Source organism: Pristiophorus japonicus, chromosome 20 (genome assembly GCF_044704955.1).
Source record: "Pristiophorus japonicus isolate sPriJap1 chromosome 20, sPriJap1.hap1, whole genome shotgun sequence".
NCBI classification, from domain to species: Eukaryota; Metazoa; Chordata; class Chondrichthyes; family Pristiophoridae; genus Pristiophorus; species Pristiophorus japonicus.
The window spans coordinates 6,718,708-6,862,886 of NC_091996.1; the positions used below are offsets into that span (position 1 = coordinate 6,718,708).

The following is a 144,179-nucleotide window of genomic DNA, read 5'->3' on the forward strand; positions in this document are numbered from 1 at the left end:
CTGACCTACATTGGTTCCCGGCTAAGCAACGCCTCGATTTCAAAATTCTCATCCCTTTTTTTTACTAATCCCTCCATGGCCACGCTCTTCCCTAGCTCTGTAATCTCCTCCAGCCCATTCCCCCTCTCCCCTCTTTCCCCCCCCCCCCCCCCCCCCCCCGAGATGTCTGCGCTCCTCTAATTCTGCCCTCTTGAGCATCCCTGATTATAATCACTCAACCATCGGTGGCCGTGCCTTCTGTTGCCTAGGCCCCAAGCTCTGGAACTCCCTCCCTAAACCTCTTCACCTCTCTTTCCTCCTTCAAGACGCTCCTTAAAACCTACCTCTTTGACCAAGCTTTTGGTCACCTGCCGTAATTTCTTATGTGGCTCGGCGGCCAATGTTTTATTTGACTTATAACACCCCTGTGAAGCACCTTGGGAAGTTTTACTACATTAAAGGTGCTATATAAATGCAAGTTGTTATTTTACCACTATTCTGGTCAGTGTTCAGTTGGACTTGCTCTCATTGTTTCTTCTAAGCTTGGGCTTTGTACACTCGATCTTGGGCCACCGGATCATTGCTTTGTGATTTACTTCATCTTCTAGTGTGCTCTTTTCACCTGTGATGTTGTCCTTCATCTTTGTTTCTCAATGGTGAACCAAAACCGAATTTTATACCGGGCAGTTGGGTCTGGAAACAGGCCCTAAGTCTACATGCTGGTGATATATAGGAGTGCCCGTTTATCCTCCCCGCCCCTCTGCCCACCGCCCCTTCTGCCTCCCAGCACCCTCTGCCTCCCCACCCCATCACCATAATCCTCTTCCTCGTGTTTATCCAGCTTCCCCCTTAAATGCATCTGTACTATTCGCCTCAACCACTCCCTGTGGTGTAGCAAGTTCCACATTATCACCACTCTCTGGGTAAAGAAGTTTCTCCTGAATTCCTCCGCCCCCCCACCCCCACCCCCCCCCGTGCTCGCTGACCGACGTTGCCCTCCGGCCCGGCAACACCTCGATTTCAAAATTCTCATCCTTGTCTTCAAATCCCTCCATGGTCTCGCCCCTCCCTATCTCTGTAACTTCCTACACCCCCCCCCCGAGATCTCTGCGCTCCTCCAATTCTGGTCTCGATCATCCCCCGGTTTTAATCGCTCCATCATTGGTGGCCGTGCCCTCTGCTGCCAGGGCTCTAACCTATGGAATTCTGTCTCTGAACCTCTCCCTCCTACTTTTTAAATCCTTAAGATCTATCTCTTTGACCAAACGTTTGGTCCTTATGTGGCTCCTTATTTTGGTGATAATGCTCCTGTGAAGCGTCTTGTGACATTTTACTATGTTAACGACACTGTATAAATACAATTGTAGTTTAGTTGTAGCAGTGAATTCCCTATTGGATTTATTAGTGACTGTCTTGTATTTGTGGCTTGTACTTGTGGTCTCCCTTGCAAGTGGAAACATCTTTTCTACGTCTGCCTGATCATAATCCTAGCCCTTTATCAGCTCGTCCCTCAGCCTTCTGTCTAGAGAAAAGAGCCGCAGCCGGTTCAGTCTTTCCTGATCGTTATAACCTCTCAGTTCAGGTATCATCCCAGTCAGTCTGTTTTTGCCCCTTCTCCCAGTGCCTCTATATGCATTTTTTTAATAATATGGAGACCAGAACTGAGCACAACACTCCGTGTGTCAGGCATTCAAAACCCACAATTCAAGAGTTAGTGGTAAAATTGGCAATTTGATTGGGCTTGGCCCAGAAGGGAATGACGGCTTTGTAGAAAAAAAGTTACTTGCCCATGAAAGTTGGTGGAAAATCAGAGATACGATTCAGCAAATGAGCCTAGGCTCCTTTATTACAAATATTCACTGCTTATGTAATACAGAATACGCCATTCAAAACTGCTCAACTCAAATAATCCAATGCAGTTTTTTTTAGGCACTAAATTTCTGCCATGCTGTACTATGGTTAGATTCAAATTCATGGAATCAATAATAATTTTTTTTTTAAGTGCGGAAACTACTTTGTTACCGTGAATGGGCTGCAGTCCTAATTCAGCACTGACTGAATGGTGAAATCACGTCATCGAGGTTTACAGCACAGAAGGAGGCCATTCGGCCCATCGTGTCCGTGCCACACGACAAAGAGCTACCCAGCCTAATCCCACTTTCCAGCTCTTGGTCCGTAGCCCTGTAGGTTACGGCACTTCAGGTGCACATCCAAGTGCTTTTTAAATGAGGTGAGCGTTTCTGCCTCTGCCACCCTTTCAGGCAGTGAGTTCCAGACCCCCACCACCCTCTGGGTGAAAAAAGCTCCCCTCTAAACCTCCTGCCAAATACTTTAAATCTATGCCCCCTGGTTATTGACCCCTCTGCTGAGGGAAACAGGTCCTTTCTAACCACTCTACCTAGGCCCCTCATAATTTTATACACCTCAATAAGGTCTCCTCTCGGCCTTCTCTGTTCCAAAGAAAACAAGCCCAGCCTATCCAATATTTCGTCATAGCTAAAATTCTCCAGTTCAGGCAACATCCTTGTAAAGCTCCTCTGTACCCTCTCTAATGCAATCACATCTTTCCTGCATTGTAGTGACCAGAACTGCACGCAGTATTCTAGCTGTGGCCTAACTAGTGTTTTATACAGTTCAAGCATAACCTCCCTGATCTTGTATTCTATGCCTCGGCTAATAAAGGAAAGCTTGGTGTAGATGTTTCCAGTGACAGATCAGGGCAGATAACCAGGAGAGCTGCTTAAAATACCATCAACCACCCCCCCCCCCTGCCCCCAGCCCTCCACATCCTCCAGCAGGTATTTCCTGGAAGGGGAGTGCCAGCAGATGTGGAGCCTTTTCTCTCGATGCTACCTCACTGCTGCAAGATGTAGCCAGCTGATCACGTTCTATTGTGCTGCCCAGATTGTGCGGAGTTACAATTAGCCAGGATATGGCAGAGCATTGGCCTTTAAACAGCCTTGTACATAAGATTGATTGAACCGTGACTGTCCTATTAAATTGTGGGACCATGTGGTGATGTGAAATGGGTTTGGCTTTCCATGCCCTCTTAACAGTTTAACGTGACCCTTGAAAACTTGGACAAACCTTGTGCTCTCAAAATACCCGATAAGGTAAAGCGAGTTTCTGATTGACTGGATTTTGTTGAGCGCAACACGCTGCATCCAACTATCCGATTATTACTTAAGAATTAGGAGCAGGAGTCGGCCAGTCGGCCCCTCGAGCCATTCAGTAAGATCATGGCTGATCTCCCTCAACTCCACTTTCCTGCACTATCCCCATATCCCTCGATTCCCTTAATATCCAAAAATCTATTGATCTCTGTCTTGAACATACTCAACAACTGAGCCTCCACAGCCCTCTGGGGTAGAGAATTCCAAAGATTCACCACCCTCTGAGTGAAGAAGTTTCTCCTCATCTCAGTCCTAAATGGCCGACCCCTTATTCTGAGAATGGTCCGAGACTTCCTAGCCAGAGGAAACATCCTCCCGAGTAAAACATGGTTCTTTTTTTTTACAGGGAGAGAATATTAAAATTCGAATGTTCGTGTCTCCAACAGCAAAATCTTATTGCAATGAGTAGGTAAATGGAATGGAATTTTGATGGGGGTTAATTATAATCGCATGTAACGTTTTTAGAAGTCAGCGATTTCCCCCCCTGGATGTGATCAGAAATGTTTTCGTGCTCCCCTAAAGGTGCAGAATCTAAAGAGCGATACAGACCCCGATCGCTGGGCTTTGCCGAGTTAGCTAACCTCAGTACTAGGGGCGCTGACTTGCCCAGGGAATCTCCCCAAATCAGGCAAAGGAACATCAACAGTCACATCATGAGTGAGGAACCATCCATATTTTGCACCTAGTGAGTAAGGGATCATCTACTTTTACTGCCCGTGGCTAAGGGACTGTCCTGATGGTCATCCAGCGAGCTCCCTGCTGGGACTGGGGGAGATGGGGTGGGGGGGGCGGGAGGACGCATTTATATAGCGCCTTTCACGACTCTGGGTGTCTCCAAGCGCTTTACAGCCAATGAAGTACTTTTTGGAGTGTAGCCACTGTTGTAATGTGGGAAACGCGGCAGCCAATTTGCGCTCAGCAAGCTTCCACAAACAGCAATGTGATAATGACCAGATAATCTGTTTGTGTTATGTTGATTGAGGGATAAATATTGGCCCAGGACACCGGGGATAACTCCCCTGCTCTTCTTCGAAATAGTGGGATCTGTTAGGTCCATCTGAGAGAGCAGACGGGGCCTTGGTTTAACGGCATCTCCGACAGTGCGGCGCTCCCTCAGTACTGTCCCTCCGACAGTGCGGCGCTTCCTCAGTACTGCCCCTCCGACAGTGCGGGGCTCCCTCAGTACTGCCCCTCCGACAGTGCGGGGCTCCCTCAGTACTGCCCCTCCGACAGTGCGGCGCTCCCTCAGTACTGCCCCTCCGACAGTGCGGGGCTCCCTCAGTACTGCCCCTCCGACAGTGCGGCGCTCCCTCAGTACTGTCAGCCTGGATTTTGTGCTCAAGTCTCTGGAGTGGGACTTGACCCCACAACCTTTGACGCCCACTGAGGCATGGCCAACACCATACAGAAGGTAGTTGGGTATTGGGGGATGTGCCTTGCATTGTTTGCCTGACTGGTGGGCAGACGTGGTGATCCTGTGCTTCACCGTGACTGTATTGGACAGGCCCGAGGGACCAGCTCGTCTCTTCCTCTCTTTCATTTGCATATGGCTTCAAGGGGACATCGACAGGCTAAGTGGAAGGGCAAGAACATGGCAAATGAACTATAATGGGGAGAAATGTGAAGTTATCCACTTTAAAGCAGAGTATTTTTTAAACAGCGAGAGATTGGGACATGTTGGTGTTCAGAGGGACCTGGGTGTCCTTGTACACCAATTGCTGAAAGTTAACCTGCAGGTACAGCAAGCGATTAAGAAAGCAAATAGTATGATGGCTTTTATTACAAGAGGATTTGAGTATAAGAGTAAAGATATCTTACTGCAATTATATAGGGCCCTGGTGAGACCACACCTGGAGTTTTGTGTACAGTTTTGGTCTCCTTACCTAAGGAAGGATATACTTGCCATGGAGGGAGTGCAACAAAGGTTCACCAGACTGATTCCTGGGATTGAGGGGGGATTGTCCTATGAGGAGAGATTGAGTAGACTAGGCCTATATTCTCTCGAGTTTAGAAGAATGAGAGGTGATCTCATTGAAACATACAAAATTCTTACAGGGCTTGACAGGGTAGATGCAGGGAGGATGTTTCCCCTGGCTGGGGAGTCTAGAACCAGAGGTCACAGTCTCAGAATAAGGGGTCGGCCATTTAGGACGGAGATGAGGAGAAATTTCTTCACTCAGATGGTGGGGAATCTCTGGAATTCTCTACCCCAGAGGGCTGTGGAGGCTCAGTCTTTGAGTATATTCAAGACAGAGATCGATAGATTTTTGGACATTAAGGGAATCAAGGGATATGGGGATTGGCGGGAAAGTGGAGTTGAGGTAGAAGATCAGCCGTGATCTCATTGAATGGCGGAGCAGGCTTGAGGGGCCGAATGGCTGACTCCTGCTCCTAATTCTTATGTTCGTATGTTCTTATATGTTCGTATTATAATAGGCGATTTGTGAAAAGTAACAGGAGAAAGAGAGAAAGAAAAGAGCAGAAAGTGTACTTGCCCCATTACCATTCCCTTTTGCCTTGCACCATTAGAAGGAGAACATCTCGGAACCAAAAATAGAATAATGAATAGTCAGCATGGATTTCAAAAGGGAAAGTCTGGCTTGACTAACCTCTTTGAATGATTTGAAGAGGTAACAGAGAGAGTAGACAAGGGAAATGCAATAGATGTAATTTATCTAGATTTTCAAAAGGCCTTCGATAAGGTAGCCCATAATAGACTGATGAACAAGGTCAGAGAATGCGGAGTCAGGGGTCAAGTAGCAGAATGGATAGCTAGCTGGCTTCAAGACAGATAGAAGAGAGTAGGGGTAAAGGGTAGCTATTCACAGTGGCAGAAGGTGGGTAATGGTGTTCCACAAGGATACGTGCTGGGACCACTGTTCACAATATTTATATTAACGATTTAGATTTTGGAATTAAAAATACAATTTCTAAATTTGCAGATGACACCAAATTATACTGAGGGGAACTGCAACAAATGACAGCAGGACATTAATAAACTTGCAGAATGGACATATAATTGGCAAATGAAGTTCAACACAGATAAATGTGAGGTATTACATATTGTTAGGAAGAATAGGGAGGTCAGTTATTACTTGCAGGGTGAGAGTCCAAGTGGGGCAGAGGAACAAAGGGATCCCGGAGTACAAATACACACATCACTAAAGGTTGAGACACAGGTTAGCAAGGCCATAAAAAAGCAAACCAAGCACTCGGGTTTATTTCTAGAGGAATAGAATTGAAAAGTGGGGAAGTTATGCTAAACCTGTATCAAACCTTGGTTAGACCATACTAGAATACAGTTCTGGTCGTCATATTAGAAAGAGAATGTAGAGGCACTGGAGAGGGTGCAGAGAAGACTTACAAGGATGATACCAGAAATGCGAGGGTACACCTATCAGGAAAGGATTAACAGGCTGGGTCTCTTTTCTCTGCAAGAAAGAAGGCTGAGGGGTGACCTAATAGAATTCTTTAAAATTATGAAAACATTTTGATAGAGTGGATACAGAGAATGTTTCCATTTGTGAGGAAGAGCATAACTAGAGGCCATTGATATAAGATAGTCACCAAGAAATCCAATAAGGAATTCAGAAGAAACTTCTTTACCCAGAGAGTGGTGAGAATGTGGAACTCACTGCCACAGGGAGTCTTTGAAGCGAATAGTATCGATGCATTTAAGGGGAGGCTAGACAAATATATGAGGGAGAAGGGAATAGAGGGTTATGCTGATAGATTTAGATGAGGAAAGACGGGAGGAGGCTCGAGTGGAGCATAAACGCCGGCATGGACCGGTTGGGCCGAATGGCCTGTTTCTGTGCCGTATACCCTGGGTAATCCGATGATATCCCTTTTGTTCTTCCCCCCCCCCCCCTCCCCCAACACTTTCTCTGCCTCTGCACTTACTCTAACCTTTTCCTATTCTGACGAAAGCTCATCAACCTTTTTTCCCTGCTGTGAATGAAACGTTTGCTCGTTTCCCAGAATCGTGCAGCACAGGGGTCTGTTTTGGGCACTTTCTATTTGATCTCCACTTAACCACCTCTCTTCCAAGGTGAACAACTCCAGCTTTTCCGCGTAACTGAAAACAATTTACTCCCAACGGTGGGGTGGGGGCGGGGGGGGCGTGTCTTGTCTCTGGGCACGGACACATTGTACATGATATAAACAGCAGCACGTGGTTGTGTTATGTCTTTCCATTAAGACAGTGACCTAACTGGGGGGGAGGAATAAAATCATTCCTGCTCATTGAAGTATCACCGTCACTTGAATGAATGAACAATGTGTTTCTGTCAGTTGTCGGCTTGCTCATTGGCAGCTGATGCAGTGAGCGTTGGTATTTAATTCTGCCTCAATGTTTTTTTTCTCCTTTCAGGTCCAGCCAGTCATTCGCCAGTGGATGGAGGGGCTGAATTCTGTGCAGCTTGATTGGATCTTTTTTTAACCTGTAAATACCTATCTATGAAAGTGACACATGGCAGCTCAAGAGGTGGTGTGATTTACAATGGATAATAATTGGAAAGCCATCCACGTCACTGGACGCTGTGCAGAGTGGGATGAAATCATGCTCGTTAACCTCGGGGAAATTGTGTGAGATGTCTTTTGTCACATGATGTCGTGTCGATGCCGTATTTTGTCAAATAAAATTCTATTTTAACTTTGGCCCACCTTCTCGCTTTTGTGACTGAGATCCCGGCGAAGGTTTAACCCTTTATCTGTTTCAGGCTCCCTCACTTGCCGCATAGCATCTTATTCTCGGGCCTCTGTGTTGCTGCATTACCATCGCCGAGTCCCCCACCATCAACACCCTGGGGGTCGCCATTGACCAGAAACTTAACTGGACCAGCCGCATAAATACCGCGGCAACAAGAGCAGGTCAGAGGCTGGGTATTCTGTGGTAAGTGTCTCACCTCTGACTCCCCAAAGCCTTTCCACTATCTACAAGGCACAAGTCAGGACTGTGATGGAACACCATCCAGGACAAAGCAGCCCGCTTGATTGGCCCCCCATCCACCACCTTCAACATTCACTCCCTCCACCACCGGCGCCCCCTGGCTGCAGTGTGTACCATCTACAAGATGCACTGCAGCAACTCGCCAAGGCTTCTTCGGCAGCACCTCCCAAACCCACGACCTCTACCACCTAGCAGGCGCATGGGAACACCATCACCTCCACGTTCCCCTCCGAGTCACACACCATCCCGACTTGGAAATATATCGGCCGTTCCTTTATCGTCACTGGGTCACAATCCTGGAACTCCCTCCCTAACAGCACTGTGGGAGCACCTTCACCACACGGACTGCAGCGGTTCAAGAAGGCGGCTCACCACCACCTTCTCAAGGGGCAATTAGGGATGGGCAATAAATGCCAGCCTTGCCAGCGATGCCCACATCCCAGGAACAAAATAATTTTTTTTTTTAAATCTATTTCCATGGTTGGTTATATCACCCCCACAAACCCCTTTCCTTTTCTGAACACCATTATGAAGATGTTGCGATGATCAGCCTCAGAAATGTAAGTATTTGCATCACTCGCCCACTAAAAGGAAGAACTTGCATTCATATGTATAGCGCGTCACGCATCCTCGGTATGTCCCAAAGCGCTTCGCAGCCAATTAGTTACTACGTAAACACTATAACAGAGACAGTTGCAGCAGCCATTTTGTGCTGGGCAAACAGCAGTGAGATGATGGATGGTCCGGACACCCGGGAGGAAGCTCCCGGATTTCCTCGCCTCCAGTCTGGGTCTGTTGTAGACCAATCGATATATCGTGTGACTACTAGGATAGCGAACCAGATAGGCCATGGTCTTATCTGGCATTTCCCATGTTCCGATATAACGCGATTTACTGAAAACTGTTGTATCTTTTCTTTCTTGATTGCCAGCAAGGAGGACAGACGGTCCCAGGAGATGCTGTGGAGCTAAGCAGCGCTGCTCCAGTGTGATTGGCCCATGCAATGCTGCCCCAGTGTGATTGACCCATGCAGCACTCGCTCAGTGTGAGTGGCGCCTCAGTGATTGGCCCATGCAGTGGTGCCCCAGGGTAATTGGCTCATGCAGCGCTGCTTCAGTGTGATTGGTCCATGCAGTGCTGCCTCATGCGATTGGCACATGCAGCGCTGCCCCAGCATGATGGAACCATGCAGTGCTGCCCCAGTGTGATTGGCCCATGCAGCATTGCCCCGGTGTGATGGAACCATGCAGTGCTGCACCAGTGTGATTGGCCCATGTGCTGCCCCAGTGTGATTGACCCATGCAGCGCACCCTCTGTGATTGGCCCATGCAGCGCTGCCACAGTGTGATTGGCGCATGCAGTGGTGCCCCAGTGTGGTGGAACCATGCAACGCCGCCCCAGTGTGGTGGAACCATGCAACGCCGCCCCAGTGTGATTGGCCCATGCAGCATTCCCTCAGTGTGATTGGCCCATGCAGCACTGTCCCAATGTGATTGGCCCATGCACGCTACCCCAGTGTGATGGACCCATGCAGCGCTGCCCCAGTGTGATTGGCCCATGTAGCGCTGCCCCAATGTGATAGAACCATGCAGCGCTGCCTCACGGAGCTGGGCTGCAGGCCAGTTCCTACATTTCTCAAACACCGTATTATCTGTTGTCAGGAAAATCACCCGAGCAACAATGAGGACAAGCCTACAGGAAAAGAACGATCGTAAAATCAACAGAGCTGAAAGGTGAGGACCATTTTGAAATCTGTATTTGGGGGGGATTGGAGTCTGCTGACTATTACTGACCTCATCGGAGTCTGGTGCTGCATTCGACCTCGGGCAGGAGTCTCCAGCTCCAGCCCCGCCGGACGGTGTCTGCACAGGATCAAGCTCAGCCACGATGCTTTCCCTGGTTGAATAGCCTGCCAATGCCCACTGTGCAGATTCACGCGTGGGCTTGGGGGCTGACGGTTCTGGAATCGCGAACGTGTACAGCGGAGGCTGTTCGGCCCCACCGTGTGTGTGTGTGTGTGTGCCTGAAGGAAAATCCAGCACCGATCCCACTGCCTCGCTGTTTCCCCAGCGCCCGCCACCTTCCATCCACTGTCCAAAGACACAGTGCTCTCTGCCACAGCCAGAATGGCACCAGGGACGAGGGGCTTCGGTGACGTGGAGAGACTGGAGAAGCTGGGGTTGTTCTCCTTAGAGCAGAGAAGGTGAAGGGGAGATTTCATAGAGGCGTTCAAAATCATGATGAGTTTTAATAGACAGAGCAGTGTCGGTAACCAGAGGACACCGACACCAGAGGAAAGATGTGACGGCACTAGAGAGGGTACAGAGGAGATTTACGAGGATGTTGCCTGGACTGGAGAATTTTAGCTTTGAGGAAAGATTGGATGGATTTGTTTTCTTTGGAACAGAGGAGGCTGAGGGGAGGTGTATAAAATTACGAGGGGCCTAGATGTAGTGGATAGAAAGGACCTATTTCTCTTAGCAAAGGGGTCAACAACCAGGGGGCAATTGTTTGGAGGTTTAGAGGGGACTTGAGGGGAAATGTCTTCACCCAGAGGGTGGTGGGGGTCTGGAACTCGCTGCCTGAAAGGGCGGTAGAGGCAGAAACCCTCGCCACATTTAAGAAGTATTTGGATGTGCACCTGAAGTGCCGTAACCTACAGAGCTATGGAGCAAGAGTTGGGAAGTGAGATTAGGCTGGATAGCTCTGGGTCGGCCAGCGCGGACATGATGGGCCAAAAATGGCCTCCTTTCGTGCCGTAAATTTCTCCGATTCTATGACACAGATTTCAGGCAATTGCCAAAAAAAAGGCCAGGCGGGGAGATGAAAGTTTTTTTTTCCACAGCAAGACATTGTGATCTGTGACGCTGTGATCAGGAACGCGCTGCCTGAAAGGGTGGTGGAAACAGGTGCAGTCATAACTTTCAAAAGGGGAATTGGGTAAACACTTTCAAAAGGAAAAATTTGCCGGGCTGTGGGGAAAGAGCAGGGGGGTGGGGTGGTGGGACTAATTGGATCGCTCTGTCAAAGGGCCGGCACAGACCCGAGGGGCTGAATGGCCTTCTGTGCCGTGTGATTCTACCCTCTACCCGATGATACAACAGTCTATGCCACAACTGCTCGCTGCGGGCAATGCATTCCACAAGCCGACACCCCTCGGTACAAACCATTCCCCAAATAACTCGGCATCTTAAAGGAGGGCCAAGAGCTTTTTTTTAATACTGAAGTCATTCCAATCAATGGAAAACTGCCTTCAGACTTAAAACGGGCAAAACATTAAGCTGAGTCGGAGCGATCCACAGAATCTAAATCCAGAGACTTTTCCGTTGTGTATAATTTCAAATGGCAGATAATTACATATTTATCAGCCACAGGCGGCCACGGCAGAACTGTGAGGCGATTTCTCTTGCAGCACTGTGCTGTTGAGAATAGCGTTACTGAAACTGCACAGGGTTTAATTTACACACAGCACCACATCAGCATCTTGCATTTCCTGATCTGTATGAGTCACCGCCTGTCTGATTTATTACAGTTTGATTTCTGCAGCGAGCACAGGCTCTTGGGTGATTTGCAATTCTCTCTTTTTAAAAAAAAAAAAATATTTCCTTTTTGATCCTGTCCACCTTGCTGCAGATTGCTTGCAGTAGAATTGCTGTAACTGGTGGGGTGCCGCAGGGATCAGTGCTGGGGCTTCAGCTATTCACAAGCTATATTAGCGACCGAGATGAAGGGGACCGAGTGTAATGTATCCAAGTTTGCTGACGATACAAAGCTCGGTGTGACAGTAAGCTGCGAGGTGATAACAATGAGTCTGCAAAGGGATAGAGATAGACTGAGTGAGTGGGCAGTAGGGTGGCGGATGGAGTATAACGGGGGGGGGGGGGGGGGGAATATGAGGATATTCACTTTGGTAGGAAGAATAGAAAAACAGAATATTTTTTCAATGGTGAGTAACTTTTAAATGTTGAGATTTGGGTGTTATCGTGCAAGGAACACAGAAAGCTAGTATGCAGGAACAGCATGCAATAAGGAAGGTAAATGGCATGTTGTCCTGTATTGCACAGGGGATTGGAGTATAAGAGTAAAGAAGTCTTGCTACAATTGTACAGGGCCTTGGTGAGACCACACCTGGAGTACTGCGCACAGTTTTGGTCTCCTTATCTAAGGAAGGATATACTTGCCTTGGAGGCAGTACAACGGAGGTTCCTTAGATTGATTCCTGGGATGAGAGGGCTGTCTTACAATGAGAGATTGTGTAGAATGGGCCTATACTCTCTGGAGTTTAGAAGAATCAGGTGCTCTCATTGAAACATTTAAGATTCTGAGGGGGATTGCTCGGGTCGATGCTGAGAGGTTGTTCCCCCCCCGGGCTGGAGTGTCTAGAACTAGGGGGCACAGTCTTAGGAATAGGGGTCGGCCATTTAAGACAGAGATGAGGAGGAATTTCTTCACTCAGAGGGTTGTGAATCTTTGGAATTCTCTGCCCCAGAGGGCTTTGGATGCTGAGTCTCTGAATATATTCAAGGCTGTGATCGATAGTGTCATGTATGTAGACCATGTATACTAACTGTATAGTCACATAAAGTGTGCCACCAGAGGGCACTGCGGTGGGAGACCTAAGGGTCACCTGCATAGATGTGCAGGGCCCAGTGTAAAAGGCTGCCCACCATGCTTGTGCCTCACTCTGGAGTTACAATAAATGGAACTAATGTCACAACAGCTCAAGTACAATACTAGACCTCGTGGAGTCATTCATAAGAGTATTAAAGACATAACAACTGGCGACGAGATTACGAACTTTCACGCAAAAATGACTAACGTTGGTGCATTTGAAAAGTTCTCAGAGGGTGAAGATTGGGAAGCCTTTACGGAGCGGCTCGACCAATATTTCGCAGCAAACAACCTGGAAGGCGATGATCTGGCCACGCTGGCAGATAAGCGCAGAGTTATTTTGTTGACCAGTTGTGGGCCGCGGTCTACGGCCTCGTCAGGGACTTGCTTGCACCAGAGAAAACAACGACCAAGTCATACGAGGAGCTGAAAGTGCTAATTTGGGACCAATTCAAACCGAAGGAGAGCGTCCTCACGTCCAGGCATCGATTTTATACACACCGCCGCCCCAAGGGCCAAGAAATCGCAAAGTACGCTGCTGACCTCAGGAGGCTGGCAGGACCGTGTGAATTCGGCACATCCCTCGCCGATGGGTTGCGGGACGTCTTCGTAATTGGCATCGGTCGTGAGGCCCTTCTTCACAGGCTACTGCCTGCCGAAACCACCGTCACTCTGCAGAAGGCCTTCAGCATCAGCCAGGCGTTCCTGACCTCAAGCCGCAGTTCCAAGCAGATGATAACTCGCTCTCAGGACTCAAACCCGGCAAGTAATGTAAATAGAATGGCGCCTTTCACAGGCAGAACTGTTGAACGTGAATCTGCCCAGGGCAGAGCGTACAGGCCCCCCCCCCCCCGAGTCATTTAACTGTCCGGTGCAAACGTAAGTCGAGTGCTGGCGTTGCGGAGGGAATCGCAGGGCTCATCAGTGTCGGCTCAGAGACTATGTGTGCAAAGGCTGCAGCACAAAGGGCCACCTCCAGCGAATGTGCAAAAGAACAGATGGCTGTGAATCCAGTGCGGATAACAAGGAGATGGCTAGAGAGGCAGCTCAGTCCCAGGACGAAGTGTATGGAGTATATACCTGCACCACAGATTGTCCTCCTGTGATAATGGAAGTCGAGATAAATGGCGTTCCAGTCTTCATGGAAGTGGACACGGGGGCGAGTCAGTCAGTAATGAGCCAGAAAGCCTTTGAGAGGCTATGGACCGATCAAGCTGAACGACCCAAGCTGGTCCCGGTTCAGGCAAAGCTGCACACCTACACCAAGGAACTGATATCAGTTGTAGGTAGTGCGGATGTAAGTGCATCCCATGATGGCGCGGTGAAAAATTTACCGTTGTGGATTGTTTCAAGTGATGGACCAATGCTACTTGGAAGAAGGTGGATGGGGAAGATTCATTGGAACTGGGAAGACTTCATCCCTCCAGCGATCGACGTCCCCCGTGCTCAGAGGCAGAGCAAGCCCCCACCTTCGGTTGGAGCAGGCACCGGAGAGCAGATCCGCGCAGCCCCCGAGGCACAGAGCGCTCATCACAACTGTGTGGCGATGATCTGGCCAAGACGAACGCACCTTCCCAATTTCAGTGGCAGGACTCCTGGGGAGGAAGATTGGATCCGAGGGCGCCTTCCCAGCTTCAGTGGCAGAATCCCTGGGAAAGAAGATCGCGGCAGTCGACATCATGGACAGGGAAAAGATGGCGTCCAAACCACGAGGTGCAGCGCTAATGGAGCAACGACACGTGGTTCCACGCAAGGAAGACCATTGCGGTAAAAGTAGGAAGGCCATTTTAAAGGAGGCCAGCAATCCACCATTTTTGAATGAACTGCATGAAATTGGTAACCAATGTAAAAGTCCAGCTGGAATGAGCAAAATGTTGTTGAGCGATGTCGGGTGCAAATTGCAATCAGCCAATGTAGCGGGCGAACACCTAACGGTCGTATACAGGTCCAGCGGGCTACCCAGTGCTGTAGCCTGCATCCCCGAGACCAGAACGATGTATCATAAAGTGTCCCCACAGCTGACCGGAGTAGACAAGCCGCAGAGTAAACGATCCCCGGAGAGCAGAGGCACCGGTAGTGATACCCTGCCTCAGATCGGTTTAACATTGCAGGCACCCGATGGCATGAACCGCCACGGGCCAGAAACAGTAAACTGCACCTATCCCGCAGTCGGCTACCGTCGCCCACCACCCGGGTGGAAAAGGCGCAGCTCACAAACCCACTCGACACCACGGCAATGCCCAAGAGCGAAGGGTCACCCGCAACAGCTCCTCTGAACGTATGACCTGGACCAGCCAGGATCCCAAACTAGAGAGTGCTCACAACAGTGCCCTCAAGGAAAGCGAGTCAGCAGTCCTCTGCGAACTGCTAGTCAAGACGAGGCAGCCCCACCGTCGCTTAGACAAAACGCTCACTCGCTCAGACCACTTCCCAGGGAGCAGCAGCGACACTGTGCAAAGGAAAAGGACAGGGAGGTCACAGACACATCAGCTGTCTTTGGGCCTGCCCGACACTAGGAGTAACGGCAAGAGCCCTGAGCTCCGGCAACTCGAGCAAAATGAGCTCACCTTGCCCACAGACCCACTAGCATCCGGCCGTGCTGGAACTAGACTGTCCTTGTGTACCTGTACTGATATACCTGTACTGATCATGTAAATGTACCACACAAAAGGAAACGCAACTGTAATCCACCCAACAAATGTGCCAAGCTGTAAATGTAAAACCCATGTGATGAACTTGAATACAACTTGCATGTAACGGGCCATTAGCATGATCTCTGTGGGGTGGGGGGGAATGCAGTAGTCATGGACACTCAACCAGAAACCACGGGGACCTCCACTGGCAACAAATCTCACCACCAACCCACCCAAGCTGGAAGTGACCCTCCAATGGTCAACCAGGAAGAGCAAAGCCCAGGTCACTGTCAATGTACGAGTCAATTTGCATTAAAGACTTGGAGGGAAGTGATGTCATGTATGTAGACCATGTACACTAACTTTATAGTCACTTAAGGTGTGCCACCAGAGGGCACTGCGGTGGGAGACCTGAAGGTCACCTGCATAGGTGTGCAGGGCCCAGTATAAAAGGCTGCCCACCATACTTGTGCCTCACTCTGGAGTTACAATAAATGGGACTAAGGTCACAACAGCTCAAGTACAATACTAGATCTCGTGGAGTCATTCATAAGAGTATTAAAGTCATAACATATAGATTTTTGAAATCATGGGGAATCAAGGGATATGGGGATCGGGCGGGAAAGTGGAGTTGAGGTCGATGATCGGCCATGATCCTATTGAATGGTGGAGCAGGCTCGAGGGGCCGTATGGCCTACTCCCTGCTCCTAAAACTTATGTTCTTATAAAATTCACCAGAAACCACTCGAAACAAAATGGCGCTTGCGTCCAGTGCCTCTGTCAGCCCCCTGTGTAATTGTACAGGGGCAGCGTTCAAAGCTACGATAACTCTGAAAAGATGCCATCACCCTGACCGCTCTCCTGGCTTCCCTCCTCCCCTCCGTAAACTTCAAATCATCCAAAACTCGGCAGCCTAACTCGCACCGAGTTCCGCTCACCCATCACCCCTGTGCTCGCTAACCCAGATTGGCTGTGTTACGTATGCAACCCCAGGCAACCTGTATAATACCACCACCAGAGGGCTTACCTGTTGGAGTCCCAAGGGATCCCAGCATCCCTTGGGAGCACTGTATATAAGCAGGCCTCCCATGCTGTACCAGCTCTCTGGAGTTTGAATGAAGGAGCTACGGTCACACTTACTCATTGTCTACAGTACTCCGTTGCATCACTTTATTATGAGCATAACAGGCTGTTGCTCCGGCAAATCCCTCCGCGATCTTGCCCCTCCCTATCTCTGCAATTTGCTCCAGCCCCACAACTCCCCGAGATCTCCACGCACCTCCACTTCTGGCCTCTTGTGCGTCATTGATTTCCATAGCCCCACCATTGGCGGCCGTGCCTTCACTCGTCCAAGCTCTGGAATTCCCTCCCTAAACCTCTCCGCCTCTCTACCTCTTCTCCTTTAAGACGCTCCGTAAAACCTACCTGAGGTCGAGAAAGGTGCTGAATAAATGCAAAGTCTTTTACCTCTTTGACCAGGCTTTTGGTCACCTGTCCTAATATCTTTTCAGGGTCAGCCTTCACTCAGTGGCCAGCTATATAAATGCAAGACTGGAGAATTGTAGCTACGAGGAAAGATTGGACAGGTTGGACTTGTTTTTTTTGGAACAGAGGAGGCTGAGGGGAGATTTAATTGAGGTGTATAAAATTATGAGGGGCCTAGAGTGGATAGGAAGGACCTATTTCCTTTAGCAGAGGGGTCAACAACCGTGGGTATAGTAATTGATAGGATTAGAGGGGAGATGCGGAAAAATTTCTTCACCCAGAGGGTGGTGGGGGTCTGGAACTCACTGCCTGAAAGGGTGGTAGAGGCAGAAACCCTCATTGCATTTAAAAAGTACTTGGATGTGCACTTGAAGTGCCGTAACCTACAGGGCTACGGACCAAGAGCTGGAAAGTGGGATTAGGTTGGATAGCTCTGTTGGCCGGCGCGGACATGATGGGCTGAATGGCCTCCTTCTGTGCCATAACCTTAAGAACATAAGAAATAGGAGCAGGAGTAGGCCACCTGGCCCCTCGAGCCTGCTCCGTCATTCAGTAAGATCATGGCTGATCTGGTCTTGGCCTCAACTCCATTTCCCTGCCCACTCCCCATAACCCTTGACTCCCTTATCATTCAAAAATCTGTCTCTCTCCACCTTAAATATATTCAATGACCCAGCCTGCACAGCTCTCTGCGGCAGAGAATTCCGCAGATTCGCCACCGTCTGAGAGAAGAAATTCCTCCTCGTCTCTGTCTTAAATGGGCGACCCCTTATTTTGAAACTACGCCCCCTAGTTCTAGATTCCCCCACGAGGGGAAACATCCTCTCTGCATCCACCCTGTCAAGCCCCCTCAGAATCTTATACGTTCCAATATTCAATGGTTCTTTCATCTTACGTGACTCTGTGTCAAATTTTGTTTGGATGCTCGCTCCTGTGAGAGGTGCCTTGGGATGTTTTAGTACGTTGAAGGTGCTGTATAAGCTGTTGTTTGAGGGGGATGCAGACGGAGACAGTGAAGGAAAGCTCGCTGTTGCAAGAGCCCAGTTGTGTGGCTGGCCCGGGCTGCGATCCAGGCGGTTTAGTTGACGTGAAAAGAACTGACTCAGCCGGATCTTGTGGGTGCAGAATCAGGAAGTGCCACTGCTCCGAGTTAGGAGCTGTGGCGCAAGGGCTGCTCGATGTGGTCTCAAGCGGTTGAGAAAATAACTGCCTTGGCCCAGCTTGATGCTTGCACAAGCCGTGCCTCAGATACAGTGCGAGGACGTGTGACGTTGAGCGCCGAGCGCAGCCAGCGTCACGTGTGTCTGCCGCGTTCTCCCATAATGTGGCTGACTGCTTCGGGTTCGATAGAGATCCAACACCACCTCCAGTGGGCCAGCGCAGCCTTCGGCCCCCTGAGGAAAAGAGTGTTTGAAGATCAGTCCCTCCAAACTGCCACTATGCTCATGGTCGACAGGGCTGTAGTGATACCCGCCCTCCTGTATGGCTCAGAGACGTGGACCATGTACAGTAGACACCTCAAGTCCCTGGAGAAATACCACCAACGATGTCTCCGCAGGATCCTGCAAATCCCCTGGGAGGACAGACGGACCGACGTTAGCCGTCCTCGACCAGGCCAACATCCCCAGCATTGAAGCACTGACCGCACTTGATCAGCTCCACTGAGCAGGGCCACACTGTCCGCATGCCAGACTCGAGACTCCCAAACCAATCGCTCTACTCGGAACTCCTTCACAACAAACGAGCCAAAGGTGGGCAGAGGAAACGTTACAGGGACACCCTCAAAGCCTCCCTGAAAAAGTGCAACATCTCCACTGACACCTGGGAGTCCCTGGCCAAAGACTGCCCTAAGTGGAGGAAGTACATCTGGGAGGGCGCTGAGTACCTCGAGTCTCATCGCCAAGAGCATGCAGAAAGAGCATGCAGCAAACCAGTCCCACCCACCCTTTCCCTCAATGACTGTCTGTCCCACCTGCGACAGGGACTGTGGTTCTCGTATTGGACTGGTCAGCCACCTATGGACTCATTTTAAGAGTGGAAGCAAGTCTTCCTCGATTCCGAGGGACTGCCTATGATGATGATGAGATAGAATAGAACCATAGAAATTTACAGCACGAAAGGAGGCCATTTGCGGCCCATTGTATCTGAAACAGCTATCCAGCCTAATCCCACTTTACATCACTAGGTCTGTAGCCCTGTAGGTTACAGCACTTCAGGTGCACATCCAGGCACTTTTTAAATGTGGTGAGGGTTTCTGCATCTACCACCCTTTCAGGCAGTGAGTTCCAGACCCCCACCACCCTCTGGGTGAAGAAAGGTTCTCCTTAAATCCCCTCTAAACCTCCTACCAATTACTTTTAATCTGTGGCCCCTGGTTGTTGACCCCTCAAAGGGAAATAGGTCCATCCTATCCACTCTGTCTTGGCCTCTTGATAGAGTGGATAGGTGTAATTTATTGAGGTGTAATTTTATACACCTCGATAAACAGATGCCATTAAGGATTCCGTTACTCAGTTAAACCCTGGTCTAAGTAACTAGCGCTCACTTACCTGCTAAATATAAACCAATCTCCTGTAGCATTTCCTGTGTACAGAACGACTCCCGATTACGATACCAGATACTGAAGGTGAAAAAAACTCGGAAAGACTCACATTTGTACAGTGCCTTTCATAGCCGCAAAGTGCTTTGAGATAGTGTAGGAAACGCGGCAGCCAATTTGCACACCACAAGCTCCCACAAACAGCAATGTGATAATGACCAGATCACCGGTATTTTCGCTGTTGGACCGCTCTTCCTAAAAGCATGATGGACCGCATGCCGCCCTTTTTGCTCTATGATTCTACGATTCTATGATGTAGGTTGCGGGATAAGTATTAGCCAGAAGACCGAGGATAACTCCTCTGCTCTTCTTTGAAAGAGTGGCCATGGAAACTTTAATATCCACCTGAGAGAGCTGGGCAAAGCCTGTCGAAAAATAGCACTCGTCGGAATGTAGTATCAGTGAGTGAGCAACTTGCATTTATATCACACCTCTCGTGTAAAAATACAGCCCAACAGTACTCGAGAGGAGAGAAATGGAGCTAACAATGAGCCTTTCTGAGTTACAAGAGAAGACTTGGCCAGGGAGATCGGTTTTAGGATCATAGAATGAAGCAGTACAGGATCCATCGTGCCTGTGCCTGCTCTCTGAAAGAGCAATCCAATTAGTCCCACTTCCCCTGCTCTTTCCCCATGAGTGTCAGCAGTGGCTCAGTGGGTAGCACCCTCGCCTTTGAGTCAGAAGGTTGTGGGTTCAAGTCCCACTCCAGGGACTTGAGCACATAAATCTAGACTGATATTCCAGTGCTGAGGGAGCGCCGCACTGTCTGAGATGTTAAACCGAGGCCCTGTCTGCCCTCTCAGGTGGACATGAAAGATCCCAGGGCACTATTGCGGTAAAGAACAGGGGAGTTACCCCCGGTGTCCTGGGCCAATATTTCTCTCTCAAATCAACAGATTATCTGGTCATTATCACATTGCTGTTTGTGGGAGCTTGCTGTGCGCAATTTGGCTGCTGCGTTTCCCACATTACAACAGTGACTACACTCCAAAAGTACTTCATTGGCTGTAAAGCGCTTTGAGACGCTATATAAATGCAAGTCTTTCTTTTACATTTTTATTGTGTGTGCATGGCACCTTTAAACTCGCTGTCACCGATCAGAGAGTGTGCGATCTGCGCGCTTTTCCCCATCACTGCGTGGCCACGTGCATGCTTGCAGCTCTGAGGGAACATAGGTCAGCCTTCCCGGAATGTGTTCCTGCAGCTGCCCTTGTGACTTAGCACACAGCCTGACCTTCCCCCCACGACCCACCCCGACCCACACAGCCAGCCTTGGAAACAAGAAGTGTGTTCCAGCTGACGCAAGTGAGGATGTGGTCAAATGGGAGGCTCTTGGTTTCACTCCATTATCCAACGTTTTCTATTTTGGTCCACATTGAATCCAGGGCCTCTTCACAAGACAAAATTAAGCGAGCAAAGCGATATAACCGGCAAACGCACGCACTGCCGTGAAAACAGGGCAGTTGGTGTCTCAAAATCAATATAGGTGAGATAGGCCATCTTAGCTGACCTGTACAAATAGCCAGTTCCCTCCCAGTGCAGCCTCTGCTTCTGAAATGGTTCTAGGGTCACCATTGACCAGAAACTCAACTGAACCGGCCACCTTAATGCCGTGGCTACAAGAGCGGGTCAGAGGCTGGGTATTCTGTGGCGAGTGTCCCACCTCCTGACTCCCCAAAGCCTTTCCACCATCTACAAGGCACAAGTCAGGAATGTGATGGAATACTCTACACTTGCCTGGATGAGCGCAACTCCAACAACACAAAAAGCTCGACACCATCCAGGACAAAGCAGCCCGCTTATCGGCCCCCCATCCGCCACCTTCAACACTCACTCCCTCCACCACCGGCGCACCGTGGCTGCAGTGTGTACCATCTACAAGATGCACTGCAGCAACTCGCCAAGGCTTCTTCGGCAGCACCTCCCAAACCCGCGACCTCTACCACCTAGAAGGACAAGGGCAGCAGGCGCATGGGAACACCACCACCTCCATGTTCCCCTCCGAGTCACACACCATCCTGACTTGGAAATTTATCGCCGTTCCTCCATCGTCGCTGGGTCACAATCCTGGAACTCCCTCCCTAACAGCACTGTGGGAGCACCTTCACCACACGGACTGGATTCAATGTGGACCAAAATAGAAAACGTTGGATAATGGAGCGAAACCAAGAGCCTCCCATTTGACCACATCCTCACTTGCGTCACCACCACCTTGCTCACCTTCCGATTGGTGTGGGAAGGTGGGACACCACAAAGATGGACATGTCGGGCAACCAATGGCTGGACTGTGGGGGCGGGGCCAGTGGGAGGCATGAGTTTATGTGACGACACCTCCAGGAATGCGACCCAACTGAAGACCCTACCATAATGGTACGCGTTGGTGCAGTAACATCACACGCTTATTCCCCAACCTGAAGGTGTGGATCAAGCACCTGTGAGAGATATCCCGGTCCGAGCGTGTGACTTACCATGCCCACCAGGGCCTGGAGGAATGCTTTTCCTGGAAGCCCATAAGGACATAAGTAATTGGAGCAGAAGTAACATAGAAATAGGTGCAGGAGTAGGCCATCTGGCCCTTCGAGCCTGCACCACCATTCAATAAGATCATAGCTGATCATTCCTTCAGTACCCCGTTCCTGCTTTCTCTCCATACCCCTTGAAGTAGGATGGTATGTTGCCTCCCTGGTGCAAGGGTCAAGGATGTCTCGGAGCGGGTGCAGGACATTGTAAAAAGGGAGGGAGAACAGCCAGTTGTCGTGGTGCACATTGGTACCAACGACATAGGTTAAAAAAAAGGGATGAGGTCCTACGAGACGAATTTAAGGAGCTAGGAGCTCAATTAAAAAGTAGGACCTCAAAAGTAGTAATCTCGGGATTGCTACCAGTGCCACGTGCTAGTCAGAGTAGGAATCGCAGGATAGTGCAGATGAATACGTGGCTTGAGCAGTGGTGCAGCAGGGAGGGATTCAAATTCCTGGGGCATTGGAACCGGTTCTGGGGGAGTTGGGACCAGTACAAACCGGACGGTCTGCACCTGGGCAGGACCGGAACCAATGTCCGAGGGGGAGTGTTTGCTAGTGCTGTTGGGGAGGAGTTAAACTAATATGGCAGGGGGATGGGAACCAATGCAGGGAGACAGAGGGAAACAAAAAGAAGACAAAAGCAAAAGACAGAAAGGAGATGAGTAAAAGTGGAGGGCAGAGAAACCCAAGGCAAAAAACAAAAAGGGCCACTGAATATAAAGGGGCTGCAGGAGGGGTCAAAACTAAAAATCATGGTTTAAAAACTAGGATTAAAACACTCTACATAAATGCACGTAGCATTCGAAATAAAGTAAATGAGTTGACGGCACAAATCATCACAAATAGGTATGATTTGGTGGCCATTACAGAAACATGGTTGCAGGGTGGCCAAGACTGGGAATTAAACATACAGGGGTATCTGACGATTCGGAAAGATAGACAAGAAGGGAAAGGAGGTGGGGTAGCTCTGTTAATAAATGATGATATCAGGGCAGTTGTGAGAGATGATATTGGCTCCAATGAACAAAATGTTGAATCATTGTGGGTGGAGATTAGAGATAGTAAGGGGAAAAAGTCACTGGTGGGCATAGTTTATAGGTCCCCAAATAATAACTTCATGGTGGGGCGGGCAATAATCAAGGGAATAATGGAGGCATGTGAAAAAGGAACTGCAGTAGTGATGGGGGATTTTAGCCTACATATCGATTGGTCAACTCAAATCGCACGGGGTAGCCTGGAGGAGGAATTCATAGAACGCATACGGGATTGTTTCTTAGAACAGTATGTTACAGAACCTACAAGGGAGCAAGCTATCTTAGATCTGGTTCTGTGTAATGAGACAGGAAAAATAAACAATCTCCTAGTAAAAGATCCTCTCGGAATGAGTGATCATAGTATGGTTGAATTTGTAATACAGATTGAGGGTGAGGAAGTTGTGTCAGAAACAAGCGTACTATGCTTAAACAAAGGGGTCTACAGTGGGATGAGGGCAGAATTGGCTAAAGTAGACTGGAAACACAGACTAAACGGTGGCACAATTGAGGAACAGTGGAGGACTTTTAAGGAGCTCTTTCATAGTGCGCAACAAAAATATATTCCAGTGAAAAAGAAGGGCGGTAAGAGAAGGGATAACCAGCCGTGGATAACCAAGGAAATAAAGGAGAGTATCAAATCAAAGACCAATGCGTATAAGATGGCCAAGGTTAGTGGGAAACTAGAGGATTGGGAAAATTTTAAACAACTGCAAAGAATGACTAAAAAAGCAATAAAGAAAGAAAGATAGATTTCGAAGGTAAACTTGCGCAAAACATAAAAACAGATAGTAAAAGCTTTTACAGATATATAAAACAGAAAAGAGTGACTAAAGTAAATGTTGGTCCCTTGGAAGATGAGAAGGGGGATTTAATAATGGGAAATGTGGAAATGGCTGAGACCGTAAACAATTATTTTGCTTCGGTCTTCACAGTGGAAGACACAAAAACCATGCCAAAAATTGCTGGTCACGGGAATGTGGGAAGGGAGGACCTTGAGACAATCACTATCACCTAGGGGGGTAGTGCTGGACAGGCTAATGGGACTCAAGGCAGACAAGTCCCCTGGTCCTGATGAAATGCATCCCAGGGTATTAAAAGAGATGGCAGAAGTTATAGCAGATGCATTCGTTATAATCTACCAAAATTCTCTGGACTCTGGGGAGGTACCAACAGATTAGAAAGCAGCTAATGTAACGCCTCTGTTTAAAAAAAGGGGGCAGACAAAAGGCAGGTAACTATAGGCCAGTTACTTTAACATCTGTAGTGGGGAAAATGCTTGAAGCTATCATTAAGGAAGAAATAGCGGGATATCTAGATAGGAATAGTGCAATCAAGCAGACGCAGCATGGATTCATGAAGGGGAAATCATGTTTAACTAATTTACTAGAATTCTTTGAGGATATAACGAGCATGGTGGATAGAGGTGTACCGATGGATGTGGTGTATTTAGATTTCCAAAAGGCATTCGATAAGGTGCCACACAAAAGGTTACTGCACAACATAAAGGTAGGCGGAGTCAGAGGAAATGTATTAGCATGGATCGAGAATTAGCTGGCGAACAGAAAGCAGAGAGTCGGGATAAATGGGTCCTTTTCGGGTTGGAAATCGGTGGTTAGTGGTGTGCCACAGGGATCGGTGCTGGGACCACAACTGTTTACAATATACATAGATGACCTGGAAGAGGGGACAGAGTGTAGTGTAACAAAATTTGCAGATGACACAAAGATTGTGCATGAATCCCAAAAAGTTAGTTTGCAGGTGCAGCAGGTAATCAGGAAGGCGAATGGAATGTTGGCCTTCATTGCGAGAGGGATGGAGTACAAAAGCAGGGAGGTCCTGCTGCAACTGTATAGGGTATTGGTAAGGCCGCACCTGGAGTACTGCGTGCAGTTTTGGTCACCTTACTTAAGGAAGGATATACTGGCTTTGGAGGGAGTACAGAGACGATTCACTCGGCTGATTCCGGAGATGAGGGGGTTACCTTATGATGATAGATTGAGTAGACTGAGTCTTTACTCGTTGGAGTTCAGAAGGATGAGGGGTGATCTTATAGAAACATTTAAAATAATGAAAGGGATAGACAAGATAGAGGCAGAGAGGTTGTTTCCACTGGTCGGGGAGACTAGAACTAGGGGGCACAGCCTCAAAATACGGGGGAGCCAATTTAAAACCGAGTTGAGAAGGAATTTCTTTTCCCAGAGGGTTGTGAATCTGTGGAATTCTCTGCCCAAGGAAGCAGCTGAGGCTAGCTCATTGAATGTATTCAAGTCACAGATAGATAGATTATTAACCAATAAGGGAATTAAGGGTTACGGGGAGAGGGCGGGTAAGTGGAGCTGAGTCCACGGCCAGATCAGCCATGATCTTATTGAATGGCGGAGCAGGCTCGAGGGGCTAGATGGCCTACTCCTGTTCCTAATTCTTATGTTCTTATCCCATTAGCCGCAAGGGCCATATCTAACTCCCTCTTGAATATATCCAATGAACCGGCATCAACAACTCTCTGCGGTAGGGAATTCCACAGGTTAACAACTCTGAGTGAAGAAGTTCCTCCTCATCTCAGTCCTAAATGGCCTATCTCTTATCCTAAGACTATGTCCCCTTGTTCTGGACTTCCCCAACATCGGGAACATTCTTCCCGCATCTAACCTGTCCAGTTCCGTCAGAATTTTATATGTTTCTATGAGATCCATTCTCATCCTTCTAAACTCCAGTGAATACAGGCCCAGTCGATCCAGTCTCTCCTCATATGTCAGTCCTGCCATCCTGGGAATCAGTCTGGTGAACCTTCGCTGCACTCCCTCAATAGCAAGAACGTCCTTCCTCAGATTAGGAAACCCAAACTGAACACAATATTCCAGGTGGGACCTCACCAAGGCCCTGTACAACTGCAGTAATACTTCCCTGCTCCTATACTCAAATCGCCTTGCTATGAAGGCCAACATACCATTTGCCTTCTTAACCGCCTGCTGTACCTGCATGCCAACCTTCAATGACTGATGTACCATGACACCCAGGTCTCACTGCACCTCCCCTTTTCCTAATCTGCCGCCATTCAGATAATATTCTGCCTTTGTGTTTTTGCCCCCAAAGTGGATAACCTCACATTTATCCACATTATACCGCATCTGCCATGTATTTGCCCACTCGCCTAACCTGTCCAAATCACCCTGCAGCCTCTTAGCGTCCTCCTCACAGCTCACACTGCCACCCAGTTTAATGTCATCTGCTAACTTGGAGATATTACTCTCAATTCCATCATCTAAATCATTAATATATATTGTAAAGAGCTGGTGTCCCAGCACTGAGCCCTGAGGCACTCCACTAGTCACTGCCTGCCATTCTGAAAAGGACCCGTTAATCCCGACTCTCTGCTTCCTGTCTGCGAACCAGTTCTCTATCCACGTCAGTACATTACCCCCAATACCATGTGCTTTGATTTTGCACACCAATATTTTGTGTGGGACCTTGTCAAAAGCCTTTTGAAAGTCTAAATACACCACATCCACTGGTTCTCCCCTGTCCACTCTACTAGTTACATCCTCAAAAAATTCCAGAAGATTTGTCAAGTATGATTTCCCCTTCATAAATCCACGCTGACTTGGACCAATCCTATCACTGCTTTCCAAATGCGCTGCTATTTCATCCTTAATGATTGATTCCAACATTTTCCCCACCACCGATGTCAGGCTAACCGGTCTATAATTACCCGTTTTCTCTCTCCCTGATTTTTTTAAAAGTGGTGTTACATTAACAACCCTCCAGTCCATAGGAACTGATCCAGAGTTGATAGACTGTTGGAAAATTATCACCAATGCATCCACTATTTCTAGGGCCACTTCCTTAAGTACTCTGGGATGTAGACTATCATGCCCTGGGGATTTATCGGCCTTCAATCTCGTCAATTTCTCTAACACAATTTCCCGTCTAATAAGGATATCCTTCAGTTCCTCCTTCTCACTAGACCCCTCGGTCCCCTCATACATCTGGAAGGTTATTTGTGTCTTCCTTTGAAAGGAAGACAGAACCAATGTATTTGTTCAATTGATCTGCCATTTCTTTGTTCCCCATTATAAATTCACCCGAATCCGACTGCAAGGGACCTACGTTTGTCTTCACTAATCTTTTTCTCTTCACATATCTATAGAAGCTTTTGCAGTCACTTTTTATGTTTCCGGCAAGCTTCCTCTCGTACTCTCCCCTTCTTTATTAAACCCTTTGTCCTCCTCCGCTGTATTCTAAATTTCTCCCAGTCCTCAGGCTTGCTACTTTTTCTGGCTAATTTGTATGCCTCTTCCTTGGATTTAACACTATCCTTAATTTCCCTTGTTAGCCATGGTTGAGCCACCTTCCCCGTTTTATTTTGACTCCAGACAGGGATGTACAAATATTGAAGTTCATCCATGTGATCTTTAAAGGTTTACCATTGCCTATCCACCGTCAACCCTCTAAGTATCATTTGCCAGTCTAATCTAGCCAGTTCGCACCTCATACCATCAAAGTTACCTTTCCTTAAATTCAGGACCCTAGTTTCTGAATTAACTTTGTCACTCTCCACCTTAATAAAGAATTCTACCATATTATGGTCACTCTTCTCCAAGGGGCCTCGCACAACAAGATTGCTAATTAGTCCCTTTTCATTACACAACACCCAGTCTAGGATGGCCAGCTCTTTGGTTGGTTCCTCGACATATTGGTCTAGAAAACCATCCCTAATACACTCCAGGAAATCCTCCTCCACCGCATTGCTAGCCCAATCAATATGTCGATTAAAATCGCCCATGATTACTGCTGTACCTTTATTGCACACCTCCCTTAGTTCTTGTTTGATGCTGTCCCCAACCTCACTACTACTATTTGGTGGCCTGTACACAGCTCCCACTAGCGTTTTCTGTCCTTTGGTATTCCACATCATCCAAGCTAATGTCCTTCCTTACAATTGCATTAATTTCCTCTTTAACCAGCAACGCCACCCCACCTCCTTTTCCTTTCTGTCTATCCTTCCTAAATGCTAAATACCCCTGGATGTTGAGTTCCCAGCCTTGGTCACCCTGGAGCCATGTCTCCGTGATGCCAATCACATCGTATCCGTTAACTGCTATCTGCGCAGTTAATTCGTCCACCTTATTCCGAATACTCCTCGCATTGAGGCACAGAGCCTTCAGGCTTGTCTTTTTAACACACTTTGACCCTTTAGAATTCTGCTGTAAAGTGGCCCTTTTTGTTTTTTGCCTTTGGTTTCTTGCCCTCCACTTTTACTATTCTCCTTTCTCTCTTTTGCTTCTGTCTCCATTTTATCCCCCTCTGTCTCCCTGCAGAGGTTCCCATCCCCCTGCCATATTAGTTTAACTCCTCCCAAACAGCACTAGCAAACACTCCCCCTAGGACATTGGTTCCAGTCCTGCCCAGGTGCAGACCGTCCGGTTTGTACTGGTCCCACCTCCTCCAGAACCGGTTCCAATGTCCCAGGAATTTGAATCCCCTCCCTGCTGCACCACTGCTCAAGCCATGTATTCATCTGCACTATCCTGCGATTCCTACTCTGACTAGCACGTGGCACTGGTAGCAATCCTGAGATTACTGCTTTTGAGGTCCTACTTTTTAGTTTAACTCCTCGCTCCCTAAATTGGCCTTGTAGGTCCTCATCCCGTTTTTTACCTATATCGTTGGTACCAATGTGCACCACGACAACTGGCTGTTCTCCCTCCCTTTCAGAATGTCCTGCATCCGCTCCGAGACATCCTTGACCCTTGCACCAGAGAGGCAACATACTATCCTGGAGTCTCGGTTGCAGCCGCAGAAACGTCTATCTGTTCCCCTTACAATAGAATCCCCTACCACTATCGCTCTCCCACTCTTTTTCCTGCCCTCCTGTGCAGCAGAGCCAGCCACGGTGCCTTGGACTTGGCTGCTGCTGCCCTCCCCTGATGAGGCATCTCCCCCAACAGTGCTCAAAGCGGTGTATCTGTTTTGCAGGGGGATGACCACAGGGGACCCCTGCACTACCTTCCTTCCACTGCTCTCCCTGTTGGTCTTCCATTCCCTATCTGACTGTGTACCCTTTACCTGCGGTACGACCAACTCGCTACACGTGCTATTCACGTCATTCTCAGCATCGTGCATGCTCCAGAGTGAATCCACCCGCAGCTCCAGGGCCGCACTGCGGTCGGTTAGCATCTGTAGGCGGATACACTTCCCGCACACGTCGTCGTCCGGGACACCGGAGGCATTCCTGACTTCCCACATAGTACAGGAGGAGCATAACACGTGTCCGAGCTGTCCTGCCATGACTTAACCCCTAGATTAACTTAATTTGGCAACAACAATGCTAAATGTTACTTACTGATATAGAAAAAGAAAAAGAAAAACTTCTCATCAATCACCAGCCAATCACTTACCCCCATGGCTGTGACATCACCTTTCAATTTCTTTCTACTTTTTTGTCTTCTCTCCCTGCTGCAGCTGCACCGGTGGGCCCCTCCGACAAACGCTGGCCTTTTGTAGGCCTCACCGCTCTGCCGCTCCGCCTCCCTGCTGGGCCCCTCCGACAAACGCTGGCCTTTTGTAGGCCTCACCGCTCTGCCGCTCCGCCTCCCTGCTGGGCCCCTCCGACAAATGCTGGCCTTTTGTAGGCCTCACCGCTCTGCCGCTCCGTCTCCCTGCTGGGCCCCTCCGATAAACGCTGGCCTTTTGTAGGCCTCACCGCTCTGCCTCCCTGCTGGGCCCCTCCGACAAACGCTGGCCTTTTGTAGGCCTCACCGCTCTGCCGCTCCGTCTCCCTGCTGGGCCCCTCCGACAAACGCTGGCCTTTTGTAGGCCTCACCGCTCTGCCTCCCTGCTGGGCCCCTCCGATAAACGCTGGCCTTTTGTAGGCCTCCGACAAACGCTGGCCTTTTGTAGGCCTCACCGCTCTGCCTCCCTGCTGGGCCCCTCCGACAAACGCTGGCCTTTTGTAGGCCTCACCGCTCTGCCTCCCTGCTGGGCCCCTCCGACAAACGCTGGCCTTTTGGAGGCCTCACCGCTCTGCCTCCCTGCTGGGCCCCTCCGACAAACGCTGGCCTTTTGTAGGCCTCACCGCTCTGCCTCCCTGCTGGGCCCCTCCGACAAACGCTGGCCTTTTGTAGGCCTCACCGCTCTGCCTCCCTGCTGGGCCCTCCGACGAACGCTGGCCTTTTGTAGGCCTCACCGCTCTGCCGCTCCGTCTCCCTGCTGGGCCTCTCCGATGAACGCTGGCCTTTTGTAGGCCTCACCGCTCTGCCGCTCCGCCTCCCTGCTGGGCCCCTCCAACAAACGCTGGCCTTTTGTAGGCCTCACCGCTCTGCCGCTCCGTCTCCCTGCTGGGCCCCTCCGACAAACACTGGCCTTTTGTAGGCCTCACCGCTCCGTCTCCCTGCTGGGCCTCTCCGACGAACGCTGGCCTTTTGTAGGCCTCACCGCTCTGCCGCTCCGTCTCCCTGCTGGGCCTCTCCGATGAACGCTGGCCTTTTGTAGGCCTCACCGCTCTGCCGCTCCGCCTCCCTGCTGGGCCTCTCCGAGTTGGCCATTCGGCCCCTCGAGCCTGTTCCGCTGTTCAATGAGATCATGGCTGATCATTGACCTCAACTCCACTTTCCTGCACTGTGGGAACTGGAGCACAGTGGACATGCTACTGAACTAGGAATCCAGAGGCCTCGATCTGGAGACATCAGTTCAAGTCCCACCAGGAAAACTAAATTGAGAAAATCAAATAACTCCGGAATAAAAAGCTAGTCTCAGCTAATGGTGACCATGTAACTATTGGATTGTGGTAAACGCCCACCTGCTCTGGCCAGACCCACAGCAATGTGGTTGACTCTTAACTGCCCCCTGAACAGGCCCAGCAAGCCACTCTGCTGTCACAATAGGCGGCTCACCACCACCTTCGCGAGAGCAATAAATGCCGGCCTTGCCAGCGACGCCCACATCCTGTGAATACATTTTTTTAAAACCCCTTCGTGCTCAAAAATCTCTCTCTCTCTCTCAGCCTTGAATATACTCAACGACTCAGCATCCACAATCCTCTGATGCAGAGAGTTCCAAAGATTCACAACCCTTCTCATTCTGCCCTCTTGAGCATCCCTGATTATAATCGCTCAACCATCGGTGGCCGTGCCTTCTGTTGCCTGGGCCCCAAGCTCTGGAACTCCCTCCCTAAACCTCTCCGCCTCTCTTTCCTCCTTCAAGACGCTCCTTCAAACCTACCTCTCTGACCAAGCTTTCGGTCACCTGCGCTAATTTCTACTTACACGGCTCGGTGTCAAATTTTTTTAATCTCGTAACACTCCTGTGACGGTTCACTGCGTTAAAAGCGCTATATAAATGCAAGTTGTTGTTGAAGATGTCATTTCTCCTCATCTCAGTCTTAAATGGCCGAGCCACACGTATATTTATATATATATAGATAGATATGTAACAAAGTCTCCACCCCCTCACCGAGTGCGGGACTGAAATACTGCCATAGTGAGAGCTCCCGCCCCGCCCCGGCGCCCTCCCCTCCCCTCACCCCCCTCCTCCCCCCACCCTCAGCTGTTACCGGCCCCTCGAGCCGCCAAGCAGGTGTCGCTGATCTGGTCCCCCTCTCGGAATTTGAAGGAACTAAAATTAACCTCGGCTCCAGCGCACATTCCAACCCCGGGCTAATTTTAGAACATGAGACATCTCCCGGCCAAAGCTTTGTCCTTGGCAGCACAGCCACGTCCTGGGGAATCTGCTGCAGGCAGATACCCGGCCCGGCCCGACCCGACCCGACCCGGCCCGACCCGACCCGGCCCGACCCGGCCCGACCCGGCCCGACCCGGCCTGACCCGGCCCGACCCGACCTGACCCGGCCCGACCCGACCCGGCCCGACCCGACCCGGCCCGGCCCGGCCCGGCCTGACCCGAACCAAACCGACCCGAATCAAACCGAACCGGCCCGACCCGAACCGACCCGAACCGACCCGATCCGGCCTGAACCGAACCGGCCCGACCCGACCCGAACTGAACCGAACCGACCCGACCCGATCCGGCCTGACCCGAACCAAACCGACCCGACCCGAACTGAACCGAACCGACCCGACCCGATCCGGCCTGACCCGAACCAAACCGACCCGACCCGAACTGAACCGAACCGAACCGACCCGACCCGATCCGGCCTGACCCGAACCAAACCGACCCGATCCGGCCTGACCCGAACCGAACCGACCCGATCCGGCCTGACCCGAACCGACCCGAACCGACCCGATCGGGCCTGACCCGACCCGAATCAAACCAAACCGACCCGAACTGAACCGAACCGACCTGACCCGACCCGAACTGAACCGGCCCGACCCGACCCGAACTGAACCGACCCGGCCCGACCCAACCTGAACCGACCCGAACTGAACCGGCCCGACCCGACCCGAACCGAACTGAACCGGCCCGACCCGAACCGGCCCGATCCGGCCTGACCCGAACCAAACCGACCCGACCCGAATCGACCCGATCCGGCCTGACCTGACCCAAACCAAACCGGCCCGATCCGGCCTGACCCGAACCAAACCGACCCGACCCGAATCGACCCGATCCGGCCTGACCCGAACCAAACCAAACCGACCCGATCCGGCCTGACCCGACCCGAACCAAACCGACCCGACCCGATCCGGCCTGACCCGACCCGAACCAAACCGACCCGATCCGGCCTGACCCGACCCGAACCAAACCGACCCGATCCGGCCTGACCCGACCCGAACCAAACCGACCCGATCCGGCCTGACCCGACCCGAACCAAACCGACCCGATCCGGCCTAACCCGACCCGAACCAAACCGACCCGACCCGAACTGAACCAAACCGACCCGACCCGAACCGAACCGACCCGATCCGGCCTGACCCGACCCGACCCGACCCATGCCAGTGATGCCGTCAGGGGCACGGCCCTTGTCAGCTGGTGCCGACCTTCACCTGTCACTCGCTCGTCACGGCAGCAGAGGAAGGAGGTCTAAGAAGTTAAAGTCAAAGAAAGAAAGAACTTGCATTTCTACAGCGCCATTCACGAATACCGGACGTCCCAAAGCACTTGACAGCCAGTTTAAGTACTTTTTGGAGTGTAGTCACTGTTGTAATGTGGAAAACGCGACAGCTCAGTGCCCTGGGATCTTTTACATCCACCTGAGAAGGACAAATGGGGCCTCGGTTTAACGTCTCATCAAAAAACAGCACCTCCGTCAGTGCAGCGCTCCCTCACTACTGCCCCTCCAACAGTGCGACGCTCCCTCAGTACTGCCCCTCCGACAGTGCAGCACTCCCTTAGTACTGACCCTCTGACAGTGCCTCACTCCCTCAGTACTGCCCCTCTGACAGTGCGGCGCTCCCTCAGTACTGCCCTCCGACAGTGCGGCGCTCCCTCAGTACTGCCCCTCCGACAGTGCGGCGCTCCCTCAGTACTGCCCCTCCGACAGTGCGGCGCTCCCTCAGTACTGCCCCTCCGACAGTGCGGTGCTCCCTCAGCACTGCCCCTCCGACAGTGCGGCGCTCCCTCAGTACTGCCCCTCCGACAGTGCAGCGCTCCCTCAGCATTGCACTGGAGTGTCAGCCTAGATTTATGTGCTCAAGTCCCTCGAGTATGAGTTGAACCCACAACCTTCTGACTCAGTGGCGAGAGTGCTGCCCACTGAGTAACAGCTGACACTGTGATACTTAAAAGTGACTTAAGTAGAATCCCTCCTGATACTTCCTCCAACTCAGCAGCTCAGCTTGCTTTCCCGTGGTATTATAGAGGCACCTGTGATTCCAAGCCAGTTCCCTCACTCTGTGCGGGGGGGGGGGGTGGGGGGAGAGCTCCCTCAATCCTTGGGCCATCACTTGAGAAATAGATCATCTACTGATACGTCCTTACTACACAGTATAAATGCACACGAGGCCCATGCTTGAGAGAAGGTCAGTCTGTGACCTGTCCTTTATTCTTTAGCACGCAAGTGATGGAAGTGGGTGGAGCTTCCCCTTTTATCTCTGAAGGTCCAGGTTAGGAGTGTCTCCCACAAGTTCACCACCTAGTGGTCATTGTTCTCACAGTGTACAACTTAGGTCAGATTATACATGGGTTACAATGCTGGTTGAATACATGACATCACCTCCCCCCGAAAGTCTTATTGGGATCACAGGTAAAGTCTCTCTGGTGGTTTACGCTCTCTTGTAGAGCGCCTGAGTTGGGGCTCCGGTTGTTGGGCGCTGGCCTGAGTGTCTGCTGTTTGCGGTGCCTCAGGCCTGTCCGGACTGCCCACAGTGACTGGGCTCTCCTCCCTTTGGTTCCGGTGTTCGGTCACCTGTGGTGGAGTGAACTCTACATCGTGTTCTTCCTCTGCTTCTTCTATGGGGTTGCTGAACCTCCTTTTTGTTTGATCCACATGTTTGCGGCAGATTTGTCCATTGGTAAGTTTAACTACCAGAATCCTATTTCCCTCTTTGGAAATCATAGTGTCTGCGAGCCATTTGGGCCCTGCAGCGTAGTTGAGGACAAAAACAGGATCATTTACATCAATACATCCCGCCCTCGCATTCCTGTCATGGTAGTCATATTGTGACTGGTGCCTGCTCTCGACAATTTGTTTCATGGTGGGCTGTATAAGGGATAACCTGGTTTTGAGCGTCCTTTTCATTAGCAGCTCTGCGGGTGGAACCCCTGTGAGTGAGTGTGGTTGGGACCTATAGGCCAACAGGAGGCGTGATAAGCGGGTTTGTAGGGAACCCCCTTGGATTCTGAGCATCCCCTGTTTGATTATCTGCACTGCTCGTTCTGCCTGGCTGTTTGAGGCCGGCTTGAACGGTGCCGTTCTGACATGGTTAATTCCATTGCCTGCCATGAAGTCCTGGAATTCAGTGCTTGTGAAGCACGGGTCATTGTCGCTGACCAAGATGTACGGTAGACCGTGGGCGGTGAACATTGCCCGTAGACTTTCTACCGTGGCAGAGAATGTGCTTGAATTTAAAATGTCACACTCAATCCAATTGGAGTAGGCGTCTACTACAACCAAAAAATTTTTCCCATGAAAGGACCTGCGTAGTCCACATGGATGCATGACCAAAGCTTGGCGGGCCATGGCCAGGGGCTAAGAGGGGCTTCCCTGAGTGCATTGCCCAGCTGGGCACACGTGTTGCACCTACGAACACAAAGTTCCAGATCTGCGTCTAGCCCTGGCCACCAAACGTGTGACCTGGCAATTGCCTTCATCGTGACAATGTCCGGGTGCTCATTGTGGAGTTCTCTGATGAACACCTCTCTGCCCATCTGGGGCATGACTATTCGGTTTCCCCACAGTAGGCAATCGGCCTGAATCGAGAGTTCATCCTTGCGCCTCTGAAATGGTTTAAATTTCTCAGGGCATGCCCTGTACGTGGCTGCCCAGTCCCCATTCAGGACACATTTCTTGACTAGAAACAATAGCGGGTCTCTATTTGTCCAGACTTTAATCTGACGGGCTGTCACGGGTGAGCCTTCGCTTCTGAAAGCTTCAACAGCCATGACCATCTCAGCACCATGCTCGGTAGCCCCCTCAGTGGTGGCTAGTGGGAGCCTGCTGAGTGCATCGGCGCAGTTTTCGGTGCCCGGTCTGTGCCGAATTGTGTAGTCATAGGCGGCTAACATGAGTATGCGGGCCGATGCGTTTGCATTTATGGCCTTGTTGTCGGCCAAAAAGGACATTAGGTGTTTGTGATCTGTCTCCAGCTCAAATTTCCTGCCAAACAGGTACTGGTGCATTTTCTTTACCGCATATACACATGCGAGCGCCTCCTTTTCTACCATCCCGTACCCACTTTCTGCCTGGGACAGACTGCTGGAGGCATAAGCTACCGGCTGTAACTGACCCTTGGCATTGACATGCTGCAACACACACCCGACACCATAGGACGACGCATCGCACGTTAACACAAGTTTCTTACACGGGTCATATAGCGTTAACAGATTGTTGGAACATAACAAATTGCGTGCTCTATTAAAAGCCCTTTCCTGGCTGTCCCCCCAGACCCATTTGCAACCTTTGCGTAGGAGCACGTGTAGCGGCTCTAACAGCGTGCTCAATTTGGGAAGAAAGTTACCAAAATAGTTCAGGAGCCCCAGGAACGAACACAGCTCCGTCGTGTTACGGGGTCTGGGTGCTCTCTGGATCGCTTCCGTTTTGGACGCAGTAGGGCTGATCCCGTCTGCTGCTACCCTCATCGCAAGGAATTCTACCTCTGGAGCTAGGAAGACGCACTTCGCCTTTTTCAGTCGCAGACCTACCCGGTCCAGTCTGCGTAGCACCTCCTCCAGGTTGTGGAGGTGTTCTTCAGTATCGTAATCTGTGATGAGGATGTCGTCCTGAAAAACCACCGTCCCTGGAATCGACTTGAGGAGGCTTTCCATATTTCGTTGGAAGATCGCGGCGGCCGAGCGAATCCCGAACGGACATCTGTTGTACTCAAACAACCCGTTGTGTGTCGTGATGGTGGTCAGCTTCTTCGACTCACTCGCCAGCTCCTGGGTCATGTAAGCTGAGGTCAGGTCCAATTTTGAAAAAAGTTTGCCACCGGATAGCGTCGCAAAGAGGTCCTCCGCTCTCGGTCGCGGGTACTGGTCTTGGAGTAACACCCGATTGATGGTGGCCTTGTAATCGCCACATATCCTGACCGACCCATCCGCCTTGAGCACCGGCACAATCGGGCTCACCCAGTCACTGAATTCGACTGGCGAGATGATGCCTTCCCTCAGCAGGCGGTCCAATTCGCCTTCTATCTTTTCCCACATCATGTACGGCACCGCCTCCTGCCTTGTGGTGTACTGGCCTGGCGTCCGGGTTTATGTGAATCACTACCTTGGCCCCGATGAAAGTGCCAATGCCGGGTTGAAATAATGAGTCAAATTTGTCCAGGATCTGTGAGCATGATACTCGCTCCACAGAGGAAATTGCATTGACATCGCCCCATTTCCAGTTCATGACAGCAAGCCAACTCCTCCCCAGTATTGCGGGACCGTCCCCCGGGACAACCCAGAGTGGCAACCTGTTCTCCGAATCTTTGTGGGTCACGACTACCGTGGCGCTGCCTAGCACCGGAATGATGATCTGTCTGTATGTCCGTAGCTGTGCGTCAATCGGCGATAATTTTGACCTCCTGGCCTTGGACGCCCACAACTTTTCGAACTGTTTGATATCCATCAGGGACTGGCTGGCCCCCGTGTCTAGCTCCATTGATACTGGGATGCCATTGAGGAGCACTTTCATCATTATTGGTGGTGTCCTGGTGTATGAACTGTATACGTGCTCCACATGAACTCGCTGAACTTCAGCTTCCAGCGATTTCCCCCAGCGTTCATTTCTGCAATTTCTGCAGGTATTTTGCTCATCCCTGCAAACTCCGGCTGAGTGTGTGCCTCCACGCCTCCAACATGAGCTGCTGTTGGAAACAAATGGTCCCTTGTAAGTCGATCGTCCCTGACTGCCCCTGTGACTGTCCTTGAGTGCGCCATTAACAGGTGTTGATGGCCCCATTACTGGCCGCATTGTCCCTTGCAATGGCGTGAATCGCTGTTCAGCTTGCCATTGTCTCTGTCGAACTCCCCCTCTGGGTTCGACTACATGTTGGGGCTTGCCCGATTGCCCTTGTCTGCCTGGAGAACTGTGTGCTGCTTAAACAATGTTGAATCTCTGTCCCAACCATTCCTTAACACAGTACCTCTTGTCTGATCTGCTCATGGCCATGCTCGTGTGGTTTAAATCCCAGTTTCTCGTCGCCATTGATACGTCCTTACTATACAGTATAAATGCACACGAGGCCCATGCTTGAGAGAAGGTCAGTCTGTGACCTGTCCTTTATTCTTTAGCACTCAAGTGATGGAAGTGGGTGGAGCTTCCCCTTTTATCTCTGAAGGTCCAGGTTAGGAGTGTCTCCCACAAGTTCACCACCTAGTGGTCATTGTTCTCACAGTGTACACTTTAGGTCAGATTATACATGGGTTACAATGCTGGTTGAATACATGACATCTACGATACGCTTCCCCACGTTTTATAATAGCATGATGTCTCGGTGACCGTACTGGTACCCCTCTGTCCGGCAGCCCAGGTCTTCCCTACTGTCCCAGGGTTGGAAACCCAATACTCCCAGGAACACTGCACGCACTCTCCCTCGCACCGTGCAGCAAGATCCCACTCGTGGACCTCCTCAGAAACACGTGTTCACTAACGAGTCGGCCAGCGTGGCTGCAGATACGGTCACCCACTTTAATTGGGGGGGGGAGGGGGGGGTGCTGTATTTCTGAGGGGGTGGGGGGAATTTCCAATAATACATAAGAACACAAGAACATGTCTGCCGGTCCCACGCAGCCCTGAACCAGCTCTCCCCATGTTAAATTAAATTAAAGGGGCTGCACTCCAGAACAAAATGAGGGGGAAACATTGCTTGGGTCAGTTTACTACATTAACGAACATAGGGACATAAGAATTAGGAGCAGGAGTCGGCCATTCGGCCCCTCGAGCCTGCTCCGCCATGCAATAAGATCATGGCTGATCTTCTACCTCAACTCCACTTTCCTGCACTATCCCCATATCCCTTGAATCTCTTCATGGCCAAAAATCTATCGATCTCTATCTTGAATGTACTCAACTAAAGGGGCGATAGTATACGTCTTATCAATGTCAATAGCGGAGTGCGGTATCATTGGTTACATATCTCACTAGATGATAGTTATAGGATGTACCAAATACTTCAACTAATTCAGTAACAATAACCTAATAAATAAAACTCACAGGGGGCAGAGTATGAGTGGCTGCCTCGCACTTTGAGCTGTTTAAGAGAGGTGTGTCAATAAGGCCTTACGTGACAGCGATATCCCAACAACTGCCGGTGGCTCAGATCCTGGTTATATTTATCCCGAGCCGCTCCCCTCAGGCACTTTAACCTCAAGTGCGTTCCTTCCACCTCCCACACAAGGTCTCCTGTGTCGCACAGCACTGGAGGGTTGCCAACTCCGATTGAACCACTCCCTGGAAGTTTCATCACATGACCTCTCGCCGCCAACTCTCCCGCCATTGGTCACCCGACACATCCGTCCTCGCGGCGCTCCGCCCTCCCATGGCCAATCGGAAATCATCATTGTAAAGTTCTGACCCTGCAATACAGACTTACACGAGGCACACGCCGAAGTCAAGGTCACTCAGGACCTGCACCTTTATTTCACAGCTCTCGAGTGCCACACTTGCCTGAGACCTGCCTTTATATACCTGTATGGAACAGGTATGCAGTGTCTCCTGCAAGTGCACCCCTGGTGGTAAAGTATGATTGTGGTTACAGGTCATATCTAGTTACAGTCATGTATAGCATGGTAAGGTACAGATATATACACAGTAGTGTGAGATACATGACATCTCCCCCAAGGTCTTATTGTCTTTTAGATTCAGTCTCTCAGGTGGTCTACGCTCTCGCGTGGAGCGTCTTAGTTGTGGTTCAGTTGTTTGCCTTGGTGCCTGTTTTTTTTTCGGTGTGATTGCTGGTATCTCGCCTGGGCTGTCTGTTTCGTTCATTATGATTGATGGTATCTCGCCTGGGCTGTCTGTTTAGTTCATTATGATTGCTGGTATCTCGCCTGGGCTGTCTGTTTAGTTCAGTATGATTGTTGGTGTCTCGCCTGGGCTGTCTGTTTAGTTCAGTATGATTGTTGGTGTCTCGCCTGGGCTGTCTGTTTAGTTCAGTATGATTGTTGGTGTCTCGCCTGGGCTGTCTGTTGCGACTGCCCTTTCCTCAGGTTGTTCCCTCTGTCTGTCCACCAGGTGTGGTGTGAGTTCCACATTGTAGTCTGCCTCTGGTTCTGCAGTGTTGTTGGTGAATCTGCTTTTTACTTGGTCTACATGCCTCTGGCAGGTTTAAACATAGAAACATAGAAAATAGGTGCAGGAGTAGGCCATTCAGCCCTTCTAGCCTGCACCGCCATTCAATGAGTTCATGGCTGAACATGAAACTTCAGTACCCCCTTCCTGCTTTCTCGCCATAACCCTTGATCCCCCGAGTAGTAAGGACTTCATCTAACTCCCTTTTGAATATATTTAGTGAATTGGCCTCAACTACTTTCTGTGGTAGAGAATTCCACAGGTTCACCACTCTCTGGGTGAAGAAGTTTCTCCTCATCTCGGTCCTAAATGGCTTACCCCTTATCCTCAGACTGTGACCCCTGGTTCTGGACTTCCCCAACATTGGGAACATTCTTCCTGCATCTAACCTGTCTAAACCCGTCAGAATTTTAAACGTTTCTATGAGGTCCCCTCTCATTCTTCTGAACTCCAGTGAATACAAGCCCAGTTGATCCAGTCTTTCTTGATAGGTCAGTCCCGCCATCCCGGGAATCAGTCTGGTGAATCTTCGCTGCACTCCCTCAATAGCAAGAATGTCCTTCCTCAAGTTAGGAGACCAAAACTGTACACAATACTCCAGGTGTGGCCTCACCAAGGCCCTGTACAACTGTAGCAACACCTCCCTGCCCCTGTATTCAAATCCCCTCGCTATGAAGGCCAACATGCCATTTGCTTTCTTAACCGCCTGCTGTACCTGCATGCCAACCTTCAATGACTGATGTACCATGACACCCAGGTCTCGTTGCACCTTCCCTTTTCCTAATCTGTCACCATTCAGATAATAGTCTGTCTCTCTGTTTTTACCACCAAAGTGGATAACCTCACATTTATCCACATTATACTTCATCTGCCATGCATTTGCCCACTCACCTAACCTATCCAAGTCACTCTGCAGCCTAATAGCATCCTCCTCGCAGCTCACACTGCCACCCAACTTAGTGTCATCCGCAAATTTGGAGATACTGCATTTAATCCCCTCGTCTAAATCATTAATGTACAATGTAAACAGCTGGGGCCCCAGCACAGAACCTTGCGGCACCCCACTAGTCACTGCCTGCCATTCTGAAAAGTACCCGTTTACTCCTACTCTTTGCTTCCTGTCTGACAACCAGTTCTCAATCCACGTCAGCACACTACCCCCAATCCCATGTGCTTTAACTTTGCAAATTAATCTCTTGTGTGGGACCTTGTCGAAAGCCTTCTGAAAGTCCAAATATACCACATCAACTGGTTCTCCTTTGTCCACTTTACTGGAAACATCCTCAAAAAATTCCAGAAGATTTGTCAAGCATGATTTCCCTTTCACAAATCCATGCTGACTTGGACCTATCATGTCACCATTTTCCAGATGCACTGCTATGACATCCTTAATAATTGATTCCATCATTTTACCCACTACTGAGGTCAGGCTGACCGGTCTATAATTCCCTGTTTTCTCTCTCCCTCCTTTTTTAAAAAGTGGGGTTACATTGGCTACCCTCCACTCCATAGGAACTGATCCAGAGTCAATGGAATGTTGGAAAATGAATGTTGGCCATTGTCCATTTGTACAATCAGTAGCCTGTTTCCTTCCTTGCCTGTTACTGTCCCTGCAAGCCATTTGGGACCCCTGCCATAGTTTAGCACAAACATTTTGTCCCCTATCTCATTCCACCTCCCCCTCGAATTTCGGTCATGGTACTCAGTTAGCTTCCGGCGCTTTGCCTCAACAATTTCATGCATGTCTGGGAGGATTAACGAGAGCCTAGTCTTTAAGATCTGTTTCCTCAATAGTTGCGCGGGGGGAACCCCAGTCAGCGAATGCGGACGAGATCTGTATGCCAGCAGCAGTCGCGACAAGCGGCTCTGCAGCGTGGGACCTTGGATTTTGAGCATGCCTTGTTTAATAATCTGCACTGCTCGCTCCGCCTGGCCGTTGGAGGCCGGCTTGAACGGTGCCGTCTTAACGTGATTTATGCCGTGGTCAACTATAAAATCTTGAAATTCTGCGCTGGTGAAGCACGGACCATTATCACTGAACAATATGTCAGGAATTCCGTGCATTGCAAACATGGTTCTAAGGCTCTCCACAGTGGTGGAGGTGGTGCTCGAGTTTAAAATGGTGCACTCGATCCACTTTGAAAATGCATCAACGACTACGAGGAACATTTTGCCCATGAATGGGCCCGCATAATCTACATGCACCCGCGACCACGGTTTGGTGGGCCAGGGGCTTAGGGGGGCCTCCCTGGGGGCATTACTGAGTTGGGCAAAAATGGTGCACAGCCGGACGCAGAGCTCCAAGTCCACGTCAATGCCAGGCCACCAGACGTGGGATCTGGCTATGGCCTTCATAAGGACGATCCCCGGGTGCTCGCGGTGGAGCTCCTGGACAAACGCCTCTCTGCCTCTCTGCCTCGCAGAGGCATAACTACTCGGCTGCCCCACATCAGGCAGTCTGCCTGTAGTGACAGCTCATGCATGAGCCTATGGAAAGGTTTGATCTCCTCGGGGCAGGCATTGCGAGCCTCTGCCCAGTCACCAGTTAAAACATATCTTTTGACTAAGGATAACGTGGGGTCGCTGGTCGTCCAGGCTCTGATTTGGCGAGCCGTCATGGGCGAACCTGTGGATTCAAAGGCATTGATTGCCATGACCATCTCACAGATCCTGTTCGTCGGACTCTTCCGTGGTCGCCAGGGGTAGCCTGCTAAGCGCGTCGGCACAGTTGTCTGTGCCTGGTCTGTGCCTTATTATGTAGGCATAAGACGCCAGCATGAGTGCCCACCGCTGAATGCGCGCCGAGGCATTAGCGTTTATTGCCTTGCACTCGGATAGCAGGGACGTCAGGGGTTGTGGTCGGTTTCTAACGCGAACTTGGCCCTGAAAAGGTATTGTTTTTTTTTACACCATACACGCACGCGAGCGCCTCCTTCTCAACCATACCGTACCCGCGCTTTGCTCGCGAAAGTGACCTGGAGGCATAAGCAATGGGTTGTAATTTACCCGCATCATTGACATGCTGTAAAACGCACCCGATCCCGTATGCTGACGCATCACATGTAAGAACTAGCTTTTTACCTGGGTCAAAAAAGGCTAAAACACTGTTGGAACATAGAAGGTTGCGTGCCTTATTGATTCGTATACCAGCCGAGCTGCCGTTTTTCTGCACCTGCGAGCCAGATGCCCTGTATAGTTGCAGTTTCTGCAAACAGCATGCTGAAATCGACACCCCCTTGTTGAGTGTCTTCCCCCACATCTCCAGCACAGACCGCTTCCATTGTTTCCGAAGGATGAGCTGTGTCTGACTGATCTCTCGTGAGCTTCTCTCAGTCTGTAGTTGATTGCTCGCATTGTGGGTTGATGAGGTGTGAACGGCCGTTCATGTGGCCCTTGATGGCTTCTGGCGCCACTGCCTGCTGTTGAAGGCCTGCTCTCCTGCCTTTGTCTGTGTGTGGGGGTAGCAGCTTGTTTCACGCTGTGAACCCCTTGTTCCGATGATTCGTTAGTTGTCATACCCGCAGTATAGATCAACCTCGTTTCTTCTTCTCCTGCCAAGAATGTCTGTGAAACCAGTGCTGCTGCCTCTAGGGTCAAGTTCTTGGTCTCTATAAGCTTTCGGAATATGCCCGCGTGGCCTATTCCTTCAATAAAAAAGTCTCTCAGTACTTCTCTCCTTAGTTCATTGGAGAACTCACATAAACTAGCCAGCCTCCGAAGTTCCGCCACGAAGTCGGGTATGCTCTGGCCCACACAGCGACTGTAGTTGTAGAACCTGTGTCTGGCCATGTGTAGGCTGCTCGCTGGCTTCAGGTGGTCTCTCACCAGTGTGCTCAACTCTTCAAACGACTTGCTTGCTGGTTTCTCGGGTGCCAGCAGATCCTTCATTAAGGCGTTTGTTTTCGAGCCACAGCTGGTCACGAGATGGGCTCTTCTCTTGTCTGCCTTATCGTCGCCCAGTCTTTGGTTACAAAGCTTTGCTGGAGCCTTTCGATAAAGTCCTCCCAATTGTTTCCAGCATTGTATTTCCCATCTGAGCTGTTGGTAGCCATTCTGTGGATTATGTGATCCCGTAACTCGTCGCCACTGTAAAGTCCTGACCCTGCAGTACAGACTTACACGAGGCACATGCTGAAGTCAAGGTCACTCTGGACCTGCACCTTTATTTCACAGCTCTCGAGTGCCACACTTGCCTGAGACCTGCCTTTATATACCTGTGTGGAACAGGTATGCAGTGTCTCCTGCAAGTGCACCCCTGGTGGTAAAGTATGCTTGTGGTTACAGGTCATATCTAGTTACAGTCATATATAGCATGGTAAGATACAGTTATATACAGTAGTGTGAGATACATGATCATCATCATAGGCAGTCCCTCGGAATCGAGAGAGCCTTGCTTCCACTCCTGAAGTGAGTTCTTTGGTGGCTGAACAGTCCAATCTGAGAGCCACAGACTCTGCCACAGGTGGGACAGACATTCGTCGAGGGACGGGTTGGATGGAACTGGTTTGCCACACGCTCCTTCTGCTGCCTGCGCTTGACCTCTTCACGCACGCGGCGTTGAGATTCGAAGAGCTCAGTGCCCTCCCGGATGCACTTCCTCCACTTAGCCAGGGTGTCTTCAGCCAGGGACTCCCAGGTGTCAGTGGTGATGTCGCACTTTACCAGGGGAGGCTTTGAGGGCGTCCTTGTAACGTTTCCGCTGCCCACCTTGTGGCTGGTTTGCCGTGATGTCACCGAGTGTGCAACACCCCTGTGGAGCGCAGTCGCGAACTCGACTGCTTTCGCCTGCCGTCGCGCCCAGCGCTACTTCCGATGGGAGAGCAGGCTTCCCGGAGAAGCTGCTGGAGCGATGAAGCGCGCAGACCCGAGGGCCTAAAAATTCGTTCTAGCCAGGTTTCAGGCGGTGATACCACCTGGTCGCTAACTTTAGCGCCGGGCGATGTTTACTGCCTCCAACCACGATATTCACTTTTAGCGCCCCAACAGTGGAGTGGAGCGTTAAGGGAAGTGTTCCCCGCCCTCTCCAGGCGCTAACCCTGATTCCTGGGGCGCTATCGCTGGAACGCTGCTGAGGTTCTGGCGCTAGGAAACCGGAATCTCAGCGCCTAAAGGGGAGGTCAGCTGGACCACCCGAAAACTGAAAGAGATTCAAGGCAGCTAAACCCCAGTGTGCAGCAGCTCAAAGAGATGCATTAATGGGGAAACAATTCATTTTAACTGCCCACCTGCACCACCCCCCCCCCCCGCCCCCGCCCCCGGACATATCGCTCCAGCAGCTTCTCCGGGACGCCTGCTCTCCTGTTGGAAGTAACGCTGGGCGCGACGGCAGGCGAAAGCAGTCAAGTTTGCCACCGCGATCCACAGGGGCGCGCACACTCGGTGACATCACCCAGTGGGCGGGGCTAGCGAGCGCAGCGCTAACTGTCAGCGCCGTCACTAAACCCCGCCTGAAGTTCGCGACACGCACTGACAATGCGGCGCTCAGGCGGGAGGTGCTGAGCACCACTCGGTACGAACCAACCCAATTTCTCGCCCTTTGTTACCCCATTGGATGATTCTTGACTCAGACAAACAGTCCCCCCTCCGCTCTCCCCTCCCCACCCCTCTCCCCTCCTCTTTCGCCCCCTCCCCCCCTCAACTCTCCCCTCCCCTCCCCCTCAACTCTCCCCTCCCCCTCCCCTCCCCCTCGCCCCTCTCCTCCCCTCCCCCTCTCCGACATTGCAGCGCTCCCTCAGCACTGCCCCTCCGACAGTGCGGCGCTCCCTCAGTACTGCCCCTCCGACAGTGCAGCGCTCCCTCCCTCTATACTGCCCCTCCGACAGTGCAGCGCTCCCTCAGTACTGCCCCACCGACAGTGCAGCGCTCCCTCAGTACTGCCTCTCCGACAGTGCAGCGCTCCATCCCTCTATACTGCCCCTCCGACAGTGCAGCGCTCCCTCAGTACTGTCCCTCCGACAGTGCAGCGCTCCCTCAGTACTGCCCCTCCGACAGTGCAGCACTCCCTCAGTACTGCCCCTCCGACAGTGCAGCGCTCCCTCAGTACTGCCCCTCCAATAGTGCAGCGCTCCCTCAGTACCGCCCATCCAACATTGTGGTGCTCCCTCAGTACTGCCCCTTCGACAGTGCGGCGCTCCCTCAGTACTGCCCCTCCGACAGTGCGGCGCTCCATCAGTACTGCCCCTCCGACAGTGCGGCACTCTCTCAGTACTTCCCCTCTGACAATGCAGCACTCCCTCAGTACTGCCCCTCCGACAGTGCGGCGCTGCCTCAGTACTGCCCCTCCGACAGTGCGGCGCTCCGTCAGTACTGCACTGGGAGTGTCAGTCTAGTTTTTTGTGCTCAAGTCCCTGGAGTGGGACCTGAATCCACGACTTTGTGACTCCGAGGCGAGATAGAAGCTTGGCTGACTTCAATCTGGCTGTAATTGTGACGACAAAGTGAATTAGCCGCTGGCTTTGACAGCAGATTGGCAATGGCCATTATGCCATTTATTTCTTGCTCAGCGCCTGCCAATGCTAATTAAAGCCTGGCCTTCGATCAACAACACTGTAATCTTTAATAGTCTTCTGCTCTCGGCAAATGTGGGCCGTTTCAACTGGTGACGTCTGCCAAAAAAACTTGCGTTCGCTTTTCAACAATGAATATTCTAAAGTGATTTGGATGTGGAGAATCGCACTTCATTTGCTGCGTGCTCTCAAGTACGTTAATTATTTATAGAATTGTTGTGGTACGGAGGCGCTCTAATATTACTCGTCGAGGATGAAGTATTGGCCAGTGTCTGCACCTTTCACTCAGCATCGCCTTCCAGTGAAGGTGAATTAAACTGACTGAAAGGATGTATAATGGCCAAACCCTTCGGACGGTGATCTTATTGAAACATATAAGATTCTGAGGGGGCTCGACAGGTTAGATGCAGAGAGGATGTTTCCCCTCGTGGGGGAATCTAGAACTAGGGAGCATAGTTTCAGAATAAGGGGTCGCCCACTTAAAACGGAGATGAGGAGGAATTTCTTCTCTCGGAGCGTCGTGAATCTTTGGAATTCTCTGTCCCAGAGAGCTATGGAGGCTGGGTCATTGAATATATTTAAGGTGGCAACAGACAGATTTTTGTACGATAAGAACATAAGAACATAAGAAATATGAGCAGGAGTAGGCCATTTGGCCCCTCGAGCCTGCTCCGCCATTTAATAAGATCATGGCTGATCTGATCATGGACTCAGCTCCACTTCCCCGCCCGCTCCCCATAACCCCTTATCCCCTTATCATTTAAGAAACTGTCTATTTCTGTCTTAAATTTATTCAATGTCCCAGCTTCCACAGCTCTCTGAGGCAGATTCCACAGATTTACAACCCTCTGAGAAGAAATTTCTCCTCATCTCAGTTTTAAATGGGCGGCCCCTTATTCTAAGATTATGCCCTCTAGTTTTAGTCTCCTCCATCAGTGGAAACATCCTCTCTGCATCCACCTTGTCAAGCCCCCTCATAATCTTATACGTTTCGATAAGATCACCTCTCAATCTTCTGAATTCCAATGAGTAGAGGCCCAACCTACTCAACCTTTCCTCATAAGTCAACCCCCTCATCCCCAGAATCAACCGAGTGAACCTTCTTTGAACTGCCTCCAAAGCAAGTATATCCTTTCGTAAATATGGAAAGCAAAACTGTACGCAGTTTTCCAGGTGTGGCCTCACCAATACCCTGTATAGCTGTAGCAAGACTTCCCTGCTTTTATACTCCATCCCCTTTGCAATAAAGGCCAAGATACCATTGGCATTCCTGATCACTTGATGTACCTGCATACTATCCTTTTGTGTTTCATGCACAAGTACCCCCAGGTCCCGCTGTACTGCGGCACTTTGCAATCTTTCTCCATTTAAATAATAATTGCACTTTGATTTTTTTCTGCCAAAGTCACACTTTCCGACATTATACTCCATCAGCCAAATTTTTGCCCACTCACTTAGCCTGTCTATGTCCTTTTGCAGATTTTTTGTGTCCTCCTCACACATTGCTTTTCCTCCTATCTTTGTATCGTCAACAAACTTGGCTACGTTACACTCAGTCCCTTCTTCCAAGTTAATATAGATTGTAAATAGTTGGGGTCCCAGCACTGATCCCTGCGGCACTTCACTAGTTACTGGTAGGGGGTCAAGGGTTATAGGGGAGCGAGTGGGGAAGTGGAGTTGAGGCCAGGATCAGATCAGTCATGATCTTATAGAATGGTGGAGCAGGCTCGAGGGGCCAAATGGCCGATTCCTCCTCCTATTTCTTATATTCTTAATCCTCCTTAGATACGGGGTGATGCCGGGGGACTGAAGGAATGCCGACAGTAAATATTTGTTCAAAAAAGGGTGTAAGGATAAACTTGGCAACTGCAGGCCAGTCAGTTTAACGTCGGTGATGGTGATGCTTTTAGAAACAATAATCCGGGAGAAAATTAATAGCCAGGAACAAGCACGGACTAATAAAGGAGAGCCAGCACAGATTTGTTGAGGGCAAATTGTGTTTGGCTAACTTGATGGGGTTTTTTGATGAGGTAACGGAGAGGGCAGACGAGGGCATTGCAGTTGACGTTATGTATATGGACTTTCAAAAGGCATTTGATAAAGGGCCACATATTGGGCTTGTTGGCAAAATTGAGGCCCATGGCATAAAAGGGGCAGGAGCAGCATGGATACAAGATTAGCAAAGGGACAAAAACAGAGAGGAGTTGTGGGGACTGGAGGGAGGTTTACAGTGGAGTGTACCAAGGTTCAGTACTAGGACCACTGCTGTTTTTGATATACGTTAATGACTTGAACTTTGGGATCAGCTCATCTGCTGCTGAAACCCTCATCCATGGCTGTGCCGTCTCTGGCCTTGACTATTCCAGCACTCTCCTGCCCGGCCTCCCATCTTGCAATCTCCCATCTCCGTAAACATGAGCTCATCCAAAGCTCTGCTGCCTGAATTTTAACCCGCACCAAGTCCCCGTCACCCCCTGTGCTCGCTGATCTACCGACAACACCTCGATCTTAAAACTCTCATCCTTGTGTTTCAAATCCCTCAATGGCCCTTGCCCCTCCCTATCACTCTAATCTCCTCCAGCCCTACAAGCTTCAGAGATCTCTGCGCTCCTACAGTTCTGGCCTCTTGCGCATGCCCGATTTTAATCGCTCCACCACTGGCGGCCGTGCCTTCATTTACCTGAGCTCTGAGCTCTGCAATTCCCTTCCTAAAACTCTCCGCCTCCCTCTCCTCCTTCGTGGCTCAGTGGGCAGCACACTCGCCTCTGAGTCAGAGGGTTGTGGGTTCAGATCCCACCCCAGGGACCTGAGCACGGGCTGACACTCCCAGTGCAGTACTGAGGGAGTACCGCACTATCGGAGGTGCAGTACTGAGGGAGCACCGCACTATCGGAGGTGCAGTACTGAGGGAGCACCGCACTGTCGGAGGTGCAGTACTGAGGGAGCGCTGCACTGTCGGAGGGGCAGTACTGAGGGAGTGCCGCACTGTCAGAAGGGCAGTACTGAGGGAGTGCCGCACTGTCAGAAGGGCAGTACTGAGGGAGAACCGCACTGTCGGAGGGGCAGTACTGAGGGAACACTGCACTGTCGGAGGTGCAGTACTGAGGGAGTGCCGCACTGTCGGAGGGGCAGTACTGAGGGAGTGCCGCACTGTCGGAGGGGCGGTACTGAGGGAGCGCCGCACTGTCGGAGGGGCAGTACTGAGGGAGCACTGCACTGTCGGAGGGGCAGTACTGAGGGAGCGTTGCACTGTCGGAGGGGCCATCTTTCAGATGAGACATTAAACCGAGGTCCCGTCTTCTCTCTCAGGTGGACATAAAAGATCCCATGGCACTATCTGAAGAAGAGCAGGAGAGTTATCCCCGGTGTCCTCGACCAATATTTATCCCTCAATCAACATAACAAAACCAGGTTATTTGGGTCATTATCACATTGCTGTTTGTGGGAGCTTGCTATGCGCAAATTGGCTGTCGCTTTTCCCATATTACAACAGTGACCACAGTCCAAAAGTACTACATTGGCTGTAACGCGCTTTGAGACATCCTGTGGTCCTGAAGAAAGGTGCTATAAATGCAAGTCTTTCTTTCTTTTAATCACTCAGCCATCGGTGGCCGTGCCTTCAGCCGCCTGGGCCCCAAGCTCTGGAACTCTCTCCCTAAACCTCTTTGCCACTCTACCTCTCTTTCCTCCTCTAAGAGGCTCCTTAAAACCGACCTCTTTGACCAACGTTTTGGCCACCTGCCCTAATATCCTCTTCAGCGGCTCAGTGTCAAATTGTGTTTGATAATCACTGCTGTGAAGCGCCTTGAGACGTTTTATTATGTTAATGGTGCTGTATAAATAAGAACATAAGAAATAGGAGCAGGAGTCGGCCATTTGGCCCCTCGAGCCTGCTCCGCCATTCGATAAGATCATGGCTGATCTGATCCTGGCCTCAACTCCACTTTCTTACCCGTTCCCCATAACCCTCGACTCCCCTGTAGTTCAAGAGTCTTGTCTATCTCGGCCTTGAATATATTCAACCACCCAGCCTCCATAGCTCTCTGGGGTAGAGAATTCCACAGACTCATGACCCTCTGAGAGAAGAAATTCCTCCTCATCTCCGTCTTAAATGGGCGGCCCCTTATTCTGAAACTGTGCCCCCTAGTTCTAGATTCCCCCACGAGGGGAAACATCCTCTCGGCATCGACCTTGTCAAGCCCCCTCAGAATCTTATACGTTTCAATAAATCACACCTCATTCTTCGAAACTCCAATGATTATAGGCCCAACCTGCTCAACATTCTCTCAGAAATGCAAGTTGCTATTGTGGAAAACCGTCTCGCTGGTTGTGCCGGGGTAGTTTCTCCATCTCCTCGCAGTAGCTGTAACCAAGCAGCTCCGAGAACAGCCGTGACCATTCAGTGAGAGTCCAGAGACTTGTATTTTTTGCACTTTTAAAAAATTTATTCTTTTCCAAGAACACTCTTTTTTTTTTAAATTCTGTCTCTTTGCAGCTTTCACAGCCGGCGATAAAAACAGACCCATTCCGGATTCAAGTGTCGGGTGCGAATGTCGCAATATATCACAGTAATGGCCACATCTCCAAGCTTTAAATCATTTGCAAAAAAAAGTCATTTGCAGCCACATAATTCAATAAATAACAAAGCAGGCTTGAAGACCGATCACCCTTAACACATCTTATCCACGATTGCTTGACAAGGGCGGGGAAAGGACGGGTACAGGGAACCGGGACTCGATGCGTTCAAATCATTCTCAACACCTCGGTCAGACTCAGGAGGAATTCCACCATCTTCCAAACAAACGCCCTGGGTATCTCGGCCACGACTGACCTATTGTCGTTTGTTGCCTTGTTTGGCCCTGTCACATCATCCCAGGCACATGTTGGCTGTAAGTTCCTCACTGAAGACCCTCTCCTCAGTGCAGTGTGTGAGGGGTGACCCCCGATAGAGGTCTTTAAGGTTCAATAGGGTAGACGAAAGAGATGTTTCCACATGCAGACGAGACCACAACTAGGGGCCATCAATACTGATAGTTACTGATAAACCCAGCAGGGAATTCAGGAGGAATTTGGGGGAATCTAGAACTAGTTTCGGAATAAGGGGTCGCCCATTTAAAATGGTAATGAGGAGCAATTTTTTTCTCTGAGGGGCGTGAATCTTTGGAATTCTCTGCCCCAGAGAGCTGTGGAGGCTGGGTCATTGAATATATTTAAGGTGGAGATAGACTGATTTTTGAATGATAAGGGAGTAAAGGGTTATGGGGAGCAAGTGGGGAAGTGGAGTCGTGGCCAAGATCAGAATAGCCATGATCTTATCGAATGGCGGAGCAGGCTCGAGGGGCCGAATGGCCGACTCCTGCTCCTATTTCGTATGTTTGTATGTTTACCCAGACAGTGGTGAGAATGTGGAACTCGCTACCACACAGAGTGGTTGCGGCACGTAGTATTGATGCATTTAAGAGGAAGTTAGATAAGCACATGAGGGAGAAAGGAATAGGAGGATATGCTGATGGGGTGAGATGAAGAGGTGGTGGGAGGCAGCTGGTGTGGAGCATAAACACTGGCACGGAGCAGTTGGGCTGTATGGCCTGTTTCTGCGCTGTAAATTCTGTGTAATTCTGTGATCGGAACAGAGGTGTGGAGAGGGGAAGGGACATGGACACACATATACACGTACAGGCGCACATACACACATATATCCCTGCGGCAAACATTATAGGAGAATTTACATTGTGTTCACTCTGCCTAGTGTGGGCAAGTGTAACCATCCAAGTCTTACCCAGAGACATTGACACTGGTCTTGGAAGAACCCCATAACCCTGTAAATCAGTGCCACTGAACTCAATCCCTCACGGCACCCACTGTAATGGGGACCGCTAGAGCTGCAACAGCCAATAATCGGAGTGAAAATGGAAAATACAGTATCAAAAATCTCAGTAATCCACCAGATGTACAGATAGGTGGGCCTCGGGAACCCAGATGGTGGAGAATTGAGGTTGACTTTGGTTGGCTTGAGTTGACCATTTATTTGAAGCCCAACCGATTCCGGACATAGTCACCTTTCATCAGAAGTCTTAAGTAATGATAGGTGGATTTTGGGCTTAGTTGATTAGGTTCCCCATTTTTGGGACCTCCCCACTTACAACAATGAAAACTATTCCGGCTTATGTACGAAAGAAAGACTCCAAAGGTTGGGAGCAGGCTGGTTTACAATCGCAGCTTGTAATGAGACAGCATCACTTTATATTCACCACAAAATACTTTTTTACCCTTTTCTCTTTTAAGGCAAACGTTTGCAATGAGATGCTTTCGCTAACTTAAGGCAGCATGGCTAGGAGATCGGTTTTTAAAAAAAAAAAAAATCGCAAAAAAAGTTGTTCGTGTGCAAGTGCATTCCAGTTTCGCCCGACATTCGATACAAGTTTATTTTGAGTTGTGCAGTGCTTTAACTGAGGACCGGAAGCGAAACCAAAAAGTCTTTAAGATGAGATGATTTCCCACAGTGCGATGGCCTTTAGCTCAGCAAACAAATCAGATTTCAGCACAGTGATGTTTCCCCCCCCCCCCACCGTTACGGTTCAAGGTAGAGCAGTTGTATTTCTTGCATGGTTTTAGTGCACGTGTGTTTTGGTTTTTTTTTTTTGGGCGCCGCTCACCCACCGTTGTGTTCCACGGGCGTCGGCGCACATTTGCAGCTGTCAGTTCTTCGGAGGGATGACCACCTGGGGCGTCCCGTCAGTCGGCCTCCACATCAGCACCTGGGCATCGTTGGCGTTGGGCTTCCTCAGCGCGTTGGGGGCGATGGCCTCGTTCTTGTTGAGGATCAGCGGGGGCTCCTGGTTGATGGGCTCCATCAGCACGGCGCGCTTGCCCAGCGCCTTGCGCGGGTCCACCATGATGTGAAGCTTCATTCTCCACTTGATGGTCTGCAGGACAATGATCTCGCCCGTCCGTTGATTGGTGGCCACCAGCCAGGTGGTGAAGCTTTGGTCCCTGGTGATGCTGGTGAGCTGGGGCATGTTGGACTTGCTGATAGGCACGGCCCAGGTCACGCTGGGGTAGAAGTTGTCGTTCATGCTGACGGTGAAGCGGACATCCCTTTTGGTGGGCCCCACTATGGTGTGGGTTTCGGTGGTGTTGCCATACCAGGGATAATTCACCCCATCAGAGTCACTTATTGCCCAAATATTTCCTTCGCGGAGATCTGGCAGTTCCCAACTGGACCTTGTTTTTTTGAAAAAAAGAAACCAGATTAAAATTACATCGCATACAAAATCCTTTCGTAAGAACGTAAGAACATAAGAATTAGGAGCAGGAGTAGGCCACTCAGCCCCTCGAGCCTTCTCCGCCATTCAATAATATCACGGCTGATCTTCTGCCTCAACTCCACTTTCCCGGCCGACCCCTATGTCCCTTGATTCCCTTAATATCCAAAAATCTATTGATCTCAGCCTTGAATATACCTAACGACTGAGCCTCCACAGCACTCTGGGGTAGAGAATTCCAAAGATTCACCACCCTCCGAGTGAAGAAATGCCTTCTCATCTCTGTCCTAAATGGCTGACCCCTTATCCTGAGAATGTGACCCCTGGTTCTAGACTCTCCAGCCAGGGGAAGCAACCTCTCAGCATCTACCCTGTCAACCCCCCTCAGAATCTTAAATGTTTCAATGAGATCACCTCTCATTCTTCTAAACTCTGAGTATAGGCCCAATCTACTCAATCTCTCCTCATCCCAGGGATCAGTCTAATGAACCTTCGTTACTGCCCCGAAGGTTTTTTTCTTCTCGATTGGTAAATACAAATCTTCTAATCTACCTGCCCATTTGCTTTGTTATATTAAAAAGTAATTAAACGGGAATATACACACCTCTGCCTTATCCAAGCCACTACCCCCACTTCCAACCATAGCTGCACTACCCCTGCCTCAAAGAACATCGTCTGATCCTAAACTCTCTTACTGTATTGTGTTTGAAGTCATCTTCAGTTACGGGGATAGACTGGAGAAGCTGGAGTTGTTCTCCTTAGAGCAGAGAAGACTGAGAAGAGATTTGATAGAGGTGTTCAAAACCATGAGGGGTCTGGACGGAGTAGATAGAGAGAAACTGTTCCCATTGGCGGAAGGGTTGAGAACCAGAGGACACAGATTTAAGGTGATTGGCAGAAGAACCAAAGGCGGATTGAGGAAAAACGTTTTTACGCAGCGAGTGGTTAGGATCTGGAATGCAACGTTCGAAAGGGTGATGGAGGCTTTCAAAAGGGAGTTGGATAAGTACCTGAAGGAAAAGGAATTTGCAGGGCTACAGGGACGGGGTGGGGGGAGTGGGACTAGCTGAGGTGCTCTTGGAGAGAGCCGGCACAGGCTCGACGGGCCGAATGGCCTCCTTCTGTGCTGTGACCATTCTAGGATTCCATGAAGTTGTGTCTGCTGGAAAACTGCAGAAGAGTCAGGGAGGGACAAAATGGAAGTATGCCCTTATATGGGCTGATTGGCTGAATGTGGATACTATCACGGGCACAGTGGCATCAGGAGTCTGTAAAGAACTGCCTTGAGGGGGAAGGGTAGAACAGGAGCAAAGAAGAAAGGGTTTCCACACATGGTTCCTGGAGTGGGACTTGAACCCACAACCTTCTGACCCAGAGGCGAGGGCTGCCCACTGAACCACTGCTAAGTGTACAGTTGGGAAGCAATGAGATATTCAAGGAGGTTTGAGAGAAAGGGCAGGTTAGAGCTGGACTAGCTGGGCGAACACAGGGAGTCAAAGGCAGGCTTTTTCAGAAGGGTGGCTTACGGTGATTTTGAAAGGGTGGAGAACAGTACCTGAAGGTAATAGATCTCCTTCTGATTGAGGTGTAGAATTCTGCACAGTGTTACAGATACCAAGAAAAGAGCCACTTCCCTAATTATCATCGATTCCATGGCAACTACCTCGACTCGGTATAAAGACCGCACAAAACAACATGAACTCTTTGGATGGTTAATCAATTTTGAACCCAGGCACATTAAAATATCACACTGATGTTTTGGCAGGTAGTAAGCGCAGTTTCTGCGGCAAAAGTGTATTATGGGGAACTGTACAACCAGGAGGAAACAACCTCTCAGTATCTGCCCTGTCAATCCCCCTCAGAATCTTGTATGTTTCAATGAGATCACCTCTCATTCAAATACTGGGCCTGCCTTTGGCATGCGGTGATGAATTGCCGTCTCTGGCCCTGACATGACTTTAGACCATCTCGGTCCATTTCGCAGAGGTCACCAGGGCACGACACATTACTCCCCCAACAACAGAACAACAACCTGTATTTATATAGCGCCTTTAACGTAGTGAAACGTCCCAAGGCGCTTCACGGGAGTATTACAAGATAAAATATTTGACACTGAACCGCAAAGGTAGAAATTAGTGCCGGTGACCAAAAGCTTGGTCAAAGAGGTAGGTTTTAAGGAGCGTCTTGAAGGAGGAGAGAGAGATAGAGAGGCAGGGAGGTTTAGGGAGGGAGTTCCAGAGCTTGGGACCCAGGCAACAGAAGGCACGGCCACCAATGGTTGAACGATTATAATCAGGGATGCTCAAGAGGGCAGAATTAGAGGAGCGCTGATATCTCGGGGGTGGGGGGGGCGGGGGCGGGGGATGGAGGAGATTACAGAGATAGGGAGGGGCGAGGCCATGGAGGGATTTGAAAATAAGGCTGAGAATTTTGAAATCGAGGCGTTGCTTCGGAAGCCAATGTAGGTCGGTTGAGCGCAGTGGGTGATGGGTGAGCGGGACTTGGCGCGAGTTAGGACATGGGACAGCCGAGTTTAGGATCACCTCTAGTTTACGTAGGGTAGAATGTGGGAGGCCGGCCAGGAGTGCGTTGGAATAGTAAAGTCCAGAGGTAACAAGTGTGAGACTAATTGGCACTGAGGCAAAGGGCAGCATTGCCCCTTTAAGAGGTTGCCCCAGTGCCACTCACGCAGACTCCACTTGAAGACGCCATACTCCCCGTAGAAATGCACCTTATCATCATCATCACAGGCAGTCCCTCGAAATCGAGGAAGACTTGCTTCCACTCTAAAAGTGAGTTCTCAGGTGACTGTACAGTCCAATACGGGAATTACAGTCTCTGTCACAGGTGGGACAGACAGTGGTTGAAGGAAAGGGTGGGTGGGGAGTCTGGTTTGCCGTACGCTCCTTCCGCTGCCTGCGCTTGCTTTCTGCATGCTCTCGGCGACGAGACTTGAGGTGCTCAGCGCCCTCCCGGATGCTCTTCCTCCACTTAGGGCGGTCTCTGGTCAGGGACTCCCAGGTGTCGGTGGGGATGTTGCACTTTATCAAGAAGGCTTTGAGGGTGTCCTTGAAACGTTTCCTCTGCCCACCTGGGGTACGTTTGCCGTGTAGGAGTTCCGAGTAGAGCGCTTGCTTTGGGAGTCTCATGTCGGGCATGCGGACAATGTGGCCCGTCCAGCGGAGCTGGTCGAGTGTGGTCACGATGCTGGGGATGTTGGCCTGATCGAGGACGTTAACGTTGGACACTAGCGCCTTCTGCTTACAGCACCCACGCCATTGCCACCCTCACTTACCCTACAAGTTGCAGCTAACAGCTCTTGCAAGGTGACAACCGAACACCTCACAAGCAAGCTTCCCGCTAATATTTTTCTGGGGCGGTGCGAGGGCCCTTTAAACTTGCTGCGCGGCCCATTCAACTTCACCCGGTTATTTCCACTGTGGAGCCGGTGAGTGTCCTGCACGGGACCTCCAGACTGCCGCTCGGCCACACAGCTTAACGGGAACGTTGCTCATAAGACTCATTGACACGCTCATAAGAACATAAGAAATAGGAGCAGGAGTCGGCCATTTGGCCCCTTGAGCCTGCTCCGCCATTCAATGAGATCACGGCTGGTCTTCTACCTCAACTCCACCTACCTACCCCTGGTTCCATATCCTTTGATACCCTGACCCAACAGAAATCTATTGATCCCAGTTTTGATATTTTCAGTTCTCTCCCCACAGCCTCGACAGCTTTTTGAGGGAGAGTTCCAGTTTTCCACGACCCTTTGTGTGAAGAAGGACTTCATGACATCACCCCTTGAACAGCCTGGCTCTAATTTGTCCAATGGCCCAATCACAGCCAAATATTTTACCCTTCTGTCATTTGTGATTTTACAAAGTTAACACCCTGACCCACAGCACCAGCATTTCTATAGCGCCTTTCACTACCTCAGGACGTCCCGAAGCGCTTTACAGCCAGTGAAGCACTTTTTGGAGTGTAGTCACTGTTGTAATGTGGGAAAAGCGGCAATCAATTTGCGCACAGCAAGCTCTCACAAACAGCGATGTGATAATGACCAGATAATCTGTTTTTTAGTGATGTTGGTTGAGGGATAAATATTGGCCTGGACTCCACATTTAAAAAGTACTTGGATGTGCACTTGAAGTGCCGTAACCGACAGGGCTACGGACCAAGAACTGGAAAGTGGGATTTGGCTGGGTAGCTGTTTGTCGGCCGGCGCGTACACGATGGGCCGAAATGGCCTCCTTCCATGCTGTAAATTTCTGTGATTCTGTGATTAGGTGAGGGGTTGCATGTGACGGTTTGAGGACCAGGTCCACGTTCAGATACCCGAAGGTCGGAGAGTGGATGAAGATTGCGAGCCGCACTTTGATGGAGCTGGGCGGGAGCTGAGACCACGCAGAGGAATTGGAGGCAACGGTCTGAGAAGAACCTCCAGGTGCCTGGCTTCAAACCCAGCCCACACTGGGGAAATGAGGACTAAGGACCATGGGTGAGATTTATATGGGACGTCATGAGTGCCGTTGCTTGGAGCGAGCGATCTCATTCAGTTCGTAGCAAGTCAAGCGATAGTGGTGCTGGACTGGAGCGGTGGGTAATGTTGCAATTACAGGTTCCAAGGAGTTATCTTGTATTTTTATCAACTCTCTGGGATCTCTGCGCTCCTCCAATTCTGACCTCTTGCACATCCCCCACTTCCTTCGCTCCACCATTGGCGGCCGTGCTGTAAAAGATGCAGCTTTCCTTATTTTTGAAAATGTATCTGCAAGTTATTCACGTAGACCCAAGTCCCTGCTGTTAGTTCTTTTAAAAAAAAAATGTTCGTGCAGTGTTGAACTCGCCAAGGCTTCTTCGGTAGCACTCCCAAAACCCACGACCTCCACCAGCTGGAGGGACAAGGGCAGCAGGTCCATGGGAACACCACCACCTGCAAGCTCCCCTCCCAGTCACGCACCATCCTGACTTGGAAATATATCGGCCGTTCCTTCATCGTCGCGGGGTCACAATCCTGGAACTCCCTCCCTAACAGCACTGTGGGAGCACCTTCACCACACGGACTGCAGCGGTTCAAGAAGGCGGCTCACCACCACCACCTTCTCCGGGGGCAACAAATGATGGGCAATAAATGCCGGCCTTGCCAACGATGCCCACATCCCGCGAGCACATTTTTAAAAAAAGAAATGAATTGCCATTTATAATACTGCTGTATTAGGAGCACTCGAACATTATCGTAGCAGTGTCAGCCGTGGCTCAGTGGGCAGCACTCTCTCTCGCCTCTGAGACAGAAGGTTGTGGGTTCAAGTCCCACTCCAGGGACTGGAGCACATAAATCTCGGCTGACGCTCCCAGTGCAGTGCTGAGGGAGCGCCGCACTGTCGGAGGTGCCGTCTTTCAGATGAGACGTTAAACCGAGGCTCTCTCGGGTGGATGTAAAAGATCCCACTATTTTGAAGAAGAGCAGGGGAGTCATCCCTGGTGTCCGGGCCAATATTTATCCCTCAATCAAAAACAGATTATCTGGTCATTATCACATTGCTGGGTGTGGGAGCTTGCTGTGCGCAAATTGGCTGCCGCGTTTCCCACATTACAACAGTGAATACACTCCAAAAGTACTTCATTGGCTGTAATGCACTTTGAGATGCCCGGTAATTGCTATATAAATGCAAGTTACTTCTTTCTTTACACAATGATACAGCACAGAATAAGGCCGTTTGGCCCGTCGTGCCTGTGCCGGCTTTTTGACAGAGCGATCCGATTGGTCCCACTCCCCCACTCTTTCCCCACAGCTGTGGTGTTTTGCCTGCATTACCAAGGTAACTACACTTGAAAAGTATTTAATTGGTTCTGACGCATTTTGGATGCATATCTGAGAATTTAAGTTCTTTCTCTCCTTTTCTAATATTTGGCTTCTTGATTATAAAATATTTATGACATTTTGAAGAAAAGATTAAGTAAATACTGAAATACAAGTACTGTGGCTTCTCCTTCTAACAGAAAAATTTCCACCGTTTTTTATTTAAAAGAAGCTCTGTTATTTAAAAAATGAAACCAGCTATACTGAGTGATATTCTGAAGCACTGAGACTCCCAGGCTTGGCAAAGCTACAAAGGGAGTCTTTTAATGTGTTTACACTCTGACATGAGGAGACACACAGTGCTATGTCCTTACTACACAGTATAAATGCACACGAGGCCCATACTTGAGAGAAGGTCACTCTGTGACCAGTTACCTTTATTACCAAGACCTCAAGTGATGAAGGTGGGTGGAGCTTCCCCTTTTATACCTGAAAGTCCAGGTTAGGAGTGTCTCCCACAAGTTCACCCCTTGTGGTCAATGTTCTCAAGGTGTACAACTTAGGTCAGCTTATACATGGGTTACAATGATAGTTGAATACATGACACACAGCAGCTCCCTCCTGCTTTGTTAATTTTAGGGTCTTAGTGTCTCAGGTTTTATTGGTCTAGCACTAAGAACCTCAACGCCTTTTAAGCATCAACCCAAAATGTTAACTGGGGTCCTCCACCAACCTTTGGGAAGGTTGATTACCGCACAGATATCTGAGAGTTAACATGAATACACTAGAAGGTCCTTCATCAGGGAATACATTCTGGTTCCACAAACCGTCAGGAGATGAGCTCTGCATTTGTCGGCCGAATCCTGTCCCAACCATTCCAGAGTGACAAAACTTTGCTGTAGTCTCTCAATAAAGTCGTCCCAATCAGCACCTCTCCTCTGTGTTGCTAGTGGCCATGCTCGCGTGGTTTAAATCCCAGTTTCTCGTCGCCAATGATGTGTCCTTACTATACAGTATAAATGCACACAAGCCCATACTCCTTGGAACCTATAATTGGGGGATGATAATGTCCCAGTGCTGTTTTATATTAGTGGATGATGGTCTAAGAAACAAAGAACTCCCCTGCTCTTCTTCGAAATAATGCCGTGAGATCTTTTACATCCACCTGAGAGGGTAGATGGGGCCTTGGTTTAATGTTTCTTCAGAAAGACAGCAACTCCGACAGTGCGGCGCTCCCTCAGTTCTGTCCCTCCGACAGTGCGGCGCTCCTTCAGTACTGTCCCTCCGACAGTGCGGCGCTCCCTCAATACTGTCCCTCCGACAGTGCAGCACTCCCTCAGTACTGTCCCTCTGACAGTGCGGCGCTCCCTCAGTACTGTCCCTCCGACAGTGCAGCGCTCCCTCAGCACTGCCCCTTCGACAATGCAGTGCTCCCTCAGTACTGCCCCTCCGACAGTGCAGCGCTCCCTCAGTACTGCCCCTCCAACAGTGCAGCGCTCCCTCAGCACTGCCCCTCCGACATTGCAGCGCTCCCTCAGTACTGCCCCTCCGACAGTGTGGCGCTCCCTCAGTACTGCCCCTCTGACAGTGCAGCGCTCCCTCAGTACTGCCCCTCCGACAGTGCAGCGCTCCCTCAGCACTGCCCCTTCGACAATGCAGTGCTCCCTCAGTACTGCCCCTCCGACAGTGCAGCGCTCCCTCAGTACTGTCCCTCCAACAGTGCAGCGCTCCCTCAGCACTGCCCCTCCGACATTGCGGCGCTCCCTCAGTACTGCCCCTCCGACAGTGCGGCGCTCCCTCAGTACTGCCCCTCTGACAGTGCAGCGCTCCCTCAGCACTGCCCCTCCGACAGTGCAGCGCTCCCTCAGCACTGCCCCTTCGACAGTGCAGTGCTCCCTCAGCACTGCCCCTCCGACAGTGCAGCGCTCCCTCAGCACTGCCCCTCCGACAGTGCGGCGCTCCCTCAGTACTGCCCCTCCGACAGTGCAGCGCTCCCTCAGCACTGCCCCTTCGACAATGCAGTGCTCCCTCAGTACTGCCCCTCCGACAGTGCAGCGCTCCCTCAGTACTGTCCCTCTAACAGTGCAGCGCTCCCTCAGCACTGCCCCTTCGACAGTGCAGCGCTCCCTCAGTACTGTCCCTCCAACAGTGCAGCGCTCCCTCAGCACTGCCCCTCCGACATTGCGGCGCTCCCTCAGCACTGCCCCTCCGACAGTGCAGCGCTCCCTCAGTACTGCACTGGACGTAAAATTCAGGGGAACACAAAAGATCTCACGACAATTATTTCGAAGAGCAGCAGGAGAGTTCTCCCCAGTGTCCTAGGTATCACTAAACAGATTACCTTGTCATTTATCTCATCACTGTTTGTGGGAGCTTGCTGTGCGCAAATTAGCTGCTGCCTTTCCTAAATTACAACAGTGACTACACTTCAAAAAGTACTTAACTGGCTGTAAAGCGTTTTTGGACGTCCGATGGTCCTGAAAGGTGCTATATGAATGCAAATTCTTTCTTTTAATGGAGGGGAGGTAAGGGGGAGTGGAGCCTCTGAATAGCCGAAGATTGAAATTAGGAACATTTGTAGATGTGGAAGAGAAGATTTCTTTTTGGTATTTTCCACAGAGGCCTCGACATGTCCCTCTCTGGTGCCATGTATCTAAATCGATGATGGGCTCTTTCAGTGAGTCACACACTCTCATCCCCCAGGGTCTCTCCGGCCCTGACAGACTGTCGCTGGACCCCAGCAGTGATCCAGAGCCAGATGTTCCTGAACAGCTGTGTCTAGGTGCTGGATCATGTAATACAGCTCCCTGAGGAATGGAGTGGGCAGTTCGTGGGACTGCTCCTGGGCACGGCCAAGGTGGCCATTAACCAGTCCAGGCAGCAGGGGGTCGTTCAGCCCGCCTGCCTGCCTCTCTTCCGCGGTTACGTTCGCGCCAGGGTGTCCCTGAAGATGGAGCAGGCGGTGTCCACCGGTACGCTCGCGGCCTTCCGCGAGAGGTGGGCGCCGGAGGGACTGGAGTGCATCGTCACCCCCGGCAACCAAATTTTTAATTTAATTGGAGTATTTTTTTTGTTCCAAAGTTTAATTTGTTAATTTGTCGGTTTGAGAGCCCCTTTAATAAGGGGGCACTTGATTTATAGTTTTGCACTAAAATAGTTATAATAGAGCTTGCCGCCCCCCCCCCCCCCTTAGTGGACTACCGAGGGACTGCAACTACTGATGTAAATAATAAAGGATCATGTGGCAAGGTCACATGATGACAGTTTCTGATGAGAGCCATCTTGTATGTACAGGTTGAACCTCTCTTATCCGGCATTCTTTGGTCCGGCAACCTCCCTTGTCCAGCATCATTCCCGATCCCGGGGGCGCATGCGCAGAACACGGCAGGGTCATTGTCAGCAGTACCCGGTGAGGTCAGCTGGCACACTGCAAGAATGTTATATGGGGCCGGCTGCACCTCCTCTCCCTGCCGCCTCCCGGTGCTCTCTCTGAGGCCGGATCCATCGGTCGCGGATCATCAAAACGGGGAGGATAAGGCACTCCCCCCGAGCAGGGCCCTGCCTCTGGCCCTGTATTGGTCACTGTAGCCCCGGCCTCCTTTTCCGCACGCGGCTCGCTTCGAGGCCGGCATGCTGGGGCCGGCCGCTTCTCCTCTCCCCATCGCCTCCGAGACGCCGAAGCCGGGCCCGAAATGCTGACCTCTTGACGTCCGGCAAATCCTCTTGTCTGGCACAGGCCAGGTCCCCGAGGCTGCCGGATAGGAGCGGTCCAACCTGTAGTGAGCTTCTTGGTGACGTTGGAACAATATATCACGCATCGCATCTGCAATGGCCGCCTCCAGATGCACGCGAGCTACAGCGGGTCCTCCTCTCTGCCATCCGCTGGGTGATCTGCTGGAACTAACCTTCCCTTTCTGCTCACGGCGCAGTCTCCTCGGCACGCCTCCATTCAGCCCACCCACGGGCCTGACCCCGAGCTTCCGGTGGCCCGGTGTAATGTCTGCACCGGTGAGCATGCTCGCAGGTTTGTAAAGCTCTTGCATTGAGAGTGGCTTAGCCAGTCATGTGATGTTCACAAGCCTCAATAAAACCCCGGCCAGTTGGGTCTAGGTCATCCACGATGAGGTATGCAGTTGTGAGCCTGGTGGATGAACAAGTAATGTGTAGTGTAATTGTTGACCCTTTTTGCTAATAAACCAACTAGTTCTTAATAGCAATGTGTTGCTATGAATTCTTAAGCAAAGAACCCACGAAGCAAATACATGAGCCCATGAGCAGCGCGAGTCCGGGGTCGGCGAGAGGCCTATAAAGGCCAGCGGGAGTTGAGCAGTTCGAGCAGTCAGTCGAGGAGGCGGGAGCTCAAAGCAGCGCGAGTCCGGGGTCGGCGAGAGGCCTATAAAGGCCAGCGGGAGTCGAGCAGTTCGAGCAGTCAGTCGAGGAGGCGGGAGCTCGGAGCAGCGCGAGTCCGGGGTCGGCGAGAGGCCTATAAAGGCCAGCGGGAGTCGGGCAGTTCGAGCAGTCAGTCGAGGAGGCGGGAGCTCGGAGCAGCGCGAGTCCGGGGTCGGCGAGAGGCCTATAAAGGCCAGCGGGAGTTGAGCAGTTCGAGCAGTCAGTCGAGGATGCGGGAGCTCGGAGCAGCCCGAGTCCGGGGTCGGCGAGTGGCCTATAAAGGCCAGCGGGAGTCAGGCAGTTCGAGCAGTCAGTCGAGGAGGCGGGAGCTCGGAGCAGCGCGAGTCCGGGGTCAGCGAGAGGCGTACCGGTGCAGCTACAGGGAGAAGGCAAAGAAAGAAACAAAGGTGATGTCACAGCCTAGGGGGTAAGTCATTGGCTGGTGATTGGTGAGTAGTTTTTCTTTTTCTTCTTGTATTAGTCAGTAACTTTTAACATTGTTGTTGCCAATTTAAGTGTATCTAAGGGTTAAGTCATGGCAGGAGAGCTCGGTCGGGTGTTATGCTCCTCCTGTACCATGTGGGAACTCGGGGACACTTCCGGTGTCCCTGACGACTACGTGTGCGGGAAGTGTATCCGCCTCCAGCTCCTGACGGACCGCGTTGCGGAGTTGGAGCTGAGGGTGGATTCACTCTGGAGCATCCACGATGCTGAGAATGACGTGAGTATCACGTGTAGTGAGTTGGTCTTACCGCAGGGAAAGGGTCCACAGCCAGCTAGGGAATGGAAGACCAGCAGGAAGAGTAGTGCAAGGAAGGTAGTGCAGGGGTCCCCTGTGGTCATCCCCCTGCAAAACAGATACACTGTTTTGAGTACTGTTGAGGGGGATGACTCATCAGGGGAGGGCAGCAGCAGCCAAGTTCATGGCACCGTGGCTGGCTCTGCTGCACAGGAGGGCAAGAAAAAGAGTGGGACAGCAATAGTGATAGGGGATTCAATTGTAAGGGGAATAGATAGGCGTTTCTGCGGCTGCAACCGAGACTCCAGGATGGTATGTTGCCTCCCTGGTGCAAGGGTCAAGGATGTCTCGGAGCGGGTGCAGGACATTCTGAAATGGGAGGGAGAACAGCCAGTTGTCGTGGTGCACATTGGTACCAACGACATAGGTAAAAAAAGGGATGAGGTCCTACGAAACGAATTTAAGGAGCTAGGAGCTCAATTAAAAAGTAGGACCTCAAAAGTAGTAATCTCGGGATTGCTACCAGTGCCACGTGCTAGTCAGAGTAGGAATCGCAGGATAGCGCAGATGAATACGTGGCTTGAGCAGTGGTGCAGCAAGGAGGGATTCAAATTCCTGGGGCATTGGGACCGGTTCTGGGGGAGGTGGGACCAGTACAAACCAGACGGTCTGCACCTGGGCAGGACCGGAACCAATGTCCTAGGGGGAGTGTTTGCTAGTGCTGTTGGGGAGGATTTAAACTAATATGGCAGGGGGATGGGAACCAATGCAGGGAGACAGAGGGAAACAAAAAGGAGACAAAAGCAAAAGACAGAAAGGAGATGAGGAAAAGTGGAGGGCGGAGAAACCCAAGGCAAAGAACAAAAAGGGCCACTGTACAGCAAAATTCTAAAAGGACAAAGGGTGTTAAAAAAACAAGCCTGAAGGCTTTGTGTCTTAATGCAAGGAGTATCCGCAATAAGGTGGATGAAATAATTGTGCAAATAGATGTTAATAAATATGATGTGATTGGGATTACGGAGACGTGGCTCCAGGATGATCAGGGCTGGGAACTCAACATTCAGGGGTATTCAACATTCAGGAAGGATAGAATAAAAGGAAAAGGAGGTGGGGTAGCATTGTTGGTTAAAGAGGAGATTAATGCAATAGTTAGGAAAGACATTAGCTTGGATGATGTGGAATCTATATGGGTAGAGCTGCAGAACACCAAAGGGCAAAAAACGTTAGTAGGAGTTGTGTACAGACCTCCAAACAGTAATAGGGATGTTGGGGAGGGCATCAAACAGGAAATTAGGGGTGCATGCAATAAAGGTGTAGCAGTTATAATGGGTGACTTTAATATGCACATAGATTGGGCTAGCCAAACTGGAAGCAATACGGTGGAAGAGGATTTCCTGGAGTGCATAAGGGATGGTTTTCTAGACCAATATGTTGAGGAACCAACTAGGGGGCAGGCCATCTTAGACTGGGTGTTGTGTAATGAGAGAGGATTAATTAGCAATCTCATTGTGCGAGGCCCCTTGGGGAAGAGTGACCATAATATGGTGGAATTCTGCATTAGGATGGAGAATGAAACAGTAAATTCAGAGACCATGGTTCAGAACTTAAAGAAGGCTAACTTTGAAGGTATGAGGTGTGAATTGGCTAGGATAGATTGGCGAATGATACTTAGGGGGTTGACTGTGGATGGGCAATGGCAGACATTTAGAGACCGCATGGATGAATTACAACAATTGTACATTCCTTTCTGGCGTAAAAATAAAAAAGGGAAGGTGGCTCAACCGCTCAAGGGAAATCAGGGATAGTATTAAAGCCAAGGAAGTGGCATACAAATTGGCCAGAAATAGCAGCGAACCTGGGGACTGGGAGAAATTTAGAACTCAGCAGAGGAGGACAAAGGGTTTGATTAGGGCAGGGAAAATGGAGTACGAGAAGAAGCTTGCAGGGAACATTAAGGCGGATTGCAAAAGTTTCTATAGGTATGTAAAGAGAAAAAGGTTAGTAAAGACAAACGTAGGTCCCCTGCAGTCAGAATCAGGGGAAGTCATAACGGGGAACAAAGAAATGGCAGACCAATTGAACAAGTACTTTGGTTCGGTATTCACTAAGGAGGATACAAACAACCTTCCGGATATAAAAGGGGTCAGAGGGTCGAGTAAGGAGGGGGAACTGAGGGAAATCTCTATTAGTCGGGAAATTGTGTTGGGGAAATTGATGGGATTGAAGGCCGATAAATCCCCAGGGCCTGATGGACTGCATCCCAGAGTACTTTAGGAGGTGGCCTTGGAAATAGCGGATGCATTGACAGTCATTTTCCAACATTCCATTGACTCTGGATCAGTTCCTATGGAGTGGAGGGTAGCCAATGTAACCCCACTTTTTAAAAAAGGAGGGAGAGAGAAAACAGGGAATTATAGACCGGTCAGCCTGACCTCAGTAGTGGGTAAAAGGATGGAATCAATTATTAAGGATGTCATAGCAGTGCATCTGGAAAATGGTGACATGATAGGTCCAAGTCAGCATGGATTTGTGAAAGGGAAATCATGCTTGACAAATCTTCTGGAATTTTTTGAGGATGTTTCCAGTAAAGTGGACAAAGGAGAACCAGTTGATATGGTATATTTGGACTTTCAGAAGGCTTTCGACAAGGTCCCACACAAGAGATTAATGTGCAAAGTTAAAGCACATGGGATTGGGGGTAGTGTGCTGACGTGGATTGAGAACTGGTTGTCAGACAGGAAGCAAAGAGTAGGAGTAAACGGGTACTTTTCAGAATGGCAGGCAGTGACTAGTGGGGTGCCGCAAGGCTCTGTGCTGGGGCCCCAGCTGTTTATATTGTACATTAATGATTTAGACGAGGGGATTAAATGCAGTATCTCCAAATTTGCGGATGACACTAAGTTGGGTGGCAGTGTGAGCTGCGAGGAGGATGCTATTAGGCTGCAGAGTGACTTGGATAGGTTAGGTGAGTGGGCAAATGCATGGCAGATGAAGTATAATGTGGATAAATGTGAGGTTATCCACTTTGGTGGTAAAAACAGAGAGACAGACTATTATCTGAATGGTGACAGATTAGGAAAAGGGAAGGTGCAACGAGACCTGGGTGTCATGGTACATCAATCATTGAAGGTTGGCATGCAGGTACAACAGGCGGTTAAGAAAGCAAATGGCATGTTGGCCTTCATAGCGAGGGGATTTGAATACAGGGGCAGGGAGGTGTTGCTACAGTTGTACAGGGCCTTGGTGAGGCCACACCTGGAGTATTGTGTACAGTTTTGGTCTCCTAACTTGAGGAAGGACATTCTTGCTATTGAGGGAGTACAGCGAAGGTTCACCAGACTGATTCCCGGGATGGTGGGACTGACATATCAAGAAAGACTGGATCAACTGGGCTTGTATTCACTGGAGTTCAGAAGAATGAGAGGGGACCTCATAGAAACGTTTAAAATTCTGACGGGTTTAGACAGGTTAGATGCAGGAAGAATGTTCCCAATGTTGGGGAAGTCCAGAACCAGGGGTCACAGTCTGAGGATAAGGGGTAAGCCATTTAGGACCGAGATGAGGAGAAACTTCTTCACCCAGAGAGTGGTGAACCTGTGGAATTCTCTACCACAGAAAGTAGTTGAGGCCAATTCACTAAATATATTCAAAAGGGAGTTAGATGAAGTCCTTACTACTCGGGGGATCAAGGGGTATGGCGAGAAAGCAGGAATGGGGTACTGAAGTTGCATGTTCAGCCATGAACTCATTGAATGGCGGTGCAGGCTAGAAGGGCTGAATGGCCTACTCCTGCACCTATTTTCTATGTTTCTATGTTTCTACACCTGTCACTTTAATTCCCCGCTCTGCTCCCACTCTGACCTCTCCGTCCTCGGCCTCCTACACTGTTCCAACGAAGCTCAACGCAAGCTCGAGGAACAGCGCCTCATCTTTCGTTTAGGCACTTTACAGCCTTCTGGACTCAACATCGAGTTCAACAATTTCAGGCTATAACCTCTGGCCCAAATATTACCACACGGCAGCTGTTGATGATTCTGCCCATTTACACCCGATCTGGACTGACTTTTTGTGTCTTGTCCCATTACCATCTCCTTCCACCTCACACCAGCATCCCTTTTGCCTCTCTAATCTCTCCTGCCTTCCACCCTATCACAGACCTTCCCTTTTGTTCTTTCCCTCCCCCCCCCCCCCGCCCCACCCCTTTCCCTGCCCCTACACTCACTTAAAAAACCTGTTACATCTCGAACTTTTTCCCGTTCTGACAAAGGCTCATCGACCCGAAACGGTAACTCTGTTTCTCGCTCCCTGACCTGCTGAGTATTTTCAGCATTTTCTGTTTTTATTCCCTTCTCTTGTTGTCCGCCTCCTTTCTGCGGACTGCTGAAGGGCTTGTCCTCGATAGCGAGCACCTTTAGCAGAAAGTAGTGCGCAAGCCAGTCAGAAACTCGACTGGATTTGATGCACCAGTGTGTCTTCTACACTGCATCACATGAAGTGCATCTGCTCTTTGTTATGACTGAGCAGGGCAACTTAAAATTGAAAGTCTAGTCAGTAATTAGTCATAAGCATACAGATTGCAATAAATCATGATGTTTACTTACTGTTAGCATCGAGTGTACAGGCAGTGCCTTTAAACGTTGGTGCCACTTAACTCCTTCGTCACTGGCAGTGAAACAAAGAACAAGCTTGCATTTCTATAGCACCTTTCAAGACGTCCCAAAGCACTTTACAGCCAATGAAGTACTTTTGGAGTGTAGTCACTGTTGTAATGTAGGAAACGCGGCAGCCAATTTGCGCACAGCAAGCTCCCATAAACAGTAATGTGATAATGACCAGATCATATGTTTTTTTTTGGTGATGTTGGTTGAGGGCTAAATATTGTCAAGAATTCCCCTGCTCTGCTTCGAAATACTGGCTGCGGGATATTTAGCATTCACCTGAGGGAGCAGACGGGGCCTCAGGTTAACATCTCATCCAAAAAACAGCATCTCCGACAGTGCGGCGCTCCCTCAGTACTGCCCCTCCGACAGTGCGGCGCTCCCTCAGTACTGCCCCTCCGACAGTGCGGCGTTCCCTCAGTACTGCCCCTCCGACAGTGCGGCGCTCCCTCAGTACTGCCCCTCCGACAGTGCGGCGCTCCCTCAGTACTGCCCCTCCGACAGTGCGGCGCTCCCTCAGTACTGCCCCTCCGACAGTGCGGCGCTCCCTCAGTACTGCCCCTCCGACAGTGCGGCGCTCCCTCAGTACTGCCCCTCCGACAGTGCGGCGCTCCCTCAGTACTGCCCCTCCGACAGTGCGGCGCTCCCTCAGTACTGCCCCTCCGACAGTGCGGCGCTCCCTCAGTACTGCCCCTCCGACAGTGCGGCGCTCCCTCAGTACTGCCCCTCCGACACTGCGGAGCTCCCTCAGTACTGCCCCTCCGACAGTGCGGCGTTCCCTCAGTACTGCCCCTCCGACAGTGCGGCGCTCCCTCAGTACTGCCCCTCCGACAGTGCGGCGCTCCCTCAGTACTGCCCCTCCGACAGTGCGGCGCTCCCTCAGTACTGCCCCTCCGACAGTGCGGCGCTCCCTCAGTACTGCCCCTCCGACAGTGCGGCGCTCCCTCAGTACTGCCCCTCCGACAGTGCGGTGTTCCCTCAGTACAGCCTCTCCGACAGCATGGGGCTCCCTCAGTACTGCCCCTCCAACAGCGTGGCGCTCCCTCTGCACTGCACTGGGGCATGTCGGCCTAGATTTTTGTGCTCAAGTCCCTGGAGTGGGACTTGAACCCACAACCTTCTGACTCAGAGGCGAGAGTGCTGCCCACTGAGCCACAGCTGACACCTGCTGCCAAGATCTGGTCCTAACCCCCCCTCCAAGTGATTAGTCTCTGGTCCGTTCTGTCCCTCGGGGTTGAGGTGTGGCTTGTGTTGGGTTATGGTCAGAAATGAGCTGCAATTCTAGCGGAAGAGGGCGAGAGTGCGGATGTGATGGGATTTCATGAAGTGGGTTACACTTTATAAATGGCAAGATGGGGATATGGTAGCATAGTGGTTATGTCACTGGACCAGTAGTCTAGAGGCCTGGACTAATGATCCAGGGCCATGAGTTCAAATCCCACCACGGCATCTGGGGAATTTAAATTCAGTGAATTAAATAAATCTGGAATTAAAAGGCTAGTGTCAGTAACTACCGGATTGTCGTAAAAACCCAACTGGTTCACTGATGTCCTTTAGGGAGGGAAATCTGCTGCCCTTACCTGGTCTGGCCTATATGTGACTCCAGACCCAGACCTACAGCAATGTAACTGCCCTCTGAAATGGCCTGACAAGCCTCATCGCCACCTTCACATGGGCAGTATTGAAATGTATCCTGGAATCTAATGTAAATCTGCTCCATGTAATACCCTTATTTGCACAGTACTGCGTGTAACATGATTTACGGATTGTACTAAACTGTACCTTGAAATGAAATGCACGCTAGTGCATTGTATGGAACTGCTGTCAGTGTCCAAACGAATTGTATGGAATTGCTGACCACAAGGAACTGAACTATTTTCCAATGTATTGTGAAAATTTTATATGAATAAAGTATATTTTTGGGGGGAAATAAATAAATAAATAAATGCTGGCCTTGTCAGTGACGCCGACATCCCAAGATAAGTTATATGTTAAAATAACATTTATCCCAATGCTCCGTCATTTTATTTAGTGATGCACGAGCGGTTTAAAAGGTCCAACATCTTCAGTCAATCTTGAGCCGAATGCAGCTTGTAGCACAGATGATTCGTGAGCCAAGCGTTACTTCGGCTGGCTGGATCTGCTCCCTCACTGTTCCCAAAACTAGAGGCCAGAAATAGATAGTCGCTACTGTCGGGAATTCGGGAGAAACTTCTTCACACAGAGAGTGGTGAGAATGTGGAACTCACTACCACAGGGAGGGGTTGATGCGAATCGTATCGATGCATTTAAGGGGAAGCTGGATAAACACACGAGGGAGAAAGGAATCGAAGGATATGCTGATGGGGTGAGATGAAGAGGGGTGGGAGGGCGCTGGTGTGGAGCATAAACACCGGCACGGAGCAGTTGGGCCCAATGGCCTGTTTCTGTGTTGTACACACTGTGTAATAATGTAGTCACTAAGTATTTAGCACTACGTTAAATTCTAGTTGGAAGATGCAAATTGACGTTGAACAGAGAGCTTTGCATCAAAGCTGGTATTCTCCGATCGGTGCCAATTTGGCAGAATACACTCGGCACCAAGATCAGCCCTTAGATCATCGGAAGTCGAGACCACGGGAACATTTTATTGTGAGCTCTTTAAAGAAGTTGATTAGAGAAAGCCCTTCACTCTCAGTGTTGCTGTACTGGCCAGGCCAGGTAGTTACATCCATCCGGTCACATGTGTGACATGCATTGCAACAAATACTACTTCAGTAACGTACGATAATATCATTAGGCAATGTGCCAGTGATGTTATCTCACATTGGAAAAGGGCGATAACAGTTATCTCTGCAGCACACGCAGAAGCTGATTGAACGCACATTGGTGCAGCTTCTGGTTAGAGTCACTCCCGAGGGTGAACCATTGCAGGTTAAGCAACGTCTCAATTTCAAAATTCTCAATCTTGTTTTCAAACCCCTCCGTGCCCTCGCCCCCTCCCTATCTCTGTAATCTCCTCCAGCCCCACAACCCCCCCCGAGATGTCTGCGCTCCTCTAATTCTGCCCTCTTCAGCATCCCTGATTATAATCGCTCAACCATCGGTGGCCGTGCCTTCTGTTGCCTGGGCCCCAAGCTCTGGAACTCCCTCCCTAAACCTCTCCGCCTCTCTACCTCTCTCTCCTCTCTCAAGACGCTCCTCAAAACCTCCCTCTTGGACCAAGCTTTTGGCCACCAGCGCTAATTTTTCTCGTGTGGCTCGGTGTCACATTTTTATTTCATTGCACTCCTGTGAAGCACCTTGGGACGTTTTACTACGTCAAAGATGCTACATAAATACAAGTTGTTGTTGTTAATAAACTGCCACTGGGCAGGTCAGGCAGCATCTGTGGAGAGAGAAACAGAGTTAACGTTTTGGGTCATCCCGAAACGTTAACTCTGTTTCTCTCTCCACAGATTCTGCCTGACCGGCTGAGATTTCCAGCATTTTCTGTTATTATTTCAGACTCTAGCTGCCGCAGCATTTTGCTTTTGTATTTGGCCATTTTATCTGGAGCTGGTTCGCCCGAGGCGAGCTGTGTAAACCCTACACATAACCGAGCTCTGGTTTTCAAACCTTGCCGAGCGGGACCGGTGTTCCCGTGAAGGGACGCGCGCGCAGGGTAATCGGCTGGGCCCCACACAGGCCCTTCGCCGGATGTCACATTGTAAATACTGCGCCTGCGCAGAAATCTCAAGGATCCGCGTGCTGGGAGACACAGGCCACGCAGAACAAAGCGCCGCTTAAAAAGCAATACCTTGCATTTATATAGCGCCTTTCATGACCACCAGACGCCCCTAAGCGCTAATGAAGTACTTTTTGGAATGTAGTCACTGCTGTAATGTGGGAAACACAGCAGCCAATGTGTGCACAGCAAGCTCCCACAAACAGCAATGTGATAGTGACCAGATAATCTGTTTTAGCAGTGTTGATTGAGAGATAAATATTGGCCCAGGATCCTCTTCCTCAGAATAGTGCTGTGGTCTTTCATGTCCACCTGAAAGGGCAGATGGTGCCTCAGTTTAGCGTCTCATCCGAAAGACGGCACCTCTGGAAAAAGTGGCGCCCCCTCAGTACTGCCCCTCCGACAGTGCGGCGCTCCCTCAGCACTGCCCCTCCGATAGTGCGGCGCTCCCTCAGTACTGCCCCTCCGACAGTGCGGCGCTCCCTCAGCACTGCCCCTCCGATAGTGCGGCGCTCCCTCAGTACTGCCCCTCCAACAGTGCGGCGCTCCCTCAGCACTGCCCCTCCGACAGTGCGGCGCTCCCTCAGCACTGCCCTTCCGACAGTGCGGCGCTCCCTCAGTACTGCCCCTCCGACAGTGCGGCGCTCCCTCAGCACTACCCCTCCGACAGTGCGGCGCTCCTTCAGCACTGCCCCTCCGACAGTGCGGCGCTCCCTCAGTACTGCCCCTCCGACAGTGCGGCGCTCCCTCAGTACTGCCCCTCCGACAGTGCGGCGCTCCCTCAGCATTGCCCCTCCGACAGTGCGGCGCTCCCTCAGCACTGCCCCTCCGACAGTGCGGCGCTCCCTCAGCACTGCCCCTCCGACAGTGCGGCGCTCCCTCAGCACTGCCCCTCCGACAGTGCGGCGCTCCCTCAGCACTGCCCCTCCGACAGTGCGGCGCTCCCTCAGCACTGCCCCTCCGACAGTGCGGCGCTCCCTCAGCACTGCCCCTCCGATAGTGCGGCGCTCCCTCAGCACTGCCCCTCCGACAGTGCGGCGCTCCCTCAGTACTGCCCCTCCGACAGTGCGGCGTTCCCTCAGTCCTGCCCCTCCGACAGTGCGGCGCTCCCTCAGTACTGCCCCTCCGACAGTGCGGCGCTCCCTCAGCACTGCCCCTCCGACAGTGCGGCGCTCCCTCAGCACTGCCCCTCCGACAGTGCGGCGCTCCCTCAGCACTGCCCCTCCGACAGTGCGGCGCTCCCTCAGCACTGCCCATCCGACAGTGCGGCGCTCCCTCAGTACTGCCCCTCCGACAGTGCGGCGTTCCCTCAGTCCTGCCCCTCCGACAGTGCGGCGCTCCCTCAGTACTGCCCCTCCGACAGTGCGGCGCTCCTTCAGCACTGCCCCTCCGGCAGTGCGGCGTTCCCTCAGTTGAACCCACACCTTCCGACTCAGTGGTGAGGGTGCTATCCACTGAGCCACAGCTGACAGGGAACATTGAGTGGGACACCTCCCATCAATATCTGTGGCTGTGGAAACCAAGGCATTAATGTGAGAATTAAGTTGTTGTTGTTTTGGACCTACGGATCCCGATTGTAACAACGTGATCCTCAGGAGGGTAAGACTAACCCGTCTCACGATGGTCTGAACCCAGCTCACATTCCCGATTAGTGAGAGAACTATCCACTGCTTGGTGAGTTTGTTCAGGCTATTTCCGGACCTGTTGCCCTCCACACCAGTAACTTCCCAAATCTAGCTTCTGAGGGACCTCGTCAGCTACCAACAGTACAGTCACCACATAAAGTGTAAAACAAGCTAGCAGGAAGTGAGGTGGCAGTGGTGCAGATATCAGAGGCTGCCCGGGGACTCCCCGTCATCCTCATTGGTCCAAAGAAGGATGCGAGCTGAATTCCGGAGGTGAGGTGAGAGTGACTGGCCTCAACATCAAGGCAGCATTCGACCGAGTGTGGCATCAAGGAGCCCGAGCAAAACTGAAGCCAAAGGTAATCGATCAGAAACTCAACTGGACCAGCCACATGAATGCCGTGACTCCTGGAGCGGATCAGAGGCTGGGTATTCTGCGGCGAGTGTCTCACCTCCTGACTCCCCAAAGCCTTTCCACCATCGGCAAGCCACAAGTCAGGAGTGTGATGGAATACTCTCCACTTGCCTGGGCGAGTGCAGCTCCAACAACACTCGAGAAGCTTGACACCTTCCAGGACAAAGCAGCCCGCTTGATCGGGAACCCATCCAGCACCTTCAACATTCACTCCCTCCACCACCAGCGCCCCCTGGCTGCAGTGTGTACCATCTACAAGATGCACTGCAGCAACTCGCCAAGGCTTCTTCGGCAGCACCTCCCAAAACCGCCGCCTCTACCACCTAGCAGGACAAGGGCAGCAGGCGCATTGGGAATACCACCATCCCCACGTTCCCCTCCAAGTCACACATCATCCTGACTTGGAAATATATCGGCCGTTCCTTCATCGCTGGGTCAAAATGTTGGAACTCCCTCCCTAACAGCACTGTGGGAGCACCTTCACCGCACGGACTGCAGCGGTTCAAGAAGGTGGCTCACCACCACCTTCTTGAGTATTTTTTGAGTGTCAGAATTTACAGGGGGTCCCCGGGAGTGTGTCAGTATTTACAGGGGGTCCCTGGGAGTGTGTCAGTATTATAGGGGGTCCCCGGGAGTGTGTCAGTATTTACAGGGGGTCCCTGGGTGTGTGTCAGTATTTACAGGGGGTCCCTGGGTGTGTGTCAGTATTTACAGGGGATCCCTGGGTGTGTGTCAGGATTTACAGGGGATCCCTGGGTGTGTGTCAGTATTTACAGGGGGTCCCCGGGAGTGTGTCAGTATTTACAGGGGGTCCCCGGGAGTGTGTCAGCATTTACAGGGGGTCCCCGGGAGTGTGTCAGTATTTACACGGGGTCCCCGGGAGTGTGTCAGTATTTAAGGGATGGTTTTCTTGACCAATATGTCGAGGAACCAACTAGGGGGGAGGCCATCTTAGACTGGGTGTTGTGTAATGAGAGAGGATTAATTAGCAATCTCATTGTGCGAGGCCCCTTGGGGAAGAGTGACCATAATATGGTGGAATTCTACATTAGGATGGAGAATGAAACAGTTAATTCAGAGACCATGGTGCAGAACTTAAAGAAGGGTAACTTTGAAGGTATGAGGCGTGAATTGGCTAGGATAGATTGACGAATGATACTTAAGGGGTTGACTGTGGATGGGCAATGGCAGACATTTAGAGACCGCATGGATGAACTACAACAATTGTACATCCCTGTCTGGCGTAAAAATAAAAAAGGGAAGGTGGCTCAACCGTGGCTATCAAGGGAAATCAGGGATAGTATAAAAGCCAAGGAAGTGGCATACAAATTGGCCAGAAATAGCAGTGAACCCGGGGACTGGGAGAAATTTAGAACTCAGCAGAGGAGGACAAAGGGTTTGATTAGGGCAGGGAAAATAGAGTACGAGAAGAAGCTTGCAGGGAACATTAAGACGGACTGCAAAAGTTTCTATAGATATGTAAAGAGAAAAAGGTTAGCAAAGACAAACGTAGGTCCCATGCAGTCAGAATCAGGGGAAGTCATAATGGGGAACAAAGAAATGGCGGACCAATTGAACAAGTACTTTGGTTCGGTATTCACTAAGGAGGACACAAACAACCTTCCGGATATAAAAGGGGTCAGAGGGTCAAGTAAGAGGGTGGAACTGAGGGAAATCCTTATTAGTCGGGAAATTGTGTTGGGGAAATTGATGGGATTGAAGGTCGATAAATCCCCAGGGCCTGATGGACTGCATCCCAGAGTACTTAAGGAGGTGGCCTTGGAAATAGCGGATGCATTGACAGTCATTTTCCAACATTCCATAGACTCTGGATCAGTTCCTATCGAGTGGAGGATAGCCAATGTAATCCCAATTTTTAAAAAAGGAGGGAGAGAGAAAACAGGGCATTATAGACCGGTCAGCCTGACCTCAGTAGTGGGTAAAATGATGGAATCAATTATTAAGGATGTCATAGCAGCGCATTTGGAAAGAGGTGACATGATAGATCCAAGTCAGCATGGATTTGTGAAAGGGAAATCATGCTGGACAAATCTTCTGGAATTTTTTGAGGATGTTTCCAGTAGAGTGGACAAGGGAGAACCAGTTGATGTGGTGTATTTGGACTTTCAGAAGGCTTTCGACAAGGTCCCACACAAGATATTAATGTGCAAAGTTAAAGCACATGGGATTGGGGGTAGTGTGCTGACATGGATTGAGAACTGGTTGTCAGACAGGAAGCAAAGAGTAGGAGTAAATGGGTACTTTTCAGAATAGCAGGCAGTGACTAGTGGGGTACCGCAAGGTTCTGTGCTGGGGCCCCAGCTGTTTACATTGTACATTAATGTTTTAGACGAGGGGATTAAATGTAGTATCTCCAAATTTGCGGATGACACTAAGTTGGGTGGCAGTGTGAGCTGTGAGGAGGATGCTATGAGGCTGCAGAGTGACTTGGATAGGTTAGGTGAGTGGGCAAATGCATGGCAGATGAAGTATAATGTGGATAAATGTGAGGTTATCCACTTTGGTGGTAAAAACAGAGAGACAGACTATTATCTGAATGGTGACAGATTTGGAAAAGGGAAGGTGCAACGAGACCTGGGTGTCATGGTACATCAGTCATTGAAGGTTGGCATGCAGGTACAGCAGGCGGTTAAGAAGGCAAATGGCATGTTGGCCTTCATAGCGAGGGGATTTGAGTACAGGGGCAGGGAGGTGTTACTACAGTTGTACAGGGCCTTGGTGAGGCCACACCTGGAGTATTGTGTACAGTTTTGGTCTCCTAACTTGAGGAAGGACATTCTTGCTATTGAGGGAGTGCAGCGAAGGTTCACCAGACTGATTCCCGGGATGGCGGGACTGACATATCAAGAAAGACTGGATCAACTGGGCTTGTATTCACTGGAGTTCAGATGAATGAGAGGGGATCTCATAGAAACGTTTAAAATTCTGATGGGTTTGGACAGGTTAGATGCAGGAAGAATGTTCCCAATGTTGGAGAAGTCCAGAACCAGGGGTCACAGTCTAAGGATAAGGGGTAAGCCATTTAGGACCGAGATGAGGAGAAACTTCTTCACCCAGAGAGTGGTGAACCTGTGGAATTCTCTACCACAGAAAGTTGTTGAGGCCAATTCACTGAATGTATTCAAAAAGGAGTTAGATGTAGTCCTTACTACTAGGGGGATCAAGGGGTATGGCGAGAAAGCAGGAATGGGGTACTGAAGTTGCATGTTCAGCCATGAACTCATTGAATGGCGGTGCAGGCTCGAAGGGCTGAATGGCCTACTCCTGCACCTATTTTCTATGTTTCTATGTTTACAGGGGGACCCCGGGAGTGTGTCAGTATTTACAGGGGGTCACCGGGAGTGTGTCAGTATTTACAGGGGGTCCCTGGGAGTGTGTCAGTATTTACAGGGGTCCCGGGAGTGTGTCAGTATTTACAGGGGTCCCCGGGAGTGTGTCAGTATTTACAGGGGGTCCCCGGGAGTTTGTCAGTATTTATAGGGGATCCCCGGGAGTGCGGCAGTATTTACAGGGGGTCCCCGGAAGTGTGTCGGTATTTACAGGGGGTCCCTGGGAGTGTGTCAGTATTTACAGGGGGTCCCCGGGAGTATGTCAATATTTACAGGGGGTCCCCGGGAGTGTGTCAGTATTTCCAGGGGATCCCCAGGAGTGTGTCAGTATTTACAGGGGGTCCCCGGGAGTATGTCAATATTTACAGGGGGTCCCCGGGAGTGTGTCAGTATTTACAGGGGGACCCCGGGAGAGTGTCAGTATTTACAGGGGGACCCCAGGAGTGTGTTGGTATTTACAAGGTGTCCACGGGAGCGTGTTGGTATTTACAAGGGGTCCCCGGGAGTGTGTCAGTGTTTACAGGGGGTGTCCGGAAGTATGTCCGTATTTATAGAGGGTGTGCGGGAGTGTGTCAGTATTTACAGGGGGTACCCGGGAGTGTGTCGGTATTTACAGGGGGTCTCTGGGAGTGTGTCAGTATTTACAGGGGGTCCCCGGGAGTGGGTCGGTATTTACAGGGGTCCCCGGGAGTGTGTCGGTATTTACAGGGGGTCCCCGGGAGTGTGTCGGTATTTACAGGGGGTCCCCGGGAGTGTGTCGGTATTATAGGGGGTCCCCGGGAGTGTGTCGGTATTTACAGGGGGTCCCCGGGAGTGTGTCGGTATTTACAGGGGGTCTCTGGGAGTGCGTCGGTATTTAGTCTTTCACGACGGTCTCCTGCACTGAGAAACAGCTGATGTTAGGATATTTTCCCTGCCTTGTGTTGTATAATGTTTGATCAGTCACAGCACTTGTTTTGATGCAGGATTTATTAATATTAATGCACCATTTGGCCAGGAATAAGCGAAGGGCAGACAGTCTTTTAATGTAATAAAGAATCAAACTTGAGGAGACGCACAGCAGCTTAGATTGCCCCGGCTATTTCTAGTTCGTTAGCATCACTCCAATTTCAATGGGGCTTCCAGAAAGCAGACTGAACTTTAAGAGAGTTTGCTATCTCACATTAAGCTGCGTCGATGATATTTTATACCTTGGGGATGACAGCCTGAGGTTGAATTGAATCTGGACATTCGCCATCTTTATTTACAATCCACCTGATCAGCTGTGGCTCAGTGGGTTGCGCTCTCTCGCCTCACAGTCAGAAGGTTCGCAGTCCAGAGACTCGGGCACAAACATCTAGGCTGACACTCCTGGTGCAGTGCTGACGGAGCGCTGCACTGTAGGAGGAGCGATACTGAGGGCGCGCCGCACTGTCGGAGGGGCAGTTCTGAGGGAGCGCCACACTGTTGGAGGGGCAGTACTGAGGGCGCGCCGCACTGTCGGAGGGGCAGTACTGAGGGAGCGCCGCACTGTCGGAGGGGCAGTTCTGAGGGCGCGCCGCACTGTCGGAGGGGCAGTACTGAGGGAGCGCCGCACTGTCGGAGGGGCAGTACTGAGGGAGCGCCGCACTGTCGGAGGGGCAGTACTGAGGGAGCGCCGCACTGTCGGAGGGGCAGTACTGAGGGAGCGCCGCACTTTCGGAGGGGCAGTGCTGAGGGAGCGCTGCACTTTCGGAGGAGCAGTGCTGAGGGAGCGCCACACTGTAGGAGGGGCGATACTGAGGGAGCGCTGCACTGTCAGAGGTGCCGTCTTTCAGATGTGACGTTAAACCGAGACCCTGTCTGCCCGCTCAGGTGGACATGAAAGATCCCATGGCACTCTTTCGAAGAAGAACGGGGGAGTTCTCCCCAGTGTCCTGGGACCAATATTTATCCCTCAATCAACATCACTGAAAAACAGATTATCTGGTCATTATCACATTGCTGTTCGTGGGAGCTTGCTGTGCGGAAATTGGCTGCTACATTTCCCACATTACAACAGTGACTACACTTCAAAAAGTACTTCATTGGCTGTAAAGTGCTTTGGGACGTCCGATGGTCGTGAAAGGCGCTATAGAAATGCAAGTCTTTCTTTCGTGCCTGTGCCGACTCTTTGAAAGAGCTCTCCAATTAGTTCCACACTCCCCTCTGCTCCTTCCCCGCAGACCTGCAACTTTTTCCAAACTTTTCAACAACATATCCGATTCCCTTTTGAATGTCACGATTAAATCTGCTTCCACCGGCCTTTCTGGCAGCGTGTTCCAGATCACAACAACTCGCTGAGTAAAATCATTTCTCCTCCGAACCTTACTGCAAAGAATGTTTTTATTTCCCCAAACTATTCAAATTATAGGATAGGAAAAGGGTTACGCCCAGCTCTCAATTACATGGGATGGTTGCGAGTTCCTATATTGGCTCTAACCAATATGTTTAACAATATTTGTCCTGGGCCAATATTTATCCCTCAACCAACATCACTAAAAAACTGATTATCTGGCCATCATCTGATGACTGTTTGTGGGAGCTTACTGTGCGCAAATTGAGCTGCTGCATTTCCCACATTACAACAGTGACTGCACTTCAAAAAGTACTTCCTTGTATGTAAAGTGCTTTGGGACGTCCGATGGTCATGAAAGGCACTATATAAATGCAAGTCTTTCTTTTCTTTAGCCAGAGTGTTCACATATCCGCAGCGTAACTAAAACCACCTATTTCCACCTCTGTAACATCGCCCGTCTCTGCCCCTTGCCTCAGCTCATCCGCTGCTGAAACCCTCATCCGTGCCTTTGTTACCTCTAGACTTGACTGTTCCAACGCACTCCTGGCTGGCCTCCCACATTCTACCCGACATAGACTAGAGGTGATCCAAAACTCGGCTGCCCGTGTCCTAACTCACACCAAGTCCCACTCACCCATCATCCCCTGTGCTCGTTGATCTACATTGGCTCCCGGTTAAGCAACGCATCGATTTCAAAATTCTTCATCCTATTTTCAAGGAAGTGCAGTGCAATAGTGTATTTTCAAATCCCTCCATGGTCTCACCCCTTCCTATCTCTGTAATCTCCTCCAGCCCCACAACCCCCCCGAGATGTCTGCGCTCCTCTAATTCTGCCCTCCTGAGCATCCCTGATTATAATCGCTCCACCATCGGTGGCCGTGCCTTCTGTTGCCTGGGCCCCAAGCTCTGGAAGTCCCTCCCTAAACCTCTCCGCCTCTCTCCCTCTCTTTCCTCCTTCAAGACGCTCCTTAAAACCTACCTCTTTGACCGAGCTTTTGGTCTCCTGTGCTAATTTCTACTTATGACAGTGTGAAACGTTTATTGCATAGTGTTCCTGTGAAGCACCTTGGGACATTTCACTACGTTAAAGGCGCTATATAAATGCAAGTTGTTGTTGAGTAATGCCAATATGGAAGAAGTTTTAGTGGTTGTCCATTCATTCCCTTTTCACTGACGCAACACTGCTGTGGACACTGATACTTTTTGGTGTCATAAAGAGACATCAAAGGAAATATGGTTACCGTGGCGATGCTGAGAGGCCAAGATTCCATTGGCGGTGGTGTGGCCATTGCTTGCTAACCTGCAGCCACGACGGTAACCAGCTGACTGGTGAGTGGTTCAATCTTCAGCTATTATAATCAGTCTCTGCCCAATAACAACTTGCTATTTATACAGCACCTTCAACGTAATGTCACAACCCAAGGTGCTTCACGGGAGCGTAAATCAGACAAAAAGTGGCACCGAGCTGCAGGAGCAGATGTCAGGACAGGTGACCAAAAGCTCGGTCAAAGAGGTAGGTTTTTAAGGAGGCATCTTAAAGAGGAAAGAGAGAGGCGGAGAGGTTTAGGCAGGGAGTTCCAGAGCTCAGGGCCCAGGCAGCTGAAGGCACGGCCACCGATGGTGGAGAGACTGAAATCGAGAATGTGCAAGAGGCCACAACTTGAGAGATCTCGGGAGGTTACACAGATGGGGATAAATTCGAGGCATTGGTGAACTGGATGCTAATGGAGGTCAGCGAGCACGGGGGGGGGGGGGGGGGATGATGAGCAATAGGACATTGCGAGTTATGATACGAGCAGCTGAGTGCCCACGGCTTGGTCTGTTTGTTTGGCATTTGGGGTTGGGAGGGGGGAGTGGGGAATGATTTCTTTGTATCCTAGTGTCAGCTGTGGCTCAGTGGGCAGCACCCACGCCTCTGATTCAGAAGGTTGTGGGTTCAAGTCCCACTCCGGGAACTTGAGCACAAAAATCTAGACTGACACTCCCAGTGCAGTGCTGAGGGAGCGCCGCTTGTCGGAGGTGCTGTCTTTCGGATGAGACGTTAAAGCGAGGCCCCGTCTGCTCTCTCAAGTGGACGTAAAATATCCCATGGCACTATTTCAAAGATGAGTAGGGGAGTTATCCTCGGTGTCCTGGGGCCAATATTTATCCCTCAATCAACATATCAAAAAAACAGATTATCTGGTCATTATCACATTGCTGTTTGTGGGAGCTTGCTGTGCGCAAATTGGCTGCCGCGTTTCCCAATTTACAACAACGACTACACTCCAAAAAATATTTCTTTGGCTGTAAAGCACTTTGAGACGTCCGGTGGTTGTGAAAGGCGCTATAGAAATGCAAGTCTTTCTAGTTCAACGCTGTGTGAGGTGACTATCACCGACACACCAATGGAAGTCAGGGGAGTTTTATCCTTTCCCATTCATACCTTCTCCACACATCTCTCTTTGCACAAATTCCTGGGGCATTGGAACCGGTTCTGGGGGAGGTGGGACCAGTACAATCCGGACGGTCTGCACCTGGGCAGAATTGGAACCAATGTCCTCGGGGGAGTGTTTGCTAGTGCTGTTGGGGAGGAGTTAAACTAATATGGCAGGGGAATGGGAACCAATGCAGGGAGATAGAGGGAAACAAAAAGGAGGCAAAAACAAAAGACAGAAAGGAGATGAGGAAAAGTGGAGGGCAGAGAAACCCAAGGCAAAGAACAAAAAGGGCCATTGTACAGCAAAATTCTAAAAGGACAGAGGGTGTTAAAAAAACAAGCCTAAAGGCTTTGTGTCTTAATGCAAGGAGTATCCACAATAAGGTGGATGAATTAACTCTGCAAATAGATGTTAACAAATATGATGTGATTGGGATTACGGAGACGTGGCTCCAGGATGAGCAGGGCTGGGAACTCAACATCCAGGGGTATTCAACATTCAGGAAGGATAGAATAAAAGGAAAAGGAGGTGGGGTAGCATTGCTGGTTAAGGAGGAGATTAAGGCAATAGTTAGGAAGGACATTAGCTTGGATGATGTGGAATCTATATGGGTAGAGCTGCAGAACACCAAAGGGCAAAAAACGTTAGTGGGAGTTGTGTACAGACCTCCAAACAGTAGTAGTGATGTTGGGGAGGGCATCAAACAGGAAATTAGGGGTGCATGCAATAAAGGTGCAGCAGTTATAATGGGTGACTTTAATATGCACATAGATTGGGCTAACCAAACTGGAAGCAATACGGTGGAGGAGGATTTTCTGGAGTGCATAAGGGATGGTTTTTTAGACCAATATGTCGAGGAACCAACTAGGGGGGAGGCCATCTTAGACTGGGTGTTATGTAATGAGAAAGGATTAATTAGCAATCTCGTTGTGCGAGGCCCCTTGGGGAAGAGTGACCATAATATGGTGGAATTCTGCATTAGGATGGAGAATGAAACAGTTAATTCAGAGACCATGGTCCAGAACTTAAAGAAGGCTAACTTTGAAGGTATGAGGCGTGAATTGGCTGAGATGGATTGGCGAATGATACTTAAGGGGTTGACTGTGGATGGGCAATGGCAGACATTTAGAGACCGCATGGATGAACTACAACAATTGTACATTCCTGTCTGGCATAGAAATAAAAAAGGGAAGGTGGCTCAACCGTGGCTATCAAGGGAAATCAGGGATAGTATTAAAGCCAAGGAAGTGGCATACAAATTGGCCAGAAATAGCAGCGAACCTGGGGACTGGGAGAAATTTAGAACTCAGCAGAGGAGGACAAAGGGTTTGATTAGGGCAGGGAAAATGGAGTATGAGAAGAAGCTTGCAGGGAACATTAAGACGGATTGCAAAAGTTTCTATAAATATGTAAAGAGAAAAAGGTTAGTAAAGACAAATGTAGGTCCCCTGCAGTCAGAATCAGGGGAAGTCATAACGGGGAACAAAGAAATGGCGGACCAATTGAACAAGTACTTTGGTTCGGTATTCACGAAGGAGGACACGAACAACCTTCCGGTTATAAAAGGGGTCGGGGGGTCTAGTAAGGAGGAGGAACTGAGGGAAATCCTTATTAGCCGGGAAATTGTGTTGGGGAAATTGATGGGATTGAAGGCCGATAAATCCCCAGGGCCTGATGGACTGCATTCCAGAGTACTTAAGGAGGTGGCCTTGGAAATAGTGGATGCGTTGACAGTCATTTTCCAACATTCCATTGACTCTGGATCAGTTCCTATGGAGTGGAGGGTAGCCAATGTAACCCCACTTTTTAAAAAAGGAGGGAGAGAGAAAACAGGGAATTATAGACCGGTCAGCCTGACATCGGTAGTGGGTAAAATGATGGAATCAATTATTAAGGATGTCATAGCAGTGCATTTGGAAAGAGGTGACATGATAGGTCCAAGTCAGCATGGATTTGTGAAAGGGAAATCATGCTTGACAAATCTTCTGGAATTTTTTGAGGATGTTTCCAGTAGAGTGGATAAGGGAGAACCAGTTGATGTGGTATATTTGGACTTTCAGAAGGCGTTCGACAAGGTCCCACACAAGAGATTGATGTGCAAAGTTAGAGCACATGGGATTGGGGGTAGTGTACTGACATGGATTGAGAACTGGTTGTCAGACAGGAAGCAAAGAGTAGGAGTAAATGGGTACTTTTCAGAATGGCAGGCAGTGACTAGTGGGGTACCGCAAGGTTCTGTGCTGGGGCCCCAGCTGTTTACACTGTACATTAATGATTTAGATGAGGGGATTAAATGTAGTATCTCCAAATTTGCGGATGACACTAAGTTGGGTGGCAGTGTGAGCTGCGAGGAGGATGCTGTGAGGCTGCAGAGCGACTTGGATAGGTTAGGTGAGTGGGCAAATGCATGGCAGATGAAGTATAATGTGGATAAATGTGAGGTTATCCACTTTGGTGGTAAAAACAGAGAGACAGACTATTATCTGAATGGTGACAGATTAGGAAAAGGGGAGGTGCAAAGAGACCTGGGTGTCATGGTACATCAGTCATTGAAGGTTGGCATGCAGGTGCAGCAGGCGGTTAAGAAAGCAAATGGCATGTTGGCCTTCATAGCAAGGGGATTTGAGTACAGGGGCAGGGAGGTGTTGCTACAGTTGTACAGGGCATTGGTGAGGCCACACCTGGAATATTGTGTACAGTTTTGGTCTCCTAACCTGAGGAAGGACATTCTTGCTATTGAGGGAGTGCAGCGAAGGTTCACCAGACTGATTCCCGGGATGGTGGGACTGACCTATCAAGAAAGACTGGATCAACTGGGCTTGTATTCACTGGAATTCAGAAGAATGAGAGGGGACCTCATAGAAACATATAAAATTCTGACGGGGTTAGACAGGTTAGATGCAGGAAGAATGTTCCCAATGTTGGGGAAGTCCAGAACCAGGGGTCACAGTCTAAGGATAAGGGGTAAGCCATTTAGGACCGAGATGCGGAGGAACTTCTTCACCCAGAGAGTGGTGAACCTGTGGAATTCTCTACCACAGAAAGTTGTTGAGGCCAATTCACTAAATATATTCAAAAAGGAGTTAGATGAGGTCCTTACTGCTAGGGGGATCAAGGGGTATGGCGAGAAAGCAGGAATGGGGTACTGAAGTTGAATGTTCAGCCATGAACTCATTGAATGGCGGTGCAGGCTAGAAGGGCCGAATGGCCTACTCCTGCACCTATTTTCTATGTTTCTATGTTTCTATGTTTCTATGTTTCTAAGATTGGGTTTGAAGGCTGTAATTGTGATTTTGAAGTTCAGATTATGCCATGCTCTTCATGAGGGAGAAACGCCCGTGTGGTTTACAGGGTGTCTGCACACCCAGGACCCCGAGCTTGCTACCACCCTCATTTCCTGCCATCCCCCGTTATTTTAATGAATTACATTTCCTATAATCCAAATTAAAATAGAATCATTTTGAGTGTTGATGGGAAGGTGGTGCTGAAACCAAAGGGTGTCTCCCCTTCGGCTCGCCCTCAGGGGTGTCGAATTCTTCGGGATTCTCACGGAAAAACAGGGTGGAGGAGGGGGGGGGGGGGCAATGCCACAATAACACAGCGCTATGGAAGCACTCATAGGAACAAGAGTCCTGTTCCGCCATTCAAGGAGATCCTGGCTGATCTGCGAACTAACTCCATCTACCCCATATCCCTTAATACCTTTGGTTAACACAAAGCTATCAATCTCCGATTTAAGATTAGCAATTGATCTAGCATCAATTGCCATTTGTGGAAGAGAGTTCCAAACCTTCTATCACCCTGTGTGTGTAGAAGTCTTTCCTAATTGCACTCCTGAAAGGTCTGGCTCTAATTTTTAGACTGTGCCGCCTAGTCCTAGAATCCCCAACCAGCATGTAATGTACCTGTGAGTATGCTCACAGGTTTATTGATTATTTGTTTTCTACAAAAATAGTTGTCGAGCTCTAAGTGGCTTAGCCGGTCACGTGATATTCACAAGACTCAATAAAACCCCAGCTAGTTTGGTTCGGGGGATCCACGATGAGGCAGGTGGTTGTGAGCCTGGTGGATGAACTGGTAATTGTAGGGTGATTGTTAAACCTTTGTTAATAAACCAACTACAGGTTGAATCTCCCTTATCCGGAACCCTCGGGACCTGGCCTGTTCCGGATAAGGGATTTTTCCGGACGAGGGGTGGTCACGTTAAATTGAATGGTACAGGTACTGGGCAAGGGGATATCGGGACTGGCTGGCTTGAGACTGAGAGTGCGGCAGAGAGATCATGGGGTGGGGCGGTGGATCGCAGGGTCAGGCCAGCGATTGTGGGAGTCGACAGCAAGGAAGGACTTCAATTTGTTCATGTCGGAGTTCTGCGCATGTGTCACGCGGTGGCTGGGAATGGTTCTGGGCGAGGGCTGGTTCCGGATTAGGGAGTTCTGGATAAGGGAGGTTCAACCTGTAGTTCTTAATAGCAACGTGTTGCTGTGCATTCTTAAGCAAAGAAGCCATGAAGCAAATACATTGCACAGCGGGTAAATGGTTGAAGTACAGATCAGGCATGACCTAATGGAATGGTGCTACAGGCCCGAGAGGCTAAGTGATCTACTCCGTTGCTATGGCACCTGGGTGCTGGTCATGCCTCCTTCCCTCACCCAGCCTAGTTCAGCCAGGGGTAGAGGTCAAACCTGTTACCGCCCTGGTCTGCAACACCCAGCGAGGAATTGGATAAATACCCAGCGCCGTAATCAGGCAAGCTTGGGACTGTATTCTTGCTGGAGAAAGATCTATATTATTTTACATTCTGCACAAAAAGAACATGAGAATTAGGAGCAGGAGTCGGCCATTCGGCCCCTCGAGCCTGCTCCGCCATTCAATAAGATCATGGCTGATCGGATCCTGGCCTCAACTCCACTTCCCCGCCCGCTCCCCATAACCCTTGATTTCCTTATCGCTCAAAAATCTGTCTATCTCCACCTTAAATATATTCAATGACCCGGCCTGCACAGCTCTCTGGGGCAGAGAGTTCCACAGATTTACGACCCTCTGAGAGAAGAAATTCCTCCTCATTTCTGTTTTAAATGGGTGACCCCTTATTCTGAAACTATGCCCCCTAGTTCTAGATTCCTCCTCGATGGGGAAACATCCTCTCTGCATCCACCCTGTCAAACCCCCTCAGACCCTTATACGTTGCAATAAGATCACCTCTCATTCTTCTAAACTCCAATGAGTACAGGCCCAACCTGCTCAACCTTTCTTCATAAGACAACCCCTTTATCTCAGGAATCAATCGAGTGAACCTTCTCTGAACTGCCTCCAATGCAAGTGTATCCCTCCTTAAATACGGAGACCAAAACTGTACGCAGTACTCCAGGTGTGACCTCACCAATACCCTGTACAGTTGTAGCAGGACTTCCCTACTTTTATACCACAATAAACCAACTAGTTCTTAATATCAATTCACTGGCCTATGCAGACGTTTCAGGGTTTTTTTTCACCTCCTCTGGTTTAACCACTTGTTTAACTGATCTGCGAGCATTTTAATATAGGCTTCATCTCGGGGGAAATTATTTTGCAGAAATACAGCCCAACAGTGTAATGTTATTTTACTTCCAAAGTGTTTGCTGGGCATTCAGTATTCAATCGCTCACTCCAGATACTTGCAGGGAATTTGATTAGGAGGGAGTTTGGCCTTCCCTGCCGACCTGCTATTAAGATGCGAGTGTGCTTAATTAAAATATATATTTGGCCTTGCGCAGCCAACAAGGAGGCGGGAGCTCCCAGTCGAGCGATTGTAACTTCACAGGTCACAGAGAAGCCGATGCAATCGGAGAACTGACAGCCACTCGCGCTAGACAAGGTCAATAAATGCAACGGGGGACTCAGCAGAAACCTCTTTACTCAGAGTGCGGTGAGAATGTGGAACTGACCGCCACAGGGAGTGGTTGAGGCGAATAGCACCGAGGCACTGAAGGGGAAGCTGGATACGCACAATGGAAGCAGACTCAATGAGTAACTCTCAAAGGGGAACTGGATAAATGCTTGAAGGGATAACGTTTACAGGGCTTTGGGGAACATGAGAACATGAGAATTAGGAACAGGAGTAGGCCATCTAGCCCCTCGAGCCTGCTCCGCCATTCAACAAGATCATGGCTGATCTGGCCGTGGACTCAGCTCCACTTACCCGCCCACTCCCCGTAACCTTTAATTCCCTTATTGGTTAAAAATCTATCTATCTGTGACTTGAATACATTCAATGAGCTAGCCTCAACTGCTTCCTTGGGCAGAGAATTCCACAGATTCACAACCCTCTGGGAGAAGAAATTCCTTCTCAACTCGGTTTTAAATTGGCTTCCCCGTATTTTGAGGCTGTGCCCCCTAGTTCTAGTCTCCCCTACCAGTGGAAACAACCTCTCTGCCTCTATCTTGTCTATCCCTTTCATTATTTTAAATGTTTCTATAAGATCACCCCTCATCCTTCTGAACTCCAACGAGTAAAGACCCAGTCTACTCAATCTATCATCATAAGGTAACCCCCTCATCTCCGGAATCAGCCTAGTGAATCGTCTCTGTACCCCCTGCAAAGCCAGTATATCCTTCCTTAAGTAAGGTGACCAAAACTGCACGCAGTACTCCAGGTGCGGCCTCACCAAGACCCTGTACAGTTGTACAGAGCAGGGGCAGGGAGTGGGGAGTGGGAAAAACTGGATTGTTCCACCAAAGAGCTGGCACAGGCACGATGGACCAAATGGCCTCCTGTGATAGCAAGGAATAGAAGGATATGCTGATGGGGTGAGATATATAGGGGTGGGAGGAGGCTGGTGTGGAACATAAACACTGGCACGGAGCAGTTGGGCCAAATGGCCTGTTTCTGTGCTGTATATTCTATATAATTCTGTCTGTGGTTATGTACCAGCACCAGAATTCCTTAAAACATGAGGGAGAAAAAAAATATCAAAAGATGAGAAAAGGCCACTCAGCCCATTGAACTCATCATTCTAGTCTTCGATCGGCCCAATTCATTTTGCACTCCCTTCATTTCCCGCCGCACGAGCTGGCAAAAAGGGACATTTTCAAGACTAAGTTTGATAGATTTTTGCTCGGTCTAATCGAAGGGCAGAACAGGCTCGAGGGGCTGAATGGCCTACTTCTGGGTCGGTGGTTGGTCATTCCACAACAGTCACTGCCGTGAATTGCCATCAGGCCAACCTGTCGTGTTTTGCAGTAATATTGTGGCTGTGGTTTATTTAAACTGCCTCACAGAGAGCTATCTCACCTCCTGCCCACTTCCCCACACACAAAGCTTCTTGAACCTTTCCCACCATATCGCTTCCTTTGGGATCATTCCTGCTTTCCGTTACACCCTCTCCAATCCCTGAAATTCTCTTTTTATAGTGTTTTATAATTCTATCATGTCAGCTGTGGCTCAGTGGGCAGCACTCTCACCTCTGAGTCAGAAGGTCATGGGTTCAAGCACCAGTCAAGAGATTTGAGCACAAAAATCCAGGCTGACACTGCACATTGCAGTACTGAGGGAGCGCCGCACTGTCGGAGGGGCAGTACTGAGGGAGCGCCGCACTGTCAGAGGGGCAGTACTGAGGGCGCGCCGCACTGTCAGAGGGGCAGTATTGAGGGAGCGCCGCACTGTCGGAGGGGCAGTACTGAGGGAGTGCCGCACTGACGGAGGGGCAGTACTGAGGGAGTGCCGCACTGACGGAGGGGCAGTACTGAGGGAGCGCCGCACTGTCAGAGGGGCAGTACTGAGGGAGCGCCGCACTGTCAGAGGGGCAGTACTGAGGGAGCGCCGCACTGTCGGAGGGGCAGTACTGAGGGAGTGCCGCACTGACGGAGGGGCAGTACTGAGGGAGCGCCGCACTGTCGGAGGGACAGTACTGAGGGAGCGCCGCACTGTCGAAGGTGCTGTCTTTCAGATGAGATGTTAACCCGAGGCCCCGTCTGCTCTCTCAGGTAGAATGTAAAAAAATCCCATGGACACTATTTCGAAGAAGAGCAGGGGAGTTCTCCCCAGTGTCCTGGGGCCAATATTTATCCTTCAATCAACATCACTGAAACAGATTATTTTATATTATCCCATTGCAGTTTGTGGGAGCTTGCTGTGCGCAAATTGAGCTGCCATATTTCCCACATTACAACAGTGACTACACTCCAAAAAGTACATAATTGGCTGTAAAGCAGTTTGAGTCATGATAGGCGCTATATAAATGCAAGTGTTTCTCACTCTTGAGGGAGTGCTGTATTGTCCTTCAAATGAGACAGTAATCTGAGGCCCCCTCGCTACCTGTTCAGTGGGTGTAAAAGACCCTTTGGCACTATTTGAAAAACAGGGTGGGGAGGGGGGGGAATTGCCCCTTTTTATAACCCCGTTAGTGCCTCCAGCAAGGTCGTTTTCACCCGGGGGAGGGGGCGCTTCCGCCTTCCGGCAAATTGCCCCGGGGGTTCGGGAGGCACTGCGCTGGCAATGCCGCGCCCCAGTTAGCCTCCCAGGCCAACGCACAACCGGCAGTGACATCATCGGCGTGCACGGTGACCCTCCCCATCGGCCCGCGCCGACCCCTTCCCCCATCACCCCACTCCGACCCCTTCCCCTCATCACCCCACTCCGACCCCTTCCCCTCATCACCCCACTCCGACCCCTTCCCCTCATCACCCCACTCCGACCCCTTCCCCCCATCACCCCATTCCGACCCCTTCCCCCCATCACCCCATTCCGACCCCTTCCCCCATCACCCCATTCCGACCCCTTCCCCTCATCACCCCACTCCGACCCCTTCCCCCATCACCCCACTCCGACCCCTTCCCCTCATCACCCCACTCCGACCCCTTCCCCCCATCACCCCACTCCGACCCCTTCCCCCTATCACCCCATTCCGACCCCTTCCCCCCATCACCCCACTCCAACCCCTTCCCCCCATCACCCCACTCCGACCCCTTCCCCCCATCACCCCACTCCGACCCCTTCCCCCATCACCCCATTCCAACCCCTTCCCCTCATCACCCCACTCCAACCCCTTCCCCCATCACCCCATTCCAACCCCTTCCCCCATCACCCCATTCCGACCCCTTCCCCTCATCACCCCACTCCGACCCCTTCCCCTCATCACCCCACTCCGACCCCTTCCCCTCATCACCCCACTCCGACCCCTTCCCCCCATCACCCCACTCCAACCCCTTCCCCCATCACCCCACTCCGACCCCTTCCCCCCATCACCCCACTCCAACCCCTTCCCCCATCACCCCACTCCAACCCCTTCCCCCATCACCCCATTCCGACCCCTTCCCCCATGACCCCACTCCAACCCCTTCCCCCCATCGCCCCACACAGAACCCCTTCCCCCCCATCATCCCACTCCGACCCCTTCCCCCCATCACCCTGCTCCGACCCTTAACCCCCTCATCACCCCACGCCGACCCCTCCCCTCCATCACCCCACTCCGACCTCTTCCCCCCCCATCACCCCACACAGAACCCCTTCCCCCCATCACCCCACACAGAACGCCTTCCCCCCATCACCCCACTCCGACCCCTTCCCCCCATCGCCCCGCTCCGACCCCTTCCCCCCATCGCCCCACACAGAACCCCTTCCCCCCATCGCCCCACACAGAACCCCTTCCCCCCCATCGCCCCGCTCCGACCCCTTCCCCCCATCACCCCACACAGAACCCCTTCCCCCCATCACCCCACTCCGATCCCTTCCCCCCATCACCCTGCTCCGACCCATAACCCCCTAATCGCCCCACTCAGACCCCTTAACCCCCCCATCACCCCACTCCGACCCCTTAACCCCCTCATCGCCCCACTCCGACCCCTTCCCCCATCACCCTGCTCCGACCCTTAACCCCCTCATCGCCCCACTCCAACCCCTTAACCCCCATCGCCCCGCGCCGACTCCTTCTCCTCCATCAACCTGTGCCGACCCCTTAACCCCTTCATCACCCCACGCCGACCCCTTCCCCCCCCCCAATCGCCCTGCGCCGACCTCTTAACCCCCACCTCTCCCCACAGGCCGCCAGGCGGGCGCGGCCTGATGTCACCGCTGGCGGGCGTGTGTTCCCGGGGCGCGGTTTAAATTTCAGGAGAAATGTCTTGACTCGGAGGGTGGTGAACCTTTGGAATTGTCTACCCCAGAGGGCTGTGGAGTATATTCAAGACAGGGATCGATAGATTTTTGGATACTTTGGGAATCAAGGGATATAGGGATCAAGCGGGAAGGTGGAGTTGAGGTCGAAGATCAGCCGTGATCTTATTGAATGATGGAGCAAGTTCGTAGGGCCTACTCCTTCCTATTTCTTATGCCATTATGAATTAATTCCTCAGCTGAGCAGGACGACACAGTCTCTCTGTAACGGAATTACATTGGTAACATGGAGCAGGGTTACGGGGCGCGGGGTGGGGGTGGGGGGGGGAAGCGGTTATGACACTCAAAGATCTCTTGGTCTGTCTGACTTTGTTTTTTAAATCCACTGTCTCCTTCCACCCCCACTCCTTTTCAGTGTTGCTGCAGTGAGGGGGGCGGGGGAGCGGAGTGGCAGGGCTGACATGTTTGTTATTGTCGGCGGGGTGGGGGGGGGCAATATTTGGCTGCCCTGTTACCGACCGGTTTGGCTCGATTAGATGGAACCGGCAACCCACATGGAAGCGAGGAAGACTTGCTTCCACTCTAAAAATGAGTTCTTAGGTGGCTGCACAGTCCAATACGAGAACCACACGCCCTGTCACAGGTGGGATAGACAGTGGTTGAAGAAAAGGGAGGGTGGGACTGGTTTGCCGCACGCTCCTTCCGCTGCCTGTGCTGGGTTTCTGCATGTTCTCGGCGACGAGACTTGAGGTGCTCAGCGCCCTCCCGGATGCACTTCCTCCACTCTCTCCCAGTCTCTCTCTCTCTCTCTCTCTCTCTCTCTCTGCCTATGGTGCCGATGGTACGCATTGCCTCCGTATCACAGACCGAGGGCCGGGGGAAGAGTTGTGTCAGGGACTTGCTATCTGATCAGGGCCCCCGGGCGGATGTGGCTGCAAGCTGGAGAGTAATTCCGCTGAGTTGAGTTTCTAACCATGTCGAGGTATCACATTGCGATGCACAGCCTGGCCTGCAATGTCGGTCTGTGACAGCAGGAAAGGCACATGCACAATGTGGGGAGAAAGTATACATGATCAGGGGAGTGGAACTGGCCACTAATGATCGGAATCAACTCACACAGTCTGTACACGGACTATACTGTGTCTGTATATATCACACTGGGTATACAGGGACTGTATATATCACATTGGGTATACAGGGACTGTATATATATAACACTGGCTGTAGTATTACCTGTATGGCTCAGAGACATAGACCATGTACAGTAGACACCTCAAGTCACTGGAGAAATACCACCAACGATGTCACCGCAAGATCCTGCAAATCCCCTGGGAGGACAGATGCATCAATGTTGGCGTCCTCGACCAGGCCAACATCCCCAGCATCGAAGCACTGACCGCACTCGACCAGCTCCGATGGGCAGTCTATATTGTCCGCATGCCTGACACGAGACTCCCAAAGCAAGTCCTCTACTCGGAACTCCTACAGGGCAATCGAGCCCCAGGTGGGTAGAGGACTTATTTCAAGGACACCCACAAAGCCACCTTGATAAAGTGCAACATCCCCACCGACACCTGGGAGTCCTTGGCCAAAGACCCTAAGTGGAGGAAGTGCATCCGGGAGAGCGCTGAGCACCTCGAGTCTCGTCGCTGAGAGCATGCAGAAACCAAGCACAGGCAGCGGCAAACCAGTCCCACCCATCCTTTCCCTCAACCACTGTCTGTCCCACCTGTGACAGGGACTATGGTTCTCGTATTGGACTGTACAGCCACCTAAGAACTCATTTTTAGAGTGGAAGCAAGTCTTCCTCGATTCCAAGGGACTGCCTATGATGATGATGATATCCCACTGGGTATACAGGGACTGTATATATCACACTGGGTATACAGGTCTGCATATTTCACAATGGGTATCCAGGGTCTGTATATATCACACTGGGTATACAGGGTCTGTATATTTCACACTGGGTATACAGGGTCTATATATATCATACTGGGTATACAGGGTCTATATATCACACGGGGTATACAGGGTCTGTATATATCACACTGGGTATACAGGGCCTGTATATATCACACTGGGTATACAGGGTCTATATATCACACTGGCTTTACAGGGTCTGTATATATCACACTGGGTATACAGGGACTGTATATATCACATTGGGTATACAGGGTCTGTGTATATCACACTGGGTAAATAGGGACTGTATATATCACATTGGGTATATAGGGTCTGTATATATCACACTGGGTATACAGGGACTGTATATATCACATTGGGTATACAGGGACTGTATATATCACATTGGGTATACAGGGTCTGTGTAAATCACACTGGGTAAATAGGGACTGTATATATCACATTGGGTATACAGGGTCTGTATATTTCACACTGGGTATGCAGGGTCTGTATATATCACACTGGGTATACAGGGTCTGTATATATCACACTGGGTATACAGGGTCTATATATCACACTGGGTATACAGGGACTGTATATATCACATGGGGTATACAGGGTCTGTATATCACACTGGGTATACAGGGACTGTATACATCACAAAGGGTATACAGGGTCTATATATCACACGGGGTATACAGGGTCTGTATATTTCACACTGGGTATACAGGGTCTGTATATATCACAATGGGTATACAGGGTCTGTATATTTCACACTGGGTATACAGGGTCTGTATATTTCACACTGGGTATACAGGGTCTATATATCACACTGGGTATACAGGGACTGTATATATCACAATGGGTCTACAGGGTCTGTATATATCACACTGGGTATGCAGGGTCTGTATATTTCACACTGGGTATACAGGGTCTATATATCACACGGGGTATACAGGGTCTGTATATTTCACACTGGGTATACAGGGACTGTATATATCACAATGGGTCTACAGGGTCTGTATATATCACACTGGGTATGCAGGGTCTGTATATTTCACACTGGGTATACAGGGACTGTATATATCACAATGGGTATACAGGGTCTGTATATTTCACACTGGGTATACAGGGTCTATATATCACACGGGGTATACAGGGTCTATATATCACACTGGGTATACAGGGTCTATATTTCACACTGGGTATGCAGGGTCTGTATATTTCACACTGGGTATACAGGGTCTATATATCACACGGGGTATACAGGGTCTGTATAGTTCACACTGGGTATACAGGGTCTATATATCACACAGGGTATACAGGGTCAATATATCACACTGGGTATACAGAGACTATATATCACACGGGGTATACAAGGTCTATATATCACACTGGGTATACAGGGTCTGTATATATCGCACTGGATATACAGGGTATGTATATATCACACTGGATATACAGCTAGTCTGTTGTGACTGAAATTCAGATATATTGCTCAAGGTTTGTATTATAATGGTATGCGTCTAGCCGGTTATACAGGTTACAGAAGACTATATATAGTGCAGTACAAACCAACTTTAATATATATTCCGACACCTGATACTCTCTAATCAGGAAGGGGTAATATAATCTAGTCGGTGCATCACCCTACATGATCTTTAAGCAGGAGTAGACATGGAGAGCCACTCTTTGCCTGAATTCTGTCATTAATTATACCTTTATGTGCTCATAAATCATTCAGAGTCACAGGAACGCATGTCCGTGGATGGAAAGGTGGATCAATATAAGTTTGAGAATCGTAATGAAATTAGACACATTCTAACCAACTATCCTTTACATCCTCACACAAGTACTGGCACGATCGAATAACGTGATACTAAAAGGTGAACAGGAGCATAGCCTAGGCAGCAGGTCTAAACCCAGCTCCTGTGAGGGGTGCTGGGTGCTGTCTCCGGGGCTGAGCACCCCCGAAGCATTTCATTTAAGTTCAGTTAAATCCTCCCCTTTGCTGCCCAGTCACCATGGAGGGCGGCAATTGCTAGCTTTAAAACACAGCCAGGGCTTTCCTGCTCGTCCCCAACATTGGCCCAGCTCCCTGCCAATCGCCTGCCGCCATTACACACACTCATTCACACTCATAGACACACTCTCACACACTCATAGACACACACTCACACTCATAGACACTTACACACTCAGACACACACTCACAGAGACACATACATTCATATTCACACACACACTCGCACACACACTCACAAGACTTGCACAGACACATAGACACACACACTCACAGACAGACATACACATTCATATTCATACAAACAGACACACACTCTCACTCTCACAGACACACTCTCACAGTCACGCTCTCACTCTCACACTGTCACACACAGACACACACATTCACAGACACACACACATTCACTCACACTCACAGATACACTCTCACAGACATACACTCACAGACAGACACTCACAGACACATTCTCTCTCAGACACACCCACTCTCTCACACACACACTCTCTGATACAGACACACACACACTCTCTCACGCACACTCTCACTCTCTCTCTCTCTCTGACAGACACACACACCCACTCTCCCACACACACTCTCACTCTCTCTCTCTCTCTCTGACACAGACACACACACCCACTCTCCCACACACACTCTCACTCTCTCTCTCTCTCTGACACAGGCACACACACACACCACACACACTCTCACTCTCTCTCTCTCTCTGACACAGACACACACACCCACTCTCCCACACACACTCTCACTCTCTCTCTCTGACATAGACACACAAACCCACTCTCACACACACACTCTCACTCTCTCTCTCTCTCTCTGACACAGACACACACACCCACTCTCCCACACACACTCTCACTCTCTCTCTCTCTAACACAGACACACACACCCACTCTCTCACACACACACTCTCTCTCTCTCTCTCTGACACAGACACACACACCCACTCTCTCACACACACACACACACACTCTCTCTCTCTCTCTCTCTGACACAGACACACACCCACTCTCCCACACACACACTCTCTCTCTCTCTCTCTGACACAGACACACACACCCACTCTCACACACACACACTCTCTCTCTCTCTCTCTCTGACACAGACACACACACCCACTCTCCCACACACACACTCTCTCTCTCTCTGACACAGACACACACACCCACTCTCCCACACACACACACACTCTCACTCTCTCTCTCTCTGACACAGACACACACACCCACTCTCACACACACACACTCTCACTCTCTCTCTCTCTGACACACACTCACATACTCACATGCCCAGGTTCCCGTACGTGTTGTAGAACTCCATGTAGTTGCAGGCTTGGATCCAGCCCACCACCCAGGTGTCGGGCTTGAGGATGGGGGGCACGCAGACCCGGGCCGAGGCTCGGAAGTAAGGGGTGCGGTAGCGCAGTACGATGTCCGACGCCTCGTCGATGCTGGTGGGGTTGCTGTCGATGCTGGCGGAGACCTCCTGCAGGGAGATGGTGTCCCGGCAGACCCGGGGCTTGCAGGCGAGGCTGTTGATGCAGCCCATGGCTCTGTGCAGCAGGAAGAGGAGAGCGAGAGACAGAAGCCCGCTGGTCGCCAGGCGAACCATTGAAATCAGCACCCAGGAGAGGACTGGAAGCAACTTGCAGCAAACTGCTGATCCTCTTCAGAGCCCAGAACATCCATGCAGCACTCCCTCCAACACTAAAGCTGCAGCCTCCTCCAGCAGTTCCTCAGAAAGTCCTGTAAGGGTTTGCTTTGTAAAGCACACACTGAATAAATAATCTACCCCACCTCCCCCCCCCCCAAAAAAAAAACCTTTTCTGTTGTAAAGTTGACTCAGGAGGAAGGAGTGGGAGAGATGATCGATCCCAGTCTCTCTTTCCCTCCCCACTCCTGAATATCGCTCTCCTCCCCCCCACCCCACCCCACCCCCCCCCCCCAACCCCACTCCCCCTCAAAATAAATTCAGCAGCAGATGAATTCTTCTGGATCAGGCGAGAGGTTTGCAAACTGTCCCAACTGCACGATAGCCGGCTTGCATCCTCTTCTGCTCCGGGCCATGTCCCAGAGTTGGTGTTTTCAGGAGGAGCAGGAGGAGGTCGAGAAGGTGCTTTGGGTGTGATGGGTCTCCCAATGCTTGCTTATCCTTCTCAGCTCGGTTTGAAAGGAGGATATGCAAAAAAAAACTCGCGTGTGTGTGTGTGCTAGTGACTTGTGGGGCTGTCGCTAACAGTCTAGAGGATGTAGCTTGGCTTCCGATCTCTTTCTCTCTCTCGCTCTCCTTTTACTCCCACCCCTTTCTGCGGCGACTGGCTGTAACCCCAGCACTAGACTGTCGCTACCGCTCACAATACGTTAGCATTATTCGCCCACAACAGCACGGCGCTAGGTCATTGCAAAGAAAGCCAGATCAAAGTCCCTGGACTCCACGTTGCTGAGGTTAGTTTCCAATCTCGCCCTCCTCCTCCTTCTTAAAAAAAATAAATACATATTAAATCATATTTTTCCTCCTCCTCCTCACCTCTACCTCCAGGGGGGGGGGGAGGGGGGGGTTGACGGCAGGCATGGAACCAACTGACCTCCAGCTCTCTTGATGTCCCGCCGCTGAAGGTGACTTGAAATAGAATCTCTCTGTGTCTCATCGTCTTAGTGGATGGTGCCTTTTTTTTTTCATCTTCATTCAGGGCGATTTCCGGGGTTTACAATCTGCAAGCATTGTGGGACTTGTAGTTTTAGTCTCTTTCCCACTCTCCCCCCCCCCCCCACAACACACACACACACACCTTTCCTTGTCCCGTCTTGTTTATTTCAAATCCCCTCCTCCTGCCTCTCACCCCCACCCAATGTGCCAGGTCACTGATGTCCTGCTCCCAATAAGTTAGGATTACACTGCAGGATATATATATATGCCGCACTTCTTAATCCAATCGGCTGGTTTTCAAACTCTTTTTTTATTTCCCCTGACTGGGGGCATGCATCAAATCATTGACATCAACCTTGTAAATATTGAGACACACACACTCCCAGGGACCCCCTGTAAATATTGAGACACACACACTCTCCCGGGAACCCTGTAAATATTGAGACACACACACTCCCAGGGACCCCCTGTAAATATCGACACACACACCCCTCCGGGGACCCCCCGTAAATATCGACACACACACACTCTCCCGGGACCCCTGTAAATATTGAGACACACACACTCTCCCGGGACCCCTGTAAATATTGAGACACACACACTCCCAGGGACCCCCTGTAAATATCGACACACACACCCCTCCGGGGACCCCCCGTAAATATCGATACACACACACTCTCCCCCAGGGACCCCTTGTAAATATTGACACATTCCTGGGGACACCCTGTAAATATCAACGCACACACTCCGGGGATCCCTGTAAATATTGACACACACACACTTCCGGTAACCCCCTGTAAATACTGGCACACTCCTGGGGACACCATGTAAATATCAATATACTCACCCGAGGAACCCCTGTAAATATCGACACACTCTCCCGGGGGCCCCCTGTAAATATCCCCACATTCTCTCGGGGGCCCCCTGTAAATATTGACACACTCTCCTGGGACCCCTGTAAATACCGACACACTCCCGGGACCCCCTGTAACTACCGACACACTCCCGGGAACCCATTGCAAATACTAACACTCTCCCTGGGATCCCCTGTAAATACTGACACAAACCTGGGGAGCCCCTGTAAATATCGACACACTCCTGGGGACCCCCTGTAAATATTGACACATTCCCAGGGACCCCTTGTAATCATTGACTCACTCCTGGGGACCCCCTGTAAATATTGACACACTCCCGGGGACCCCCTGTAAATATCGACACACACACTCTCCTCCAGGGACCCCCTGTAAATATTGATACACTCCTGGGGACACCCTGTAAATAACAATATACTCACCTGGGGATCTCCTGCAAATAATCACACATTCCCGGGGACCCCTTGTAAACATTGACACACTCCTGGGAACTCCCTGTAAATATTGACACACTCCTGGGGACTCCCTGTAAATATTGACACACTTCCGGGGATTCCCCTGTAAATATTGACATACTCCCGGGGACCCCCGGTAAATATCAACACACGCACTCTCTCCCGGGACCCGTGTAAATATCGACACACTCCTCGGGACACCCTGTAAGTAACAATATACTCACCCGGGGACCTCCTGCAAATAATGACACATTACCGGGGACCCCCATGTAAATATCAACACACACACTCCGGGGACCCCTGTAAATACTGGCATACTCCTGGGAACACCCTGTGAATATCAATATACTCACCCAAGGAACCCCTGTAAATATCGACACACTCTCCCAGAGACCGCCTGTAAATACCTCCACATTCTCCCGAGGGCCCCCTGTAAATATTGACACACTCTCCCGGGACCCCTGTAAATACCGGCACACTCCCGGGGACCCCCTGTAACTACCGACACACTCCTGGGAACCCATTGCAATACTAACACTCTCCCTGGGATCCCCTGTAAATACTGACACACACCTGGGGAGCCCCTGTAAATATCGACACACTCCCGGGGACCCCGTGTAAATATCGACACAATCCTGGGGATCCTCTGGAAATATCAATACATTCCCGGGGACCCCCTGTAAATTTTGGCACACTCCAGGGGACCCCCTCTAAATACTGACACACTCCTGGGGACCTCCTGTAAATATGGACACACTCCCGGAGACACCAAATACCGACACACAAACAGCAACATGATAAGAACTAGATAACCTGTTTTAGCGATGTTGGCTGAGGGATAAATATTGGCCAGAACAAGGGTATTAAGGGTTAGGGAGCCAAAGTGGGTAGATGGAGTTAAGATACAGATCAGCCACCATCGAATTGAATAGCGGAACAGACTTGTGGGGTTGAATGACCTCCTCCTCCTCCTGCTCCTATGTTCCTATGAAAGAGCAGGAGAATTAAGGAGTGAAATAAAAGAACTCCACTTTAATTCCCCACTCCATCCGCACTCTGACCTCTCCGTCCTCGGTCTCCTCGACAATTTCAATGAAGATCAACACAAACTCGAGGAACAGCACCTCACCTTTCATTTAGGCACTTTACAGCCTTCTGGGCTCAACATCAAGTTCAACAATTTCAGACCATAACCTCTGCCCATATTTTTTGGAAGGCAACTGTTGATGATTCTGCCATTTACGCCCTCTCTAGACTCATCTTTTGTTTCTTAACGTCCATTACCATCTCCTTTTGACTCCCACCATCATCCCTTTTGTCTCTCTAATCTCTTCTGCCTTCCACCCTATCACAGACCTTCCCTTTGTTCTTTCCTCCCCTCCCCCCCTTTCCCTGCCCCTACTCTTGCTTAAAAAGCCTGTTACATCTCTAACTTTTTCCACTTCTGACGAAGGGCTATCGACCTGAAACGTTAACTCTGTTTCTCTCTCCACAGATGCTGCCTGACCTGCTGAGTGTTTCCAGCATTCGCTGTTTTTATTTCAGATTTCAAGTGTATCGTAGGCACCTGTGAGGATGCTCACAGGTTTGTAGAGCTGTTGATCTGCACGGAGGGGTTTCCTGTACGGGCTGCTCCTGCACACTCTCCACCTTGCCATCCTCGTCTGCCATCCGGACATGCCATGGCGCACCATCTTGCCGTCCGGAGAAGGCGGGGGTCCCTAATGGAGTGCTCTCTACGCGGGAGTCCTCCCTCTATTTATTGGAGACTTGGCCTGGAGTGTGTTGCATGGAGCAGTCCTGTGCAATAAGTTTTTAAGTCGGTTCACGGGCTCCCAGGCCGCCTGTAATTTCTGCGGTCTAGAGGAGTCCATGTTCCATGTTTATGTAGAGTGTGCGAGGTTGTAGCCCCTATTCCATTACTTGAAGGGGCTGCTTCTCAAATTCTGGTTGCACTTCAGTCCCACACTCCTGATCTTTGGGCACCCTGTGCGGAGGAGAGCGGGCAGGTCGGAAGGCCTCTTCGTAGGACTGCTCCTGGGCATGGTCAAGGGGTCCATCAGCTGGTCCAGGCAGCGGGCAGTCGAGGGGGTCATTCAGCCTGACTGCCTGCCTCTCTTCCGTGGTTACATCCGAGCCAGGGTGTCCCTGGAGATGGAGCACGTGGGGTCCACCAGTATGCTCGCGGCCTTCCGCGAAAGGTGGGCGCCGGAGGGACTGGAGTGCATCATCACCCCCGGCAACCAAATTTTAATTTAAGTTAGTGTCCAAAGTTTAATTTGTTTAATGTGTCGGTTTTAATGCCCCCCTTTAATCAGGGGCACTTGATTTACAGATCAATTTAAAATAGTTGTAGAGCTGTTGAGTTGGGAGTGGCTTAGCCAGTCACGTGATGGTCACAAGACTCAATAAAACCCCAGCCAGTTGGGTTCAGGGGAATCCACGATGAGGCAGGTGGTTGTGAGCTTGTTGGATGCACTGGTAATGTGTAGTGTGATTGTAAAACCTTTGCTAATAAACCAACTAGTTCTTAATAACAATGTGTTGCTATGAATTCTTACGCAAAGAACCGGTGAAGCAGTATTCGCAGTATTTTGCATTTGTATATTTTAAGAAGACCTCTCTATCTTATGAACAAAATTATAATTATAACGATTGCAGGTCTGGTTCCGGGGGCAGAGTGTCGAGGCAACGCAGGCACAGAAGGACCGAACAAATTGTCACATCATCGAAATAGTGCCACGGGATCTTTTACCTGAGAGAGCAGACAGGGCCTCGGTTTAACACCTCATCTGAAAGATGGCACCCCTAACAGTACGGCACTCCCTCAGCACTGCACTGGAGTGTGAGCCTAGACTTTTGTGCTCAAACCCCTGGAGCGGGGACTCGAACCCACAACCTTCTGACTGAGAGGCGAGTGTGCTACCCACTGAGCCACGGCTGACACTGTGAGGTAGCACAGTTTAGGCAGGGAATTCCAGAGCTTGTGGCCTAGGCAACAAAAGGCACGGCCGCCAATGGTTGAGCGACTATAATCAGGGATGCTCAAGAGGGCAGAATTAGAGGAGCGCAGACATCTCGGGGGGGTTGTGGGGCTGGAGGAGATTACAGAGATAGGGAGGGGCGAGGCCATAGAGGGATTTGTAAACAAGGATGAGAATTTTGGAAATCGAGGCGTTGCTCAACCGGGAGTCAATGTAGGTCAATGAGCGCAGGGGTGATGGGTGAGCGGGACTTGGTACGAGTTAGGACATGGACAACCCAGTTTTGGATAAACATATCGGACATGGGAATAAAGGCTGTTTGATTGACAGTCAAGAATCATCCAATCGGGAAATTACTTTTGATATTCACTTTCTGATTGGTGTCGGAAGGTGACCAATGGCAGGAGTGTGGGGGCGGGGCAGTTGGAGGCAGTCGGCCATGTGATGAAATCTCCAAGGATTATATCCAATCAGAGTTGGCAGCCCTATGTCCCACCATTCCTGCTCACCCCACCAGCCATGTTTAGAAAACAGGAACCAATGAGAGCAAGGTTTGCCGACAGTGTGCACAATTATTCTTATCGAACAAAAAGAACAAAATACACTCCCCAAAATGTTGAAAGAGAAAGCAATTGCATTTATATAGCACCTTTTATATCCTCAGGATGTCAGGATCAAAGCACTTTACAACCAAGTGAAGTGCAGTCACTGTTGTAATGTGGGAAACGCGGCAGCCAATTTGTGCACAGCAAGCTCCCACAAACAACAATGTGATAATGACCAGATAATCTGTTTGTGTTATGTTGCCTGAGGGATGAATATTGGCCAGGGACACCGGGGAGAACTCACCGGCTCGATATAGAGCAGTGGGATCTTTTAATCCATCTGAGAGCGAGACAGTGTAATGTATGCACCTGTGAACAGGTTTGTAGAGCTGTTGCATTGGGAGTGGCTTAGCCAGTCACATGATGTTCACAAGAATAAAACCCCAGCCAGTTGGGTCTAGGTCATCCACAATGAGGTATGCAGTTGTGAGCCTGGTGGATGAACTGGTAATGTGTAGTGTGATTGTTAAACCTTTGCTAATAAACCAACTAGTTCTTAATAGCAATGTGTTGCCTTGAATTCTTAAGCAAAGAGCCCATGAAGCAAATACATTGCAGACAGGGCCATCTCATCAGAAAGACGGCACCTCCAACAGAGCAGCACTCCCCCAGTACTGCTTTGGGAGTGTCAGCCTGGATTTTGTGCTTGAGTCTCTGGAGTGGGACTTGAACCCACAACCTTCTGACTCAGAGGCAAGAATGCTACTCACTGAGCCATGGACTGACACATTCAAGTGCAGCAGTTCTTCCCGAAGAGGGGAATTTTCCCTCCATTCTCTCAGTGTTGCTTCTGTTCAGGGATCAGCCCACGTTCTCTTATGGCCTCTTGAGCATTCCTGATTTTAATCGCTCCACCATTGGTGGCTGTGCCTTCAGCTGCCTGGGCCCTAAGCTCTGCAATTCCCTCCCTAAACCTCTCCACCTCTCTGTCCTCCTGTATGATGTTCCTTAAAACCTACCTCCTTCACCCAGTCTTTGGTCACCTGGCCTAATATCTCCTTACATGGCTCCATGCTAAATTTTGCCTGATAATCGCTGCTGTGAAGCCCCCAGAGTCATTTTACATAAGCACATAAGCACATAAGAAATAGGAGCAGGAGTCGGCCATTTGGCCCCTCGAGCCTGCTCCACCATTAAGATCATGGCTGATCTGATCTTGGCCTCAGCTCCACTTCCCCGCCCACTCCCCATAACCCTTGACTCCCCTATCGGTAAAAAATCTGTCTATCTCCACCTTAAATATACTCAATGACCCAGCCTCCACAACTCTCCGAGGCAGAGAATTCCGGAGATTCACAACCCTCTGAGAGAAGAAATTCCTCCTCATCTCCGTCTTAAATGGGCGACCCCTTATTCTGAAACTATGCCCCCCTAGTTCTAGATTCCCCCACAAGGGGAAACATCCTCTCAGCAAATACCCTGTTCGGCCCCCTCAGAATCCTATATGTGTCAATAAGATCACCTCTCATTCTTCTAAACTCCAATGAGTAAAGGCCCAACCTGCTCAACCTTTCTTCATAAGACAAACCCCTTCATCTCAGGAATCAACCCAGTGAACCTTCTCTGAACTGCCTCCAATGCAAGTATATCCTTCCTTTCCTCATCTCTTCTTCCACCTCTCTGCTTACCTCTTGACCTGTCCCCCTACTGTTTCCCCCTTGTTCCCCTAACATTCCCATTCACTGTCTCCTTCTGCCTTCCCCACCCCCCATCCCCCGCGCCCCTCCCCCATCAGAATCTTTACGTTTCATAAAAATTGCCATGTTAGAGGTGCGGTATAAATGCAAGTTGTTGTTGTATAAATGCACGTTTTTATTGATTTAATTCGGATTCTGGGAGATCAGGATCCTCGAGCATTGACACGGATAAATCCGGCTCCCTTATCTGGCTCGGAAGACCTAGTTTCTCATGGATCTACAATTCAGCCGTGGGGATAAGGGAGCCTAGGAACCAGCTAATTGACACAATTCATCCAAACTGAGTGTTGAAAGTGATCGAAGATTTTCCAAACTCATTTAGCAGAAGAGGAAGGCCCTCGCCCAATTCGCAACCAACCCGCCCCCCGAAGGGCAAGGAGAGTCTTCCGGACTAACTCTGACACCCAGTTCCCCTCGCAATTATAATTGAACCAAATGGAAGATTCTTTGATTAATTTGAATTCCCTGGGACAGGAGATTTAAATAAAGTGCGTGCGCCTGGGCCCCCGGAGATCTTTCTCATTAGACCAGTGAAGTTATTGCACATGGCAGGACCACGCAAGGCATCAAAAAGACTCGCTGGGTTTATTTTTAGTTCTGATCTTTGGAGAAGCAAAAGTTCAATGAAATGACAAAAACAAATATTCATGTTTGTCATTAAAATTTGAAATGCACGATGGCACTTGCTGACGACGAGAGCAGAGAAGGATAAGGGGAGATTTGATCGAGGGGTTCAAAATCATGAGGGTTTTGACAGAGTAAATAAGGAGGAACCGTTTCCAGTGGCAGGAGGGTCGTCATCCAGAGGTCACAGGTTTAAAATAATTGGCAAAAAAACCAGAGGGGGAGATGAGGAGATTTTTGTTTACACAGCGAGTTGTTATGATCTGGAATTTCTTTTATTCGTGGGCGCCGCTGGCAAGGCCGGCATTTATTGCCCATGCCTAATTGCCTCTTGAGAAGGTGAGCCGCCTTCTTGAACCGCTGCAGTCCGTGTGGTGAAGGTGCTCCCACAGAGCTGTTAGGGAGGGAGTTCCAGGATTTTGACCCAGCGATGAAGGAACGGCCGATATATTTCCAAGTCAGGATGGTGTGTGACTTGGAGGGGAACGTGGGGGTGGTGGTGTTCCCATGCGCCTGCTGCCCTTGTCCTTCTGGGTGGTGGAGATCGCGGGTTTGGGAGGTGCTGCCGAAGAAGCCTTGGCGAGTTGCTGCAGTGCATCTTGTAGATGGTACACACTGCAGCCACGGTGCGCCGGTGGTGGAGGGAGTGAGTGTTGAAGGTGGTGGATGGGGTGCCAATCAAGCGGGCTGCTTCTTAAGTGTTGCTGAAGCTGCACTCATCCAGGCAAGTGGAGAGTATTCCATCACACTCCTGACTTGGGCCTTGTAGATGGTGGAAAGGCTTTGCGGAGTCAGGAGATGAGACACTCGCCACAGAATACCCAGCCTCTGACCTTCTCTTGTGACCACAGTATTTATGTGGTTGGTCCAGTTAAGTTTCTGGTCAATGGTGGCCCCCAGGATGTTGATGGTGGAGGATTCGGCGATGGTAATGCCATTGAATGTCAAGGGGCACTGCCTTATAGGGTGGTGGAAGCAACATTCCTGTTGAACTGCACAGCTGTGCAGAGGTCTTGAGCTCCCTCGTAGGGCGCTTACCGGCTTTCAAATGGTAAAAAATGCGCATGCATGGAATTTTGAGTTGGCCACACAGCCCGTTAAAGAGGCTGCGTGCCCCCCCCCCCACCAAAAAATTAGAGGGAACATTGGGTGGAAGCAGATTCAATAGGAATTTTCATAAAGGAATTGGATAAATACACGAAGGGGCAAAAATTGCAGAATCATACAATCAATCGTAGACTCATACAGCACAGAAGGAGGCTGTAATGTATGCACAATGTGAGTATACTCACAGGTTTGTGGAGCTGTTGAGTTGGGAGTGGCTTAGCCGGTCACGTGATGTTCACAAGACTCAATAAAACCCCAGCCAGTTGGGTTCAGGGGATCCACGATGGGGCAGGTGGTTGTGAGCCTGGTGGATGAACTGGTAATGTGTCGTGTGACTGTTAACCTTTGTTAATAAACCAACTAGTACCTAATAGCAATGTGTTGCTATGAATTCTTAAGCAAAGAGCCCGTGAAGCAAATACATTACAGAGGCTATTCGGCCCATCGTGCCTGTGCCGGCTCTCTGAAAGAGCGATCCAATTAGTTCCATTCCCGCCCTCCACCCCCCCCCACCACACACACACACACTTTCCCCACAGCCACAGACATTCATGGCGAAGACAGAAAAGGGAGAGGGAGAAAGTGGAATCTGCAGAAGGAGTTAAGTGCCCACCATCCCTTCCTCTGCACAAGATCCAGGGGGGGACTATACAAACAAAATCAATTTATTCTGCTAAGTGCTCTTTCTATACACCCCATAATTATAAGAGCGCAGTTGGAATGAAATAGGAGTGCAGCTGCTATTAATAGCAGTATCTAGAGTTAGATATGTTTGGTCTAATTGCATAAGTTGTTTTTAATCTGTAGTCTTGTCCTATTTATAGATCAGAACATTGCAGGGTGCAGACTCGAGATGCTGCACCTGACTGGAGCTGTGTAATTTAAATGTAATTTGTTTATTGAGCCAAAGGCAGGCAGAATTACACATGGATAGTGTTGAGGAGTTATAGTCTTTCTTGTTCTCCTGGTAGTTACACAGTTTTGTTCCAAGGCTAGAACAGGGCTGAGGTTAAGAATACTTCTCAATCGCTGATGCCAAAAAGGCTGGGGGTGGAGGGGTGGGGGGGAGATTTCTAGGGCTATGGGGAAGGAGCAGGGGGGAGGGGAACTAACAGGAGAGTGTAATGCTCACAGGTTTGTAGGGCTGTTGAGTTGTGAGCGGCTTAATAACTTGTACTTATATAGCGCCTTTAACGTAGTAAAATGTCCCAAGGCATTTCACAACAATTTTACAACACGTTAGATCTTGACCATTGAGGGTAAAAGAGAAAAAGAGTGAGAAGAAAGTGTAAAAAGAGGTTAAAGGCTCGGGTCTGAAGCGGCAGCTAGAATGTGCACACAGATACACACAGGCGGAAAAAGAAATTCAAATTACATTGTAAATAATACAATAAGGAGTATACAGTAGTAAAATCAGTAAAATAAAGATTAATTATAATTAAATAAAATTAAATAATATATACCATAATTATAAATTAAGTTAAAATGAGAAAATCAGCAAATCAAGCAAATTAAATCATTTATTCACTGTCTTTAAGATTCATTCCCTTCCAGTGATTCAATTAATCTGAAAGAACCAATCACTGTCCTCCACCCTTGTCATGTCATAATGTTATTACTTTTTATTTCTCATTTCCACTCCCCCCCCCCCCCCCCTTTGACAGGACCTGTAATAGCTCCAGGCTCGAGCTGCCTCCGTTGTCAGGGAGATGGTGATGTTTAAATCTCCCTCCAGCTGTTCCAGGCTCGAGCTGCCTCCTTTATCAGGGAGACACTGATGTTTAATTCTCCCTCCAGCCAGTCACGTGATGTTCACAAGACTCAATAAAACCCCAGCCAGTTGGGATCGGTGGGATCCACAATGAGGCAGGTGGTTGTGAGCCTGGTGGATGAACTGGCAATGTGCAGTGTGATTGTTAAACCTTTGCTAATAAATAAAAAATAAAACTAGTTCTTAATAGCAATGTGTTGCTATGAATTCTTAAGCAAAAAACCCATGAAGCAAATACATGACAGATGGCTCTTTCAAAGAGACGGCACAGGCACGATGGGCCGAATGGCCTCCAACTGTGCTGTACGATTCTATGGCCCTAGATATCAGCTGTGGCTCAGTGGGTGGCACTCTCGCCTCTGAGCCTGAGCAATGTTCCGTGTATGCTGTGGGGCCAAGCGGTGTCCCAGCTGTCCTGCGCAGCCGCTTTTAAATAGAAAAAACGCGCGTGTGCGGAATGTTGAACGGGCCGCGTGGAAAACAAATTACAGGGAACATTGGCCATGAGTTCACTCCAGATAGGCCCCCACTTCAGAAACTTGAGCACATAAGCCAGGCTGACACTCCAATGCAGTGCTGAGGGAGTGATGTCTGGCGCAACTGGAGGGAGATTTAAACATCAGCGTCTTCCTGACAACGGAGGCAGCTCGAGCCTGGAGCTATTACAGGTCCTGTCATGAGGGGGGGGGGGCAAAAATGAGAAATAAAAATCAGGTGGACGTAAAAAATCCCATGGCACTATTTCGAATAAGAGTTGGGGAATTCTCCCCGGTGTCCTGGCCAATATTTATCCCTCAATCAACATCTAAAAACAGATTATCTGTTCATTATCACATTGCTGTTTGTGGGAGCTTGCTGTGCGCAAATTGGCTGCTGCGTTTCCTACATTGCAACAACGACTACACTCCAAAAGTACTTCATTGGCTGTAAAGTGCTTTGAGAGGTCTGTGATCGTGAAAGGTGCTATAAAAGTCCCTCTCCTCCTTTAAGACGTTCCTTTGACCAACCTTTTCGTCATCTCATTATGCGGCAAAGTGTTAAATTTTGTTTGACAATCGCTGCTGTGAAGCGCCTTGGGACGTTTTACTACGTTAAAGGTGCTGTATAAATGCAAGTTGTTGTTGTTGCTGAGGCACCCAAGTTAGCACAAGCATCGACACAGGGGTACGGCTCTGTCGTCAAGCTACAGTACACGGAGGACGCCTGCACACACAAAGGCTGAACTCCAGGACATAGTCGACATATTTACTGAGGCGTACAAAAGCATGGGCCTTACACTAAACGTCCGTAAGACAAAGGTTCTCCACCAGCCTGTCCTTGCCGCACAGCACTGCCCCCCAGTCATCAAGATCCATGGCGCGGCCCTAGACAGCGTGGACCACTTACTTCCCATATCTCGGGAGCCTCCTATCAACAAGAGCAGGCATTGACGATGAGATCCAAAATCACCTCCAGTGCACCAGTGCAGCCTTCGGCTGCCTGAGGAAAAGAGTGTTTGAAGACCAGGCCCTCATAACTGTCACCAAGCTCATGGTCTACAGGGCCGTAGTAATACTCTTGTATGGCTCAGAGACAAGGACCATGTACAGCAGACACCTCAAGTTGCTGGAGAAATATCAGCAACGATGTCTCCGCAAGATCCTACAAATCCCCTGGGAGGACAGACGCACCAACATCAGCGTCCTCGTCCAGGCCAACATCCCCAGCATTGAAGCACTGACCACACTCGATCAGCTCCACTGGGCAGGCTACATAATCTGCATGCCAGGCACGAGACTCCCAAAAGCAAGCGCTCTACTCAGAACTCCTTCATGGCAAACGAGCCAAAGGTGGACAGCGGAAATGCTACAAGGACACCCTCAAAGCCTCCCTGATAAAGTGTGACATCCCCACTGACACCTGGGAGTCCCTGGCTCAAGACCGCCCTAAGTGGAGAAAGTGCATCCGGGAGGCGCTGAACTCCTTGAGTTTCAATGCCGAGAGTGTTAAGAGGTCAAGCGTAGGCAGCGGAAGGATCGTGCAGCAAACCAGTCCCACCCAACCCTTCCCTCAGCGACTATCTGTCCCACCTGTGATAGAGTCTGTGGCTCTCGTATTGGACTGTTCAGCCACCAAAGAACTCACTTCAGGAGTGGAAGCAAGTCTTCCTCGATTCCGAGGGACTGCCTATTGTAAAGTCCTTACTCTACAGCATGAAACCACACGAGGCACATTCCAGGGACAAGGCCACTCTGACCTTAACTCTTTATTACAGGACTCCAGAAGTGATGACCCTGCGTGGGACCTACCTTTATATAACTGTGTGATCAGATAAGGAGTGTCTCCCACAAGTTCACCCCCTGTGGTCAAGGTGTGCATCTAAGTTGAGTGTATACAGTAATACAGTGGTGTTACATTGTAGTTACAAACATGACATCACCTTCCCTCCCCCAAAGTCTTACTGGGATCATAGGTTTAGTCTTTCAGGTGGTCTACGCTCCCTCGTGGAGCGCCGCAGTTGGGGCTCTGGTTGTTGGACACTGACGTGAGTGTCTGTCACCTGTGGTGATTCCGACCTGTCCGGGCTGACCGCAGGGACTGTGCATTCTTCTGATTACTCTTGTTGCTCGTTCACTGGCGGTGTTGTGAGCTCCATCTCATGGTCTTCTTCAGGTTCCTCCGTGTCGATGCTGAACCTTTTTTTTACTTGGTCCAGATGTTTACGGCATATCTGTCCATTGTTGAGTTTTACCACGATGACCCTATTCCCCTCTCTGTCAATTACAGTGCCCTCAAGCCATTTGGGCCCCATGGCGTGATTGAGGACGAATACAGGATAATTTATTTCTATACATCTCCCCCTTGAATTACGGTCATGGTACTCGTTTTGTGACTTGCGCTTGCCCTCAACTATGTTGGTCAGGACTGGGTGGATGAGGGACAACCGAGTTTTGAGTGTCCGTTTCATGAGTAGCTCTGTGGGTGAGTGCGGTCGGGATCTATAGGCCAGCAGGAAACGCGATAGGCGGCATTGTAGGGATACCTTGCTTAATGATTTGGACTGCCCGTTCCGCCTGGCCATTGGAGGCCGGCTTGACCGGTGCAGTCCTGACATGGTTGATGCCATTACCCGACATAAACTCCCGGAATTCATAGCTCGTGAAACACGGGCCATTATCACTAACCAGGGTGTCCGGCAAGCCGTGGGTTGCAAGGATCGCACGTAGGCTTTCCACGGTGGTGGATGACATGCAAGAATTCAGGGTGATGCACTTGATCCATTTCGAATACACATCTACTACAATGAGGATCATCTTCCCCATGAACGGGCCCGCATAGTCAACGTGAATGCGTGACCAGGGCTTGGTGGGCCAGGGCCACGAGCTGAGCGGGGCCTTCCTGGGGGCATTACCCAGCTGGGCACACATCATGCACCTGCGAACATAGTGTTCCAGGTCTGAATCAATTCCAGGCCACCAAACGTGTGACCGGGCAATGGCCTTCATCAGCACAATGCCTGGGTGCTCGCTGTGGAGTTCCCTGATGAATGCTTCCCTGCCCTTCTGGGGCATGACTACCCGGCTGCCCCATAGTAGGCAGTCGGCTTGGATGGAGAGCTCATCCATCTGCCTGTGGAACGGTCTGACCTCCTCAGGGCATGCTCCGTGTGCGGGTGCCCAATCTCCAGTCAGGACACATTTCTTAATCAAGGATAGGAGGAGATCTCTGTTTATTCAGATTTTGATCTGGCGGGCTGTGATGGGGGAGCTTGCGCTGTCAAAGGCATCGTCAGCCATGACCATCTCAGCGCTTTGCTCAGCTGCCCCCTCAGTGGTGGCCAGTGGAAGCCTGCTGAGCGCATCAGCGCAGTTTTCAGTGCCGGGCCGGTGCCAGATGGAGTAGTCATAAGCAGCCAGCGTGAGAGTCCACCGCTGTATGCGAGCTGATGCGTTGGCATTGACAGCCTTGCTGTCTGACAACAGGGATGTGAGTGGCTTGTGGTCCATCTCTAATTCAAACTTCCTACCGAAGAGGTACTGATGCATTTTTTTTTATACCATAGACACATGCAAACGCTTCCTTCTCAATCATACCATAGCCCCATTCTGCTTGAGAGAGCGACCTGGAGGCATAAGCCACAGGTTGCAGTTGACTCTCAGCATTACTCTGCTGCAACACGCACCCAGCCCCATAGGACGATGCATCACATGTCAGAACTAAACGTTTACAGGGGTCGTACAGGGTCAACAACTTGTTTGAACAAAGTAGGTTTCGCGCCCGATTAAATGCCCGTTCCTGACAGTCCCCCCATAACCAATCGCAACCCTTACACAGGAGCACATGTAGCGGCTCCAACAACATGCTCAAGTTCGGCAGAAAGTTCCCGAAATAGTTCAACAGTCCCAGGAATGAACGCAACTCCGATGTGTTGCAGGGCCTGGGTGCTCGTTGAATCGCCTTTGTTTTGGATTCGATGGGCCGAATCCCATCTGCAGCAACCCTCCTGCCCAGAAACTCAACCTCGGGAGCTAAGAACACACATTTAGACTTCTTTGGTCACAGGCCTACCCGGCCCAGTCGGCGTAGAACCTCCTCCAGGTTGTGGAGATGTTCCTCGGTGTCTCGACCCGTGATGAGGATGTCATCCTGGAATATGATCGTTCCCAGAATGGATTTAAGCAGGCTTTCCATGTTACGTTGAAAAATCGCGGCCACTGATCGAATGCCAAACGGGCACCTGTTATAAACAAACAGTCCCTTGTGCGTGGTGATGGTGGTCAGTAGTTTGGATTCGTTGGCCAGTTCCTGGGTCATATAGGCTGAAGTGAGGTCCAACTTGGTGAACAGCTTGCCGCCTGCCAGCGTGGCGAAGAGGTCCTCCGCTCGCGGGAGCGGGTATTGGTCTTGTAGGGACACCCGATCGATGGTGGCCTTGTAGTCACCACAGATCCTGATAGAGCCATCCGCTTTTAGAACGGGAACGATGGGGCTCGCCCAGTCGCTGAATTCAACAGGCGAGTTGATGCCCTCTTGCAACAGCCGGTCCAATTCGTTCTCGAATTTTTCCCGCATCACATACGGCACTGCTCTGGCTTTGTGGTGCACTGGCCAGGCATCCGGGGTGATGTGTATTACTACTTTAGTGCCTTTGAAAGTCCCGACGCCCGGTTGGAATAGTGACTCGAATTGTTGTAGGACTTGTGAGCACGAACTTCGCTCCACCGAAGACATTGCATGAACATCCCCCCATTTCCATTTCATCTTGGCTAACCAGCTCCTCCCCAACAGTGCGGGAACATTGCCCGGGACAATCCAGAGCGGCAGCCGGTTCACTAACCCATTGTGTGTGACAGCCTACATTGCACTGCCTAGCACCGGAATGATTTCATTGGTATAAGTCCGTAATTGTGTCTCAATACGTTCTAATTTGGGTCTACTGGCTTTGAGTGGCTATAGCTTCTCAAATTGCTGAACGCCCATGAGTGACTGGCTGGCCCCAGTGTCCAGCTCCATGCATACAGGGATACCGTTTAATAAAACCCTCATCATCATCGGTGGTGTTTTGGTGTATGAACTGTTCGCCGCATGGACCCGTTGAACCTCGGCGTCCATCGATTTGCCCCAAAAGTCATCCTGCCTCACAGAACCCTCTTCTGGTCCACCTGCCTCATATATTAGTCTGGTTGCAGGTTTTCTGCACATTTGAGCTAAATAGCCACTGAGATTTCAGTTTCTGCAGACAAACTGTTGGAATCTGCAGGATCTGGCTGAGTGTTTTCCCCCACACCTTCAGCATGAGTTAAAGTTTGCATTGTTGGGGACAAAGGGACTATGGCCAGGAATTCCGCACTGACTGTCCCTTTGACTGCTCTTAAGTACCATATTAATGGGTGTCAATGGCCCCATCCCGGCCACATTGTCCACTCTGATGGCGTGAACGTCCATTCAGCCTGCCATTGTCTCTGTTGAGGTCCTGCTCTGGGGTCTATTGCTGCCTGGTAAATGTCGGCCTGCCCCTGCCTGCCTGCGGGGCTCCGAGTAGCATTGATGATGTTGACTCCCTGATCCATCGCCGCGTTAGAGGCAGAATTGCGCGCGTAAATCATTTTCGTCTCTTCCTCTCCCGCCATGAAAGTTTGAGCTAACAACGCTGCCACTTCCAAGGTCAAGTCCTTGGTCTCAATTAATTTGTGAAAAATGCCCGCATGACTGATACCCTCGATAAAGAAGTCCCTAAGCATCTCCCCACTGCAGGCGTCTGTGAACTTACAGAGGCTGGCCAAATGCCGGAGGTCCGCTACGAAGTCCGGTATGCTCTGTCCTTCACGACGTCGTTGGGTGTAGAATCTGTGTCGCGCCATGTGTATGTTGCTCGTCGGTTTGAGGTGCTCCCCGATTAATTTTCTGGGCTCTTCAAAGATTTTGTCCGACGGCTTTTCGGGTGCGAGTAAGTCCTTCATGAGCGCGTAAGTCTTTGGCCCGCAGCTGGTCAGGAGATGGGCCCGTCGCTTGTCGGCCGCTGCATCCCCCAGCCATTCTTTCGTAACGAAGCTTTGTTGAAGCCTCTCAACAAAATCGTCCCAGTCTTCCCCAACGCAGTACCGTTCCTCTGTGCTAGCGGTGGCCATTCTCGTGGGTCCAGTTTCTCGTCGCCAATGTAAAGTCCTTACTCTACAGCATGAAACCACACGAGGCACATTCCAGGGACAAGGCCACTCTGTGACCTTAACTCTTTATTACAGGACTCCAGGGTGATGACCCTGCGTGGGACCTCCCTTTATATACCTGTGTGATCAGGTAAGGAGTGTCTCCCACAAGTTCACCCCCTGTGGTCAAGGTGTGCATCTAAGTTGAGTGTATACAGTAATACAGTGGTGTTACATTGTAGTTCCAAACATGACACCTATGGTGATGACGGCACGACATAGCGCAGTCAAAGACTAGCAGGGGGCTGGGGGCTGGGGGCCGGTGATGTACAGACAGGGCAAAGGCTGTTGGCCGGAGAACAATACTGTTTGAAAAGGGGACAGGTAAACCAGACTCTCCCAATGTCATTCCTACTCTCCAGATTGTGCAAGGGAAGGGTTTTTTTTTTCCATCTCTGTTTAATTATTTAGCATGCTGGCTGCATTCTGAATGCTATCTGCTGCAGGCTTTGATATGTGAAGCACAAGACAGGTTGGATGCTTGATTCTCTGTAGCGATAGCCCTGCAACATGTTTGTATCATAAAGAACTTGCATTTAACAACCTCAGGAGCACTTTACAGGCAATGAAGTACTTTTGGAGTGCAGTCACTGTTGTAATGTGGGAAACGCAGCAGCCAAATTGTGCACAGCAAGCTCCCACACACAGCAATGAGATAATGACCAGATAATCTGTTTTTTTTAATGATGTTGCTTGAGAGATAAATATTGGCCCCAGGACACCGGAGATAACTCCCCTGCTCTGCTTCGAAATAGTGCGGTGGGATCTTTTACATCTACCTGAGAGAGCAGACGGGGCCTCGGTTTAACGTCTCAGCTGAAGGACGGCGTATCAGACATTGCAGCCCTCTCTCGGCACTGCACTAGATTTTTGTGCTCAAGTCTCTGGAGTGGGACTTGAACCCACAGCCTTCTGACTCAGAGGCGAGAGTGCTGCCCACTGAGCCAGGGCTGACACTCCTGCACTGGGTCAGCTCATGCCCTCAGATAATTTGGGAACTTCTCCATCACATGACAACAATAACTTGCATCTCATAGAATCATAGAAATTTACAGCACAGAAGGAGGCCATTCGGTCCATCGTGTCCGCGCCGGCAGCCCAAGAACTATCCAGCCGAATCCCTGTAGGTTACGGCACTTCAGGTGCACGTCCAAGTACTTTTTAAATGTGGTGAGGGTTTCTGCCTCTACCACCCTTTCAGGCAGTGAGTTCCAGACCCCCACCACCCTCTGGGTGAAGACATTTCCCCTCAAATCCCCTCTAAACCTCTCCCCAATTACTTTAAATCTATGCCCCCTGGTTGCTGGCCCCTCTGCCAAGCAAACGGGTCCTTTCTACCCACTCTATCCAAACCCCTCATAATTTTATACACCTCAATCAGATCTCCCCTCAGCCTCCTCTGTTCCAAAGAAAACAGACCCAGCATCTCCAATCTTTCCTCACAGCCAAAATTCTTCAGTCCAGGCAACATTCTTGTAAATCTCCTCTGCACCCTTTCCAGTGCAATCACATCTTTCCTATAATGTGGTGACCAGAACTGCACGCAGTACTCCAGCTGCGGCTGAACCAGTGTTTTACACAGTTCAAGCATAACCTCCCTGCTCTTGTATTCCATGCCTTGACTAATCAAGGCAAGTATTCTATATGTCTTCTTAACCACCTTATCTACCTGGTCTGCTACCTTCAGGGATCTGTGGACCTGCACTCCAAGGTCCCTTTGTTGCTGTACACTTTTCAGTGTCATACCATTTACTGCGAATTCCCTTACCTTGTTAGACCTGTCCAAATGTATTACCTCATACTTATCCGGACTGAATTCCATTTGCCACTGTTCTGCCCACCTGACCAGTCCATTGATATCTTCCTGCAGTCTACAGCTTTCTTCTTCATTATCAACCACACATCCTATTTTAGTGTCATCTGCAAACTTCTTAATCATACCCCCAACATTTAAGTCCAAGTCATTGATATATACCACAAAAAGCAAGGGACCCAGCACTGAGCCCTGCGGAACCCCACTGGATACAGCCTTCCAGTCACAAAAACACCCATCAACCATTACCCTTTGCTTCCTGTTTCCGAGCTAATTTTGGATCCAACTTGCCACTTTGCCCTGGATACCATGGGCTATTACTTTCATGACCAGTCTGCCATGTGGGACCTTATCAAAAGTTTTGCTATAATCCATATACACTACATCATATGCACTGCCCTCATCGACCCTCCTGGTTACTTCCTCGAAAAATTTAATCAAGTTAGTCAGACATAACCTTCCCTTGGCAAATCCATGCTGATTGTCCTCGATTAATCCATATCTTTCCAAATGAAGATTTATCCTGTCCCTCAGGATTTTTTCCAATAATTTTTCCACCACTGAGATTAGGCTGACTGGCCTGTAATTACTCGGTCTATACATTTCTCCCTTTTTAAACAAAGGTACAACATTAGCAGCCCTCCAGTCCTCTGGCACCACACCATTAGCCAGAGAGGATTAGAAAATAATGGTCAGAGCCTCTGCTATTTCCTCTTTTGCTTCTCTTAACAGCCTGGGACACATTTCACCCGTGCCTGGGGATTTTTCCACTTTCAAAACTGCTAAGCCCCTTAATACTTCCTCTCTCACTATGTTTATCTCGTCTAATATTTCACACTCCTCCTCCCTCAATGCAAAGTCTGCATCGCCCCTCTCCTTTGTGAAAACAGATGCAAAGTATTCATTAAGAATCCTACCCATGTCTTCCACCTCCACACACAGATTTCCTTTATGGTCTCTAACAGGCCCCACTCTTTCTCTAGTTATCCTCTTGCTCTTAATGTATTTACAAAACATCTTTGGGTTTTCCCTGATTTTACTTGCCAACATTCTTTCATGCTCTCTCTTTGCTTTCCTGATATCTTTTTTAATTGCACCCCTGCACTTCTTATACTTCTCTAGAGTTTCTGCAGTATTGAGTTCTCGGTATCTGTCATAGGCTTCCCTTTTTTTCTTTATCTTACCCGGTATGTCCCTTGACATCCAGGGGGTTCTAGATTTGTTCGGCCTACTCTTTTTTTAAGGGAACAAACTTGCTCTGTACCCTCAGGATCTCCTCCTTTAATGCCTCCCACTGCCCTGACACTGATTTACCACCAGTTCTAGTCCACTTTGGCCAAATCCCATCTCAGCTCAGCAAAATTTACCCCAATTGAGAACTTTTATTCCTGGTCCCCCTTTGTCCTTTTCCATAACTACCCTAAATCTTACTGAATTATGATCACTAGCACCAAAATGCTCTCCCACTGGTACCCCTTCCACCTGCCCCTCTTCATTCCCCAAAACCAAGTCCAGAACCGCCCCCTCCTTTGTTGGGCTCGTTACATACTGGCTAAAGAAGTTCTCCTGAATGCATTGTAGGAATTCCGCACCCTCTGTACCAATCACACTACCCTTTTCCCAGTTAATATTAGAGTAGTTGAAATCCCCCACTATAACAGCTCTATAGTTTTTGCACTTTGCAGCAATTTGCCCACATATTTGTTCTTCTATCTCCCTCTGACTGCTTGGGAGTCTTGAGTATACTCCCAGCAGTGTGATCACCCCTTTTTTGTTCTTTAATTCAACCCATACGGCCTCGTTTGATGACCCCTCTAAAATATCATCCCCTCTCCCAGCTTTATATATCATCATCATAGGCAGTCCCTCGAAATCTTCCACTTGCTTCCACTCTAAAAGTGAGTTCTCAGGTGACTGACCAGTCCAATATGGGAATTACAGTCTCTGTCACAGGGTGGGACAGACAGTGGTTGAAGGAAAGGGTGGGTGGCCAATGGATCCATGACACACCCAACCCACGTCCGGACTGGGGTCAAACAGGGCTGTGTCATCGCGCCAACCCTCTTCTCAGTCTTCCTCGTTGCAATGCTCCACCTCACATTCAACAAGCTCCCCGCTGGAGTGGAACTAAACTACTAAACTATAGAATCAGTGGGAATCTGTTCAACCTTCGTCACTTCCAGGCCAGGTCCAAGACCGTCCCAATCTCTGTCATCGAACTACAGTACGCGGTGCTTTATATAGCACTTTTAATATAGGAGCCTTATCAAACAAAAAAATTTGACACCGAGCCACGTAAAGTGATAGTTGGACAGGTGACCAAAAGTTTGGCCAAAGAGGTCTTAAGGAGGTTGTACGGAGCGCCTTAAAGGAGGAAAGGGAGTGGTAGTGAGGTGGAGGGAGAAATTCCAGAGTTTAGGGCCTTAGCTGCTGAAGGCACATAGAAACATAGAAACATAGAAAATAGGTGCAGGAGTATACCATTCAGCCCTTCAAGCCTGCACTGCCATTCAATATGATCATGGCTGATCATGCACCCTCAGTACCCCACTCCTGCCTTCTCTCCATATCCCCTGATCCCTTTAGCTGTAAGGGCCACATCTAACTCCTTTTTGAATATGTCCAACGAACTGGACTCAACAACTTTCTGTGGAAGAGAATTCCACAGGTTCACAATTCTCTGGGAGAAAATGTTTCTCCTCATCTCGGTCCTATATGGCTTACCCCTTATCTTTAGACTGTAATCCCTGGTTCTGGACTTCCCCAACATCGGGAACATTCTTTCTGTCCAGTCCCGTCAGAATTTTATACGTTTCTATGAGATCCCCTCTCATTCTTCTAAATTCCAGTGAGTATAAGCCTAGTCGATCCAGACTTTCCTCATATGTCAATCCTGTCATCCCGGGAATCAGTCTGGTGAACCTTCGCTGCACTCCCTCAATAGCAAGGACGTCCTTCCTCAGATTAGGAGATCAAAACTGCACACAATACTCAAGGTGTGGTCTCACCAACTGCAACTGCAGTAAGACCTCCCTGCTCCTATACTCAAATCCCCTCACTATGAAGGCCAGTGTGTCATTTGCCTTCTTCACCGCCTGCTGTACCTGCATGCCTACCTTCAATGACTGATGTACCATGACACCCAGGTCTCGTTGCACCTCCCCTTTTACTAATCTGTCACCATTCAGATAATAATCTGCCTTCTTGTTTTTGCCACCAAAGTGGATAAAGGCCAGCAATGATGGAGCAATGAAAATCAGGGGTGTGCGAGAGGCCAGAATTGGAAGAGCGCAGAGATCTGGGAGGGTTGTAGGACTGGGGGAGGTTAGAGAGATAGGGAGGGGGGGGGGCGAGGCCTTGGGAGGGATTTGAAAAGAAGGACAAGAATTTTAAATGACCAACTTATGGAGGTGAAACATACTCTCCCTCCCCAAGACCACCACAGCCTCTTGTATACCAACTATCAGGTGGGCCTACCGTGAGCCGTTGCAGTTTGGAATTGTTGCCTTTTCTTTTCCTCCAGTACAAACTAGTAGAAGCTCAGTTGCAGAGACAGATCTGAGTGAAAGGCGGGAAGGCTGCAGGGGCTTGAATCCTTGCTGCACACATTGGGAAACCAATGTAATCACCTGGGTTTATACTCTTGTGTTCTTCGATTTCTAATACTGAAAAGTTAAGAATGCAGCAAGCTGTGACACATTCTAACATTTTCTGATGTAATTATCTTACGTGGTAATCCTGAATGAAAGAAACGGCAGCTTTGATCCGTTGCATTGGGCGCACACCGAGGGGCCGAAATTGCCCCTTCCGCGAAGGCCTCTGTCTGCCTGAGAGCGGCGGGCACGGGTCAGTGCGGAATGGCCGGCGAGTCTCCGTAGAGGGGCCGCCATTTCCAAAATTGCCCTTCCTTAGGTTTGGAGCGGTGCCTGGGACCGCTCCGTCCGTTTTACCGCCGCGGCATGCGCGCGCTGACCCCTTACCGACTGGCGGGGACCCCCTCGTGAAATTGCCCCTTGGGTGCCAGGCCACTGGCCTGGCCGAAACCCTCCCTGGTGGTCCGGTGTTTGCCACTAAAGTGGCTGAAGAGCTCTCAGCGGCCCTCCCCTTTAACTGAAGGGGTGGGGGTGGGGGGAACGTTGTGATGCGTCAGCGCGATGACATCACCAACGCGGCGCTGCTGACTGGCAGCCTCGGTTACTCCGCCCCGCCCCCCACTTCCGTCCCCCTGATGAGGCCACATCCGCCCTGCTCCAAAGAAATTGCCAAAGTGCTGAATTTCGACGGTTAGGCTGTCCCAGGCACCGGGGCGGCCAGAACACATTGAGACCGGTAATTGCGCCTGGTTTCGGGCGGTGGGCAATTTCGGCCACTGAGAGTTCCCGAAACGCGAATCTGATTCTAGTGGGTTTGGGTATGTAAACTCCAATCATGACCGATTCCATTCCATCACTTCAGCCCAAACATACTGCAAACAGCATCACCCAATTACATGCACTTTGACATGAAGATTTCTTTAAATATTCACTCATGGGATGTGGGCGTCGCCGGCAAGGCCGGCATTTATTGCCCATCCCTAATTGCCCCTCGAGAAGGTGGTGGTGAGCCGCCTTCTTGAACCGCTGCAGTCCGTGTGGTGAAGGTGCTCCCACAGTGCTGTTAGGGTTCCTGGATTGTGACCCAGCGACGATGAAGGAACGGACGATATATTTTCAAGTCAGCATGGTGTGTGACTTGGAGGGAAACGTGGAGGTGATGGTGGAGTTCCCATGTGCCTACTGCCCTTGTCCTTCTAGCTAGTTGTAATTATTTGCTTCATGGGTTCTTGGCTTAAGAATTCATAGCAACACATTGCTATTAAGAACTAGTTGGTTTATTAACAAAGGTTTAACAATCACACTACACATTACCAGTTCATCCACCAGGCTCACAACCACCTGCCTCATCGTGGATCCCCCGAACCCAATTGGCTGGGGTTTTATTGAGTCTTGTGAACATCATGTAACTGGCTAAGCCACTCATAATGCAACAGCTCTACAACTATTTTAAAGTAACTTTAAATCAGGTGCCCCCTTTTGTAAGGGCACAAAAATCCACAAATTAACCAATAAACATTAAAGGGAACCAGACAAATCGAATTAAATTAAAATGTTGTTCCCTGTTGAAATGATGCACTCCAGTCCCTCCAGCGCCCACCTCTCGCGGAAGGCCGCGAGCGTACCGGTGGACACCGCGTGCACCATCTCCAGGGACACCCTGGCACGAACGTAGTCGCAGAAGGAAGGCAGGCAGTCGGGCTGAACGGCCCCCTCGACCGCCCGCTGCCTGGACCGGTTAATGGTCCCTTGGCCAGGCCCAGGAGCAGTCCTACGAGGAGGCCTTCCGACCTGTTCGCTCCCCTCCGCACAGTATGCCCATCAACGGCTCTACAAACCTGTGAGCATACCCACAAGTGCATACATTACAATGGTAGAGGTCGCGTGTTTGGGAGGTGCTCTCAGAAGCTGAGGTTTGAAGTTTCCGAAACAAGGTACCGGGAATTTCCTCGGTGCTGCTCCCACCCTGACGGCTTTACCTTGCGGCACAAACCCGGCTTGCGCCATTGCCGAGATTGGAAACTCGCTGTACAGAGAGTTGTGAGTTGTCTCAACAATTGTGGCTCAGAGCCTCACCCATCATTTCAAACCCGCTTCTCCCATCACCTAAAGCTTAAAACTCTCACCCTTGTGTTCCGATCCCTCCATGGCCTCACCCCTCGCTCCTACATGGAGTGAGGTCACAGAGCAGCCATGATCTCATTGAATGGCAGAACAATCTCGAGGAGTTAAATGGCCTCCTCCTGTTCCTATGTCCCCTCCCTATCTCTGCAACGTCCTCCAGCCCTGCAACCCCCTCCCCTGAACTCTCCATGCCTCCAACTCCGGCTAAGGGCATCCCTCCCTCCATTTGCCCCACCATTGGCGGCTGTGTCTTCAAGCATCAGTTCCCCTCCATCACTCTATAATGATCTCCCTAAACCCCTCCATTTCTCTGCCTCTCCGTCTCTTTCTGTAAGAGCATCCTGAAAACCCAGTGCCTGAACTTTGCCCAACACACTCTTCGCTGATAGAATAGCAGATACTTGGTACATAATCCTGTAAATCCATTGGCAGGGTACGTGCACCAACATCAGTGTTCTCCCTCAGGCATCGAAACATCAATCACGCTCAACCAGCTCCGATGGGCGGGCCACATTGTCCACGTGCCTGATGCAAGACTCCTGAAACAAACACTCTACTCCAGGCTCCGACACGGCAAGCGAGCCTCAGCAGGGCAGAGAAAACGCTTCAAGGACACCCTCAAAACCTCCTTGAAAAAGTGTAACCTCCCCACCGACTCTTGGGAATCCCTGGCCCGAGACCGCTCAAAGTGGAGGAGAAGCATCCGAGAAGGAGCCGAACACCTCGAGTCTCTTCGTCGGGAGCAGGCGGAAGCCAAGCGCAAACAGCGGAAGGAGCGCGCGACAAACCAAGCGCTCCACCCACCCGTCCCTCCAACCACCGCCTGCCCCACCTGTGACAGAGACTGTCCATCCCGCATTGGACTCATCAGTCACCTTCGAAACTCCTGTTAGTGGGGAAGCAAGTCATCCTCGAGGCCCGGGGAACTGCCTAAGAAGAAGACTTGGTGTGAGAGGACACTCCCCCTCTCCCCCCATCAGCCCTTGGTAATCTCTTTCCAGCCCACCTGGAATCACAGAGCTCCACTGGCGTGTCTCTAACAAAAAACACACATGCAATCTCTCACGGGGTTGAGTGTGTAACCACAGCACAGAATGGAACCTGGCTGGGGGCCATACTCTATACTCGGTTAGACTCAGCAGTGAAGTTTTTTTCTTTTGAAGGCAAAGTGAAGAGTTGGGATGAGATCAGTCACCGTTCACTGAAGGCAGTCCGCATACCATGAAAGGGGAAACACCGCTGCTCAGGAAGCGAGACGCAAGCCAGGCCCTTTCGACAGATGCTCAGCCAACATTTCATCCCTGCCTTGTATGAGGATGTCCCTTTAGAGACACCATCCCCATGTCTTTGTCCATATGATTGATCTTGCATTGTTTTACCCCCTTCATCATCCCTGAAGTTAGTAATTGGAGTGTGTATTACATATAGCTCTCCATTTTATCCACACACACACACACACACTTATATCTTCACTCCCCATGTATGTATATATAAAAGGAAAAGAAAGAATTTGCATTATATCGCGCCTTTCACCACCTCGGGATGTCCCAAAGCACTTGACAGCCAATGAAGTACTTTTGAAATCTAGTCGCTGTTGCAAAGCAGACCATATTTGCGCACAGCAAACTCTCACAAGGAGCAATGTGATAATGACCAGATATCTGTTTTTTTTTAAATGATGTTGATTGAGGGATAAATATTGGACAGGACACCTGGGATAACTCCCCTGCTCTTCTTCAAAATCGTGCTGTGAGATCTATATATCTATATCTGTACATATTGTGTATTTGTATATATATGCAGTCCCCTACCACTTAAAACCACCATGTTTAAAATGGGCAATCACTTGTATCGGCCAAAAAGCACTGACCATTAACCATTTGTCGTGTTCTTCCTCTGCTTCTTTTATGGGGTTGCTGAACCTCCTTTTAGTTTGATCCACATGTTTGTGGCAGATTTGTCCATTGGTAAGTTTAACTACCAAAACCATATTCCCCTCTTTGGCAATCACAATGCCTGCGAGCCATTTGGGCCCTGCAGTGTAATTAAGGACAAAAACAGGGTCATTGACATTAATACATCGCGCCCTCGCTTTCCTGTCATGGTAGTCACATTGTGACTGACGCCTGCTCTCAACAATTTCTTTCATAGTAGGGTGTATAAGGGATAACCTGTTTTTGAGCGTCCTTTTCATTAGCAGCTCTGTGGGTGGAACCCCTGTGAGCAAGTGTGGTTAGGATCTATTGGCCAACAGGAGGCGTGATAAGCAGCTTTGTAGGGAACCCCCTTGGATTCTGAGCATCCTCTGTTTGATTATCTGCAATGCTCGTTCCGCCTGGCCGTTTGAGGCCGGCTTGAATGGTGCCATTCTGACATGGTTGATTCCATTGCCTGCCATGAAGTCCTGGAATTCAATGCTTGTGAAGCAGGGGCCATTGTCACTGAACAAGATGTCCGGTAGACCATAGGCGGTGAACATTGCCCGTAGACTTTCTACCGTGGCAGAGGATGTGCATGAATTTAAAATGGCACACTCAATCCATTTGGAGTAGGCATCTACTACAACCAAAAACATTTTTTCCATGAAAGGACCTGCGTGGTCCACATGGATACGTGACCATGGCTTGGCGGGCCAGGACCAGGGGCTAAGGGGCGCTTCCCAGCTGAGCACACATGTTGCACCTGCGAACACAAAGTTCCAGGTCTGCATCTATCCCTGATCAACAAACGCGTGGCCTGGCAATTGCCTTCATCATGACAATGCTCAGGTGCCCATTGTGAAGTTCTCTGATAAACACCCCTCTGTCCTTCTGGGGCATGACTACTCGGTTTCCCCACAGTAGGCAATCGGCCTGAATCGAGAGTTCATCCTTGCACCTATGAAACAGTTTAAACTCCTCAGGGCAGCCCTGTACGTGGCTACCCAGTCCCCATTCAGGACACTTTTCTTAACTAAAGACAGTAGTGGGTCTTTATTTGTCCAGATTTTAATCTGATGGTCTGTCACAGGTGAGCCTTCGCTTTTGAAAGCTTCAACAGCCATGACCATCTCAGCATCATGCTCAGTTGCCCCCTCAGTGGTGGCTAGTGGGAGCCTGCTGAGTGCATCGGCGCAGTTTTCAGTGCCCGGTCTGTGCCGAATTGTGTAGTCATAGGCGGCTAACGTAAGTGCCCACCACTGTGTGCCGACAACAAGGCCATAGAGAGAGAGAGAGAGAGAGAGAGAGAGAGAGAAGGCGAGAGAAAGAGAGAGAGAGAAGGCGAGAGAGTGAGAGAGAGAGAGAGAGAGAGAGAGAATGCGAGCGAGGGAAGGCGAGAGAGGGAGAGAGAGACAGAGAGAGAGAGAGAGAGAGAAGGCGAGAGAGAGAGAGGGAGAGGGAGAGAGAGAAGGCGAGAGAGAGAGAGGGAGAGAAGGTGAGAGAGATGTCGATCGTCTTTGACTGTCTCTGTTACTGTCCTTAAACGCACCATTAACAGGTGTTGATGGCCCCATTACTGGCCGCATTGTCCATTGCGATGGCATGAATTGCCGTTCAGCTAGCCATTGTCTCTGTTGAATTCCCCCTTTGGGTTCGACTACATGCTGGGGCATGTCCGATTGCCCTTGTCTGCCTAGAGAACTGTGTGCCGCGTTAACAATGTTGACTCCCTGGTCGTTTTCCGCATTTGAGCCAAAGTTTTTGCCATAAATCATTCTGGTCTCTTCCTCCCCTGAGGTCATTGTCCTGGTCAGAGCCGCCGCTTCCAAGGTCAAGTCTTTGGTCTCAATCAGTTTCCTGAAAACCCCAGTGTGCCCGATGCCCTCAATAAAAAAGTCTTGCAGCATCTTCGCTCTGCAGGCATCTGGGAACTTACATAGGCTCGCCAGTCGCCGGAGGTTTGCCACGAAGTCTGGAACGCTTTGCCCTTCTCACCGCCGGTGCGTGTAAAACCGGTGTCTCGCCATGTGCATGCTGCTCGCCGGTTTAAAGTGTTCCCCGATCAACTTACTGAGCTCTTCAAAAGTCCTGTCCACCGGCTTCTCTGGCGCTAGAAGGTCCTTCATCAGGGAGTACGTCCTGGATCCACAAACCGTCAGGAGATGAGCCCTGTGTCTGTCGGCCGAATCCTGTCCCAGCCATTCCTTAGTGACAAAACTTTGCTGTAGTCTCTCAATAAAGTCGTCCCAATCATCATCTGTGCTGCTCGTGGCCATGCTCGCGTGGTTTAAATTCCAGTTTCTCGTCGCCAATGATATGTCCTTACTATACAGTATAAATGCACACGAGGCCCATACTTGAGATAAGGTCACTCTGTGGCCTGTTACCTTTATTACCAAGACCTCAAGAGACTGAAGGTGGGTGGAGCTTCCCCTTTTATACCAGAAAGTCCAGGTTAGGAGTGTCTCCCACAAGTTCACCCCCTGTGGTCAGTGTTCTCAAGGTGTACAACTTAGGTCAGCTTTTACATGGGTTACAATGATCATTGAATACATGACACCCACAACCCCGCGAGATCTCTGCACTCCTGCTCTTGCGCATCCCTGATTATAATCGCTCCACGATTGGCGGCCGTGTCTTCAGCTGCCTGGGGCCCTAAGCTCTGGAATTCCCTCCCAAAACCCCTCCGCCTCTCTCTCCTCCTTGAAGACGCTCTCTTGAAACCTACCTCTTTGACCAAGTCATCTGTCCTCATATCTCCTCACGCGGCTTGGTGTCAAATTTTGTCACTCCTGTGAAGCGCCTTGGGATGTTTTACTACATTAAAGGCGCTATATGAATGCAAGTGTGCCGGAAAGTGCCATAACCTCTGGGGCTACGGACCGAGAGCTGGAAAGCGGGATTCGGCTGGGTTGCTCTTTGTTGGCCGCGGTGAGCCGAAACGGCCTCCTTCCGTGCTGTAAATTGCAATGATTCAATGAAGTTGTTGTTGTTTATTTTTAAATCGGCAGGCGCACCACCGTTGTGTGTTCAACACGGATACGAAGCAGCCCCCGGGCACTTCTTGCAAGGCCTTTGCCTTTCGGGGTAACCTTCGATTCCAGTCGCTGAATGGCAGCCTCAAAAGGCAGCCGGAACTACACTACCCACGGTGCACTGCGGGCACTGCAACCGGGCAAGTAACGACAGGCCGAGGGACCAGCCCTTGCTCTGATACCATTGGTCCCTTCCACAGGCAGATCGAGTCGCTGTGTGGCTGGACGTAATCCCAATCAGTTGCAGCATGTGCAGCTGTCAAAGCTGGGATGAGCTGCACAGTCAACAGCCTCACAATCCCTCCAGTCTAAAATTAACCAGCCCGCAGAGAAAGCCAGCAGGGCAGAACCAGTCTCGATTGCCCGCAGTAAGAATTGTGTGTGTGTGTGTTTTTTTTTTAAATCTCCCGTTTAAAAGGGGTTGGATGGAAGCAAGCTAAGCCGCCATGCCAGCGCAGCAGAACAGATCGCGGGCCAAGGAACGCAACAATGTCCTGAACCGACCCGAGTTCCTGTCCCTCAACCAGCCGGCGCGGAGCGGGCATGAGTGGAGAGGTCCGGCGAGGAAGTACGGCGGGCAGGGTGGCCAGCAGCAGCAACAGCAGCAGCCTCAGCAGCAGCAGGCTCTGCCGGGCGATGGCAAGGAGTCGACGCAGCTGCCCGAGGAAGACTGTATGCAGCTGAACCCTTCCTTCAAGGGGATCGCCATTAACTCCTTGCTGGCCATTGACATCTGCCTGTCCAAACGGATGGGAGTGTGCGCCAGCAGCTCCTCGGCCTGGAGCAGCGCCCGGCCCATGGTCAAGCTCATCGGCATCACGGGCCACGGCGTGCCCTGGATCGGGGGCACCGTCTTCTGCCTGACCAAGAGCAACACGGTGGTCGGGCAGGAAGTGCTCCTCAACCTCCTCTTCGGTGAGTTGCCCCACCTTTTCCGGCGGCGGCGAGCAGCGAGCAGCGAGGCGGATACAAGAGGGGCGGAGGGTCCTCCCCCGCGCCCGCCCGCCCCCCCCGCGCCCCTTTTGCCAACCGGGGGCCATTCTGATTTATTTCGGCACGGGTTCCGGCAGGCGAGCCTCGCCGCTCAGCCGACTGCCGCGGGCGGGTTAAAGGCCGGGGTGCAAAGGTCACGCTGGGGGCATCAGGGGTTCAGTGATCAAGCCGCAAGACGACTGGGGGAGGTGGGGGTCGGGGGGCGCAATGCTGGAAGGGCCGATCATAGTCGGTTGCTCTCGTTTCTCTGTAATGTTGGGGGGCCCAAATGATGGCTCGAAATACCCCCTCGCTTGCCCTGCCTGTGTGGCCCACGGAGCCTACCTTACCCAGCAGGGTGGCCAAGCAATGTCCCCTTTCATTTTTTTGTGGGTGGGGGGGGGTGGAGTGGGTGCGTGATCCGTTCGTCACTCCCGGTCTCTCTCACTCCCGGTCTCCCTCACTCCCGGTCTCTCTCACTGCCGGAGTCGCTCACTCCTGGTCTCCCTCACTCCCGGTCTCCCTCACTTCTGGTCTCTCTCACTCCCAGAGTCGTTCACTCCCGGTCTCCCTCACTCCCAGTCTCCCTCACTCCCGGTCTCCCTCACTTCTGGTCTCTCTCACTGCCGGAGTCGCTCACTCCCGATCTCCCTCATTCCCGGTCTCCCTCACTCCCGGTCTCTCTCACTGCCGGAGTCGCTCACTCCTGGTCTCCCTCACTCCCGGTCTCCCTCACTTCTGGTCTCTCTCACTCTCGGAGTCGTTCACTCCCGGTCTCCCTCACTCCCAGTCTCCCTCACTCCCAGTCTCTCTCACTCCCGGAATCGCTCACTCCTCGTCTCCCTCACTCCCGGTCTCCCTCACTCCCGGTCTCTCTCACTCCCGGAGTCGCTCACTCCTGGTCTCCCTCACTCCCGGTCTCCCTCACTTCTGGTCTCTCTCACTCCCGGAGTCGCTCACTCCTCGTCTCCCTCACTCCCGGTCTCCCTCACTCCCGGTCTCTCTCACTCCCGGAGTCGCTCACTCCTGGTCTCCCTCACTCCCGGTCTCCCTCACTTCTGGTCTCTCTCACTCCCGGAGTCGCTCACTCGCAGTCTCCCTCACTCCCGGTCTCCCTCACACCGGGTCTCCCTCACTTCCGGAGACAGTCACTCCCAGTGTCCCTCACTCCTGGTCTTCCTTACACCTGGCGTCCCTCACTCCCAGTCTCACTCCCGAAGTTGCTCACTCCCGGAGTCACTCACTCCCGGTCTCTCTCACTCCCGGAGTCGCTCACTCCTGGTCTCCCTCACTCCCGGTCTCCCTCACTTCTGGTCTCACTCACTCCCGGAGTCGCTCACTCCCGATCTCCCTCACTCCCGGTCTCCCTCACTCCCGGAGTCGCTCACTCCTGGTCTCCCTCACTCCTGGTCTCCCTCACTCCCAGTCTCTCTCACTCCCGGAGTCGCTCACTCCTCGTCTCCCTCACTCCCGGTCTCCCTCACTCCCGGTCTCTCTCACTCCCGGAGTCGTTCACTCCCGGTCTCCCTCACTCCCGGTCTCCCTCACTCCCAGTCTCTCTCACTCCCGGAGTCGCTCACTCCTCGTCTCCCTCACTCCCGGTCTCCCTCACTCCCGGTCTCTCTCACTCCCGGAGTCGCTCACTCCTGGTCTCCCTCACTCCCGGTCTCCCTCACTTCTGGTCTCTCTCACTCCCGGAGTCGCTCACTCCCAGTCTCCCTCACTCCCGGTCTCCCTCACTTCCGGAGACAGTCATTCCCAGTGTCCCTCACTCCTGGTCTTCCTTACAAACCGGCGTCCCTCACTCCCAGTCTCACTCCCGAAGTTGCTCACTCCTGGAGTCGCTCACTCCCGGTCTCTCTCACTCCCGGAGTCGCTCACTCCTGGTCTCCCTCACTCCCGGTCTCCCTCACTTCTGGTCTCACTCACTCCCGGAGTCGCTCACTCCCGATCTCCCTCACTCCCGGTCTCCCTCACTCACGAAGTCCCTCACTCCCAGTCTCCCTCGCTCACGGAGTCCCTCACTCCCAGAGTCCCTCACTCCCGGAGTCACTCACTCCAGATCCCCCTCACTCCTGGTATCTCTCACTCCTGGTTTCCCTCACTCCCGGTCTCCCTCACTCCTGGAGTTGGTCATTCCTGGTATTAGTCACTCCTGGAGTCGCTCACGCCCGGTGTCCCTCACTCCGGAGTTGGTCATGCCTGCTGTTAGTCACTCCCAGTGTCCCTCACTCCAGGTCTCACTCACTCCCGGAGTCACTCACTTCCAAGTGCCCCTCACTCCCAGTCACCCTCACTCCCAGTGTCCCTCACTTCCGGAGCCCCTCACTCCCGGAGTCATTCACTCCTGGTCTCCATCATTCCTGGTCTCCCTCACTCCCGGTCTCCCTCACTCCCGGCCTCCCTCACTCCCGGTCTCCCTCACACCCAGAGTCACTCACTCCCGGTCTCCCTCACTCCCGGAGTCGCTCACTCCCGGTAACAATCACTTCCTCACTCCCGCTCTCCCTCATTCCCGGTCTCCCTCACTCCCGGTCTCCCGCACTCCTGGAGTCGGTGCTGTTTAAAGGGGTGGCACGGCCCAATCAAAGTACGGCGCATGCACGGTTTTACCTACTTAATGGCCGGTGAGATGGCTGTGCATCTGAAAGGGAACTTTGTTGCCAACCGACCAGCGTTGGCCCTGAAGTCCCCAGAAATTGAAGATTAATCTCCTGGACTGTGCGGCCAGCAAAACCCCGGGGTAGAAAAGTCACTGGGGCCATTAAATAAAGTGTGTGTGTGTTGTATTTTACATTTACTTTCAGCGCTTTGGTTTATTAGTGATAAAGATATCGGCGATGAGGGAACAAACATCTGTGTGGCTGGGCTGGGTGGATGGGATGAAGCCTCCAGGGGAACGTCCAACCAGAATTAGCGACCCTGTTGCTCAGGGCGATCTGTAGCTACGATTCGTGGTCGCTGCTCTCAATGTTGTAGGCTCGGGGTTTTGGGAAGGGCCGTTCTTTGTGACTTGTTGGCGGATAAATCCTTAAAATCAGACCACTGCGATCTGTTAGCGCCAGCAACGTGAGGTATAAGCAAGTAAGCGGAGGACAGTTTAACCAAGGGCTCCCCTGGAACTCCGTGGTACCTCCCTATATTGCTCATGGAGATTTACAAGGATGTTGCCTGGACTGGAGAATTTTAGCGATGAGGAAACATTGGATAGGCTGGGTTTGTTTTCTTTGGAACAGAGGAGGTTGAGGGGAGACCTGATTGAGGTGTATAAAATGATGAGGGGCCTGGGTAGAGTGGATAGGACTGACCTGCTTCCCTTAGCAGAGGGGTCAACAACCAGGGGGCATAGATTTAAAGTAATTGGGGGGAGGTTTAGAGGTAATTTGAGGGGAAATTTCTTCACCCAGAGGGTGGTGGGGGTCTGGAACTCACTGACTGAAAGGGTGTTAGAGGCAGAAACCCTCACCACATTATAAAAGGCGCTATATAAATGCAAGTGTGCTGGAAAGTGGCGTAACCTACAGGGCTATGGACCAAGAGCTGGAAAGTGGGATTAGGCTGGGTAGCTCTTTGTCGGCCGGCGAGGACACGATGGGCCAAAATGGCCTCCTTCTGTGCCGTATAAAGTTCTGTGATTCTTTGACTGCAAGCAATTCTGCTCGTGAGTCAACACTCGGCAACAACTTGCATTTATGGAGTGGTTTACCGTGGTAAAACGTCCCCTGACGCTTCATAGGAGCGGAATCTGTCGCAAATTTGACACCAAGCAACAGAAGGAGATAATTGGACAGGCGGCCAAAAGCTTGGCCAAAGAGGTAGGTTTTCTGGAGTGTCACAAAGGAGGAAAGAGAGAGAGAGCTGGAGAGGGAATTCCAGAGTTTTGGGCCAATTTCTTTTGGGGTGCGTGGCCCCTTCAAGGGGCTGCACCACCCATTGCAAATACAGCGCATGTACGCGGTTGTTCCTATTGAAAATCCGGTGAGCAGGCTGCGCGGGATCTGCAGAGCGCTGTGCGGCTTAAAGCGAATCTTGCTTAAAGGCTGATGGCATGGCCGCCAGTGGTGGGGCGATCAGGACACCAGGGATAACTCCCCTCCCTGCTCTTCTTCCAAATAGTGCCCTGGGATGTTTTACATCCACCTGACAGGGCAGGAGGGCCTCAGTTTAACATCTCATCCAACAGACAGCACCTCCAACTGTGCGGCACTCCCTCAGTACTGCCCCTCCGACAGTGCGGCGCTCCCTCAGTACTGTCCCTCCGACAGTGCGGCACTCCCTCAGTACTGTCCCTCCGACAGTGCGGCGCTCCCTCAGTACTGTCCCTCCGACAGTGCGGCGCTCCCTCAGTACTGTCCCTCCGACAGTGCGGCGCTCCCTCAGTACCGCCCCTCCGACAGTGCAGCGCTCCCTCAGTACCACCCCTCCGACAGTGCGGTGCTCCCCCAGTACTGCCCCTCTGGCAGTGCGGTGCTCCCTCAGTACTGCATTGGGAGTGTCAGCCTGGATTTTTGTGCTTAAGTCTCTAGAGTGGGACTTGAACCCACGACCTTCTGACCCAGAGACAAGCGTGCTGCCCACTGAGCCAAGCATGGATTTGCTCTGAATTGATGGTATTCTTCAGCGATGCTACAGGAAACGCCCAGTGAAGGAAGTGAAATGCTTCACAGCTTTGCAATAATAAGAGTGCTCTTGAGGTCAGGTTTAAGGCATGTTTGGCGTACGATGTCATTGTGGTTATGTGACTGGACCGGTAATCCAGAGGCCTGGGCTAATGATCTGGAGATACGAGTTCAAATCCCACCACGGCAACTAGTATCAGTATCAGTAATGATGACCATGGAACGACCAGATTGTCATAAAAACCCAACTAGTTCACTAATGTCCTTTAGGGAAGGAAATCTGCCGTCCTTACCCGGTCTGGCTTATATGTGACTCCAGACCCACATCAATGTGGTTGATTTTTAACTGACCTCTGAAATGGCCCAGCGAGACACTTAATGAAGAAGGCGGCTCACCATCACCTTCCTGAGGGCAATTAGGGATGGAGCCGGTGACATCCATATCGCAGGAATGAATTAAAAAAACATTATTGGCGCACCTGGTGGTGTTATAGCTGACTGAGGTACTGAGAGACTAACACCGGGAGCAGTGAGGGAGACCGGGGGTGAGTGAGACTGGGAGTGAGGGAGACCGGAAGACCGGGAGTAAGGGAGAGGGAGACCGGGAGTGAAAGAGACCGGGAGTGAGGGAGAGGGAAACCGGGAGTGAGAGAGACCCAGAGTGAGGGAGAGGGAGACCGGGAGTGAGGGAGGCCCAGAGTGAGGGAGACCGGGAGTGAGGGAGAGGGAGACCGGGAGTGAGAGAGACCAGGAGACTGGGAGTGAGGGAGACTGGGAGCAGTGACCCAACCGGGAGTGAGGAAGACCAAGAATAAGCAACTCTGGGAGTGAGGGAGACCGGGAGTGAGCGACTCTGGGCGTGAGAGAGACCGGGAGTGAGGGAGACCGGGAGTGTGGGACACCAGGAGTGAGGGAGACCAGGAGTTAGCGACTCCGGGAGTGATGGACTCTGGGAGTGAGGGCGACCAGGAGCGAGCAACTCTGTGAGTGAGAGAAACCGGGAGTGAGCAACTCCGGGAGTGACTAACACCGGGTGTTCAGCACCGATATCTCACTCTTTAATGCCCGCACAGCTTCTCCCTAAACACGTAAAAATGTACACTGCTAATGTTATTACTTTCTATATCCATGGCCACTGATCTAAAGCAAACCAGGGCAGCTAGACGCAATATCTTCAGGTAATTGGATCCAATTTCTTAATAGATTTCTGAATTTGCATATTATCCCTTTTTTCTCTCTAGTGAATATGGAGTCCCAGGTTTAATGCATTTCAAGTGCGTCAACATTTCATTTAGGATGTTCAATATCGTGAGGGGTTGGACAGAGTAGATCGGGAGAATCTGTTTCCACTAGCAAGTGGGTCAGTAACCAGAGAGCACAGAGTTCAAAATATGTTTGGGAGATGAGGAGAAATATTTTTGCTCGGCGAGTTGTTGTGATCGGGAACGCGCTGCCTGAAAGGGCGGTGGGAGCAGATTCAATAGTAATTTCCAAATGGGAATTAAATGTTGTTTTTAATTCATTCTCGGGATGTGGGCGTTGCTGGCAAGGCCGGCATTTATTGCCCATCCCTAATTGCCCCTTGAGAAGGTGATGGTGAGCCGCCTTCTTGAACCGCTGCAGTCCGTGTGGTGAAGGTGCTCCCACAGTGTTGACTTTGTCGTTGCGGTTTGGTACAACTGAGTGCCTTGCTGGGCCATTTCAGAGAGGCACTTTGCTGTGGGTCTGGAGTCACATATAGTCCAGACCGGGTAAGGGCGGCAGATTTCCGTCTCTCAACAACAACAACAACAACAACAACAACTTGTATTTATATAGCCCCTTTAACGTAGTAAAACGTCCCAGGGCACTTTGCAGGAGTGTTATAAGACAAACAAATAATTTTGACACCGAGTCATATAAGGAGAAATGACAGCAGATGACCAAAAGCTTGGTCAAAGAGGTAGGCTTTTAAGGAGCGTCTTGAAGGAGGAAAGAGAGGTAGAGAGGTGGAGAGGTTTAGGGAGGGAGTTCCAGAGCTTGGGGCCCAGGCAACAGAAGGCACGGCCACCAATGGGTTGAGTGATTATAATCAGGGGTGTCAAGAGGCAGAGTTTGAGGAGCGCAGACATCTCGAGGGGTTGTGAGGCTGAAGGAGATTACAGAGAAAGGACATTAGTGAACCAGATGGGTTTCAACAACAATCTGATCGTTTCATGATCACCATCATCGATACTACCTTTTTATTCCAGATTTATTTAATTATCTTAATTTAAGTTTCCCCCAGCTACCGTGGAGGGATTTGAACTCACGTTTCTGATTATTAAGTCAGGCCTCTGGATTACTGGTCCAGTAGCATACTATGTTACCGTACCCACTATTGAATAAATACTTGAAGGAGAAAATATTTGCTGGGCTATGGGGGAAAGAGTTAGGGTGTAATATCTGCTCCTGTGCTCACAGGTTTGTTGAGCTGTTAAATGGGGAGTGGCTTAGCCAGTCACGTGATGTTCACAAGGCTCAATAAAACCCCAGCCAGTTGGGTTCAGGGGCTCCTCGATGAGGCAGGTGGTTGTGAGCCTGGTGAATGAACTGGTAATGTGTAGTGTGATTGTTAAACTTTTTGCTAATAAACCAATTCGTTCTTAATATCAATGTGTTGCTACGAATTCTTAAGCAATGAACCCATGAAGCAAATACATTACTGGGGGAGTGGGACTAATCGGATCGCTCTTTAAGAGAGCCGGCACGTGTATGATGGGCCGAATTACACCCCCCTCAGTGCTGTGTGATTCGTGATCGGGGCCCAGAAGAGGCGAGGGCCCAGGGGCAGCACGGGCCAGCCCACACTGCAATAGATGTGCGCACTAGGTCCGTGCAGCAGAGCTGGTCTCCAGTCGTCTAGGTTAACCCTTGCCACTGGACCAAGACCGAGCTCTGTTAAGCCCGTGTGGTGGCTGGTTTGCAACGGCCACCACACGTTAAAAAAAATCCACGCACAGGCATCTTCCACCTTTCAGGATGTAGGTCAGGACCTGGAACATTAGGTCCTTCATTGAAACACCTGTGAAGTCATCCCTGTTTGGCGTGGAAGCAAGTCATGCTCGATACGAGGGACCGCCTACAATGATGGTGATTCTATGAATGGATAAGTCCCTGCTCATTTCTGAAGTGCTGATTGATTAGGTGCATGATGGTCACTATCAAATCCGTGTCCCCGATACTGCAAGTACAGTGGCCTGTGGACAAACTGCATCCACCCAGCTCTCGCTAACTGGGGTTCCCATTCCTCTCACAGCTAGGCACCTGATTCCAGTCTCCACTGATTGAATTCGACTGGTCCACGTTTGCTTTTCATTAAGCTCCCACAACATGATGCGGCGAATGAGAATAACATGTAATGCTGAGGCCTGTTACCAGCTGGACTGGCCTGTAAACAGGTTGATGCAACCCGATATGAGACAGGGTGGAAGTGTCCTATAATAGACCTGCTGTCTCTTCACTAGACCGGGGAGCAAAAAGAAAGATCTTTGAGACTGAACGCTCGGTAGAATCTGGTCAATACTAAAGCTTTTAACCAGATTAACATATAACATTAACCCATTGTTTCTATTCATTGATATATAATCACAGAACGAGGCTCTGATGTATTTGCTTCATGGGTTCTTGGCTTAAGAATTCATAGCAACACATTGCTATTAAGAACTAGTTGGTTTATTAGCAAAGGTTTAACAATCACATTACACATTACCAGTTCAACCACCTGCCTCATCGTGGATCCCCTGAACCCAACTGGCTGGGGTTTTATTGAGTCTTGTGACCATCACGTGACTGGCTAAGCCACTCACAACTCAACAGCTCTACAACTATTTTGTTGCAGACATTAATACTAGTGCCTCCTCACTAAAACCGACACATTGAACAAATTAAACTTTTACTAGTAAACTTAAATCAAATTAAAATTTGGTTGCCGGGGGTGATGATGCACTCCAGTCCCTCCGGCGCCCACCTCTCACGGAAGGCCACGAGCGTACCGGTGGACACCGCGTGCTCCATCTCCAAGGACACCCTGGCCCGGATGAAAGCGCGGAAGAGAGGCAGGCAGTCGTGCTGAACGATCCCCTCGGCCGCCCATTGCCTGGACCGGTTAATGGCATACTCACAGGTACAAACATTACAGAGGCCATTCGACCTGTCGAGCCCGTGCCGGCTCTCTGCAAGAGCACTTCAGCCGGTCCCGCTCCCCCCGCCCTTTCCCTGTAGCCCTGCAAATTTTTTTCCTTCAGGTACTTATCCAATTCCCTTTTGAAAGTCATCATTGAGTCTGCCTCTGCCACCCTTTCAGGCCGTGAATTCCAGATCCTAACCACTCGCTGCGTAAAAAGGTTTTTCCTCATGTCGCCTCTGGTTCTTCTGCCAATCGCCTTAAATCTGTGTCCTCCGGTTCTCGATCTTCACGACCTCAGGATGTCCCAAATCACTTTACAGCTACTGAGGTACTTCACTGAAGTGTAGTCACTGTTGTCATGTAGGAAACACAGCAGCCAATTTACGCACAGCAAGCTCCCACACACAGCAGTGTGACAAATAACCAGGGAATTTGTTTTTTTGTGTTGTTGGTTGAAGGATAAATATTAGCCAGGACACCAGGAGGCCATTCAGGGGGTGATGTCAGAAACAACTCTTCACACAAAGGGTAGTGAAAATATCTCTCTCCCCAAAAGACTGTTGAGTGGGGGTCAATTGGAAATTTCAAAACTGAGATTGATAGACCAAGGCGGGTAGTTGGAGTTGAGATACGGATCAGCCATGATCTAATTGAATGGCGGAGCAGACTTGAGGGGCTGAATGGCCTCCTCTTGTTCCCATGTTCTGCCAACTTGTTAAAACAGGGTGTTAAGGAGCCTTCCCTTGCTGAAGGATTTCACTTTTTTCTCCTAATTTCATAGACTCATGGAACAGTGCAGCACAAAAGGCGGCCATTCGGCCCATCGAGTCTGCGCCGGTTCTTTCGAAGAGTTAGTCCCACCACCCCGCTCTTTCCCCATGACCCTGCCATTTTTTTCTCCTCCAAGTATTGATCCAATTCCTTTTTGGAGGCTACAATTGAATCTGCTTCCACCGCCCTATCAGGCAGTACATTCCCGATCCTAACCACTTGCTGCATAAAAAGGTTTCCTCTCATGCCGTCTTTAGTCAATCACCTTCAAACTGTGCCCTCTCCTTATCGACCCTTCAGCCATTAAAACATAAGAACATAAGGCCATTTGGCCTCTCAAGCCTGCTCCACCATTCAATAAAATCATGGCTGATCTTCTACCCCAGCCACTTACAGTATATATTAATGATTTAGACAAAGGAATTGAATGTAATACCTCCAAGTTTGCAGATGACACTAAGCTGGGTGGCAGTGTGAGCTGTGAGGAGGATGCTAAGTGACTTGGACAGGTTAGGTGAGTGGACAAATGCATGGCAGGTGCAGTATAATGGGGATAAGTGTGAGGTTATCCACTTTGGTGGCAAAAAACAGGAAGACAGATTATTATCTGAATGGTGACATTAGGAAAAGGGGAGGTGCAACGAGACCTGGGTGTCATGATACATCAGTCATTGAAAGTAGGCATGTAGATACAGCAGGCAGTTAAGAATGCAAATAGCATGTTGGCCTTCATAGCGAGAGGATTTGAGTATAGGAGCAGGGAGGTCTTGCTGCAGTTGTACAGGGCCTTGGTGAAGCCACACCTGGAGTATTGTGTGCAGTTTTGGTCTCCTACACTGAGGAAGGACATTCTTGCTATTGAGGGAGTGCAGTGAAGATTCACCAGATTGATTCCTGGGATGGCAGGACTGACATATGAGAGACTGGATCAACTGGGCCTGTATTCACTGGAATTTAGAAGAATGAGAGGGGATCTCATCAAAGCATATAAAATTCTGACAGGATTGGACAGGTTAGATGCAGGAAGAATGTTTCCAATGTTGGGGAAATCCAGAACCTGGGTTCACAGTCTAAGGATAAGACCGAGATGAGGAGAAAATTTTTCACTCAGAGAATTGTGAACCTGTGGAATTCTCTACCACAGAAAGTTGTTGAATCCAGTTTGTTGGATATATTCAAAAGGGAGTTAGATGTGGCCCTTACGGCTAAAGGGATCAGGGGGTATGGAGAGAAGGCAGGAATGGGGTACTGAGGTGAATGATCAGTCATGATCTTATTGAATGATGGTGCAGGCTCGAAGGGCCAAATGGCCTGCTCCTACATTTATTTTCTATGTTTCTATGTAACTCCACCTTCCCGCATATTCCTTAATTCCCTTAGTTCCCCAAAATTTATCGATCTCTATCTTGAATATACTTAACAACTGTCCACATCTTTCTGGGGTAGAGAATTCCAAAGATTCACCACCCTCTGAGTGAAGAAATTTCACCTCATCTCAGTCCTAAATGGACTGTGACCCCGTGTTCTAGATTCCCCAGCCAGGGGAAACATTTTCTCAGCATTAACCCTGTCAAGGCCCTTAAGAATTTTATATGTTTTAATGAGATCACCTCTCATTCTTTTAAACTCTAGGGAATATAGGCCAAGTCTACTCAATCTCTCCTCAGAGGGTAATCCCCTCGTCCCAGGTGAACCTTTGTTGCATTCCCTCTAAGGCAAGTGTATCCTTCCTTAGGTAAGGAGACCAGAACTGTCCACAGTATTCCAGGTGTGGCCTCACCACTGCCCTGTATAATAGCAGTAAGACATCTTTACTCCTTCAGCCATCGGAGAGAGTTTCTCTTTATTTACTCTATCTATTGCAAGAAGTGTCGAATGTTCTACTGTGGGTGTCCTGTTTCTCAATCGTTAAACTGCCTCTGCACACAGAAGCCTGATTTAGACACAAGACCTATTTTAACCTTGTGCCTTTGGTGTCATAGGCCCAGAAATAGCCTAACCAACAGACGCGAGGGAGCAATGGGTGGGGATATCTGCCCTTTTAGAAACATAGAAACATAGAAAATAGGTGCAGGAGTAGGCCATTCAGCCCTTCTAGCCTGCACCGCCATTCAATGAGTTCATGGCTGAACATGCAACTTCAGTACCTCCTTCCTGCTTTCTCGCCATACCCCTTGATCCCCCGAGTAGTAAGGACTTCATCTAACTCCCTTTTGAATATATTTAGTGAATTGGCCTCAACTACTTTCTGTGGTAGAGAATTCCACAGGTTCACCACTCTCTGGGTGAAGAAGTTTCTCCTCATCTCGGTCCTAAATGGCTTACCCCTTATCCTTCGACTGTGACCCCTGGTTCTGGATTTCCCCAACATTGGGAACATTCTTCCTGCATCTAACCTGTCTAAACCCGTCAGAATTTTAAACGTTTCTATGAGATCCCCTCTCATTCTTCTGAACTCCAGTGAATACAAGCCCAGTTGATCCAGTCTTTCTTGATAGGTCAGTCCCACCATCCCGGGAATCAGTCTGGTGAATCTTCGCTGCACTCCCTCAATAGCAAGAATGTCCTTCCTCAAGTTAGGAGACCAAAACTGTACACAATACTCCAGGTGTGGCCTCACCAAGGCCCTGTACAACTGTAGCAACACCTCCCTGCCCCTGTACTCAAATCCCCTCGCTATGAAGGCCAACATGCCATTTGCTTTCTTAACCGCCTGCTGTACCTGCATGCCAACCTTCAATGACTGATGTACCATGACACCCAGGTCTCGTTGCACCTCCCCTTTTCCTAATCTGTCACCATTCAGATAATAGTCTGTCTCTCTCTTTTTACCACCAAAGTGGATAACCTCACATTTATCCACATTATACTTCATCTGCCATGCATTTGCCCACTCACTTAACCTATCCAAGTCACTCTGCAGCCTCATAGCATCCTCCTCGCAGCTCACACTGCCACCCAACTTAGTGTCATCCGCAAATTTGGAGATACTACATTTAATCCCCTCGTCTAAATCATTAATGTACAATGTAAACAGCTGGGGTCCCAGCACAGAACCTTGCGGTACCCCACTAGTCACTGCCTGCCATTCTGAAAAGTCTCCATTTACTCCTACTCTTTGCTTCCTGTCTGACAACCAGTTCTCAATCCACGTCAGCACACTACCCCCAATCCCATGTGCTTTAACTTTGCACATTAATCTCTTGTGTGGGACCTTGTCAAAAGCCTTCTGAAAGTCCAAATATACCACATCAACTGGTTCTCCCTTGTCCATTTTACTGGAAACATCCTCAAAATATTCCAGAAGGTTTGTCAAGCATGATTTCCCTTTCACAAATCCATGCTGACTTGGACCTATCACATCACCATTTTCCAAATGCACTGCTATGACATCCTTAATAATTGATTCCATCATTTTACCCACTACTGAGGTCAGGCTGACCGGTCTATAATTCCCTGCTTTCTCTCTCCCTCCTTTTTTAAAAAGTGGGGTTACATTGGCTACCCTCCACTCCATAGGAACTGATCCAGAGTCAATGGAATGTTGGAAAATGACTGTCAATGCATCCACTATTCCCGATCGGAGGAAAGTCTCTCTGCCTGCCGGCTGTGTGCTATGTGAAACGGGTTTGGCCAGTCCCAGCCTGGTCTGTAGGAACCTAGGAACAGGAGCAGGCCATCCACTGTGTAGCAGTAGAAACCTCTTTCATGATGGGACCTGGGAAAAACGGTAGGGTAGTGTGATGTATTTGCTTCATGGGTTCTTTGCTTAACAATTCATAGCAACACATTGCTATTAAGAGCTGGTTGGTTTATGAGCAAAAAGTTTAACAATCACACTACACATTACCAGGATAGCCGAGGGCCCAGGGGCAGCACGGACCAGCCCACACTGCGATATGTGTGCGCACTAGGTCTGTGCAGCAGAGCTGGTCTCCAGTCGTCCTGGTTAACCCTTGCCACTGGATAAAGTCCGAGCTCTGTCAAGCCCGTGTGGTGGCTGATGTGCAACGGTCATCACACGTTAAAAGAAATCCACGCACAGGCATCTTCCACTCCTTCAATTGGAGTTCAGGACTGGAACATCAGGTCCTTCATTGAAACATCTGTGAACCCATGTGGAAGCAAGTCATCCTCGTTCGAGGGACCACCTATGATGATGATGACATTATCAGTTCATCCACCGGGCTCACAACCACCTGCCTCATGGTGGATCCCCCGAACCCAACTGGCTGGGGTTTTATTGAATCTTGTGAACATCACGTGACTGGCTAAGCCACTCCCAACTCAACAGCTCTACAAACCTGTGAGCATGCTCACAGGTGCATACATTCCAGGTAGATTTTCTAATACTGGCGCAATGGATCGGTCACCCGTTATGGTAACATTAGGAACCAGAGTAGACCATTCAGCCCCTTGAACCTGCCCCGCCATTCCTCCATTCACCTCGTGGAGTGGTTGAGATGAACAGCACAGATGTATTTAAGGGGGTGCTAGTTAAGTACATGAGGGAGAAAGAGATAGAAGGATATGCTGATAGGGTGAGATGAAGCAAGTGTGGGAGGAGACGCGTGTGGAGCATAAACACTTGGGCTGAACGGCTTGTTTCTGTGCTATAAATTCCATGTAACTCTGTGTAGGCCATGGCTGATCTGTACCACAGTTCCATTTACCCGTCGTTGTTTCGTATTGCTCGATACACCTTACCCAACAAAA

At 50.4% G+C, this 144,179-nt stretch overlaps 3 protein-coding genes across 7 annotated transcripts in view; 2 read left to right on the plus strand and 1 right to left on the minus strand.

Moving 5' to 3' along the window:
- The window catches only part of LOC139233074 (nuclear pore complex protein Nup214-like), a gene marked incomplete at its 5' end in the record, with an annotated part of 130,875 nt that extends 123,101 nt beyond the window's left edge, over positions 1-7,774 (plus strand). The window contains one exon of the mRNA XM_070863594.1: positions 7,525-7,774. Coding sequence (XP_070719695.1) covers positions 7,525-7,561 — 37 coding nt within the window. The remainder of the gene's footprint in view (positions 1-7,524) is intronic.
- A 42,958-nt stretch (positions 7,775-50,732) lies between these two features.
- fam78ab (family with sequence similarity 78 member Ab) lies at positions 50,733-99,747 on the minus strand. Of its 3 annotated transcripts, XM_070863706.1 has the most exons (3): positions 99,608-99,747; positions 98,309-98,768; positions 50,733-53,548 (listed from the first exon to the last, which is right to left on the minus strand). In XM_070863706.1, the coding sequence occupies exons 2-3, from the start codon at positions 98,632-98,634 to the stop codon at positions 53,023-53,025; spliced, it is 852 nt and encodes a 283-aa protein (XP_070719807.1). In that variant the 5' UTR covers positions 98,635-98,768; positions 99,608-99,747; the 3' UTR covers positions 50,733-53,022. The 3 variants fall into 3 exon arrangements, with proteins under 3 accessions (XP_070719807.1, XP_070719808.1, XP_070719809.1); XM_070863707.1 differs by lacking the exon at positions 98,309-98,768 and having other exon boundaries at positions 99,608-99,738; XM_070863708.1 differs by lacking the exons at positions 98,309-98,768; positions 99,608-99,747 and adding an exon at positions 69,119-69,449.
- A 29,430-nt stretch (positions 99,748-129,177) lies between these two features.
- The window catches only part of LOC139233144 (inactive phospholipid phosphatase 7-like), a 219,933-nt gene continuing 204,931 nt past the window's right edge, over positions 129,178-144,179 (plus strand). The window contains exon 1 of one of the 3 annotated variants that reach the window (XM_070863712.1): positions 129,178-129,869. In XM_070863712.1, coding sequence (XP_070719813.1) covers positions 129,401-129,869 — 469 coding nt within the window. In that variant the 5' untranslated portion in view covers positions 129,178-129,400. The remainder of the gene's footprint in view (positions 129,870-144,179) is intronic. The other 2 variants (XM_070863713.1, XM_070863711.1) reach the window with 2 other exon arrangements.

Coding starts and splice junctions, on each gene's coding strand:
- fam78ab (XM_070863706.1), bottom strand. CDS start 98,634: ATGGTTCGCCTGGCGACCAGCGGGCTTCTGTCTCTCGCTCTCCTCTTC. Junction 53,549..98,308: donor ACGTACGGGAACCTGGGCAT/GTGAGTATGTGA, acceptor CAAAAAAACAAG/GTCCAGTTGGGAACTGCCAG.